This window comes from Patiria miniata, unplaced genomic scaffold, assembly GCF_015706575.1.
Source record: "Patiria miniata isolate m_02_andy unplaced genomic scaffold, ASM1570657v1 HiC_scaffold_19, whole genome shotgun sequence".
Classification (NCBI taxonomy): domain Eukaryota; kingdom Metazoa; phylum Echinodermata; class Asteroidea; order Valvatida; family Asterinidae; genus Patiria; species Patiria miniata.
Window position 1 is genome coordinate 16,714,830 of NW_024037057.1, and position 101,500 is coordinate 16,816,329.

Below are 101,500 nucleotides of genomic sequence, written 5' to 3' on the forward strand. Positions count from 1 at the left end.
AAGAAGGTTGCTATAGCGCCCTCTTGTGCTCAGGTTATGCACCATAGAACGGAGAGCCGATGTACGCCCACTGTAAATTCGAGTACCATTTGGTGACACGGTGCAGCTCAGGTTTATGGTGGATCTCAAGCTGAAGTCAAACAGTGCTATGTTGACTTGCCATACAATCTTTATATTTAGACGACACACACACACACTCACCCATAATGGTCCAAGGAACATCAATTCAAAGGTGTCGTAAAACCAACTTTTGGGATCTGCCCCTTGCTCTGTTGCAGTGCTAACGAAGATCACAGTTCTGTGTGAGCGGTTTGAATATTGAAGTTTATATTGAAGCTTTCGAAATTGTTTTTGGGCTGGCTAGGCACTAGGTAAGGGATATTTTCATTTTTCCCCGGGAACTTTTCAAACTGATTTGGACAATGAAGGTAAACTTCCTTTAAAATAGTCATTTGTACATATCATTTGTCATTCTATTAACAGAAGCTAACTTTAGTTGTAAGCACGGAGGTGCAGCACCACTGTGCTTAAACTAAAGATAGCTTTAGCGGTGGGTGGAGGGGGGGGGGGGAGTGACTAGTACGCAAAGGGTTTAAAGTGATGCTAGTCGTTCTTATGTATCAAAAAGTTTACCTGCGACGTTCTAAGGGGAATTATGTTCCCGCTGACTGGAACAACGATGTAACCTTCCTCATAAGTAGATTCAAGTGCTCGTCAGAGAAAAACAACGCTATTATTGCAACTAAATGGGCATTTTGTATTTCTCACAGTCGTGAAACTTCCACGCAGACGATCAGTACTATTGAAAATTTATGATTTTAATTGATTTAATTTAAGTACTTCAAAGGATCAGGAGCATAGACGTTGTGGTACACGAAAGTTAAACATTTCCCAAAGGAAGCCGTCACTGCAATACGACATTGACGTCGCCATGATCAACACTGCACTCAAATTTGTCGGCTAGTTGAAATTAAAAAGGTCATTTTTCAATGATGTTTTTTCCACGCTAACCTGTTTTCATGGGTGTAACTACTTAGGAATATTTTCTTATCTAGTTTGCTTAACTCGTCGCGTTACCTTCTTGCATCTCTTTCATCTCCCCAGTTCAGTTTCTGGTGAAGATGAAGATTGCGACGGTTTCCTTTTTCTTGATTCTGGCTCTCATTGGTGAGTGAAAAGTTAATTATGACACGAAATCATTACTAGAAAGTCCTATCTTATAAAAAAAACACACAATTACAAAAGCCCAAGAACGGTTTTGTTTATGCGGCACATCCTGCCTTTTTTCGTTTAATCATAACGTTTTTGTATTTTGCCCCCGGACAAACCATTCGTTACTTTAGGTAGGGAGACCCAACAAATGGAAAAACTGCTCGATGATCGGGCAATCTAATTGATATTCATCTGCTCACGACAAAGACCAACGTGAATATTCTGATATTAATATTATTATTATTATTATCCTTAAATTTTTATTATTTCAATATTTCTGGTAATAACCAAGGGTTTCTTAAAAGCCCCGTAAATCGCAATCCTAAAGGAATCAGCGAACATTATGCTTCATGTTATAGGTAGGTAGAAACCCACATCACTATTCTAAGGAAACCCACGGAATCAGACAGAGGCTAAAACTCATTCACACATGGGGACTGGGTACGATTAGAAAGGTGGATCTGCACCTGAATGTTGCCTGTGCATTTCAGCCGATCTTATCTGTGTGTTGCTGAAGCCCATTTACCAGTTAAAACTGCATCACAACACTGACTTGTTCTGTTGGGGTGATGATACAGTAGTGAGCAAATGCCTGATGATCATTTTTTTCAAAACATTTCATGACAACCGAAGTCAGGGCAACAGGCCAGTAATCGTTGAACTGTTTCGGTTGCGGCTTCTTAGGACTGGAACAATGATGGCAGATTTCCAGCAAGCCGGTACTGTTTGGGTGTCCACAGCTTGTTGAAAGAGGGTGGAGAACAGCAGAGTTAGTTCCCGCGCACACACTTTCATTTATATTGTCGGATCCAGTTGCCTTGCGAGTGTTCAATCTTTTCAGCTGCTTCTCGACCTCCCTGGTGATGATGGTAACAGGCTGATCCTGTGCAGGATAATAGGGCAAAGAGTAGCTCCTCCACTTGATCCCTGCGGTCGTGGGTATCGAATCTGCAGGGGAAAAAAAATTGTTCAGTTCATTCGCAAGCACCCGGTGGTTGTCTGTACCCAGGAATGAATCAGCTTTCTTTCTGCTAGAGAAACCTGTTATATTTTGAAGACACCGCCAAGAATCTCTGATATTTTTGTTGCCACGGAAACAGTTGTGTAGTTTGTCTCTATATATTTTCTTTGAGCTTTTTATTTCTGTTGAAAGCTTGGATCGGACACACAATCAAAGAATCATTGGAAAGAGGACTCATTGCTATGTCACATGATCTTTAACTTATTTGAAAATATGTATTAGATATTTTATAATTGATATTTACATTTGGGTTTCCTTTTTTATACACCCTGTCAAGAGCTTGAAATACAACAGACTCGTGGCTGCAGAATAGCGCCCTCTAACAGGGGATATCTTTTATTTATCATCGTATTTCTTCATGAACTAACCCTTGGTTTAATAGAAGAAAGTTAAAGTCCTTTGCTATTCTTATTTTTTTTTCATTAGGAAAAACGGCATCTCTGAAATGCTATCGGTGCTCCTGGCAAACGTATGAAGGGAAGGAGTATGGACCTGTTGCTTGTAAGAGTCCCTTCAGTGCAAACAGCACACGAGTTACTGAAGAGATTTGTAGACAAAATTACCAGTGCCGTGTAAGTAAAGACCTTGGAAAGAAGCCTCAGTTTTATCCATTTTAACAGTTCCTGCCTATATAAGAATGGTCAATAGTTTTTTTAGTCGCGTAACATGGAGGGGAGGGGTGCGACGGGCTAAAAATTGGAAAAGAGACGAAGAATGTTTGTAGTGTTTGAATTGTGAAATCAGAGACTAAAGGGCGCTGTAACTGTGGGGAAAGATAATCCATTTTGTGCCTCTTTCCTCAATGTTTTTCCAACTGTAATGGAGAACTGCAAGAACTGCCAAACAAATTGCAGAATCGCTTAAATGTATCGACGCGTGCTGCCAAAGTGTTGATGACAGCCATATTGCCTACAAAAGCGCTCATACCTGTCAACAATGTTAATAATATTTTGCTATGTATGGTTAAATCCGCCGTACTTCTTACTGTGATTGGTTTTGTCAATTTAAGGTGAAAATAACGGTTATAAAATCGCCAGAAAACCAAAGTCCGTTATTGTTCTCGTGCCCCTGGAAAATAAAAAGAACATAAAAATTAAGTTTCCGATATATTTACTTTGGTAGGTCTAATTTACCACACAACATGTTATTTTCACAGCCCTTGAGTTAAGATTTACGTTTATAAACAAATGAACTAATGCCACTTGTGGATATTGCCTACTGCAGGTGTTACAAGTTTACATGTTGTCATTTCAGAAAGAAACTTCAGCTGTGTCTGGGAGTGACGTCATCACACGGGTCAGCCGAGGCTGCACGCCGACATGTGAGGAGAAATGTATGGATGGCACCTTCCTTGGATCCGCAGTGAAGATCTGCTCATCCTGCTGCTCTTCTGACCTGTGCAACCACGCAGGTCCAGTGACCCTTGACCTCGTCGCCATGACAGTTTTGGTGATCGCAACCATCGTAACAGTTTTCTAGTATCCAACCTGTTCACAATCACACAAAAACTCAAGATAAAAATATCATTTCTGATCAAGTTCAAAACCTTAATGTGGAGTTTTTTTTTCAAACGTTTGCCATTTGTGTTGTAGAAATTGCAGTTTTTCACGTCAGATTAAAGAAATTCAAAAGTTGAGTTGACTTAAAATGCATTAAATGCTTTTAAAACTATTGTTTAAAAAAATAATTCCAAAACTTGCTTAAACGTTTTGAAAATAGAGGAAACACACAAATTTAGAAAGGTTTCGTCTTCGCTATTTCTTTATTGTTTACTGGTCATATTTTAAAGGTACTGGCCACAATTTGTGTAGACAATGTACATAAATATTGTCCTTTGACGATCTTCCCAACCATTGTCATTCCATTGTAAACGCGTTATCGAGCCAAAATGGCGCATTTGTTCAAAAGCGTTCCTTTAACCGGAAAACAGTTCTCCCCCCAAAAAAAAGAAGAAGAAGAAAGAGAATGTAATGTAAAAAGACGAACTCAGGCAGAAAGAACATGAAAAGCTGAACACTGAACATTTACAATACAGTTTTGGCTGACTCAATCGCAAAGACTTTGGAGTCTAGTCAGTGCGTTTACTCATGTAGTAACTTCCTCGCCAAATAATTGTTTATTACTACACATTTGTTTGTCCGATTTAACAATATAATGTTGAATAAATACATAAACCCTTTCTGTAAATTATAAAGTAAGATTTTCTTTCCTAAGTTGGACCCCATTTGACATTAAGTGGCGATGTTCATCATAATAACAATCTTGTACGAATATTAGTTTATTGTATTATTCAAATTTCATGCCGCATTTCACCACCGGAAAGAAAATTTGCTGATCGGGTTATTCAAAATGGAATTTAAAAAAGGAGAAATTTCCTCGGCGAATTCATCGACTGTAATAAGCAAACGCATATGCGCGCGCGGTACATTGCTTGCGTTTTTTTTTTTTTTTAGTTTGAATTTCGTCTTCAGTTGCGGACATGTTCTCTTGTATTGACTCACGATATGTTTTTTTTTCACAACATCCAGTCTTTGTTTAGTACAAACATATGTGAGGATGCTCCAATGTCCCACCCGGTCAAAACAGGGGGTGTATATCCCCCTATTTCCCCCGGATTTACGTCCTTGTCCACGCTTATGCCGCTATAGGATTCAGACTGAATTCAAATGTCCACCTACTTCTCAATGTGTATGCTGGACTGAAAGGTATTGTGGAGTTGTACGTCAATTGACGAGCATGTGTCCACAGGGAAGTCGATTTAGAGGGGTTGGGTTGTTCATCTTCTGTTCTTTCTTGTTTCTGTCTGCAAAATATACATTTACCTCTCGACAAAAAGGTGTGTGTGACTTGTTTTTCTAATTGCAAAACAGCACTGATGCCCTCGAATCACCACAACTCCAAAAAGGCGGCAAGTAATTACTCATGATAAAAGAATTACATAGAAAACAGCACCATAAAAGAGATTTAAAATTGATTTAAAGTAAAAACATGTTCTTATAATATTTTCGTGTAAACACGTAAACGTGTCCAGACGGAAAATGTTAGAATAGAACATCAACATAATCATCGTCATTTCTCATTCAGTAGAGAGGGGGCGCGGGGGTGGGGTGGGGGTGGGGGTGGGGGCACACGGGAAAGGCAAAGACCATCAGGGGCGGGGGGGGGGGAGCGGGGGATTTCTACCTTTAGTTTTCATTTCAGGCAACATGTTTTATCTTTTGAACTGTCTCTGCGCAGACAACAAAGGTTGCCAACACATTATTCGAAATATTTTAACTCAATTCATTCAATATAAAATCGGAATCGTCTTTTGGAAAGTACTATCGCTGGTTTGAAACAGAATATGGGGTTATCTTATCACTCTTCATGGAAAATTACACCCCTCTCTTTTCAGTACCCAGCTGACAGCAACGATGTAATTTGGACAGCATTTTGTTTAGGCGAATGAGGGCGCTATAACGAATTGTACATTTGGCTGCAAAAACAAACGAAATTACCGTGTTATTGACGTACGTTTGCATGTTTCTAGAAATAAAAAAATACATGTATTATAAGACTATTTTAGATTTTCGACTTGAGTCGAGCTCTATGTGTTGCTTCGACGAACGTATCAACTTTGCATTTTTTTTGTACCCAGAAAGTGGTGTCTTTACAGTGCCCGTTCACTAACTAGACTGGTTCGATGTCCTTCCGTTATATGCACCCCGTATAAAAATTCTCAAAGGTTAAGACACCAGTGATAAATCCCCATACTCTCACGCAAATTCTTTTACAAATACTCAGAACCCTCACAGGTGTTCAGGCTCCACAGAAAAATGATGATCAACATGTCGTCTTTCCTTTTCTTTTCAATTTTTAGTGGGTTGACCATTGACTTTTTTATATATGTTTCCACCCCTAAAATGAATGATGCTTCCCAAACTGCAAAAGTAGCCAATTTGAAAAAGGATCCCTCCACAACATAGCCAAAAAGCGCCACTTTTTCACTCCATCTCATAGCTGCCATGAAAGACCCATCGATTTTGAAAGAGCCCAATTCCACATTACATTGACTTATTAAATTCTTGAGTTTCATGATACATTTCTGTCTGGGTCTGCTGTGCGCTTCATGCAATATCTTGCTATGTCTGGGTCTATTGTGAGCTTCATGCAATATCTTGCAATGTCTGGGTCTACTGTGTGCTATATGCAATATCTTGCTATGTCTGGGTCTACTGTGCGCTTCATGCAATATCTTGCTATGTCTGGGTCTACTGTGATCTATATGCAATATCTTGCTATGTCTGGGTCTACTGTGTGCTTATGCAATATCTTGCTATGTTTGGGTCTATTGTGAGCTTCATGCAATATCTTGCAATGTCTGGGTCTACTGTGAGCTATATGCAATATCTTGCTATGTCTGGGTCTACTGTGAGCTATATGCAATATCTTGCTATGTCTGGGTCTACTGTGTGCTTATGCAATATCTTGCTATGTCTGGGTCTACTGTGCGCTTCATGCAACGTCTTGCTATGTCTGTGTGCTTATGCAATATCTTGCTATGTCTGGGTCTACTGTGCACTTCATGCAATATCTTGCAATGTCTGGGTCTACTGTGTGCTTTATGCAATATCTTGCTATGTCTGGGTCTACTGTGTGCTATATGCAATATCTTGTTATGTCTGGGTCTACTGTGAGCTATATGCAATATCTTGCTATGTCTGGGTCTACTGTGTGCTTTATGCAATATCTTGCTTTGTCATACCTCTGTCTTTATACTGTATTTTCATTGGCCCAGGACGATCACCTGACCGGGCGATAAATATGCATGTCACACTCCCGTTGTATATCACATTGTGATATCACATGCACGTAGACTAGTCCCCGCCCCACAGTCCAAACCATTATGCGCGGACCGCGTTTAAACCAGACTATACTTGTACTCACTGGTACCCCGCAGTACTTTCACGTTCCACAATATAATGTATATCAGTGAGGGAGCAGTGCATTTGCAGACGATATTTACTTTAAATTGGCGGCCAGCGACGAGCGGCATTAAGATTATGTTTACGTTTTGACTGACTCTAGTAACGGTGCCTAGGCCTTCAGAACTTCGGAAATGCAGAGCTGACACAGTTAGTTTTTTCGTATACGATCCTTATCAGTGCTATATGCAATATCTTGCTATGTCTGGGTCTACTGTGCGCTTCATGCAATATCTTGCTATGTCTGGGTCTACTGTGATCTATATGCAATATCTTGCTATGTCTGGGTCTACTGTGTGCTTATGCAATATCTTGCTATGTTTGGGTCTATTGTGAGCTTCATGCAATATCTTGCAATGTCTGGGTCTACTGTGTGCTATATGCAATATCTTGCTATGTCTGGGTCTACTGTGAGCTATATGCAATATCTTGCTATGTCTGGGTCTACTGTGTGCTTATGCAATATCTTGCTATGTCTGGGTCTACTGTGCGCTTCATGCAACGTCTTGCTATGTCTGTGTGCTTATGCAATATCTTGCTATGTCTGGGTCTATTGTGAGCTTCATTCAATATCTTGCTATGTCTGGGTCTACTGTGAGCTATATGCAATATCTTGCTATGTCTGAATTTACCGTGTGCTTTATGCAATATCTTGCTATGTCTGGGTCTACTGTGTGCTATATGCAATATCTTGCAATGTCTGGGTCTACTGTGAGCTATATGCAATATCTTGCTATGTCTGAATCTACTGTGTGCTATATGCAATATATTGCTATGTCTGGGTCTGCTGTGCGCTTCATGCAATATCTTGCTATGTCTGGGTCTATTGTGAGCTTCATTCAATATCTTGCTATGTCTGGGTCTACTGTGAGCTATATGCAATATCTTGCTATGTCTGAATTTACCGTGTGCTTTATGCAATATCTTGCTATGTCTGGGTCTACTGTGTGCTATATGCAATATCTTGCTATGTCTGGGTCTACTGTGAGCTATATGCAATATCTTGCTATGTCTGGGTCTACTGTGCGCTTCATGCAATATCTTGCTGTGTCTGGGTCTATTGTGTACTTCGTGCAATAACTTATTCCTGGTGTGTGTGTGTCATCTTTTAATACACGATCTCTTGCCACAAGAGGGCGTTATCAAAATAAATCACTATCTCCCGCGGAACGCTATCACAACAATGTCTTGGGAATCTTGTAAAGATTTTCCCTGAAAACAAAATAATGGGGGTAACTAGGGCCAATAAAAAAAGTCTCCGGTTTCTGGTATGGAGCTTGTCCGAAAAGTGGTGCGGCGACGCGGCTTTTTTTTTTTTACCTGACGTTTTTGCTTCAAATGTCGACTGATGACTGCAAATGGTGCCCGACTAAACTTAGTGCAAATATATGGGAGACCAGATAGGCCACATAAAGCTTATTCTCGATCACAACCCCATCTAAAACACGTTAAAATTGTGCAGCGGCAGGATTCCAGTCAAACCAGTGAGTTTGGCGGTTTTGAGACATCATCTTTCATTGAAAAAAAAAACTTTTTCATTTTGCCGACGCGCCGTAGGCGACGCGCGCGCATACCAGAAACCGGAGACTTTTTTTTTGGCCTAGTGCGCCTGCGCTTTTGTGCAGGGAAATACGGTCAATTGTCGGTTGCATGCGTAGGTCTATACTTCACACAGTCATAAAGTTGCACAAAACCCCGGTAACATCTTCAATGCCACTTCCTGAAATTTTGGACTTTTAGTTTCGGAGCTGTCATTACAGAGAGAACAAGTGCACTCGCATGACATGACTGCTACAAGATTTCCAAGACATTGTTATGATAGCGCTTTGTGGGTTATACAGCGGTTTGTTTTGATAACGCCCTCTTTCGGTGGGTGATCGCGTATCCTTTAATAATTATGCAACGACGTCTTGACCCAACACTAAGGTGTCTGCAGTTCTTTTTATAAAGAAAGTGCCTTTGAGTATGAATTGCAAACAGTAAAAATATAAACAAACAAAATCGTCGTGCCTTCGTGGAAGGATGTACAGTTAGGATGGACAGTCAGTTTTCTTGCTTAACCAACTGACTTTAACATCAAAGTACGACGATAATGTACTGATGGCGGCAAGGGTCGAGTATGTTCTTCTTTTTCCATGGCGAAGACACCTTCTTTTAATGCTTGGAATTGTTTTTCTTTTGGCTACAAACTTTGTAATGAGAATAATGCCAATCATCACTCGCCTGTGGGCGGGAGGGCCGGTTGGTTTAAACCAAAATTAATGGTCTCTTTTAGGACCACTAAAGATCTACATGAGATTCATTGGCCGGAAAAGATCATTTCCAAGAAAACGTTAACACTAAAATGGCAAGGGAGTCCACTCATGACCTCTCCCCACACAATTGTAAATAGCTGGTGGAATGTCATGGGAGATTCCAAGAGCTCCTCCCCAAGGAAAATTGGAGCAAGAACCAGTGAAATTCCACAACAAACTAAAACTTGAAGGATGCATTCATAGGCATGTGTGCTCTAAACCCCGACTTCTCCAATCATTTTTCCACCCGAGCATTTTGAAAATTGTATACAAACATTAATTTCTCGAAAAATCTGCCTTTTTTGTCCGAGCTTGTGAATTTGAAATGCATAATTTTTTTTGTTCATTAATAATTACAAACATCACAATTCCAATCAACGTGTTGCAAGAGTTTAGGCCGAACACTAACAAAATTGAAAAAGTTATTTGGCAACCCAGAAACTTAACTTCGCTGAAAGAAAAATTATCTGTTTCTGTGTTCGGGAAAAACGCTTCGTTTCTGCAAGCTTCCTCACCCTTCTCTTTTCTAAATAGGCGATACCAGTACCTATAAATGAAACAAGCTTACATTCTTCGTTTATATATCATAAATTTTATTTAAATTTGAAGGTTATTGGTGTCAGATTGTTTGTATGTGGCTTGGATAGGAATTAGCTGTTGCTTGAGGTATTGTGATTCACATCATAATTCTGCATGTTCAACCATACATCTCATGTGAATGTTCCAAACACCGAATAAAACAATGTAGTTTTATGTTGGAAAGTGGTTCGCTACAAAATACCGACACATTATCAGTAAATACAGCATTTTCTGTGTTTATAACCGTTCTCGCTGATATTTAAGGTAGTCTTCACAAATATAAATTATACCGGTAACTTGTTTACAAAAACGTGAAACTAAGCATCTCTCTCATTGCAAAAATTTGAGAAGTAAAGTTTTAAAGAATGTTTGCTTCAGTCTATTGCTATGAGACAAAAATGAATAGCACAAGACGCGTACAGTCTTATTTTTTTATCGCTAGTTTGATTTTAACAATGACATTTCAAATTGGGTAAATCTGCATCAGGAAATCCCTTCTAGCTTGCCGTTTAAGCTATCAAGCCTCAAGTGTGCATATCATACCACGCTGATTGGAGTCATTCCTAGTGATTGCATTTGAATTAACATTAACCCTTGGCATTTTACCTTTTTAACTGGAGCAACACAGTTATAAATTAGTGACGAGTTTTAATCTGTGAAAATAATTACATGCACAGTGTCATAGGCTCTCATTGCAGGGAAACCAAAGCTGTGTTGATCTATCACTCTGCGAGTCTGTTCAGTTCTTATTAGTACGAACCAGCAAAGTATACGACAAAAATAAAGCCGAATCCTGATCAAATTTTCGTTTTTGCTGATTCACAAAAAAGCACATCAAACATGCGGTGAGTTTAATCGACTATTAGAAAACATCCACCAAAATACACAAACCAACGGACAAACTAACTAACCAACTAAAACCCCAAAGCAAATACAAAACAACAAAATAATTCCGAGTTGAAAACTTTTCGTAAAACCTGAAAACGAATATTTAACAACCAAGAACTATGTTTTTCCGCTGATTTATCGTGGTTGATTTATACTGATCACTTTTTTAACTTTTATAAATCATCATCTAAAACAGAGGAAAATCTAGTACAATTGCAATTAGACTTAAACCTGTCAGTACTTCCTAACGTAACTCGCGCATAGTTGCGCGTTTGATTTGGATATACACTCGGTTTGATTCGGACAGGTATTTGCAAATCAGGGCAAATCTGTATTCTTGAAATTGTAACTCTGCTCCTCATTTTAATCACTACAAGTGCTGAGTAAGTATAGTGCTTATGATGAAATAGCGTTATAAGCAGACGCTGGACGGGACAAAAGTTCTTGGTTGCATCTTTAATTCGAATTCCTTTATTAACCCTCGGCCCTCTAGAGCCAAAGTGCCGCGGCCAGTGCAGCAGCCAAAGCCAGCACACTCAACTTGATGAAACTCGCGCTATTGCAGTCGTCTTTGTCATCGCAGAAGCAGGTTCTGATATCGTTGCTGGTGTCACATTCCCCGTTCTTATCACCTGCAGCTTTCTTCATGGCAGCGTTGGCACATCCTGCTTTGAGTAGGATGTCATTCCTGAGTTGACGCTGAAAGTCAAAGAAACCGCAAGATACGGGAAGGAGGGAGAGGGAGGGGGAAGATAAAGGAGAAAATAACCTTTTGATTTCTACTTGGACCAATAAACACTATCAATCACAAAAACCGACTCAGCATGTTTGCTCAAGTTTTGGGAGAAGTTTGCGTAAGATGCGTCATATTTCATACTTTTATTTAATTTGGTGCTGAGATCCAAAATACATTTTTTTCTCTGACCTCGTACAACGCGTGTAGTATACTTAAGTGTTGAATTGGTTAAACCTCATGGGTACTATTTGCCGTGGGTAGGGGAATGAATGGAATTGTTTGGGTTTCTTTTGATTTAAATGTGTGGAAAGCATTAACAAATAAAAAATGTTCACGACGTCAATCACGTTCTCATATGGGAATCCAATACCGCATCGTTGAGGCATAATATTTTTTTCTTATTTCGGGGTACTTTCTGTCATTTTTAAATTGTTTATAGTTTTCATTGCAGCCCGGTCTTTATACGATTAGAGAGCCAGTTCATAAACAAAATGCGGGCTATAAACTGTTTTGTAGATAATATATTTTTGCTAGTCCCAGAGGTCCATCCTGGTGTCATCTTTGTACTAGTATTATAATCTTAATGACTGACAGACTGACTTTGGCCAAAAAAAAAAAAAATGGTGTGTTTACGGTAACGGCCTTAAAAAATCCAGGTAGGTAGGTAGGGAAATAATTTTATTTTGTAATTTTTTTTTCATTTCAGTTCTGCATGCCCATGCGTGTTCTTTCGCAAAAAATTGTATAAAACCACTATTCAAGCATTGAAGATATTCAATCGATACATTTCAGTCCAAATTAATTTGTATCGTCGGCCAGGGATTTTTTCAAACATGTGGGGGAAGATTTGCTGCCTGTGAGTCAACAACCGGAAAATGTTTGAACTTTAGAAGCCCTCTGGTGCATTTTAGAGCAAATCTGGGGGTCTTTATCTTAAGATTTGTCCTTGAAATTCAGAGGAGATCTTGTCTAATATTTTTGTAATTAAAGAAAAAAAATCAAAATTGTTAACTTAAAAAAAATTAACATTTCCTAACCTGTGTTTCATTGCTTCTTAACTAGAAAAGTATGAATTACATTTTACATGTAAGTTTCAAATTAAGAAATTAAGGTGGAGAAAAAAACAACTTTTGCTTCCGATTACATGCCTTTCAAAATAGCGTCAGTAGGTCGGAAAAATATTTCGCCAATTTTTTTGGGGTGCTGATTAATGGAGCATCATTCGTACTAATCATAGAGCAAGGAATCATGTTTATTTTGTGCCTGGATTATTTTCATTTGCGCCACGAAAATTATCAAGACTGGCTATCAAAAGTGATTAAAACTTGCCTCACCTAATTAAAAATATATTTGAGGTCGGTGATTCCACTTATAATATACATCACGGCCGCTGGCACCGCCAACATTCCGTCTGGCTGGCCGAACATTGCACCGTGCTCACAGCCCACGTGGCCGAAAATCTTGCACTACTGCAGAAACACGCTACGATGTTTCGCCACAAGTTCGAGCTTTGCAATCTCGTCATTTTAATGGAAAACACATACACAGAAAGTAAAGATCACGTTCTGTGAATTAATTCGCAGAAATTCTCTTTCTCCAGCGATGTTTGTTTGGTAATATTTTTACGATCCAACTTCGGCCCACTACATCATCGGAGAGAGGCAGTAGTCACTGGTTCCGGTCCTTCATCATATCATTGATTCCGTTAGCTGGCGAAGGGAACCAGTGTACCATGCTGTATGTTAGCTGGGTGCTGCTGGTGGTCGACGGAACACGTCACCGTGTGCATTTTGATCACACATGCATCGGAAAAACAGGATTTTGGTCAAGATTTTGCATGTCAAGATGAAATAATGGCGTATGTAACGATCAAATTGTGCATTTTAATGGCGTGTATAATAATTATATTGTGCGTATCAGGGGCTAAAAAATGTGATCGGCATTTTTTTGTCGGCGTATCGGGGCCGGCCGCAATTCCAGCATATCGGGCCGATACGCACGTTTGTACGTGGGAAAAACCATGCCGTCCGTCGGCCAGCCAGGCGTACCCCGATGCGTTTGTGCAAAAATAATCGTACTTCGTAGTTTGAGAATTCAAGTTTTGAGATCGTCGCGATTTTCGCACGTTTAACACAGGTATGTTTGTGTCAAATCATGGTCAGATTCAAGTGTGGAAAATGGTTTTTGTTCGTGGCAAATAATTAAAAGTACTTGAAATGTTTAAATTTGTCAATTATCAACCTTCAAAATGGCAATAAAAAGTTTGAGGTCGGCAATTTTGCCGAAAAAATTCCAGGTCGGTCGGGTTACCGTAAACACACAATTTTTTTTTTGTTAGGCCTTTTTATTTAATATTATTTTTTTTGCTATTTAAAAATACTATAAAACAACAACAGAAAATACAGTAGAAACACTGCTTGCTTGGAAGGGACATAGATGAATCAGAAAAGACAAAATAACAGGACAAACCTAAGCCCGCATGGGCAAGAGATGGCAAAAGCGAAACCACCAAAAATCACTATAGTCCTTAGACTTGCCAGCTCTCTCGTAGGACTGACCGACTGACTGACTCACCGACTGAGTGGTGCTTAGACTGGACCAAATGATTTGCGAATGGTTAAATCAGACCCATTGTGAAGACCATTATCTAGCCATTCGAAATTAATTAAATACAATTGTGTGCACTCTGGGACCATTTTTACTATAGGCTTGCCTAGTGTCGTAAGTTGTACTTACATAACATCCCACATTGTTCGGGGTAGCACAGTTCTCCTTAGTCGCCCAATCCAACTTCGAACAAGCAACTCCATCGACACACGTCTGACATGTCGAAGGGACTGCTGCACTGTATTCTGCACATTAAAGTACAATTAAATAAAAAAGAAAGTGTTTGGGAGACAAGGTTAAAAAAATACAATTGATGGAAGGCGTATTGCAAACGCAATGTTTAGGTTTTAAACACGTTTAAAACATTCTTACAGTTAAATCATTTAGGAAGGTGTTTAAATGCTGAACGCTTATCCCTTTTAACGGCATGAAACTGAACGTGCTTAACTTTTCGAAACATTGTTTATATATCAGCGGTAAACGCATTTAGGAATGTTTTAATGCTAAACGCGTACAACTCTCAAAAAGATATGTAAACAATAATTAGGTAAAAATTGTTATGTAAAATAATGCACAATTTCGGTAAAATTCGCCGGAAAAAAGTACCTCGAAAACATGTTAATTGTAAAATACATATTGAATAAGTAAAGCAGTCAGTTTACCTTAATCATGTAAAAACGTACTGCAATTAGGTGAAACGTACTAAAACAAGGTAAAAACGTACACGCGGTGACGCGATGCAGCTAGCATAGCACAGCATATCAGTGAAGATGGAGTTCACCGTGAAGTCTGTAAACGTGTAGTCTGAATATAAAGCTAAACCACGACAAGTTCATAGTAGGTTAGGCCTATCGTTGCATTTGTAAATTTCATATAAAGTAGGCCTATTTTAAATAAGTTAAATCTCATGAAAGTCGGGTTCCCAATTCTGTAAATGATTCTGTAAATATGCAGTTACTTTCTGGAAACCTATAATTGCTGAAGTCAACATTTAAACATCTCAATCCAAAATCTTAACATGTCATGGGATAAACATGTGAACAAGTGGGTACAAGTATACTTGAAAGAAATAAAATTCTGGAAGGTCGGCATACGTTGAAAAGACGGTTGTCTCCAATTTTCTGTCCCGAAATGCTATTGAATGGGCTGACCGGCTTGAACTTCCCATACATGCAGTGCAAATATCGGAAAATAATACAATAAATATCGTAGTATATGGAATATACCAGCTTTTAGTAACAACTCCTCAATTCAAATACACCAAACCAACCGATCAATCGACGGAACGATAAACCGATCGAATAACAAAATGAAAGGCCAACCGACATACAGAATACCAACGAACCGACATACGGACAAACAATCCAAAATATCAAAGTAATCCAATAACACCAACTAACCAACTCATTGATACACTTGGCATCTGACCATCAGATCGACTGACGACCAATTGACCGCCAGACCAACCAACAATCCATTCAAATCCTCTTTTCGTTAAAAATAGCATTCATAAATACCTAAGACATTTTACCCATTCCTATTGGTCGAGAGCTCGTCACCGGATATGGCGTTTTTAAACCACCATTAAAACACCGGTCAGCGTTGAACCATTAAACACCTGTCCTTGATTGTACCTTATTCTGTTTACTCACTGAAGAATCAATAAAGACATAGAGTTTCGGGCGCTACATGCACCTAGATGTTATTTTTTTCAATGGACTTGTGCACCACTTAGTTCAGAGAACGCGCATGCGCACTGGGCGATTCCATGTTTCAAAACCCATTACGTATTGCACCATTCGGTACCGGATGATCAGCAGAAAAAGACTTATTTTAGGAATCGATTTTAGACTTCCATTTATTATTTCGGGCTCATTTTTCTAGTATCATAATGTTAGTCAGCGGCTGAACTGGGGGGGGGGGGGGGGGGGGTGTAGCAACCTCAAACCCCGCTCCAAGATATAGATCCACTATTGTTACTTGGGCAAGGAACTTACGGAGAAGGGCGACAACCAAAACAAGGCACAGGATCTTCATGGTGGATGTTGTTGCAGAGGTTGGGTCGCACGGCAATTACAGAGACAGAGAGCGAAATAGAATTGCCTGTAAGGAAACAAACAAGATCACATTCGGTTTCGACCATTTCTCCGTAAAGGATACACGGGCTCGACTTGGAGATCAAAATGAACTCCAATAAGAGCCGGTCTGAAAGCTAATTTATTTTTTAAAAATGTCATTGTGATTTTTTTAATAAGTAATGCAGTCGTGTACTGTTCGCCAGGTGACATAGCTCGCCTACAGTGACGCTTTGCCACGTGACCTGGTAACTTATTGCCATGATTAATAGATATGTGTCCAACCAAGCTGAGATTGGTTGGACACATATCGACCCATCCTACCAATATATTGGATATTTCAACTAATTTGTTTTTAGGGTGTGTATGTAATGACAGGTGACAGGGTGCTTTTAAACGTGGGTGTTTACGTAATCACAATTGAGAAAAATCCTTTCAAATTGTCTGAAGCAATAATACTTCAAGATTGTCCGGCATAAACCATATTGAACGCAAGAGCAGTACACCGTAGCTTCTGTTCACTGGAAGTTTTAAAGCATATAACAGCTTAGGTACAGAAAGGGTTGTTAACAAAGCGTATAATCCTCATTTAAAAAGGGAAATAAATAATTTCTTTTTAAATGCGAGTGGCAGTGAGCATATTTATACCAAACAGGTTACACAAAAAAAGGACAAAACGGATTAGAACTCAAGAATAATCGCATCTTACCTTAGAAAATGGAAATAAATATGTGAACACAAATGGCGCTTTTTTTTCTCAGTGCGGAGATTAAACACTGACGGTTTTCTCTCTGATGACATCAAAAACAACATTTTATAGAAGAATAAACATCCAAAGGAATCAATTTGTGTTTCAATCGTAAAATTCTAGTGTCATTTCTTTTCCGATCGACAGTCTAGAAACAATAATATCAGGCCCTAACCATTGCATCTTACCTGATTTGTTTCTTGCAAGGCGGCTACACACACTGCTACAGGATTACCGAGACAACAGTTTATATACCTGCTGACGTGGTGGCTACACCCAATACCTGATTGGTCGAGAATATTCTGCATCGAGTCATGTGACTGACGTCATGGAAAGCGCGGCGTTATAATTTATGAGTCATTTATTCGAGCGTTATTCTTTGTTTCTCCTAACTCTTTGTATCTCTGTAAATGTTTAACTATTCTGTACGATCAGCAACTCGACCAGACCAGCAATTTTAGTGCGAATTTCATATCTGTTTCGAGTCCTGGGTCGCCTGTCCGTGTCCACGAGCGACGTGACCACGTGAACTTTTCAACTGCATAGGTTTAATTTTAACCACTGTATTAATTAACTAGTAGTTAGAGTTTGATAAAATTAGTTAGAGTTTTCTGGGGCAGGGTTACGCCACTCATTGTTGAACTTTCCACCTTGAACATCTGTGGGGGGTATATCGTGATCATTGTCACTGTACTTTTCTTTCCACCGCGTTGATACAAAAAAATCGACAACGACGAGACACCGAACGGGAAAAAACCCAGCTTAGTTACTGACTGAGTAATTATTTCACGAATTCCGATTTATTTACAGCCCGACCATAATTCAGTTGTCGCAGAATGGATAATGCAGAGACTGGGTTGGGAATCAGTCTACTCGTAGGGCAGATATGTTTGTGCATAAAAACAAACTATGACTATGCAGACCACTGAACCCTTTGGTGTAATGGTGGGTGGTGGTGATGCAAATAAAAGAACATAGCGTCTTGCCCAAAAACAAAGGCCAAACTAAACTAGGCTTCCACCTTCAGCCATACATGTACAGGAACTCAGAAAATAAGGAACTAAAATGCACACTACCATCCACCACCATGCCCCAGTCGCAAGTCCACGCCCTACTGGGCTTTCAAAGGGGTTTTATAGTGCTGGGTAAAAATATGCATAAGAATTTCAAGATTAGGCATACTATAAGGCCCCCCAAAAAAGTCTCCGGTTTCTGATATGCGCGCGCGTCGCCGTAGCCATGCGCGTCGGCAAAATGAAAAAGTTTTTTTTTCAATAAAAGATGACGTCTCAAAACCGCCAAACTCACTGGTTTGACTGGAATCCTGCTGCTGCACAATTTTAACGTGTTTTTTGATGGGGTTATGATCGAGAATAAGCTTTATGTGGCCTTTCTGGACTCCCATATATTTACACTAAGTTTAGACGGGCACCATTTGCAGTCATCAGCCGACGTTTGAAGCAAAAAAAAACAGGTAAAAAAGAAAAGAAAAGCCGCGTCGCCGCACCAGTTACTGACTGAGTAATTATTTCACGAATTCCGATTTATTTACAGCCCGACCATTATTCTGTTGTCGCAGAATGGATAATGCAGAGACTGGGTCGGGAATCAGTCTACTCGTAGGGCAGATATGTTTGTGCATAAAAACAAACCCTAACAATAGTATCCCTTTTTTCTGAAAAAAAAAGAAACAAAAAATCGTTAAGATGAAACATATAAATCGAAAGTTCGCTAAAAGGGTTTTGCAGCGCGATGTGTCGTCGTTAGAACACCATATCAGAAAAAAAGTACATTGGTCGGGCAGTAGGAGTGTGCTGCAGCTGGTGACACGGGAATAATTCACCGCTCCTATACCACGAGAAGGATGCAGTTTGTTATGAAGCCCGGGAAGGGACAGCGTGGAATTTTTTTTTGGAGTTTGCTAATTCGTTCGCACGAATTACTAATTCGTTCGCACGAATTACTAATTCGTGGGAACGAATTACTTATTCGTGGGAACGAATTAGTATTTCGTGGGAACGAATTACTAATTCGTGCGAACGAATTACTAATTCGTTCCCACGAATTACTAATTCGTGGGAGCGAATTAGCAAACTCCAGTAATTCTTTAGCACGAATTACCAATTCGTTCGCACGAATAACTCCAGTAATTCGTTCGCACGAATTACTAATTCGTTCCCACGAATTAGTAATTCGTGCGAACGAATTAGGAATTCGTGCGAACGAAATAGGAATTCGTGCGAACGAAATAGCAATTCGTGCGAACGAATTACTAATTCGTGCGAACGAATTAGGAATTCGTGCGAACGAATTAGCAATTCGTGCGAACGAATTAGCAATTCGTGCGAACGAATTAGTAATTCGTGCGAACGAATTAGTAATTCGTGCGAACGAATTAGGAAATTCCAAAAAAAAAAAATCCACCCTGTCCCTTCCCGGGCTTCATAGTTTGTCAATGTGTGACAGAGCAGTTTTCGACTTTGGCCGCACCAGAACACAGGCCTATATCAATGGAGAAACAGTTGGTATCACCACGGAGATATGAACGGAATGAGTCAGAACTCTCGGGCGATTTACATTACGACCATCAACATCCCCATCCCTCGCAAATGTCCATAGCTAGCTACAGCACACCGTGACCGCAAGCCTCGACCATTCAAAGCGTGAATGCAAGCGGCCTCTAACACGATAATCATATCGCCGCCTTTTATTGGTAACCAACAATCTCCGTATATGCTTCATGATAAGTCATGTCACGTTGCTGATTTTTCAAAAATATATTTTACGGCAAGACAGATTTTAATAAAAGCACAGTTGTTAGATGTGAGTTATGAATTCAAGTTACATGCAGTTGTTGGTCCTTGTTGGATTTTTTTCCGATAGGTTATCATTTCTTTTCGGAAGTGTTAATTGGCAATACATTTATGAAATGTGATATTTTGGGAAATTTCATAATTTTTCAAACTGAAGGTATAGAGCATTTTGTTCGTCATGAAATGATTGTTTCAGTGATGTTGACCACATTGTAAGCCAGTATACCGAGTTGAATGGCCCCAAGATTACCCCATGTCATAGCTCACCCCTTGTGACTTTTTCTTGTGGGGTCACTTGAAAGACAAGGTTTTCACCACGCCCCAGCTAACATTCAGGAATTAAGAACCATAAGTGGATGAGGTGAATCAGGGTCAAGACCAAGGAATGGTAAGACGTGATGTCAGGGACATGAGAATCGATAGTATGAGATGTGCATTTATTTGCTGATCATGTTGCTGGCACAGGACTAAACATTTATCCTGTAACTACCACAAAAAGGAATTAAAAGATTGAGTGATCAGAAAGATTGTCTCATTGCATTCCTGATCCTTCGAAGTAGCACCTCTCATTTGTCCATGTCACCACTTTTCTAGTGTGTACTAACTTGTCAAAGTGCTTATTTTGACCTCTTTCGTACAGGCCATGTTGAGCAGTGATCCATGACGATGACGTAATGAAATTGATACCATGGGATAGAGGACATCCTGGATTTTATCCTTGTTGTTGCAACTTTCTTAAATATTCAGAACATTTCTCAGAAATTGTAATTTTTTAGAGACCCTGTACATTTATCACCCCGACGCAAAATGTCACCCAATCTACGTATGACCCACGACCCAATTTTGTAGTTAGGCTTCGTGCATATGGCAATACCAATACTAAAGACAATTCCTAGGCATTATTATGTAACAAATAAAATACTCCATTGCCATACGAATATAGCATGATGATTAAAATCAAGAAAATGTGTTCTTAAAATGCTCTCCATGTTCTTCAATACATTTGTTAATTTTTATATTAAATTAATTTTCACTGGTCGTTAAGGATACATAAATCAAGGATCTTTTTAAGATCATATATTTACAAATTAAAGGCCTTTAGGAAATACCTTTTTATTTTTACAATGGACATTTGTACCAAAGAATAAGTGAATGCAGTTCGTATGGGTCATAAGCGTGTATACGTGTACGCGCATAATATTCATCCGCTCTTTGCGCAGTAACAGATGCGACGCTGTTTATCCAAAAAAGGGCTTCTGTAGAAGAAAGCTCTCTATGAACTTGTTTGCCTGCTCAGGCAATCGTGTCACTGTACTTTACTTCGATGTTTTAGCACGGCAGAAGTTATGAAGTTCTCTACAAACACTCGTTCAATAATATCTTAACTATGCGTGACATATTACTATAGGTTATCAGTCTGTATTATTGTAACGGCGACCCAAAGAGGCCAACCGTCAGTTGGGGGGGGGGGGGGATTAAGTAAGTAATCAAAAATACATGGATGTTGATCACAAAATAACCGACAACGGGACAAGTATATGCAATATCAGTAAATAGAAATAATGAAAATTTAATTAGCGCTTCTTTGCTTACAAAACAATTAACCAGAGCATGTAAATATGAATGAATTTAAATGACTAGTTACTGACAGAGCAGAGTTCAGATTGGCACCACTACGATGCAACACCGTAGTCTACAACTAGGCCATGTAAAAACTACTGGGTGCAAGGGGGGTAATATTGGAACATACTCACAAGACTATTCGGACCACTGAACCCTTTGGTGTAATAATGGTGGTGGTGATGCAAATTAAAGAACACAGCGTCTTGCACAAAAACAAAGGCCAAACTAAACTAGGCTTCCACCTTCAGCCATACATGTACAGGAACTCAGAAAATAAGGAACTAAAATGCACACTACCATCCACCACCATGCCCCAGTCGCAAGTCCACGCCCTACTGGGCTTTCAAAGGGGTTTTATAGTGCTGGGTAAAAATATGCATAAGAATTTCAAGATTAGGCATACTAAGGCCAAAAGTCTCCGGTTTCTGGTATGCGCGCGCGTCGCCGTAGCCATGCGCGTCGGCAAAATGAAAAAGTTTTTTTTTCAATAAAAGATGACGTCTCAAAACCGCCAAACTCACTGGTTTGACTGGAATCCTGCTGCTGCACAATTTTAACGTGTTTTTTTTTTAGATGGGGTTATGATCGGGAATAAGCTTTATGTGGCCTCTCTGGAATCCCATATATTTACACTAAGTTTAGTCGGGCACCATTTGCAGTCATCAGCCGACGTTTGAAGCAAAAACAGATAAAAAAAAAAAAAGCCGCGTCGCCGCACCACTTTTTGGGCAAGCTCCATACCAGAAACCGGAGACTTTTTTTGGCCTTATGCAGTGTGTCTTTCGTACTGGGAGATATTTGCATAAACACTAAGTACAGACGTATGGGGGCAAGGAACTTATATTCCAGTATTGTGAGAGTAAACAATAAAGACTACCACGAGAGCTCCATCTGTGGTTTGACTGCAACCCAAATACTATTCTATTGTGTTTAAAGTAGGTTAAGACTTAAGTTGAACAAAGTAAGCTCTGAAATAGTTTTGTGGCATTAATCTGACCTGAGAACAGATGTAATACATGACTGCTATGGATTACTGTGGCCAAAGCGCTCTCTATATAGTTTAAAGGTGCAATTGGGACCATAATAAAAGCAAAGTTTGTTACATTATCACCAGTTTGCGTAAATTGTAAGTTTATAACAGATTGTAAACAACGTCATCACTAATTACCGTATGTGCCTTATATATGTTCTCTGCGGATAGGCCTATACAAAATGTACGTGTACGCCACTGACCATCCCGGCAGGAATAAGATGCACACGATTGGCGTCCGTAATTGAATAGCTAGGCCTATAGTCATAAGATGAAGTTGCATCGAGGTGATGTTAATTCAATATTGGGTTTTGCCCCCACCGACATACTTTCATAAAAAACTGTATTCTTAGTGTTGTCTTAGAATTCTTAGTATTCTTGGAAAAAAATCACAAATTATCTGTTTTGCAAGTTTCCACAAAATCCCTCTCGAAGGATCGAAACCTCGGGATTTGACGACCGCTTTTACAATCTTTATGTTTTAGGTCATTCCAGTCGGTATGGGGTAGGGGAGTGCAGGAAGGGGTTTGCCAAGCGGTAAGGGCTTGTAACTCATTATCACAGGGCCGCCGAGTCTAGCCATTATAAAAGAGACAATTTTAAGATAAACTGTTTCTAATTCCATAAGTAACTGGCAACACGACGAGACTTGGTCATTCCAAAAATCGTTGGCAAAATTTCAAATGACTCATATTTCGTAATAGATCCAACCTCAACTTTAATTTTAACACTAAAGACCTGTTATTAATTTCAGTTCCCACACTACATGCAAATACATACAACGCCATTTTTTTTGTTACCGTTGTTAATATTAACTTCTTTTGACTCCCTAGTGTTAGGGTTGTCAAAGCAATTTAAAGTTTACAATCATTATCATCTATAAATATACATTCGGTTGCCAACATGCATGGCATTTTAACATGAATGTAAATGTGTAGTTATACATGTATATCTTCCTTGATGCGATGTTGCCAATGTGCAGAAGTTCGTTCCGATAATTAGAAAATGCCACTTCGATTATGTGTTGTAAACGTGGGTCTCGAAGTAGGCTCGAAGGAGACTTTTCCTTTACGAGATTCAAAATTATGTTTGCCCATGATATTTATTCACGACAATTAGGGCCTACTCCACTATGATTTAAAACAAAATTGCAAAACAAAAACATCTCGAGTTTACTGAAAAAAGGGAAATTGCAAAGTGATTTGAATTTGTTAAAGAAACAATTAAAGTATGATAGAATAGATCGACTCGTGGTGGCCTGTGGTCTGGAATTTCGTATAATCAATGGGAAACACAACTTGAACAAAGTGAATCAATATTGATGCCATTTCTGTACGTTAAGAGTGACATACAGGAATATACCATTCCCTCTAACAGGACAATCGTTCTATTTTGAGTATTTTTCCCCACACGGTTTGTGTCACTATGGGTATTAATGTTGACGACAGGATTTAAAGATAATATAAAAGTAATTCAGGTATCATGAAGCCGATTGAAAAATGCGAATCTGAGCCAGAAGAAAATAATCAAAATAATTAAGAGAACAGATTCTTAGTTTTTTCCTAAATTGAAATGGAAACTCATTCTTTTTTTAAAACCATAAATCATATGACTAAGAATACTGGTTACAATCACGAATTCCTATTTTTCATTTAATTCTTTAAAAGTACGTGTGCTTCTAATTTGTTTTAAACATAAATGGTTGTATTTTATTCGGGTACCAATTTTTCATAGTTGTGTATACCTATGCAGGCTTATTTGGCTTTCAGTTTATTGTCATGTTTTCGTTCTTAATACTTATCATGTTGGTTTAATTGTTTTACACGTTGGTAGATCCTGCAGAGTCTAGTTGTTTACAGCTTTGAAAACCTAAATCAATAATTTTAACGAGTGGAACAGGGAAAAAATAGTAATTAAATATTTCCAGAATGTACACAAGCCAAAGGGTCGACGAGTTGGGACCAAAGTTCAACTTACGGTTGGCTAGTTGCCATGACAACCAGAAGAGGCGCTCTACTGCCATCTATCATCAGCTTCGCAGGGGATCCAACAAGGGGAATGCTCGTCGCCAGGCAACGCCGTTAGAACTATAGCTCTTTATTAATATCTAATGGTTTATAAGTAATTTAAAAATAAATGATTGACTATTAATTGAATAGGAAACCGAAATGTGTGTGGACGCATTCTTTGCCCTGTCTTACCCACGTGTGCCTCCGACTGTCAAGTAGTCATCGTGCTTTTATGATGTCATGACGTTATCCCTCTTTAATAAGAGGAACTTATAGTTAAGATAAGGCCAAAAAAAAAATATTCGGTCTCTGGTCAGACCAAAGTTCCGGAATTGACGCGGCCACGCGGCTTTTTTTTTGCTTTTTTTTTTTTTTCAAGCTTGGATTGTACAGACAAGGTGGGGTACTATTTTACTTTTTTGGTGTCCTCATGTACATTAGTGTCCTCCATAATTTGCCTTGGTGCTTTCGATCATTTGCCTTGGTGCAATTTCCCATTCCTTGGTGCTCTTTGGTAAAAGAAATTGAGGAGGTGCAAAAATAGAGGGCGCTGTTGGAGCTACCGCGGAACAGAAGTGAAATGTATTTGTATTTATTTGTCCACGAACCTTCTTTTTTTACCTTTATTTGTGGCTAATGGAAAAAAATACCGGTCTTTTATTTTGTTCACGACGACTGATGTTTGAATGCCAAAGTAAGAATAAGCGCCGAAACTTGCATCCGTGAAAGAGACAACCAGCGAAGAGCAGTACAAAAAAACATCAAAGAAGTTAAATAAAACACTCATTTTCAAGACTACAGTTTCTTCCAAAACGATATGACCATTGCTGCAAAAAGATTATAAAAAAAACCCCACCACAATAAAAAAAAACACCCATTGCCGAGAAAGAAAGACTGTCAAAAAGCAAAACTATAACCTTACCCTTGGCCCTAATCCATATCAATCATAATAAAATTCAATCAAGACTTTTTTTTTTCCTTTTCGGAAAGATGTGTTCTTATAGTTTTAAAATTAGTGTAACATGTGTTTTGAGGGGTTCTTTTTTTGTCGAGTCAGGGTACACCCCTGTCAATGGACAAAAACTCCGTCCGCTGAGCTCAAGAGTAAAAGTTATATACACTCTAATTATTCTCTATATTTGAGAGTTCTGAGAGCCATGCAATGGGGGAATAGAAGACATTCGGAACTTCACCTTTGGCCTGGACTTGGGGCTTCCATTTCTGAACATTTTGGATGCAATTGGGTCCGAAGGTGGCGCTATTTGCCATGTTGTGGAGGGATCCTTTTCAAAACGGCTACTCTTCCAGTTAAGCAAAAATCAGTCGTTTTAGGGGTGATCTTATTTGGGTGAGAATTTCTCAAAAAGTCAATGGTCAACCCACCAAAAATTAAAAAGTTAATGAAGATGACATGTTGATCATCATTTTTCTGTGCAGCCTGAACACCTGTGAGAGTGTCTTGAGTTTCTTACAAAAATGTTCGCCACGCCACGCATACCCTATGCCGCGACAGTAGTTTTTCAGTGGGCGGAACCTAGGGGGAGGGAGGCAAGAGTATTTCACGTAGGTCACCAAGGGCGGATCTGCGACAAAATGCCCACAAATATGAAAAGGTCAGATAGGCCATCGGCCGATTAAAGCAATTTCGAGAAAAAAAAAGTGGGGGGGGGGGGGGGGGGGGGAGAGGAGAGGGGTTTTGGGGAGTTGGGAAGAGCCGGAACTAAATTAACGCTATGAGGGCGCTATGTAGCCGGGGAATAGGCATAAACGCTTCCTTTGTTCAGGCCTGATATCAACCTCAGATATTTTTATCTGAAATATGAGTTATAGATCCTTCCTCTTTGCCGTAAAGTGGTTTGGGGAAAAATAGCAAACTTTCGGATTTATTAAAGGAAACACCCTAGTAAATAGGCCAAAAATCCTTTCGCCGAGCCCATGAATAAAAGTTATACACTCAAATTATTCTAAGTTCTGAAAACTAGGGAATTGGGGAATTGAAGACATAGGGCACTGCATCACCTCTGGCCTGGACTTCTGAGTATTTTGGATGCAATTGGGTTCCAAAGTGGCGCCAACTAGCCGTGTTGTGGAGGGATCCTTTTTCAAAATGGCTACTTTTTTCAGTTTGGGAAACATCATTCGTTTAAGGGGTGGTCTTCTTTTGCCAATTGGGTGAGACTTTCTCGAAAAGTCAATTGTCAACCCATGCCCACCAAAAATTGCAAAGAAAATTAAAGACGACATGTTGATTATCATTTTTGCTGTGCAGCCTGTACGCATGTGAGAGTTTTAGGTATTTAAAAAAAAAAGGATTTTGTAGTATGGGGATTTATCACTACTGTCTGTAGGAATTGCTATACTCGGGTGGCGTAATTTTTATTCCTAGGAGGGTTAGGGGCAATGTCATGAATAATTCATGTTTATCCATGAGAACGGACAATGACATCAACAGCATTGTTGTTAGTTTCTCAACTAGTTACAATACATTAAAGCATTTTAAAGAACGGTTGTCGTCGAGCTACCACACAGTAGCCTAGTGGATAGCGAGATGAGCTATGGATACAAAGATCCCTGGTTCGAATCCACGTCGTCGCTGCCCATTTTCATCAGCTATTTTTCTTCTCCAAATTTATCACTGAGATAATTTTAAATTAAGGGGAAAATAGAACGAGAACCTAAGTCTTGCAATGATTCAAAGGAAAAACTGAATTATTCATGACATTGCCCCTAACCCTCCTAGGAAAACAAATTACGCACTCGGGTGCACCCGTCAGGTTCGCGGATGGGAACAGAACGCCCTCTATCGGTAGTCGGGACAATTGCAACATGCATGCTGCCAGGCTGCGCGGAACAAAGGCTGTATCGTTTTTCGTGAATGACCCTGCTAAGAATGTCCTGCACAGGGGCGGATCTAAAGGAGGGGGTGGGGGGCGTTCAGCCGCTGACTAATGTTTTATATACTAGTAAAATAGGGCCAAAAATAATATCTGGAATGCTAAGGTTTCTAAAATTTATTCTCAAATTGCCTTAGAAATGAGGGGGGGGGGGGGGGGGGTGCCCCGATCCCCCTACAAGAACGTTCATCGGCACGCCTTCAGTCACACCCCTTCATGTTAAACTACCCCATTTCCTGAAAGAAAGATCCGCCCCTGTTGCACCAAGACTTTAAAATACTACGCATGAAACATGGTTTTAGTTAACAGTGACCAAACAAATAATGATCTATTCACATGTATATGACGGAACGTATCTACGGCCTGAACGAAAATAATTATCCACTATTAAAGGCGAGAGAGGGGAGGGGTAAATAGGGGGAGGGGGAGGGAGCCAAATTTGCCGACATCAGACCTAGGCGTTGTAAAAGGTGGTCAGAATATTTGTGTCTGTCACTTCGAAGTCGCAAAATCAACAAAGTAGTAGAGGGGGTGGTGGTTGGATACCATCTTTCTAAAGGGGGAGATCGGAGGGTGAGACTGCTTGTAGCGGTAGTGACTAATGCTTTCATTTACCCACGGGCCCCCATAAATCATTGTACATACGTAATGTATGGTCAGGCAACCAGTCTATCAGGACATTTCGCATGTAATAAATTCGAAGAGCATTCTTACCCTTCAGTAATCACTTTCAATCACAGTTATTATTTTATAATTAATTGAAGGATTATGCCAAAGGCTGTGCACAAAGTGCATACAGTAAGGGCTAAAGACTTAAAGAAACTGATATAACGAAGGAGGGCGGTACACGATGTGCAGGGTTTAGTGGGTCAATATATTGCGCACGGACGACGGATACAACAGCCCTGATTACAGACTTTTTTTCAAGTCTACCATATAGTCTACCATATAGTCTGCCAAGTCACCTTATAATGCATCCGTTCACAGAGGGCACTTTGCAACTCGTTCGTTCCCAACGAGGGAGAGAAGGCTCTGTAAAACATATGCAAATATACGGGACACCTGACCTCATACCACAGGTATGAGGTCAGGCTGTGGTATGAGGTCAGGCGCCCCCACGTGATTCCTAAGTCCTATTGGTCACTAAGTCCTGTCGGTCAAGATGCCGTCTTACCAGAGGGAGATTTGTCTACTTCCGCATCCCACTCTCGTCAGTGGCCTATTTGTACGCGCACACGTGTTGATATTTAAATTAAGCTGACCCCTACGTCATAGGTGGTTAGTACACAGAAGTATGCCTACTGGTAGATCTCACTGACTGTAAAATACTCCGCCACCACTAAAGGTTCTGAGACTTTACTCAGAAAACCTATCACAGTAGCTATGACAAATGCACTGGTACTAGAAGCTGACTTCTTGTTGAGGATATTACATGTACGATTATACAAAATATTTAGTGATAGACGATCAATCTGATCGTATATTTAGTGAAAGTACTCGAGGGGTTGATCATAACGCTAACATTCGGAAATTTGAAAGCAAGGTATGAGATGGCATTGCATAGCTCTGACTCAACTTACTGCGACTCAACTTTATACCAGTGAACAAACTTCAAATGTCAGTAGATCTTACAAAATGCAACCTTTTAATCTCAGATCTCAAATCATTTTACACATTTGGCCTAGTGTAGTTACAATAAACACTGACTACACAATGAGGGCACGAAATCAAAGAATACGAGGATGTTTCGGTTGTATTTAATTTTAGGGGAGATTTTGTTATACCCGAAGTAACCAACTTGCCCTTTTTGTTTGTTTGGTTACTCTTTATAATGATTCAACCGGTCTATCTTCTTACAATTAATTTTGGCCTCTACATTACCGCAGTAGTTTTTACCGTGACATAACAACCAAACGTCCATTAAATGTTTAGAGTTGATCATTGCTTAGGATGAATAACGCAAAGAACATGAAATAGATGCACCCATAGTCTGCATCGTTAGCATATTCAACCCTAACTGATTTATATAATTTCCCAGATAAATAAAAGGAAATCAAAACTGTAGTTTTGTCAACTCATTACGGGTTTCTCTAAGTTATTGTCTACCGTTTGTCAGAAATTCTTTTTAAAGATGTAAATCATTGCACTCGGGTATGTCCTATTTTATTTCAACTAGGCTAATTATTTGACATTTGAACACAATCTGTTTTAAATGGGACAACTGTATATTGCTACATCAGCTAGGATAATGGTTTAAAATTACCTGTGGTCTCACAATCTGAAAGAAAGTACCACTTGTTTAGAGGATTTCTGGGCGTGTAAGCTAAATGTGCAAGGACCAATCCGCTGCAGACATAAATCAGAGCATTTCATGGAAGAAAAAAAGTATACATAAATAATTATATACCATATATCCCAACAAATAATAAATACAGCAGTGTTTGATAATTACTTCAGAACATAGTCCTAAATAACACATTGCATTTGAACGTAGATTTTACAACCAGTATCAGTTGAAAATAACTCGGTCACAGTGGTCACAATATATTGCAATTCTCTTGAAAGTGGTAGAAAGGAGTAAAATAATGGAATCAGGTTTTGATATTGAATAATAGCAAAAACAGTGGAAAATAAAATAGGCGAGACGTCAAAATGTTACTTGATAAAATCAACAAACTGCATAACACATATCAACAGGACGTTCGCCTAAATCAGGTTTTTGCGTAAAACGATCGGCGGCTTCTCCAAGTTAAACCAATCAGTTTTCACCACCTTACGCCTTTTCCACCTCTATAAAGATACGAGGAAGACGCCCAAGGAATGTAACAAAGGAAGGGGAGCATTCTTCTGATATATTTTGTTTGGTTGAATTGGTTTTTTTTTTTCAACGGTCTTTGCGAAGTACGGATGTTTGTCGCAAAACTCGGAAGGGAAAAGATTAACAGTTTAAATTACTTTCTGGATGAAAAACATAATACGATACTCCGCACATACAAAATGTATTGAAAATGTATCAATGAAATAAAATACATTATTTTAAAGTGATCAAATTTTTACCCGATATGAGACTGAACAAAGAGCGGGATTGAATTTGTGACCTTACTTGTCAAGATGTTTTCCGAGACCCTTTGCAACACCTTTGAAGCCGATTTTTTGAGGCAAACAGAGCTCCTCATTTAGCAATATTACAATAAAAGAATAAATGTGTTGAGCCTGTTTAAAACAAGTACGGTTAAACTCGCTAGGGGCCTGGTGGCGGATAATGGCCAGAGCCGAAACCCGGCCAAGCACATAATTTATTCATAATCATAAATAACTTTCGGTCAAAAAGTCAAAATAAGTCAAAAACTGACAAAATCCGAACGATTTTACTTAGTGTTGTGTGAAATACCCCTCTGCCCATATGTTATGGTATAAGCCTCGCGCAAGTATTGCGAAAAGTCTCCTTATATGGAGATTGGCGCTCGCGCGGCGCGTAGTACTGTGCGATGTGGCGCAGAAAGCAGCAGTGTTTTATTGGCGGTTTAACACCACACACATAGCGGCCTCTCGACCAATAGGAATGGGTAAACTGTCTCAGGTATTTATTAAAGTACATTTAATATGGAGGTGTACAATCAATTAATAAAAATTGTAACAGTGAACCCTCAAATCATTTAAAATGATATGTACACACTGTATTTTCTATAGGATCTTCCTATGTTTTTAATGTACACTTTCGTTGAAGTTTATCAGTCTAAAAGACTTCTCGTCAATGAAACGAAGGACGTCTCCTCGTTTGGAGCGATTTTGTAAGAGCAGTTGTTCCCGAGCTCGCTTGGCGAATTGTTATTCGATTGGTCCTCACTGTTCTCAACCGCAGTGACGTCATCGATTGAGTCACTGAAAGGTCGGTGCACCTGCGCAATGCGTTCCAGGCTGGCGTTGTTGCTCTTGGAGATGGGCTCCGGGGTCACAGCATGGCTGTTAACCACAGAGATGGGGGCGCTGTTGGAAGCAGGGATCGCTGGTTTTGTGGTCGTGTTGCTGGAAGGCGTAATGATAGGTGTGACCGGGGGACCGATGTAAACTCCACCGAAGGCGACTGGGCACAGGCGGGACTTATCCCCCGCATCGTTGTCAAATTCCTGGGGTGTGTCCCAGCGGCTTTTACTCGGAGTGCTGTTTCTGTATCAGTTAATAACATGACATATTGAATGACCCAAAACGGGACGTATTGAATGATCCGTTCAATCAGCTTCGCTTTTTTAAAGACAGACTAAGTGCTGAAGGTCTTAATTTTATCAAGGCGTCGGAGGTAATGAAACAGACTTAAACTTAACTTTCCTTCACCGTAACGTACTACCCGGATAAACCGATCCCGAATATGGGCTCCGTGCGCCAACAAAAGAGGGCGCTTCTTACTAACTTTGAGAGCCCCGTGGACAGGCCACATCGTGGGTGCGTATCGGTTCGCGCGCGAGGTACGCACAACTTATTGATCCAGAATGTACCCAAAGCTAAGCCATTGCTTTTTATGAAAGAACTTTATCTTTGTTACACAGAAAACTTTTCTGAATGCGTAAGGATAACGATATCATGTTTATGTCCCATTTTTCTTGGCTGACACGCATTGCTTAATGGGACATTATACTCACTTTTGTGACTGATCACTCGATGTTGGCTCGGTCACGCAGAACCTGACACTCCCCGGCGAGGCACACACTTTCGAGGTCTCCGTTCCTGAAAACCACAGAATAATATCCAATTTGCATAATCTCCGAAACAAAGGCGCTTACGAATGGATTTGCCTGTATGGGACCGACTGTGATTTTGAGACACGAACTTATGTATGGACAAACTCCTGGTCTCTCTTCAAATTTTGTCGTGATACTTTTATCACTGCATATAAGAACGACCTAAGTAATATCAAATTTTGGCTCAAAGACTTCGATGTGACTTTGGAAGTCTGTTATTTAATTCACATCATCTTATTAGTTAATATTCTATATTGACCGAACTCAGTGTGGCGCTTGATGTCTAAGCACGTTTTTGTCAATTCTCTCCAAGCCTGCATTATAATTTCAATGTGATTTGAAAAGGTACCTTTTGACCAAATTGATGTGCACAAAGTAATTGATAAGCCAAAGACCTGGATGATGACAGGTAGAAACACACGAAGGACTCAAGGCTCTCTTTCACTTATCATGCCGTTCTTTGAAATATGTTCTTATTCAGCAACAACGTCCTTAGGTTTGAGTTGTAGTCGAGGTACTTGTTGTGTAATACAAATCATCACAAGCCAAGCACAAATTATCCAGTCCCATGTCAACTGACAAACCTATCAAACGAATTGTGCAAAGGGCATTCCTTGTTATGTTCATCACCTGTTACTTGTGACTGGACATGTAAAATGTGATTTATTTGTGATTGGACTTATTATATGTACCTGTGATAAATCACGACTACCTCGACTACAATACTTCAATTTAAGGTTCATTGGCACAATTGGGTATGTCCAATACCTCTGGATTTGTTAGAGTGACAGGTGGAGTTTGGAGTGTCGATGCCAGATGATCGGCCTTCCCCATCCTGTAGCAGTAAAGGGACCTCGTCTGGCGCGATTGCAAACAGCTGCTTCTCTAGTTCCTTGATCTTCTCGTTTTGCTGGGAAGGAAAATCGATTTCACAGAAAAGTATAATTTTGTATCCAGTATGTTATATTTTTGAATTAGAAGTATCAAATGCACCGTCTAAGAAAATTCGAGAGAAACGAACAAAAAAAACCCAGACTCGATCTTGTATTGAAATAGAGAGTAATATGGCATCTTGTGCAATAAATAATAGCAGTCACGAGTTCAACTTGCTCCATTTGCTTAAACAGACAACGATAATTTGTCACGCTGACCACATGATTTTATGCTCATCCCGATAAGATGTTGTTCATGATGTACGTTTGCCATCCGGCCAGAAAATAGAGGACAAGCTGTGAGTTCCACATAGGCCATAGGGAATGCTAAAAAAGCGCTGTTTCTACAGTCGAGTCGGAGCGGAGGAGGTGGTTCTGTGGGAGTCGAAATATGGCAGGAAGAGGCGGGGTAGGCAAGCTATGTCCTATGCTCCATGTCCGACGATTGCTGGTTGACCTCAGACCCGACCTGACAGAGCAGGGCTGCAGTTTGTTCTTAAGATCAAGTGGGACAGAGCAATGAATTATCTAGAACGTGCGAGAAGGATCTTCAACTGAACTAGATCCTGCTCATGCGTGGACAGCGAGACTTACCTCGTCTAACTTGGATTTCAATTCCCGCTTCTCCGAGCACAGAGACTTGAATTTCTGGTCCGTGTCGAAGGTGTGAATGGAGGTTGATGCCGTGCGTGTCTTGTCCATGGTTCCCACCACTCTTACTCTATCGTTCACGTTGGGATTACCTCTCATCTCTATGACCTGAGCATTACACAATTTCATTTATTACACTAATCTAGGTAACACACTGAGTATACAGTGTTTATACGTCGGTGAAGGGCCAAACCTAATTTGATTTACATCACCCCGACGCAAAATTCCATCTTACGAATAGTTATTGCGGTACCCGCTGCTATGTACATCAGATTCGAACCAGCCAATCGATCCCGTTAGCTCGTTAGTCGAGTGGTAAGACATCTGCACTAGAAAGCAGAAGGTCGTGGGTTCGAGTCCCACCCAAGTGATTTTTTCCAACTTTCACTCGGAGGGTAACACACTGAGTATACAGTGTTTATACGTCCGTGAAGGGCAAAACCTAATTTCATTTACATCACCCCGACGCAAAATTCCATTTTACGAATAGTTAATGCGGTACCCGCTGCTATGTATATCAGATTCCAACCAGCCCACCGATCCCATTAGCTCGGTGGTCGAGTGGTAAGACATCTGCACTAGAAAGCAGGAGGTCGTGGGTTCGAGTCCCACCCTAGTAATTTTTCACTAATCTAGTTAATAAAATACAAGACCGATTCTCGTACAGTGCCCAAACACCGAGTTTTAAAAATGCTCCTTTTCAATCTTTCAACAGGTTTTTTTTTCGAGTGGAAATGCAACATTCCATCAATCCATTGATTGATGGAGTGGAATGTTGCATTTCCCCTCAGGAAAAAAAAACCTGTTGAACGGATCAAAGGATGTGAGTCAACTGAAGACAACTTGTGATGACGGATCGATCTGTTGATCGATCTGGTGGGTTGGGACTCGAGCAGCTGTTGACTTAGAACAATGCTATGAGCGAAATCGGCATCAGCTAGTGTAGCTGAACTCAGGCGATTACGGTGGGTTGTGTCTTTTAAGACCTCCTTGAAAATAATTTCTCAGCGATCTTCACATTATGACTTATTCAGCGATGTGAAATGTCGACACAGAATGACTTATTTCCTTTACATGTAACAATTTTAATCGTTTCCTCTCTTTTATTTTTGAGTATTTTAATTTAAACCTGTCGTGAAGGGTTTACGTCAAATTAATTGGACATTGGTTGAATAAGACTAAGCCAATTGATTTCATTGGACTTTCATACAATATAGATGTAGTTTAAGTCGTGTGATCAAACTAATCACATTAAAGAAACGTCCAGCGCGAAAAGAGCCCTCAGTCTTGCACATTCTAGAAATGCCTGAAATAATAGTGTTCATGTATTGCCGCGGATTTAAAAACAAAATAAGATAAAACTAAACTGGTTAAACGCACCTTTGGTACGAAGACCAGACAAAGAGTCACCGTAGAACAGAATAGTATGAAGACGGACACCAGGCCGTAAGAGGCGTTAGGATTATCTGTTATGACAGAGGATAGAGCCACGCCCAGCACGCACATGATGACGACATTATACACGCTGCTACCGATGTATTTGCTGTCATTCAGGGCAGGGATACTAACGTGACGAGTCTCCCAAGCCAAGAAAAGACCAAATATCTGGACAGAAATGGAAATAAAATCACGTTACTTGGAAGAGCAAAACAAATGATGATAATGACAACACTGAAATAGCAAACGGCACAACGTTATTGTTCGTAGTTCATAGTTCATGCGAGGTTCGCCACTCAGGGCCGGGGTACGGACCTAACGGCGTCTCCCTAATGTCTAGTGCCTTTTAAATAGGTAACTGAAATCTCTGTTTCCCACCTCATTTTTAAATCTCGTGATCGAACAGATTACAGTTTCATGTTGTGATTGATAAACCTTATGAACCAATAATAACGACAAGGTATTCATCAATCCTTCGAATGATAACAATGGCCACAAAAGACTGGTTTACTTAAGAAGGCATGCGACCGTGTTCAGCAAAGCGATACTGTTAATTTGAATGTTAATTTTGTATTAAATATCTCCCCTGTTTTTCTGATTCAATTTTGTCCTCACCCTATCCAACTATCTGAAAACCAATCGTCTCTTTTGGTGTATTGATACGACCAAGGTCTCTCTTGAAACACTCACCATCAAGACTCCTTTGTAGATGTAAATCGCCGCCAGCCAAATCGTCATATTGACACTGACACAGGTTTCCATGACAGGAATAATCATGACGTCACGACCAGATGTATCCATCTGAAAAACAGAGGTAAATTAGAATGAAGTTAATCACACATTCATTTCACTTTATATGAAAGGTTATTAACAGCAAGGCCCAACAAGGAAAGAAATAATAATTACAAAACGCTCTCATATATTCGATTTCAATGCCTCATTAATAAGCACCTATGAAGCAGCATGCGTTTCAAACTTTCGCTTGTAGTTATGCTGTCGGTCGTAACTGTCTGAGAGCGTTCCGGCGTTGCAAGGAACCAAATTACAAAATTACATGTACCAACGTACATGGACACTTCGACGTTTGAAACAAATTGGAGCAACCTCATCGAAAAATCAACTGTTGCATTCGTTTATAACAACTCCGAAGAGTTGAGGTTTTATACGCCGTTTAGGTCAATGCAATATGAATGCATAAAGTTTGCCCGTCTGAATCCAAAGTGTATATTGAGTCGATTTAAGTCGCTCCTGGTGTTTTTTTGTCTCGTGATTCCGGAACGCCAGTCTGAAACTGGTGTCATTCTTCAACAAAGGCAGATTTATTCTAGCTATAACTTACTTTAATTTGTATTTCTTTACATATGCATCATAACATGTATTGTAATTCATTTAAACATATAGGGCCTATGTACTTTACACATCGATTAATTAATTTGTTAAATTCTTTTATGGAAAACTCTTTGAAAACCGCTTAAATTGAGTTAAGTTTTCCGTACCCTTGAGCTGAGTTCTAGTTTTTTAGGCTTCATTGGATCCACGACCTGCCAGACGACCAATACGATGAGATCAATGACCGCCATGAAGCCTACTATGGCAATCAGCTGCCCGTCTTTGATAACCTGTGGTTCCATAACGATGGGAAAAAAGAGCATGTTGAACTGTGTCACTGCTTCAGTCAGTCTCTTTTTAATACTACTCCAAAGACAAAAAAAAGGATCAACCTCATAAAATCTCATATCATAGAAAATTAATAGTTAATGAAGAACAGTGCTCACCGGATTAGCTGTTGTACCCGAGCTTTCGGACCTCCGTCCTTCTTCATGGGGTGTTGGTCTTGCATGTTGGGTACAACAGCTAATCCGGTGAGCACTGTTCTACATTAACTATTAATTGTTTACGCTCTACGCAGTGCTACGCAGCATCCCTACATGTTGAATCTCATATCATGTTACTTTGGTTTTCCATGGAAATATGTGAGATTGTGATGTTCATGTTTTGGTTGCCTTACTTAAAAGTTCTTTATCGAATTTCGGTAATCCATGCAATGTAATAATGTCATACTTCAGGGCTATTAGTGTCGTTTCAAGTTAACTCAAAAACGTGGTTTAATATTGATGACAACGAAATGTACGGCAAGTAATATACAGGCGACAACCATGCACAAAAAAGACGAAGTAAAACTTGTCCCACAGTTGATAACACAAGAATTGTTTCATCGTACCTTCTTTTTCATCTTGATGTTAGTGAAGATCCGGTGGACTCTCCATGTCTTACTGAACATGGCACCGAACGCTAACGTGAAACCAAGACATAGGAACCAGGCACGAGACTGCACAGGGCCAAAACAAAAAAGAAAAGAAAAGCGCAATGAATGCGTTGAAAATAACGAAAATAACTTATACCCATTTCATGCTCACACCGAGCAAAATGATTCCCTTTGATTTGGAGTTGGATTTAGACCTGTGTTCCGACACCCTATCTTTTCCGACTGCTCAACCTATGTTCCGACACCTCTACGTTCCGACACCCCTACAAACGTAAACATAGGCTGGTCTCTGGCCCCAACGCACCATTCGAAACAGGCTAACACATTATGTGCGGGTTGTCGGAATATAGGGGTGTCGGAACATAGGGTGTCGGAAGATAGGTTGAGCAGTCGGAACATAGGGATGTCAGACCATAGAGCAGTCAACTTTAGGGTTGACCTTTTATACACGCGCAAGTCGTTGAAACTTTCGACTGGTTTGGAAAAACTACACGGAGTTTAGTTCCTTGATAATTGATGAATTACGCCTGTGTGAAATCACAACGAACTCGAGTGGCGTCCAATGCTGTTTTGGTTCGGTGCTACTCGAGCTGTTAAACGATCTCTAATGACAGAGACAATGTGCGGAATATGTAAACTCGTCTACTGAATGCGATCATTTTGTTTGCTTGATATAAGATGTTCTTCAAACTGTAAATTCACTGTAAATATAAGTTGATTTCTCTGTAAAAGTTGGATTTCTCTGTCTTATACTTTGTTCCCACGAATTAAGGTTAAAGCTCAAGTTCATATGCGACAATACCTACCGTGCAGATAGCCTTGTATGTATCAGCATGCAGCCGAATATTATGATCTATGCCAAGCAGAACCACGCTGACATAGGTCAATATGCCGCCCATGATGATCAGGTTATTCAGAAAGGGACTGGACATTTTGATGTACCTGTAGACATGATAACAGTGTTCGAGATGTATAACAAAAGCTCCATCGGGCGATCATCATTACCAAAAGCTCATTTCACAAAAGAAACTTTTTTTCTTCAAAAACTGAGACGTGCCTGCGTGTCTGAATCATTCTGTTCAAAGATTGGAACAGAATTACAAACAAAGACTGTTATTTTCAGACAGTAATTTTGTGTTATATAGCGAATGCTTTCGAGGAGTTGTGGATTTGTATTCATTCACGAAATGCATAATTCAACATTATCATCTTTCTGTTTTCATCATTGTGATCTAACGACCATTCCAACTTGCATAATGTTGCAAAGGGAATTCCGTCACAAAGTTATATTCCAACACGTTTTGAAACTTTATTCGATCATCAGCTAACAGGAACTTGGTTTTGACAGAACACATTATAAATTAGTTTAAAAGTTGTTTTTATTTTTTTTTATTCAAACTGCATCTTTTCTCTGCGTCGTGATTCCCGTTAATTGGACTTCCAGTGCGTTGTCAAGCAGTTGAGGAAAAAACCCGGCAAGTATAATGAAGATCTTGTTTTAAGAGTATACCTCATCTGAAGACTTAAACTTGTTATGCTGACGAGATTCACAGTCTATCTTAAATGACAACATTTCAGTTGTAATCCTGTGAGGATAATATAAGTTTTATAGGACTGAATAAGTCAACCTGACACGATAAAACACAGTGTCTTGTCATTCTGTTATCTTGCCAGGCGATGCGAAAAATCCTGTCAAGTTCATCCCCCGTATAATGTCATCAGCATTTCAATTTTTGCGTCTCAGTGTTGTCCATACCTACCTCTGGTTTCTGTATCGCATGTTGAAGAACAGAAAACCGAAGGCCATGATGATACCGGCGATAGCGACTGCTGACATGCCTCCGAAGAGAGCAAGGGAGACATTGAGCTGTTCATACTCAGTCACCTGCGTGTCTTGAGGGGGCTTATCACCACCACCTGTAGAGAGTAAAGCATGCACATACTACATCATTATCTCATACTCGGCGCGGAAGTGAACGCGAACGCCACTTCGTTGAGTCACGGCTGCATATTCACAAAAGTTGGTCCCATTTTCAACGCGAAAGTTTCGTGACGTCAAATTCGCTTGGGTTGACGGCGTCTAAACGTAGCACAATGCTCAACTGCTTGCGTATTCATATCATGCTTTCTCTAAACTTATCATGCTTTCTCTAAACTAAAGTTACAACAGCTCACTCTATAGTCACACTATGGAGCGCGAAAAGTGATTCTGAAGTTTAGAAACTCAAGTCATATACATGTAATGACTCTGGACTTTCAAGTGTAAGTCTTGTTGCCTTGGCCTGTTCTCCCGACTATCAGTACCATAATGAATAGCAACTAAATTAATGCTTATAGTGTAAAAACAATGTACTTCCAATTTCGATATGGTACTGACAAGTCAAACACGACTATGATATATCCAGTCATAGTCGTATGGCTCTCTTACAGGTGTAAATATACAGTCTGGAATTAACACAGTGACACTGAGTGCTACGTATATATTGAATTCAATAAAATCAGACTAACAATATGCCAATAGCCAGAATTACAAGCAACAATCAAAGCCGGAATCGACCCCCTTTGATGAGTAAGGTTGTACCTGAACTTGGAAACAAAGACTGAATGCGAAGAGCAGTAAAGCAAGAAGTAAGCTGCAAGCGCTGTTTTCCGTCTGCGTTAATTTTCAAACTTCCAACAGCAATAGACCAATCCATTAAGGCATCGAGATGTTTTGACCAATTGCAGACGTGTTTGCAACCAAACATCTGACAGGATCTCTCAAGCGTGTACTTGTGGAAGATTCCGAGTGGCATTTGAATAATTCAGTATAGCGTTAAGTTAACAGCCAGTCAGGTATCTTGCTATATGTGTGGAAATGAATGTTGAAGTCAGTCGTTGTTAAAGTGCTACAGTTATGCTGCATAAAAGGTTGATGGAATGTGAAATTCTTGCCAAATTCTTTCCTTGTGAGTGGCCCAACTGGAGCCTGTAGTACATTGTATTTGTACAGCCACCCAAACCTGAAGCCTTTTAGCTGACGAAAGATCTGATTTTTGGCTGTTTCAAGCTCAAGAAATTCGGTTTCAAGAAGTTCAAGGGAGGAATTAGTTGGATATTATTGTCGTTAAATTGTAAAAAGAATAATCCACATTCTTCCTGCCTTATCTGACATATAGACTCTGACATGCGTAAACTTGAGATTGTACTGTTTCGGGTAGCCATTATAGGATGCGTGTTGTTGCCCCCGTTCGTTGTAGGCTTAAAAGGGGATATTACGTCCTGAAATCCTCGACAATTTTAAGTTTTGGATTGGTTAATTATCCTATTTCAAAGGTCTGGTTGAAAGGAATCTAGCCTAATGTCTTACCATTCCTGAGAAAAGAAAAAAAGTTGGTTGTTTACATCGAACGCGGCAGACATTTTGTGGCATACGCGTACGTATTTCCAGCCGTGTCCATTCAATGTACGCTACACGTTATGCATGTGTGTCAATTTATATACCCACAGCACCGATACACAAATAGTGTGTCACGCACGTCTGCAGAAGGAGAAACACTGTGCGGCAGGAATCACAACTAGCACTCAACAGCTCGATGTTTGAGAGTAAAATGTTGACCACCGAAATTCGTTCTCGCATGGTTCTGGCAAGAATAACACGCCGCTCAGTTATTAAAGGATGGTTGTGTGGACAATTATGTCCTACTTTTAGATAATCTGTGCAATTAATATCATTTCGTTTAAAACGCGTTTTGTGGCCCAATTGGGCGCATTCCAAGACGTAATATCCCTTTAATGCATCGGCCTACTGCATCATAAAAACCTGCCACAACCGGTTACTTACCAGGCCACTCGAAGCCAGCGCCTGATGACAGGTTGAGGGAGTCAGTGATGGCGTAATACTCGGCCACTTTCACCAACTCATCATTCTGAAGCTGCTTATGAACGGTAGATCCCAGTCGTTCACCCTCACGGAACTGAACGATACCCTGATGGTTAGAGGGGAACAAAATCACCCCTGAATTGAATCATCAGTAAGTTCAAAGACCATGAAAATGAATTCCATAAACCAAACCGTTTCGGATTTCATTTATTCTGATTTGTAGAGTTGATGTAACACTATATGTTGACTGTAACACTATATGTTGACTGAGATTAGGTTTTTTATAATAACATTATTCATTTATTTACAGAGGGGATCTACAAGTGTGACATGGATATCGGCACAAGAAGTTTTTCAAAAAAGAATTTCATTTAATAACACATTTCGTTTCTGTCTGTATCACTAATTTTTTTTTTCAAATCACCTGTAGGCCTTAATATGGGCTCCATGCAAATGTACCCCCTCATCGGTAAAAAAAAAGGAGAGTTTGGGAGACCAATGGGAGGGACATTCGAACGCACTGCTGACGACGTCTGATGCTCATGCGAAGAAACTGTTGCTTTGTGCACATTTAGAACAAAGACAGTACGCACACGCGTTGTGTCCCGTCCACGTGATTAAGCGGTAGAGAAAGCCCTCTCTTGTTCACGCCTGGAGCCCATAGACTACATTAAATTCATCATCACGGAGCTTGATAGGTGTTTGAGAATAAAATAAAATATGATGGATTGAAATTGTTTTCACCAATGATCCAAAAATTTATCACTTTCAGTTTTATTTGGAAAAAAATGAAGCTTGGATTATTTCAATTTACGGAACTTTTAAGTTTGAGTTTGTGTAAACACGGTTACCCGACTGAATGAATAATTAAATGAATCATAAATCCATACACAACAACATGTTGTGCGAATTTCATGATAATCATCATTTTTGTAAACGAAGAGTTTAATATGATTTTTCGAAACGCTGATTTCGGCTACTTGAATTTATTTTGAATTGGTATTCATACAAGCTTCACTTTCGACTCAAAAGTTTTGAAGGGAAATGTAAATATAAAATGCGATTGTTTTCTCCTCACGAATATTAATGTATACGTTTTATTTTAACGGTGAAAACTACCTTTTTAAACATTCTTTTGGGCGTCTGCAACCCTCTGAAAAGGGGATTTTAATTTGGGTTGCTTTAAGCATCTTACGCCTGAATTATTGTCGGGCCGCTAATAATTAAACATTTTAGTTCGACGTCAAAAGTGAATAACTTTATCATTGTAATGGAAACAATTTTTATACAAAATATTAATAAATACCTTGGAAAATTGATGGTTTCTGATTGGTCGAGACTCGATTACGTGGCCGGGCATTAACGGTGATAATGGACCGGCTTCAAAGATCAAGCGAATAAATGGCCCCTGAACCAGCATTGATCCAGCCCCGTTCAGCCCCATGCAAGCCAATGATTGGTCAAAATATAGTAACAGTCCTGCGGAAGCTTTTAACAATTGAGCACTGCACATGCGCTCAACCCCCATCGCGTGAGACCGACGCGCGCGTACGCAACACAGTTGCTAGGGATGCGTGCGTGCGCGCGCGTAAGGAAGTTTTGAAACGACATCGTACAGCAGCGGAGTGCAGTATATACTGAGGATGTTTACGACGAAAGCGTAGATCTACGATTTATTTTCTTTAAACATTTCACCCACCGACATATTTACCTTTCCTAAACCAAGCATCTTTGTAATTCCGGACACAAGGAATGTGTAAACGAGATTTCAGCTTCCTCCATCAGGTAAAGATATGAAAACATTGTTGTAATTTGTTTCGCTACGGCAGCAGTTTCTGTTGAGTTTACGTCGTTATAGCTGTTAAGCTAAAATATGGCCCATGAACATGAACACACAAAAGTCTGGAAATATCGCCGAAAGAAAGTCACAAACTTGGAGCATTTTAACTGTTTATTTCGTTATAAAGGTATTTATTAATGGGAATAACAGTGTGAGGATCCGGTCTTCACTGCGTGATAATGACCGGGTGTGGGGGTGACCGCTGTTAATGGACCTCGACTTCGTCTCGGTCCATTAACAGCGGTCACCCCCACACCCGGTCATTATCACGCAGTGAAGACCGGCTCCTCACACTGTTATTCCCTTATTAATAAACAACCCTATTTTTTTCGGGGAAGCTCGAAAATAACACTAGAGGAACTAATAAACCTAGCCTAACACCTACCGTAACCCCACGGAAGTTGGTCTCATTCATGGCTTTACTGAACATCTCCAGTAGTCCGTCATCAGAGTAATTAAACTGCTGGAATCTCGCGAGTTCTCCCCGGTCACGTAGAGTCCGCAGCACGCTGTCCAGCGCACGCGCCATGACCCACACACCATCATACGCGTAGCCATGGAAAGCGGAGTACTCATCACCCCGTAGCTCATTGTATAAGGTGTCGTACTCTTGCGGTGTCTAAAAGAAAGAATATTCAAACATACACCAGTAAGACTCACTTGATAAGCAGTAAGCACTGGAGATTAAGAATCGAAAACAAAATAAAAAGACATTTTTTAAAAGTTTTAATTCTGATATTAAGATGCCCTCAATACTCATTTGCTAAGAATCATCATTTAATTTGGTGAATTCATGGCAAAATGAATAATTCTTTTCGGCAAATTTATCATTCCAATCTTTAGGGTTAGTATTCCTGTGGGCAACTTCGTCACTCCATCTGGCGACGTCTGTTCAATAAAGTGGTCAATTTTAAATTATATTACCGAATGTGATGATGGATTTCCCGAACGGCAATGATTAATTTGCCGAAAGGATGATTAGCCTGAACAAGCGAGTGATGCAACTGTTGAAAGCATTTTTTGTGCGTACCATACTAGCGTACTAGGCTAGATATTTTAGTCTAATACTGCTTGTTGATAAAAATCAAGGATGTGTTATACTTGTTCTGTGATTGGTTGATATTTACTGTAAATTCCAAACAATCGCTTCCTGTAATTTTGTCGTGTAAGTCAATTGTTCCCAACAAAATTACATTTAGCATTCGAACACACCATCGAACACCATGAAATAAGGGATATAGGGTTGAACACGGTTAATGGGAATTAACCCGTAACTCTTGCACAGCAACAAATACGGGTAAGATAAGATGTCTTTGTTTTATTAAGTGTATAATTTTGTGTATTTCGAACACTAAAGCGCCACAAAGACAACTGATCTCGTCCGTGTCATGTCCGTGATGTAGGCTATATGTATTTGTCAATTCAACCATAGAATTACCGTGATACAAAACCCAAGTCACAAATACCCATATAGAAGCAACTAGATCCTAGCTAGGTCTTCTTGACTGTTTTGCCTAGGTAAAGAAACCTGTAAGATTACTACCGTTGTGCATGGGACATCTCAATTTTGGCTGTCAACATGTGGCGGCTGTTTTTAACAATGCACAATGATGCATTTATCGTTGAGCGATCACCCAGTGTGATGCTCAAAGTAGTATCCTTCTCAAAACAAAGACCTTTCCTTACATATCCAGACACGGTAGGCTCATCCGATCCACTGAGTGGTAGTAAATCGGTGGAGATGTACCCCTGTAGGGCCAACTGCAACTCACTCTCAGTGCATCCATCTGAATCATCGACAGAGCGCCACCAATCGGCATGGAACCATCCAGGCAAAATCCACACGTGCGTCTTCCCGTACATACCCTCGTTGTACGCCTATGAAAGACAAAAGAGCAGACAAATAGTCATTATGTAGAATCAGTTCACTTTGTGGAATAAAGGACGTATCATACCTAATACATACGTGATTGGAAGGGCTTTTAGATTTTAACATAAAACAATAGGAGCGATGTTACGTTTGAGAAGACATTGTAGTTTTTGAGCATAATACTAGCACAATTATCAGAATTTGTATTACATGTGATGAATTTAGAAATTACAGTGTCTGTAGAAAGATAAACACAAATTTCAAGTGATTTTCCTTACGTCTGATTGAAATTGGACATATATCAAGTATTAAGTCAAATTTACGATTTGATGCATGACAGCAATGTGACTGAACATGTTTCTGTTTCCTCGGAATATTTGCCTTATCAAAGTGGCAGAGATTTTTTTTAGAACGCTTTGATTGGACGATTTTTTTCAATAATTCCAAAACAGGACCTGAATACATTGTACGTCATATGCGTCATATAGTATCACACGCGGTACAGTTAACTCCGATCGGTAGACATCCTCTTCACGGTGTTCAGTATCTACAGCAAACTAGCAGCAAAGTGCATAGCTATCAAATGCACGCTTCAAGTTCCTTTCACGGAGTTCATTTCCATATAAACCGACAGCATTCCCGGACCTGTTTGCTTATCGAGTCCCAACCGTCCTCGGAGTTAGGGTCTTCCCTCACCAGCGAACTGGGCCGTTAAAAGGCAGCTAAACACCGGTAGCTGGGCAACCTGCAGACCGGCCTGGAAATTAACTTCCCGTTAATCAAATATACGGGATGGACGGTAAATAAAATATCGAATGAGACAGAAAAAAATCCAAGGAACAGTCACCAGTGAGCGCTTGGTATGAGGTCTGCTCGCAATTACTTTCTCTGACTTGATTCGATTCTGGATTGGAATTAGTCCGCTCAGACGACCATCGAGGGAAATTAGACATCGACGTGCTCTAGACACGAAAATTGCAAATTGAAAAGCCGGAGCGAAGGAGGGTCGTATGTCTTGTATAGCCTACGCATAACCCACTATGGCAATAATTGACCGGGTTTGGAAGGACAAAACCGGAACAAAGATATTTTCTTCCTTACCATTTTACATGCGTCTCAAATATCATGCATGACAGCAAATAAACCCAAACCCTCCCCACACCTCCAAAGCTTTGAAGATATTAAATTCTGCTCCGAGACGATGGTAGGCCATAAAATGATTGACTCTAGCAGATTAGAAGAACCGACATATCACAATGTCTTTTTTGCCTGCAAATTACATGTTTCATTCTTTGTTGGTTTTAATACTGGGTCATAAGGGAAACAAACCACACAATCAAACATTGTGCATCTCACATTGTTTGGAACTTGACGAGTTTAATACACGCTGAAACAATCCTCCTTCCATTAATTTGCGTCAAAGCACATATAGCTCACATTAGATCTCTCATAAATCGCACTTCGTGGCCGTTAGCCTTCATTATGAGCAACAGTGCAGACGATTCCTTTTTATTCCAATTTTCCCCATCGATTTACACGGTAATTGAGTCGAGCCGTTCCTGGTAATCGAGTTGCAGATGGAAATATAAAATCTGTCATTAAAACTGCATTAGGCCCCCGTCGCGACATTTTTATTAGATGTGCATTCTGATAGGCAATCGGATTATTTCAAATGTCCTCGGTCGTTTAGATCCAGCTGTTTTCTTCCAGGAATTGACATACCCGGCTCCATCCTTTGTATTATCCACTCCCATCCACTCCAGACATTAAGGATCAGAATGCAATCATTCCTTTCAATGATATGTCCGCGAGGACTTGAATAAAACACATTTTTGTATTCAAAAGATGGAATCTGTGTCGGGGTAATTAAATTCAATATTTGGGTTTGCCCTTCACTGACGTCTTTTATAAACACTGTATACTCAGTGTTGTCCCCAGTGATTGTGAGAAAAAAGTCAGTCGGTGGGACTCGAACCCACGACATCCTGCTTACTGTACTAGTGGAGACGTCTTGCCTCTCGACCACCGAGTTCGCTGGGGTCGGCTAGCTGGTTCGAAATTGATGTAGCAGCAAGTACCACAACCACACTACAGGGTGAGTAAAAAAAACCCGAAACCCAAATGTCAGGACCATTGTTTTAGTGAAGTTCTGCATGTAGCACTTTCAAAATCTAGGATATGAAAGCCCCATTTATAAGCTTTCTTTTAGTACAAAAGTCATTCAAATCACTCACGTAATTTTTCAAGTTACATAATTCTAAACACAACCACCGTTTTAAAGTTCTTTCGACGGATCACAAAAAGGTAAGTGTTCTTTCAGCATAACGAAAACAAATCACAGGGATGTGTGTGAATTGTTTTCGTTTTGCTGAAAGAACTCACATTTTTTTGTGATCCGTGGACAGAACTTTAAAACGGTGGTAAACCGTTGCGTTTAAAATTCTGTAACTTGAAAAGTACATAAGTGATTTGAAGGATCTTTGTACTAAAAGAAAGCTTATTATTGGGCTTTCATATCCTACATTTTGAAAGTGCTACATGCAGAAATTCACTAAAACAATAGTCCCGACATTTGGGTTTCGTTTTTTTTTTACTCACGCTGTATTCATCAGATGGAATTTGCGTCGGGGTACCGTATTTGTAATGTATTGTAATTTCAATACCATACTACTTTATTATATACTAACAATAAATCATAGGCCACTTGGTAAATTAAAAACTGATTTACGATAGTCAACCACAAAATGGACTCACCTTGCAGATGACTTTGCGCGCAGTGTGTTCATCAAAGAAACCAACGATAATTCTTGCTTTATCTTCCTGCAGGAAAAATAGTGACAAAGATCGAGAAGTTGGATTTCATACATTAAACGCTTGTTGTTTTTGTCCTTTTGGGGCTATTTATTATCAATGATTTTATTATTCTTTTTTTACTGAAAATGAAACCAAGAGTTTCTTATACCAAGAGTTTCTTATATTTTCAGTTTATGAGAGAGGAAAACCCCATCAGGCAAATATTTTTAGGAAAGCTCAAGGATCAGGAAGGGATCCAATCCACATATTGGTCTCGGCGGGACTCGAACTCGGGCCACAAAGGTAGAGAGCTAAGAAAGAACCATTGCATCAACCCAACATCCCAAATTTGACTACAATGTACAACTTGTGACTTTTCAAGCAACTATGTTGATGCCCTTTACTCTCTTTGCATGCAGCTTAAACGACCTGTGGACGGAAATGCCAAGATTGAAAACTATATGGCTTATAATCAAACACTTTCGATCTCAGGCTGTGCTCCGTGGTCATAATGTGGGTCGATGTGGCCGGCAGCCATAGGCGCCATACGTGCCAGCGGCCCGACCACGTTGTAGCCGCGTCCTTCGCAATTCAGCAAACCAGCTGCGAGTAAGGATGATTAGCCTCCTAAATTATTATTATTATTAATCACCATCTATAGGTTCGCCTAGGGTAGCGCTTTTAGCTTTTTAGACAACTGTGTAGCTACAATCAGCGGAAGACTAGGCCATCACTAGTTGGTCTGCATGCAAAACGCAGGGTATCACGTCGCCTTCAATATCAGCAGTTGTTCCACCAAACCCAAGTGTAGTACGTTCATGAGGACGAGGGAAGCGATCCTGTGCTTGCTTTGAGGTACAAGGTAATATCGATCAAACGTAGCAAGACAGTCAGACTTCATTACAGCAAATGGATGGGCATTCAATTCAATTAGCTGGCCAATTCTTAACGTTGATGGGTGGAATTGCTTATAAAACGCATTATATCCTCGCGCAGTGTGATTGATTGAGCTTAGATTTACGTGATGGTTGCTAGGGGTCTCTACTCCTACAGCGGAAATTACGAAAAGAACTTCGTTTTAATCAAGAAAGACTTTGATGGATTTCTTCCCAAAGAAAACTTTCTATAAGGTACCAAAAATATACAGAAATATCAGTAATTGATGAAAATTGGAAAGTCAAAGCAGATACTTCTGATTATCTGTCTTCAATTTATTTAATGGGGTATCAAAAGAACGTAGTCAACTAGAACGCACTGCAATTTGTGTTCACCTTTGAACGTGTACAGTTGGGTTTAGTCACAAGAAAAACTGTGCCGGCAAGCCTCTGATATAGGATTTCTATTATAGAGTAATACGTCAGTAACCTATAAGGACGTGAAAGATGCTTATTTTATTGTGCTTCAAATACAGCCTTTTTTTCAATGACATCTCAAGTTGCTCAAAACCTACAATATGCTGAGAAGATCTCTGGGGTTGTTCAAGCTTGTGGCTCACTTAGGTGTTTGACTTGGATACATGGTTGTCTATATACTGCCACCAAGCGGTTGAAATGTCTCACACTCAAAGTTTTGCCAAGTGACATTTTGATTACAACCGTAAATTGTGTGACTTGAAAACGATGACAATTATAAATCCTAGTTTTTGGTATATCTAGTCTTCTTGCCAGTGGTTTCGTTCTTCTCAATCGCTGTATCCAAGGGCTATGGTGACCGCTAATCCCTTTCACAAAATACTTGTGAAGGAAACGTAAGGATCGCAAAGTATTACGAGCATATCGTTCGTAAGGGTCGTTTGCACACGGAAGAATTGAACCCAGGTCACGTGCTAAGAAACAACAGGTCACCAAAGCCCTTGGATAGCGACCCCAGGATGATGTGAGCGTCATGTCCACATGACGGCATGCTCACCAACTACACGTCCAAATGAATGTCTGCTGCCTTCTACCTGTTTATTTCGATCGAGCGCGTTTGGCACCTTATCGTGTTTGGTGGTTCCTCTCCCCACGGCATTCTAACACCGAGGCAGCGCACTCGAGTCCCTGTGGCCGAGTTGGGTTTCTCTCAGCCTAACCTCGTTTTTTCCTCTTTCCGCGGCACCCCGTTACGAGGACATTTCCGCCGTCTCAAGTGGAGAGAGCAGTGCCCGTGCATACGTGAGCGCGGGCTTTTAGCGATATCCGAAGCGACCCTGCTTGTACACTTAGCATCGGATTCGGATTAGCAATGCCCAATAAGGAATCCTATAAGGGTTCTCTTGTGTTACACTAGACGTGTCTGCATCTAATGTACATGTGATTACGGTAGTAACGTGAATGTAGGACAGGTCAACCCTACCCGCTAAGAACATGTCTCGAGGCTTGTAGCATACATGAGCTGAGCTAATTAAAGCAAGTACATTGCCTTGAAAGTTTTGTTACTTGTTTCATTATTTTCTTTAATGTCGTAGCTATCAATATTAAAGTGAAATATTACAAACCATTCTCCTTTTGTTTACAGGTAAACATCTAATGCGATAATGACACGGATCAACTTTATTATGACATGCCCATTGAGAGCATGGTTTATTTTCAGATGTACATTTGCTGATAATTATAAAGCTGTGCTGAGCTGGATACCCCATTGCCCTTGTCATTACCGTGTGAATTGCGTGTATCGCAGTCTTTGTATATCTACTATCAATGCCAATTTATGATTTGTAACCATCCGGTGTACGTAACCAATGGTAAGCTCTTACATTCAGCTACACTTTCAAGAACTTCATGAGAAAGTCCCTTGTATAGGGATATGATTTCTGCTTGCCGACCACCCTCCCCCCGCAAATCTCCCTGGTGAATGATTCAGTGTATGTATCCAATCGGAAAATCAAATTTATGGATGTGAGTGGTGGTAAATAATTGAATTATGACCGACGTAAATGGCCGGGGCTGTTGATTAAATGTCCAATTACCAGTCCCAGTCCTGTCCTGCCGATCGCTCGATGGGGAAAAAATCGAGCCTTCCTCGCGCCCTGGCACGCGATGCAGAACTACTGCGATGGTACTCAAAAAATTTGATGACAGATTTATAATTTCCAAGATTTCATATTCCAAGTACAACTACAGACATATGAAAAATAGCAGGAATTTAGTCTCAACATCCAAGTGTCTGCAGACAGCTCGTTGACCTATAATTCTAATGTTTGCAATGTTTGCAATGAGAGCTGATATGCGAATCCTAAAACGCAGTGCTGACAGGTGTCTGTGTGGGACAACAGATTACTCGATGAGGCGAGAATAAACTGAGATATTATTATGAACCACAAGAAGATTTCTCTTTTCTACGAGCAATAAGAATCTAGTGTGATATGTATTACAACACCACGAAGGCTCGTAATTCTCTTTACCTGCCCTTGAAATGAACCTCATTTCCCTTTTTCCAAAGAGCGAAATTTTCCTGAATATTTCAAAAGCATTTGCACAAAATTCTGATCACTGAGTCCTCACAAGTCACAACTTGGTTAGATCTAATAAGATACCCTCCCTTTTCCACGGCAGAGGTAACAAAATCGGCTGTTAAACAACAAAATGTATTCACAAAGCAGAAGCATGCAATCAAATCTAGGAGTGCGATCTTAAAATGTTTTAATATTATGTATCTCGAAGGAGATATATAAATATTTTTAGAATATACTTAATAACGGTACCCAACTTCAACAAAATACGAATGGGAACGAATGTTTTGCTAGATATGTCAATGTTTTCTTCGATTTGGACGTGTCCTGAATGAAGCACATGCCTGTCACAGACCTGGGATAATGTTCAGGTGAGTACTTTTTTTATGACGCTCTAGAGATTTCCAATTTTCCCCAACAGTGGTGAATTCGATAAGCATTCCAAACAGAACAAACTGGAAAGAAAACACGCCTGGCCCTATACGAAATGTTTGGCACGGGACATCCACTTACTAGTATGAAAACACGCCAGACCCTACGACTGTTTGGCACGGGACATCCACTAGTATGAAAACACGCCAGGCCCTACCACTGCTTGACACGGGACATCAACTAGTATGAAAACACGCCAGGCCCTACGTCTGTTAGGCACGGGACATCCACTAGTATGAAAACATGCCAGGCCCTACGGCTGTTTGGCACGGGACATCCACTAGTATGAAAACACGTCAGGCCCTACGGCTGTTTGGCACAGGACATCCACTAGTATGAAAACACGCCAGGCCCTACCACTGCTTGACACGGGACATCAACTAGTATGAAAACACGTCAGGCCCTACGTCTGTTAGGCACGGGACATCCACTAGTATGAAAACATGCCAGGCCCTACGGCTGTTTGGCACGGGACATCCACTAGTATGAAAACACGTCAGGCCCTACGGCTGTTTGGCACAGGGCATCCACTAGTATGAAAACACGTCAGGCCCTACGGCTGTTTGGCACGGGACATCCACTAGTATGAAAACACGTCAGGCCCTACGAATGTTTAGCACGGGACATCCACTAGTTTGAAAACACGCCAGGCCCTCCGACTGTTTGGCACTGGCCATCCGTTTGTATTTATCGCAGCCATGTTGTTTTTTTGGTTTTGTTAAAGAAATTATGTATGTGAATAAATGAATAAATGTTGTATTGCTAAAAAAATCAGGCGCGTAGCGGGGGTGGTGGGGGGGGGGGGGGGGGGGGTTCGCGGGGTCCAAATGCTCCTCGGGATTGTGTATAACCATCCGTAATCAACTGTTAATTACACATTAATTAAAAGGTCCACTTTATGGTGACAAAGTCCACTTCATGGTCAAAACGACCCTCCCCTTTCCACCAGGCTGGCTATGGCCATGAAATGTAGATAAAAGAAGCATTTTTTTTCTAGATAGATTAAACAAAAAGAACAACCAAGCAAACAAACAACGAACAAAAATTCAAGGAAGGACGGCACATCTTTAAGCACATGTCAGCTGAAAGTTTCAGTTGGGACCAGTTATTATGCTTCCCAGTCTCGTAATGTTTCTCCTGCCTTCGGGGGTCGACGCCAAAGTTTGGATACTATATATATGTTTCCGAGTCACACGTGAACCAGGGGCAGTCGTGAGCTCATTTGACCTCAGGTTGGATTTTATGTCTTCTGTTCATGCATAAAACCACCTCGTGACGGACTCCGGAGGCTAGATATCTCCCTTATCGACTCATCAATGCCGAACAGGTTGGCAAAGAAATCGTGATCCGATCATTTCCTTCAGACGGATTTAAGGGCAACTCTGGGTTGACCATGGTTCCTGAAGGAAAAGCATGGAGAGCTTGTGAGTCTTGCTGAAATTTCATTCATCTTTGGGACATAACACGCATCGAATCTCATAATCATATGCGGTAAATATCTTCGTCAATCCAACTCAAATTTAATGTCATATATTTTCAATGTATTCGGTTGCAATAGCACTGTATGTCAAAACCGCCAGCTATTAGCATGGAATCATTGTTTGACCCAGATGAAAACCATAAAGCAATGACAATAGCGAAATTAACTCCGGTCCCTGTGCACGCAGGTTTTGAAATTCGGACGTTTGTACTAGGCTACAAAGTTAGATTTGGGAAAACAACTGGAAAAAATTGGATTTCCAACAATTCAAGAATTAAAAACGCACAGAAAGGCAACCATGACCGGTAATTCAGTGTCAGTATGACAAAAATAAATAACTTCCGCATAGCTATGGCAACATCATTTCCACGACAGATGACCAAAATCATATTATTTCTTTCTTTTTTTCTGGGTTTGTATCTTTTTTATTTTGTATTTTAATTTAATTTTTTGGGGTAGTTTGTTCGTGTTTTTGCTTTTTTTTTTTAAATTGTAAATTATGTTTGTAACTCCACACATGAATGTACTTATGTAGTACAAGTTCAACATTTGTGTGCACACTGGATTGGGCATTACACTGACCAGAGGACATTTAACTGAGATCCCCGAAAATAACTGGTTGGAATGAATGCAAGGGTCCTAACCCTGATCCGGTCAATAGCTCAACCTAAATATCATACAAGTAAACGTGATCACTACTGTCTACGTTGCTTCCAACTCTGCTCTTCCATCTGTATCGACAAAAGAAGCACGGTGCCAATAAACAAATTGAAATCAAGACAGTATTGCTTCGGTGCTACATAAGATGCCGATATAGCCTGCAGCCCCAGGCTCACTAGACTAAGCAATGTCCCGCGTTCCACAAAATGAGACAGCATATCGAGTAGAGCATCAAACCAAAGCTTTCTAGACGGATTTAACAAGGACGGCCAAAATCCGGCTCTCTATTTTCCTAAGATTAAAGTTACAGCGAAACTAGATTTCGACATGGCCTCTTTTCTTTATAGAATCCGTGCCGCTGGGTGGAAATTGTCCGTCGTCTTGCCGACTGATCCCCAGTCGTGACTACCGAACCTTTTTGGCTAGTCCCTCTGCGTTTAATTACTTGCCGGTCACTGATAAATAATTCCCTCCGTACTAGCTGCGCAGGATATGTTCCCGGATCTGTACCGCAACAACAGAGACAAGATCACGAAATCTTCTCGCTCTTCATGTTTTTCTTCATCCTCGAGAAGATTGCATGTTGATTCCCGCGAAAATGTCAAATGACCAAGTCTTAGGGAGAAGTCTGAGTAGATCAGATGTTTCGATTACTGTAACATCAACTTGCTTGCCGAGTTATGAGAATCTCAAGCTCAACTCTTCTGAAGGAAAACCTGTCATTCTGCAGGTTTGTCAGAAGTGTATCGATATCTTACCTTGAGTTTGGTTATCGCAGGGGACGGGTCATCGGCGAAAATGGCCTCCGACAAAATATTAATTCCGTTGTCTTCCATCATTTTCACTTGCTGGCTTTGTGCCTGTGCATAGATACGAGAGGACAAATCGGTTAAATAACGGATGTGGCAATGATACATATGTAAGTGTCATATATAATTGGGTTATGTTTGCAAATGACATGCATGTGAAACGCTTACTCTATGTCTGAAGTTGTTTGAGCCACATTAATGTAATGCCCCTATTAATATTACAAAGTGTTTATAAAGATGCCATTTGGCTCTTACATATCAGTACATGTTCCTAATGTGTATAAATGCGTTATCATATACTGACTTTTTCAAAACATATTTAGCCTAATGTCATCTTAATCTTCCAAGACATTAAATTGAAGACATATTTTTTTTAAATGCTGGAAAGTAATATGTACTATTTTTTTTTAAATTTTGCAATCAACATTATGATCATTGTTTTTTTCAACCACATGTTTACCAGTTGTACCCCTACATGTCTTCAACATACAAGAACCTTATACATCTGCTTTTTCTCCCAAGGTTGAACACTTTAAGATTTAAATGTGTCTCATCTGTATTAGGTATAAAAGACGTGTTTCTTTAATTTCATTGGTGACGCCACCCCAGTTTCTTTTTTCATATTAAATCCGTATCGCCTCATACTCGAGGTGACATTACAGAATTCGTACGGATAATTGCAATGGTTACAAAGGCTTACCGTATCGAGCTAGTATTAACAATTTATTTCTTGTCATTATTTAACGCTGAACCGAAGAGTAGCTTGGCGTCATTAAAGGCTCCATGACATGAATTTTTTTTAGGAACATATTTTGTGCAACTTTGTACTTCTCTTAAATGTATGAAAACTATTTTTAACATCCCTCTTTGGTTAATTTTATTCAAAAGTGCACTTCTTTAAACATTTATAATGTTCCATTTTTTCCCAGACAACTGAGGGTGCTTTTGCTGTGATGTCATTTCAGGAAGACACTGTTCAGTTTAGGGGTTTTCTGTTCAAATTGTGAACCCAAAATTTTGCTCATTGAAAACATTTGTGAGAAAACTTTGCTCATTGGCTTACTGCCATGTACTGACACAACAACGAGTCACCAAAGAAAAAAAACATTTACAACAGCAAATTATCAAAATTCTGGCAGCTTTTGGTACTGAAATAGCTGTAACATTGAGGCTTCTGCTTGAAATGACATCACATTTTTGCTCATAAATGTTTAAATTCGCATCAGCATAAAAACTCAAAATGCACCAAAAACCCTTGAAAAAGGCAAAACGAAAATTGAAAATAAGTATTAAAAGGACACAAAGGTGCATTCTCAAGGATTGCATTAAAAGATTACATTGCATGGGCCCTTTACAATACTGTCGAGATTGCATTGCACAATCATAATGTGCATGTCTAATTGTACACTGTATATGATTTTTGCATTTAGTGCATAGTGCATTTTCAAAGGAATAACATCTTTACAATTTGTGTAATATAAGATGAATGCAATCATGAGCTTGTTTATAATGATGTACCGAATCACGGAATGTGCAAAATAATTGCATCCCGGAATTCTTACTACCTTCGGGCGGTATGTGAATAGAGATTGATCACTCTCAGCAACTACTCCAGATTACGTTACATTCTGAGCAAGCCGTGCTGCACTGCCCGAGGATGTTTAATGTCAAAACAATCAGATTGGGTGACATTATTACATGTCTTCTTTCAACAAGGCTTTGATTGTATTCTTCTTTACATCCTGCAGTTTATGATCAGGATGGAACGTCGTTCACCCGGTGTCAGTACTTCCAAAAAACATCTAAAACTCCAGAGTGAAATAAAAAAAAATTGCGGCAGGTAAATTAATCCCCAAGGTGAAAAAAACCATTCAATTATTGCAGTCTGAATGTTATGTTTAGGCTTGCAGAACTTTGTGGGTTAAAAAAAATTTAACTGCGAAAGCACATTGAAGAGGCACGAGGAGAAGGATCGACGAAAAAAGTTATACGCGTTTAAGACAAACCATCATCTTAGGCCATCCTTACACTGACCATGTAGGCAATCTCCAATAATTCATTTAGCCGAGGCAACGTTCAAGAAGGAATCGGTGGATGTCTTTACAATTGCTTATCTTCCTCGGATGAAAACAGTCTGAATGGATAACCTAAACGAATGTTTTATGCCATTTAATCCACATGTGAATTAAAGTTTGTGCTGTTATTATGTTTAGTTTATAATCGAATAATTGAAGATGTTATTGGCCTGAAAGCTTGTGTGAGTATACATCATGCTGTCAATTCCATGTAAACAGGTTGAGTGTCCGCCCATGAACCATACTTTTTCCAAGTTTTACTATTTCCCCAACGGTTCGTTGCTCTAATGGACGCAACTTATTAGATTTCTACGTCCATCGCTACAGCGGTATAAGATCACATTCACGAACGGAGAGCATCCATCAAGCTAATTACCGTTTGAAGTATGACACGTAGAAACTCTGTAAAAAGCACCGCGGACCAGCATCAATGTTCACCAAAGAAGAGCTACTGTCCCCCTAAGGGGAAGGCGTTGAGTGTGGCCGGCCGTTTAATATCGGAACCGACACGGTGTGAACCATTCCTCAGACCAATATTATTACCGTGGTCTTTTGCAAGGAACCGACACCGCTCAATAACGAAAGAGGGACAGGGACTCAGGCGAGAGAAGACGGGTAGATGGAGTGTCTCAGTGAGAAAGGAGCCGACACCGACCACATGACGAGTTAATGCTGTACTTTAATATCGCTGGCCCGGCGGATGGTACTTTGCAGTTTATTAAAAGACGATCGGCTGCACTTTCATGTTTTGCTTTTAGGGAGGTGGAGGACCTGAGTCCCGTCTTGCCTTCAGAATTTTCATTACAACGTGTAGATCACTCCGGATCTGTTAGCATACGGATAGATTGAGTACGTTGGAATAGGAAAGGGACACTAAGCATTCTGTGGCAAATGGAGATTACTTTCGAGAGCATACATTAGACTCATTAGGACGGGCTTTCGGCAGCTGTAGAGCATGCAGTTTGTGTCCCGAGTGCAGTTTGCGTCCCAAGTTATTATTTTTTTTTATACGCACGGTGAAGCTTCCTTACAACGTTTACTGTTTAAACTGTTCATCGCTTTGGTTCTTCACACTCAACAAACCAACCATTCAACCATTTTGTTAACCATCTCTGATGCCATAGTATGAGTTTATCGTGGAATCTTGACCACTTGTTTCCATGAGCAGTGTGAATGCAATAGAGCGCCCTACATGTCTCTGTTTCCTCTGTAGGTAGACACTTTGTATATTCATTGTCACTGAATTTAAAGTCACGTATATGATCATTTGAAATAACCAAGAAAAGTACATATCGATAAAATGACAGAAACCTTGCTTAAAATTAAAGATAGGATTGGTATTAAAAACCCTTTGAAACAATTCCGCCTGAAATTGTATCATTCAGATGAAAATATTAATTGGAGGTGATTTCAAAAAGTTTACTCGTGCACATGTTTTACCATGTGTGTTAAAATTGTATAGTAGCAATGTACTTCAGATGTTGATTTTTTTTATGCTTCAAATGAAATAAAAATATGCACCAAGAACACTGATCCTACACGTGCATGTTTTCCTTCCTCCGTGGATAGATAGATCGATCTCATGGTCCGCTCGTCCTATAGGGCGCTAATAACGGATAATCCCTGTCACAAACCTGTTTTTCGAATTAATAATTTCCCCCCCTTTTTGGACTTCTTCAACCCTGTGAAATAAAGGTTGTTTCGGGCACAAACAGATCCGCTCTGCGAGCACACTGGCTCCCGCTCCGAACAATATTGTCTAACAGCCAATATTCCGAAATTGTAAAGTAATGACTTAATAACAAAACACGGGCCGATTTATTTTTCCCGGTCGATTTTTCATTTAAAAAGTATTACCTTTTGTGTTTTGTATAGAAAACTGGCAACTTCGAAAAGATATCTATTTTTGGGATGAAACTCGAAAATTGCACGGGGAACACAACTTTAAGAAAAAGCGTCGCAAAGCATTGTGGGTAGGTATCCAATGACAGCTCAAAGCAAATAAAGGCCATCCTTGGATGTGTGTACCTGTGACATTCTGATACTTACGTAAAAGAACCTCGGTACGTCCTGATGAATGGTGGATATGGTGGTCCAGTTGAAGTACATGAATAGTCTCAATCTTGCCGCCCCGATGTCCATCTCCGACGGCACTGTGCGGAAGAAATACGGGTACTTCTGTCGCTTGGACAGGGCCGGAGTGGTAGCACCATAGGAAAGCTGGGTATACAAAGAAAGCAATGGAATAAGTGCTGGGGCATATTTGATCACAAGGCAATAGGCCTCAGATAAAGTTGCCTGTATTACCCAATGCAGAAAAGTTCTGTCTAAGTCTTGTGAGATGGTTGCTCATCTCGGTAAGATGGGGATGACACAATTTTGTCTACTTGCTTTCCCCTTTTTTCTTTCCTTCAAACTTCGAGTCCAAATTGTGTGGCTTCAAACCTTATAGGAGCAACCTCCACGAAAAGTGCCACATTTACACACATGTTAACATGTCCACTAAGTCATTCAATTAGCTGCAAACCATTTGTGTCCAAGAAATATATACACTAACAAGTGGCAAGTTAGAAACTGAACACATAACGTGTCTGCGAACGCCACAAGCAGTTCTATATTCACAAAGATATCTTTTGAAGAAGTTTTCACGTGTATACTTTTAAAATAATCATCCATGCATGTACTTTTTTGAACATGATTATTATTTGTAAACATATGGTTCAACAAACGTATTTATTTGAAATGAAACACATCGCTTCGTTAAATTGCTGCAAGTCGCCGATGATGTCAAATACTAATTAGTGCTTAATCAATACTTCTGGCTGCACATTTCTTTTTCAAACATATCTCGCGAATTCCAGATAAGGTAGTAGTATTATTGCACCATGATCTGACATGTATCGCGTATTAACCAAACAGGATACATGACTTCTTCTGGCAGCGGGTTGGAGCATAAAGGAATCGTGTATTAATCTGTGATTGTCAACACTCAACATGCCTTGGAATAAGCCTTTTGAATTGCTAGTCGTAACTATTTATCTCAAAAGACACAGCCCCAACTTGCGGGTAATCTGGTCCAAAGTTACACAGCCAGATCTGTCTAGGCGCCAGTCTGGGACAGTCTTCAAGTGAGATATACAGCAGCGTGGACGTGTATTAGGGAACAGGACGAACACAGCCATGGGCCATTAGTCACCGCCAACATTATAACGCCAGATGAAAAGCCTGAAATGCGCAGTTGATTGAGTGAAACCCGAGCACTTTTCTTCATCCTGTGAGGAATATTCGGTCTTGATTGGCGATCATCATAAAATGCATCGTCTACAATTTCATGTGGATATTAGATTCCTCTCTGGTCCGGAGAGGAAAGCACGCGGGCTGTTTTTCCTATTGTAATTGCGACCTTAATGCTGCTCCTCTCAATGCACTGGCGTCAACCCGGTGACCAGAGATTTCAAAATTGAGATATCTAAAAAAGGGGAAGAACCGCATTTTCGTCCTGGATGTGAAGTTGATGCATGGTACGGAATGTTACTACTGGTGCTTGGATTTGTCTGTTTGAAATGCTGGAAACGTACAGTATACCTTCAGATATCGCTCAGCATTACATTGTTCAATCGATTTGAAAATGGAAAGGGTATAGCAGTTTTTATCTGAGGAAATCCTCAGATAATTATCTCATCGACTTCAAGTTTACTTTTAGTGATTTTATTATGATTGGAAACTGTGGTTGTTGAAGGAGGATGTTTCAATAATAAAAAATACCCAAATGATCTCGTTAAGGAGTTTCAATGTAAGAAATTGCAGACACGAATGAAAAAAGAAATTATACCGTTTCAGGGAGAAGTTCAGCGAACTTTAACACCCCTTTTAAAGTTCGAAGCAAAAGCCACATGTTGTGTGTAAACGTTAAAATTTCAGTATTAGATCATCTCGATAATATGAAACGAAAAAAAAATAGATAAAATATTTAGATGTTTCCTCATCAAGAGGCGAGAGAAATTCCCTCGCCAAAAAGACCAACGCATGGCTGTTTGAATACGAAGGACAGTCGACTTGATCAAAATTCTAATATTCCAGAATGTTCACTGACTTTAAGGTCCGCAATCCCTAGCGACGCGATTTACGATTTCAATCGATAGTATATGATTTCTCCGCTTATATTTATAAAAAAAACTTTGGTTGTAATTCGCTTACAGGCGCAAAAGCTTGAGTCGCTCAATGCTGCGCTGCTCCTGTCCGTCTTCCCGGATTATGTACCTCCAAGAGCAAGAGATTGCATCTCTACCTCAAAGCAAGAGGCAAACTAACCACAAACACCGCAAGATGGTGAGACAAAATGATTATACCTCTGCGTTCAAAGATTCACTTTCCGATACTACGGGTGCTTAATCCCCACACCCGACCCAAGTCGTTCTCGCTGGAGAACACAACTGAGATTTGTGTCCCTTTTAATCTTTCTAAGAAATGTTAAAGCTGCTCTCCTGAATTTGAACAATGACTTCATATTCTGAACATACTGCGTGCAGCCGTAGCACAGGAGAGAGTTTTCTTGTCCAAGTGCCTTATGTCATTTATTCTTAAAAGCCTTGCAGGCAAATACGATTCACTTATCCACGAAGCCTTGGGGCTATAAGTAAATTGCTCAACTCTAAAATATGGGTCTTCCGGCAAAAATCATGGAGAAGTATATCGCTACTCAATTTTTCCGAGAAAATGATCCCTCAAATATTAACAACCACAATTCATACAGGCGTGCGTTCATAATTTTTGGCACCAGACAGACTTTAATATTCTTTGCCTGCTTTATGTTGGGGATAATTATCGCTTAAGCATATATCACAAAAATAATGTTTGCCCAATCTTTTGCGCGACCAGTTCGTCATGTCTCTCCACACCAAGTAAGGTACATTAGGTTGCGTATAAATACATATGACAATCAAAATTACCTTTCCTTGTTATGTTTGGCACACACGTGGTATGTCTGGATAAGATTGCACACGTCTTCATTAATTCAAGTATCACAGCAAAAAGGTGCAGGGAGCCTACTGGCAAAGACATTAATATTTCGATGGTTATCATCTGTTTTTTTCCTTGAATTGGACATGACTCTGTCCCTTTGTACTTTGTATTTGGAAAGAATCATCATTTCTTACCTGGACAATTTTCCAGAAATGTACCGCCTCAGCAATGGGTTCCGTGACCACTTGACATGCACCACCGAAGACCATGTACTTAGGCGGGCCTGAGGCCAATGACTCGAAGAAAGCCTTCATTCCAGTCGCCATATCGCACTAAAGAAACGAAAACAAAACATTCAAAAAATCATCTGATGAAAGTGAATGTTGGTCTAAACATTGTCGTTACAGTGCAACGTATCAATAGGATCATTCTACACATTGTATTTGTGAAACACTGAGACCTTTGGTATAAAGCGCTGTTATTATGATCTTCAACTATCTGACTTCATACGTCAACACATAGGTATTTAATGTACAAAGTTGTACCACTATACACAAATGAAAGGGGAAAATACTTGGGTGACAATTAAACCCCATTAAGGTATAATTAAGATTGCTTTGTAAATAATTTGCTACATTTAAGAGCCGTTTGGATAATTTCGGTTAAAAGTAACGGTCACTGCCGGTGGGGGAGAACTGAACTGTTCTCATATAACTTTAGGTTGAGAACAGGTCCGCGTTGCTCACACAGCAATGAAGCTTTTCTGACATGTATCTGTGTACTTTAGTATGGCGTGCATTCTTGACATTTAATCCAAATAAGAGGTATCTCTATTAGGAATAGAGATATCTCTATTAGGAATAGAGATATCACTGTTTCGGACGCACAAAGTTAACATTTAATCCCTGTAAGAGAGATATCTCTGTTATTAATAGAGATATCTCTATTAGTAATAGAGATATCTTTATTATTAATAGACATATCTCTATTTCCTTGATTAATAGAGATATTTCTATTGCTAATAGAGATATCTCTATAAGCAACAGAGATATCTCTATTGCCAATAGCGATATCTCTCTTAGCAATAGAGATATCTCTATTAATAATAGAGATATCTTTATTAATAGAGGTAATACAGATATCTCTATTATTAATAGAGATATCTCTATTGCTAAGAGAGATATCTCTATTTTGGATTAAATGTCAAGAATGCACGCCATACTTTAGGCTGTATGTTTCGCGTAATGGAACACATTTGCTGTGAACACATTGTCATGTGGAACACTGTGGCGTTTTGCAGTGTCTCCGGTACAACCTGTAACGAAGTTTCTACGTGTTTCTGTTTTACGCTGTGGTTCACCCATGCACCCAAGACAGTTTTCTATCAAATATTTGCATAGGTTTTTCTAAAATAAGACTTACATAATGTCCAACATTCAGACACTCTTAAAAATGAAATATGGCACTTTCTGGTAAGTATTCTCATTTTTATCGAAAATAAAGTTCTGATAAAGTTGCCGTTTTGGCTTAAAAAAAAAAATCCTCCGGAGGTTTGGTCTCACAAACCCACGTCATGAATTTGGACTGTTTCCCATCAATTCATTCCATCTGATCATCTTGGAAATCTATGTCCTTATAGGTCCCCGAAGTGACGTCCCTGTACCTGTGCATGGTAACCCATGGTCTCTTTGCGCCAACGCATAAAAGAGAGATGGAGAGAAATGAGGAAAGAAAAGGTGTTCTCTCCTCGGGGCAATGCACTGGGTCTTCTAGTCGGCCGCACTTATATTGGACAAACACGGCGTTGAAATGATTACAGATGACGTGAATTGCTAGATACAATGCGTTCTGACACGTGGCTCTATTGAACGGACTGACAGCTCAGTAATGTAATTTCTCTAATGGAAGTTGCCGCCGGCTTTCGCGCATGCTACGGATTCGGCTTGCGATTTTGTTTTCACGAGTTGGATTTGCTTTCTTCGATCTGATGTTCTTGCCAGCTTTCATTACGTTGTTCACTCAGTGAAGCAGTACCGGTGCAAGCTTTCTCACGCTTTTTTCTCACGCACACTTTTCCAGATCGCAACATGACGAAGCTTTTTGCGAATGCACGGTGTTTTCTGCTGATCTGAAGTGACAACCGATTTTTATTCTGTAAAGGAGTTTGCCGGCCAAGTTTCATGTTTCCCCCCAAATCATGATATCCACGATGTAACAGAAACAACCAGTTCACAAGCATCGGATAATGAAGTTAATGACCACATTCCATACTCTCTAAATTCCAAAGAGTGAAATTAGGGACTAGACGTTTTAGAGTGAAAATCACTCTCATTTTAGATTGAAAAAATCTCAAAAAGAACCACTTCAGTCGAAGCTCGAGTGAAAACTCGATCTTTACGATTGAAGGAATTTCACTCTAAAACGTTTAGTCCCTAGTTTCCCGACTGTGGGAGTGAATCTTCACTCGAATGGAGTGAATGTTCACTCTTTGGAATTTAGAGAGTAAAATATATCTTCTCACAATTTTTCCCACTTTGTCGTGAAAGGAATTACAGCTGATTTTCGATATAACACATTTTGACATCTAATAATATGAACCATTATGTGGGTGAAACTGTTGACTTTTCCTAAGAATTTGTATTGTGTAAGAATTGTAGAGCACATTACTGAAAAGTAACTCTAGCGACTTAAGACTCATTTTGTTGGCTGGTCGCATTTGTTACTTATTGTCGTCAAATAAGACACCTAGAACCGGAAAAAAGATCTATCTAGGCCAAATGAGGTAACATTTGAAACCGTATGATAAGATCAACTAATTGCAATATGTACATTTACCATAACAAATCATTGGCTTGACAATACCATTGGCTTGACAATTAATAAAAAAAAAAAACACGAGTATCTCGACACGAACATATTCAAGAACTAAAACAAAATAATGTCCATTTTAACGACCGTGCCACCGAAGATGACGACCGCTTAAACACGCAAACAACAATAACAAACTGATGATGTCAATGACAAGGAATTAACGGCATCTGATATACCAATAACACCAGCAAGGGAAACATTGTGAAGTGTTTTGCGGTTCTCGATGTTAAATCAAACACTTGCAGCTTGAGTTCAGAACAGGAATCAACAAACAGACGGCTGTTTGTACTGAGTCGTGTGCTAGCTCCTGGTGTCAGGAATATATTTGTTATGTACAGCGAGCGCAGCTTCAAACCAAAATGTCTCAGCGATGTTTACACGTGCCATGTCATTTCCGCGCAATAAGCTAAGGTGATGGATGCCAGATATACATAATTGAATTTAAAAGCAATTTCTCACGAAAATTGCCCGTATTGTGACGAGATGAATCGGTATGAGTGGTTGGAATTATACCGTGAATATGCTCAGGCTGGGCCATAACGCTTTTGTTGCACACAATGAATCCATCTTGGATGACAACTCTTCAATAATAGATAATACATATTAAAGACCTGAGAAGTAATTACAATCAAAAGATAATATTTAATGGCTAAGATACGATAATTATTCAGCTACCAACATTGTCGTACCCAGGGGGTGAGCATTAGGAAAAGGGTGATGTACTATACAACGTTATCATGGCATTAGAGAGTTCACGGATTGCAATTTGAATTTACTTCACTCTCTCTAAATTTAGAAAGAATCCTGTGCCCCAGTGTCTCCCTGTCAATTCTGCCGGTTGAGGGTTTTTCGCTTGTATTCAATGCAGTTATCATGGCCGAGTGCGATGAGGAACCGATATGAACGCTTCATCGAACCCCGCGGAGAAGATTTCCAGCTGCCGGCAGCTCCTTCGTGTGAGAAGAAGAAAAAGTCATTCAGGCAGAAGTATCAGACGTCAAAATCACAGACTGAAACCCCTGCACGATTTGGTGTCTTGAATGGCAGTTTGGGTGAGTGCCAGCCTCCCAAACATTACCTACAGTACACGCACCGTAAAGGCTATAGAAGAACCAACCATCAGGTAAAACCCACCCCACTACTCCATGTCCAACAGCTATTTACCGGACTAGAAAACGCGGACAGCTGAACCACTTATTTGGGCTAATTCTAGCGTCTGTGCTGAGATTATTTCTGTCGACCCGGGGAAAAACATTTGTGGGTGACATCCAATAACTTTTTTTCTTTGCTTGCTGCGCCGCAGGGACGTGCGAACTCACAAACAGAAGACGCCTAGCAGTTGACGAGGACAGGTGAAATAACCAATCGCTTCAAACTGCCTGGAAATGGCTTTGCGCAATGGCGTGGCAGCGATTTTGGAAGCTGATTGGACATGAATAATTAAGAAATATGAGACCCTATGAGATCGCCCATGGCTGGAGTTTTTTAATTGCACTTCATCCAAATTGCTCATTTGGCTTGTCCCTCCCTCCCTGAGCCCTGTCCCTGAATGTCAGTTAGAGCCAAAAGAAGTCATTACCTCGGGAGGAGTAAATGTCATGCTTTTTAGATCTTTATTATACCCGGTTTGAACAAGTTAACTCCAAATGCGGATATTTCATTAGATAGTTAAAAATAGATCCAGCTAAAAGTCAGTGAGTGGTTTCCTACCTGATGCCACAATACAATGAATGATTGACTATGATATTTAAGCTCTCTTGTTTTGAAGACGTCAGCCGCTATTGTTCTCTATAATGACTCATGTTGATGATTCTAATATCAGTTAAATCCTCGCATTGATCTTTGATAATTCCACAGTGCGTTGGCTTGAAGTTAAGAAAAACTTGCCGTTATAATGCTTTCGCTTGCACATTATTAGTGTACCCGATAACAGCATCGAAAAATAGCCGGGACTTATCTTTGTTCAAAGAAACAGTCGAAGTATTTTCCTTCGTGCCTGCTGACTTGGCCGCGAGATGCTTGATACGTGAGACTTGACTGTCAGCAATCTTACCTCGCTATAAACGCGCGGTCGCAGGGTCTGAAAGGTTAGAAAAACATCGACGCAGGTTTTTAGCTGATGACGATGTCGATTTTTTTCTTACTATTTCGACGAGAACCATTCCCAAGGGTGCTTCTACTTGTTTGAAAAGGGAGAACACAATAAATGCGGAATGCTTTTAGAAGCAGATTCATGAAAAGCAGATGGCATGATCTCTGTGTAAGTATTGATGGGACTAACTGCTCACAAGGGAAATTGTGAAGACGAATCTAGAATGTAATCACGTGGGCCTTCCTTTATAACATGAAGAATAGACGAAAAAAGACTGTAGTATTGCAACATCGTGGTAGAAAAGCTGGCATCCATTAAAAAAAAAAAAGAAATATAAGAATAGAAATTGAAGACCGGATGCCTTTAGAAATCGTCAGATTAAAAGCTAGCAACTATATATGTAAAGGTAATGTAGTATGTAACCATATTACATTGTCTGAAGAGTTTCACATAACAAAAACAAAGCGTTCCATGTTGTTTTGTTTATTTGCTGTAAAATCGACTGACATCATCTTGAATGTTACAAATACTGGCATTTATTGAACCCAAAGTGACTAGTGTGTAGATGTTATTGGCAAACTTTGTATAAATTACTATAGTGATATTCCAGACACCCAATTGAGTACGAATCACAAGTCAGTCCGCACTGCATTGATCAAACACAAGCACACAGTGATGGCAGACGAAAACGTACATACTGTAAAACAGCCTTATGACCTCCACATTTATGCAGCAAAGCTGACAATTGCAGCCGGCTTACCGACTCGAACAGTAAATGCTGCCACCGATCCCACACAAGCCATGGTGTTCTGCACCCAAAGCACCATCCATCATGCTGTCAGCGGTGTTCACTCAGTGCCTGGCCGAGCCAATGCAGATAGTCTCCTTGACCGGACGTGACTCGCACTGATATAGTCCCCTCCGAAACGAAGCCACATACCCTTGATTGTGTTGATTCAGGAAAAGCCACTCCATCTTTATTCAATCTGGAGCTTTTCCATCTCCACACCATACCTTGGACCTTCTTGATAGATACAAACCCTGATCTTAATCCGCATGGATTTATGTCAGGTTGTCTTTGAGCGCGTGATGTTGATCAGTTTTCTTGATAAGGCGTAGAGGTCTTCGCACTAGAAAAGTAAACTATTCGAAAGAAGAGTGTAGAGGGGTAGCCGTCAGCAAAAGTTTAGTTTAAGCTAACGTAGGCATTTTCAGAACAGAACTGCCAGCTTGTATTTCTGTGAAATTTGGATGAAATTGGGCCCGAAAATTGCTCTATTTTTGCATTGGAGTGTAGCCATCATTTTCAAAATGGTAATGGGCTTCAGGAAAACCTCTCAGGAAAATTCTCTCCAAAGTCATGGAATTACCTAGTCTATGTAACAGACCGTGGCGAAAGCCACGGTCGATAATTTTTGGACAGATTCGCTGATTAATTATGCAAGACAACCGCATTTTGACCTCTAGATTTTGACAAATAAGCGGGCGCTTTCTATATCGGGTCTTCGGTCATTCACCCGTTGTGCGTCATAGACAGGGATAAAAAAAACCTGTGTCACGCGCTCTGTATCATGTTACACGATATGCGCCCGGTTCTTGTTGTATTACAAAACACTGCATTCGAATTGACCAATCAATTCACACATAGTCATCCAATCTCAAATCAGTATAATACGAAACGAATATGACGTCATGATATTTTCGCAGCGAAAATCGTTGCTCAACTTTGGCGTCGCAGCAAAAATTAAGCCTGCTGTAACGTCACAAATTCACCTTAAGGTTCGTATTTGTGCGGATCAGGTACAATCTGGTCTTACGATTCCTCCATAGAACCCACTTTACACGTATCATATCCCGTGTCGCCAGCTGATCACTCAACAACACGCTGGACTCTCCAGGATTTATTTACCAAAAGCATTACAAATCAATCTATTTGCTGATTTAATATACCCGTAACTTGTCTAACAATCGTCGATGATTCATTCATGACCATAATGGTTGTGTCGAACAGACAGTGATGAGAATTTCTCGACTTTAGAAACTCGACTAGAAACAGAACACATTCAAGGGCATTTTTATTTTATGCAGATTTATGACACCACAAAACGTGACTTGAAATGAAAAAAAATATATAAAAAAACCGGCATTAACTCATTTTCATCAATTTGACCCTGCGGAGTAATAAGCAAAACCAAAAGATTCACCGTGTGGTATATTTATTAAACAATGGGGTCAATATAGATTGAATATGACGATACTTTAACAAAAACATTGTTTTTGTCGTGTACAAGTCAATTAGATCAAACTAATTGTCAATTGATAACGAGTTAAGGTTCAAGAAAAAAAATCTTATATATGTATTAAAATATCTGAATTTTTTTTTCTGAGGATATAAAGCCAATACGTATGATTTCACGAAGACCATATCAATGACACAAGTCCGCGATATGTTCATGGTGTCTGCAACATGTACTTGCCGTTATATACGTCACGCTTATTCTAAAAATGGATACTCAGCATACTTGATAGCCAAGAGCTACGAGTTCGTCTTCATATACTCTCTAGTGAACTCCGGTTACTTCACAGTGAAATTCGATCGCCTAAATGGTCTGGGGGCCAGAATCAAAGAAAGTAATTGCATCTAGGCAGATAAATTGTAGCTTACAGCACGTTGCCGAATTGGGCAGGCAACACAGAGACGCGCGGAGAGAAAATCTATTCCTTCACGTTACTAACAAGCTGGACGCGCGGAGACAGTTCACCTCAAGCCCAGGGCGAGACTCTCCACGAACTGTCGCAGTATTGACCCCAGGAGCACGAGGTTGAAGCTAATTTTCATTAATTTAAGAGTGTTGTATGATATTAAAATTTGCCTTCAGAGGGAGAACGAATATTGGAATATCGAGCGCACTGAAAACAATAACACCATGGGGCGATATTGCCCTCCGGGGCTTCCTCTCATTTATCTAAAAGTGTGGCCGGGAGCTCACACCTCATTATTATGTTACTAACGATTACCCCGCCATTCGCAGCGAAGTTCACTTGTGCATGCCTGTTATTCACTAGCTACATGTAAAATAGTGTGGACAAAAACATACATGGCAAGCTGGCAGAATATAAAAACCAGTCGCACCCATGACACACAGTTGATGATAAAATGAACATCAGATTAGCGTCAATGGCTTGATTAGACTTTAATGGGATTATCCTATTGGTATTATTTCTGTCATAACACAGTTATTTCAGTGCATTAAGAGAGAAGTGCGTGTAGAGATGCAAGAGTATCTCAAAATATCCCATATTTATTAGCCTCTTAACATCAGATTAATATGAAAGATAAAACGTTTGCGATTTAATGTGTTGTCGTAAAGATAAATGTGGCATGGACAGACTACGTTTTCAGACTTATTTGGATTTTGAGAGTCTGGAGACAGAACCGCCTCCCTGTTCGATCTCTGTGAAATTTGTCAACTGTGTAATTACTATTCACCGTCAGAAAGATCTGTAGCGCCTATAGCGCAACGAAACTTTCATCACGAATTTTTTTTTTTTTTTTTAGCAGAGGCTACTAATTAAAAGATCACAATGGACTTGTGTAGGTGATAGATACTCCCTCATGTGGGCATATATCTCATGAATATTAGAATACCAAAACATAATGAAAACGTGCATCCGTTCCTGCTGTCCTTTTCTTGTTTTGATTTCTCAGCCGTCCAGGCAGCCAAGCATTGGCTGATATGATAGCGAAGAGACTGCCGAGCTCACCCTTCTAATAAATTGAGTTCGTGCTTGAGAACAATCCTCCCAGATCCCTCTAGGTTTCCGAGTGGACTTCCCCTAGTAAATTGGAAAGTGCGTTCAGCCGGAGTCATGATCGCACTTTACACGCTAGGTTCATTTGGCGACAAAGACTTTCATTAGAAGACAATACGCTATCGTGAATTGAGACGAAAATCCACGACTAAGGAACGGGCAAAGCACAGCAATCTCATCTATACCCAACTCTTCAGAGGGATATCGCATTCAAATCGCTGCAAAGTCTCACAAGCTCATTGGTTTTATGCAGACCATCTCCGCGGTGATTCCAATCATTACAAATTCGCCTCCGCCGCTGGATCATTCAAGAATATTCGATAAAGCATTGCCGCCGTTTTGTCCACGTTTCTTATCTGAAACGTAGAAATGTCTCAACAATTAAAGCTTTATTTACTCAGTCGTGATCCATAGAACTTTTCTATACTACAACATTAATAATATTTGGTTGCGATGAAATACCCGCGATGCAAATACGACAATAATGCAACCCTCGAAAGTAATTTCCTCACTATTGTGCCGAGGATGACGCTTTCGAAAGCATTATGCATCGTTCTGCCGATTCTGAGATCGATGCTCGTTGTGCATTAATGCACAGGTAAATAGCCTGTAATGCTCTAATTAAATTTACAGTTTGCAATATGTGTTATAAACGAATCGCCATTATCTAGCAACAGACGCGTGGAGGTATGCCACCATTGTCAATTTCAATGATGGGGTCATAATGTGGCCTCTAGTTATAATCAAATCGAGTAAAAGACACTGCTTGTTTAATTGAGAAATGCCTGCGAGTTTCAGCACTAAATATTGGAATAAATATATATACGCATACTTGAATCCAACTACTAACCTTGTCCTTTTAGAAAATCCAAACCGCCGAAAAATAAAACCAAATACTTGAATACATTCTTTTAGAGAATGGTCCATCGTGTTTTCCATTATGTCGGAATTTTATAAAGGCTCCTAAAAACAGGTAACCTTGGGAGGTTGGTCTTGGTCAAGTGTAATTCAGACACGCCGTTGTGAATCTCTGAGACTGATTTTTTTTTTATCATATTGACGTTGGACTTTCAGGAAACCTGAAAAGGCAGGTGAGTTTCTTCATGAGTGATCCTTTTCATTTTCACAACCGCCGCGAGAAAGGACAAGAGGCAAAAATGTGAGTTATTAACCAGCCAACCTGTCTGTTGTTCCTTAAAGAGCTATAGCTGCATGTACAGTCGATATGGCGCGCATGGTTCACACCGCACCGAAGCAAAGGGAACTGACCTCAAGCCATCGATTTGCGGCACCAAGCCGCCGCACACAACTACAGCCAGTAACTTGCCCAAGACTTTACAGACAAACAAAAAGGTGGAATTGGCGTCACAGCTTACAATATGATTGTATTGATTTGTATAGTGGATGCATTGCATCAAAATAATAGACTTTACTTCATATTTGGGTATTCGAACGAATTGTTTTGCTGAAAACCGACAAACATCAAAGTCTTGCCGAAAATTACTATATCTTTAGCAAGTAAATAAAATACTTAAAACCGGGCATTTGGATCTTTTCAAATTCAATAACGGATACATTGCCTGAATTGGTGAGCTATGGACGGGCTTTCCCAGTTAACGTAATCTTACAACTTATCTGAGGATTTTGACATCTTGAAGACATGATGTCGACATTTTGACATAAGTATATCAACATCTTGGTGGCAATATGCCAACACCTTGTCGATGTCTTGATATTAGAATGTCGACATCTTGATATTGGTTTGTCATCTTTATGATGTCGTCATTTTGATTGAATGACGTCGACATCTTTTGACGGTACAGTGTCATCATTAATATTCGTCACCTTGGCTGTGCGATGTCAACATCTATAGAGAAGCTTCTGGACATCATGATCGTAAGATGTTGACATTCCTAGACACTGAATGACAATCATGTATTGTATGTACTAGATAGAGGTTTGAGGACAAGTAAAATGGAAACAGCCGAGTTCCCTGTTCACTGCAAATTAACGATGTTAATTAACGATGTTAATTGGATGTCGACACCCCATACAAACAGGCTGTCGACAAATTATGATAAATTCTGTCGATTTGCAAGCCAGGATCGGAATCACCCATTGCAACTCTCGCGCAATCATACACGGTAATACATTCAAAAATATAGTTTAACATACTGAACCATGTGTTGGCTTAAGATATGTAGAGTGATAAAAATACACTATATAACAGTACATTGAGCATTACAGACAAGCTAAACAAATGCCTGTTAACATAAGACAAGTCCACTGTTATACCATCAGTAAAAATTCGTTCAATGTTCCAGTTAACAGTTTAAAGCACATAATTTCGGATATTTCAACTTCTAGCATTGTAATGCATTTAAAACAGCATGCGATGTCTTCTCATCAGATTAGAACAATCCACTTGATTTTCATCACGACCAGTGAGCCATCGGTCGCCTCGGAATTATTTATAGATTTTAATTTTGTTTAACCAAAGCTCCGCTACTGATGGAGGTCGTCATAATTAAACTTTAATATGTCGTTCACAGCTGTTTATCTGAAGTAAAGAATGGTATGTTTTTGCTGCATTTGTGACAACACGCATTACGTGGACCATCTGTATTGGACACGTGCTGTTATGGCCTGCTGCTTCAATTAAGAGACAAGTGACATGTTTCGGTGGAATAAAATGACATTTCAATTGAGACATTGTTGTGATAAGGAATAAAGGGCTGAGCTGTCGTTTGCTTTTACATGTATATATATATTTCTCAAATGAGGCTTGAGCTTGCTACTGATTACATACCCACACGTGAGCAAGAAATGTAAACATGATCATAATAAAGCACAATACCGCATGCATCATAAAAAAAAACAATTATTGTAATGCTTGTACAGGCTTTCAATCGTATCACCAATCCCATAGCGCTTTACAATAATAATTCCCCCGTTCATCAGGCCACGAGACCACGCGGCAACCGGTATCAGCGCATATTCGCACACTACCCCACAGGTATCGTACTCCTTGGTAGAGAGGCAGCCGTTATTAGGTTTCTCAGGGTTCGAACCCACGCACGATCGCACATGAGTCAAACACCGTAACCACCGGACTAGGTCATTCTAACGGCGGAATTCGAAACGAACCAGTGAATTCTCAGCCGCAAGTAAATCATTCTGTAAGCGAGAGATAAACCGTTGGTTTTACAATCGTATTAACCCTATATGAACAGGGTGTGTGGGCCGTTTTCGCCAACTAAACCTCTGTTGGGGTTGATACTCCCAAAGTAAATGTAGCCCGCCCGACCGTCCGTGACTTCCGATACTATGCCAATATAGTAGCTTACATTGGTTTCGCATTAACCGAAATTCACTTGGCCCATGGTTTGTGTACATTCCTATGGGAACACATTTCTAATGTAAACATATTCCCCAAGTGCTGAAAAATCAATCTATCATAATAATAATCATACAAAGTGAAGAATTTGTACAAAATATCACATACCTGCAATAATGAATCTAATTTCAGTGGCTCAGAGTCTGAGTGGCTCACACAGCTGCAATTCAGAATGCTCCCATAGCGCAGGGTTAAACATTGAATGTGCATGGATGCATTTTAGCGGTAGTCTATTCGTACAACAGTTTCCGAACAAAGATTCTTAATTCCGGTGGTGATTTCTGCATGCTCAAACCATTACGTTATGGTTTCCCGTTCCAATTTCTACAATTTCATTATTTCAAAGTCGGGATCACATTGTACAGACAAATTATCATTATAGTGTTTCGTTTTTGAAAGGATTTAAGGGTGCTAGAAAGCGAGGCAGAGTAAAGATTTCCATTTAGAAAGAGGAAATCGATTCTTTAAGTAGGGACACATTAAATATCGCGTCCTCCGTGAGCGCTACCTCTCGGTTTTCAAAATAAAAAGAAGCTTCGTGCAAATTGGACAAATACCAAAGTGCAGACATGCACGCGACGACCTTTGTGACTGACTATACATGACGAGGCAACCTGCAACTCAGCCCAAAGCTACACAAGTCCTATTTTCAGTCAGCATGCCAGTTTTTAATGTAGCTACTCCGGGCGTCACTGCCTTCTGAAAGCCCCACAACATGTTATGCAGATGTAACCTACATGCTGACCGGCTCTCAACCGTGCATGGCAGTGTGGGCACAGAGGAAAAAATGAGAGGGGCTGTGTTTGTCTATCGATAGGGGGTCTTCAGTCCCCCGGTAGGGGACGATTTCCATAGAAACCGCACTTGGCAACGTTTGGGAAAAAAATGATGGCAGGAGTGATGACGAATGCTGGATGACGAATGCTGGATGTGAGCGTTCTCACAGCTGAATTATACATGCCTCTGGACATGATAGTTGCCTGACAGTTCCCGACATTTCGCATATATAACGCAACAGTGTGTATCTCAAACCATTGTGTAGATACGCGTTAAGCTTTTTACAGAAATCAATCATTCTTTGAGCCTCGAAAGGCAGGTGATTTTCGATGGGAAATGGGAATTTCGAATGAGAAAAACCTAACGTTGATTTGACAAAGGGAGGTCGAACAAACGGAAGAAGATACCAAGATGCTTAAATAATGTCTATATTCAAAATAAAGATGTCTATATTTAGAATAAAAACATGTTTTTTTTCTTCAAACAGGCGTTCCATCATCACACACCTAACGTTCATTATCTCAATAAGGATTAAGTGATCTAAGAATGCACAACCCTTACCTATCTTTTATGACGACGGATGCTAAGCTATACGACGCTCTTCGAAAGCAGATAGACATACCTTTGGACTCAAATGCCCACAATACTCATGGCTATCTTTTTTAAATATAAATTCACACATTCTAAATCATCTCAGTAGACTCTGTGGGATTCTGAACTGCAACCGCTGCGCCATCCCTTGCTATCGCTACATAGTTTGACAGGAGCACATGTATTATGCAAGGCAATTCCCAAGGAAGATGAAAACCTTTCTTCTTCGGAAGGCAGTGGATTTCGGATGTACTTCTCATCATAATCTAATCAAGTCTAAAAGCTTAGGATTGTCTGACACTATGATTAATATCGAGTAGCCAGGCAATCAGTAGGTATACGCAGTGGAATTGAGGTAATGCGACAACGACGGCCTGCCTAATTGGCTCAACTTTTTGTTGCCTGCAGAACAGGTATTGAGAAACCCTGCTGGAACCTCACATACATGCCATGCATCAGTTATACCATTGGATTAACCTTACGATGTGTTCAACAGTAAGGGTTGTCCTTCAAATGGGTCGTGGTGACATGTCTTTTCGGAGAAAATAGCATTTCATTTGAAGAATCACGACTAGTATAACAACATAATCTTTAATAAGAATTCATTAACCTAACTGGGAAAGATTCAGCAACCATTCCCTGCAAAACAAACCTGTGTATTGTTTGCCGTAGTTAGGTTGCGTTTTGTGAAATGGTTCGCAAGACTGTCGCAGCCGAGAAGATTGTCTCTTTTCACACTTCCGCCATGGGCATGCAGAGCCTCGATCTGGCAACTTTACACAATAAATATAGCCAGTTCAGTGATTCCCGTATCGGGGTTCAGATCACTGAACCGATTATCTTTATTGTGTAAAGCTGCCAGATCGAGGCTCTGCATACCCAATGGCGGAGTGCGAAAAGAGCGAATTGGCATGACCAAGGTAAAACACGTCGGAAACCATACGATGCGTCTGAAGGTAAGATGCATTGTGTGAAAAGGGAAGGCAGAGCCACTGTGACGGCTATCACACCCATCCTCATCAAGACACCGTGCTTAAAGCAAGCAAAGAACGCTGTGGGTGCGACTCTTTGTTATATTTGGCGGGAAAAGGGAAAATAACCACTTTATTGCTATTCGCTCCGTTCACAAGTACCCCCTCACCGGCAAAGAAAGTACCGGTTGGGGGTGACCGAACAACGCCATCTTGCTTGACTGCAATACGTTGAGGCGAAGCGCGGCCACTGCGTGTGCATAGTACAAGTCCCCTGGTGTACGTGCGTAAAAGGGTCTGACTGAAATTCGAAACCTGCATCTTCGGCACTAAAAGTGCTTCGGTCGCAATAGCAAATCAAAATGTCATATAGATTCTCAATGTTAAGTTGCAATTCCCCAAATATAGCCGTTGAGAAACGTGTTACGGCTTCCATAAAAAAGCAACTTCGTATAAAAAGGTAAGACATATTACAGAGGTTTGCAAAGTTTACATTAATATACTGAAAGTATGAACAGTACCTGCTGTTTAAATCCCTTTAATAACTCCAAAGAAGAAACTTGAACATTTTGTTGGCATTAAGGCATGTACATCATTTTTTTCACAAGCTTATAGCCTATGGACCTTGAAGATATACAACTTTAAGTGAAGGATTACACAGAAGCTTATTGGGGCCCAGCATTTACGGGTTACACACACAACCATCATCTGACATGACACTACAGAAACACAGCACAATCCCGAAGCTTAGAAAAACATAGTGTCACCGAGTAGTTATTGTTCTAATAAGTACTCGGATTCAGATGAAAGCGACTCGTGCAAGAATCGATAATCCTTGCAGCGAGGAAATTCAAGGTCTTGGCTTTTTCATCGAACAAAACAAATATGACACAACTTGAGCGCTGTTCAACTCGACAATGTTGCAATCCTGTCTGGACAACAGCCAGGGAGGAAGGGGAAGACTACATTTTACATCTCGCTGAGTACAAATATGTATTTTCCCAGCTCTCCTTTTATTAGCCCTTGCTTCTGGCGGCAGCCAGGCGAGCATTTACCTGGCAAAGTAAAAGAGTCCGCAGGGCGGAACTGTCAGAGAATTTCATCGGCCGTCTTGCCCTGTAAAAACAATTTGCCTCAATTGAACAAGTAATCGTCGGCCAGGACCGCCGCTTAATTTCAGCCTTGCGCTCTTGCCGCGCGAGCGAGTGAGAAAATGGATGCTGATGGGCCGTAATTTTGTCTGGAATAGATGTATGTAGTTCACGTGTGGCTAGGCGGCATGAAAGGATAGGGGAAACGGCGAGAAGAAAAGAAGCCTCGCGCCCGCGCGAGCTTAATTCAAAATTAATAGCGATGACGACGGCTGTTTGGTATTTTCAGTTACAAGCTCTCATCATGAAAAAGGTGGCGCTTATCGTTTTGTTAAAATGGTAAACTCAGCTGCGTGGTGATATGAAATGCAGTGTTTATATGCACTGAGACTGACTTGCACCCAGACGCCATGTGCATAATGGGCTACAGTAGAGCAAGTAGAGGAAGTAAAAGGGTCTGAAAGGGTCAATATTAAAATAAACAAAAAGAATAAATAAATTTCACTGTTTTAACAAAATCTTGTTGACCGTTATCCGTCATTTAATGTTACTTTTAATTAGATGTTTTTATAATATCAGGACATTTAGATGTAATTTGACAACCATTTTTATTGATATTCCGATATTAATTTGATCTCACACGGGGTTCTTGTCCACTTTTTCGAATTCTTGATCAGCGACGAATGATTTGATCCGCTGTTTGTCTGTTTAAAGAGAGCATTCGTATGATAGTAATCATGGAATGTTTACAGTCGCCGAATCTAGGTTAACATATTAGTTGTGTTATCGTGCAATGCCCTACAGTTATGCGCATTTTGTCTTCAACTCATACATTCTTCTTTGTGTACCGGGTAATCTGGAATGACTCGTCTCCTGTAAACATGATTTATGCCCTGGTCACGATGAGATCCAATGCAACATGGAACAGGCGATTGATCTATGAGTCCTGCCGTGCCGGTACCCGCCGCAAAGCGTGAAAACTGGCACGGGGACTATCCCTCCTGGGAAACATGAAGGCAGGTCGGGAGTAGAAGCTGCCCCGGCCAGTGTTTCTTCACAGCCCTAGTCACCTCCTCTTGTTTTCCTTTAATTTCAACGCTTCAACCAAGCAGAAGATTATTGTTTTTTATTGGTCGCCCCAGGCAAGGGGCAAAATGGAGAGAGAAATGAAGAGAAGGCGCGGATGTGTTCTTCTCACCCTAGATCATCTAAACAAGTGTTGCTCCATTTATGATTGGGGGTGTTCGTTAAACCAGTCAGGCAGGAAGAAGTGAGTACTGGAGCGAGAGGCCGTACTAATATTGGGGATTATGGCGATTGGGGATGGGGGCGGAGGGGAGGGATCCACCGGACGGAATTAATGAGTAAGTGGGACTTGCAGCAGCCGCTAGGACGCCTCAGATAAAACAAAAACAAACACAGGCGACCACTTTTTGTTCTTCTCGCACTTGTATTTACTTGGCTCTGGAGGACTGCTGGGATAAGAAACGTTTTCAACTTATAGACCAATCGCCGTTTGAAGTTGGAAACCTAACAATGCGACAGACAGAACTTTGTCCAAACACCAAAACAAACATTAAGATTAGTTTTTACAAGCACATTTTACCAAAACCCCCCAGCATAATGAGTGCTGTGCCGGAAGTCCATATACTTTCCAAACGAGCAATACATTGAGTTCTCGAATAACAAAGTCTGAACTTCATACGTTTTTTCAAACGTTGTGTAGGCCTAGTTCGTGCTGATATTTAATGTTCGTTGTGTTCAATTATCCGTTTCCAATTTAACATGGCTTTTGTTGTGCCTTCGATAGCATGGTCTGGCAATCAGATGACTTTTCTCTGCCTTGCCCTTTGTTATATGCATTTGCCACTGGCTCTCATTTTAAAGCTCATCTTCGAAATAGGCCAATTTCACTTGCGACCGTGTCTTTTTTTTACTGGCTTATCAGGTAAGATCGTTCTATTTTAAGAAAGGCCCCGTCCTATAATTGCGTAGATGACCGACGAGATTTCAGAGTTAAGTTTGCAATGTGAGGCGGGAACCGGAAGTGGACTGGGTCATGTCGGGGGTCACGCCGACGGCGCTCGAATTATGGCAACCGGAACACGTACTTCCGGTTTCTAGAGATTCTTTATCACTGGCTGAAAACGCGTGGAAACAAGGGACAAGGACGCGCACATAGGTCAGCTTGCAGTGGTCAACTCATGTAGCCTCGTTAGCGGACAAAATAGATTATAATTTGAAGTAAATCTGAAGTGATTTCAGACTGTGTAGGGGGTCAAAATATGAACTCGAGTAAGTAATGAATATCGGACATGGACTGTTAATATGTTCCCAACAATAACACGGCAGTGGGGAGTTGCGGGATTAAAAATTGTCGACGTAACAGTAACTTTGTTGAAAATCAATTTGACAATACGTGAAACAAAAGAGAAATACACTGACAATCAAAACCTGTGAAGGCCCCCCCAACCCCCCCCCCCCAAAAAAAACCACCCAAATAGTAACGCTGAAAATCAGACACAAAAAATCTCTTCGCCAGAATAAAGACAAACTGAAATGTGTAGTTGAAATCGATTACTGACTGATTTTTGGGAGGATTTGACGGTTGAGTCTGACTAGAAATCTTCATCACATAGCGATTGATGCTGTATGCACTTTGTCAGCTCCGTTGCGGTCGTTATCTTATAGGCTTTGCTATCCAATAACGTATAGCCTCCGCATTTTCCGCTCAGTGCCGCGTGCCTGTCATGGTCTGTGTAGTCTAAAAATAAAATCCGCGCAGTGCGGGAAACACAAACTTGCAAATCAGTTTTCCCCTCCAATGCCACCCTCATGTAAGGGGAGACTTCGTTCCCTCCAAATTGTATTTCACGCTGTAATTTTAAACTGGCAAATTCGTTGTAATTTAACACGCGGCGCTGTTGTTTAAAACTGGCTTACAATATAATACGCAAGCGCGTACCTGCGTGAGAGATACTCCAGATCACAAAAGCGTCGACTGTGGGTAATCCACCGGTTGTCGTTTTAACCAGCACCGTGCAATCGATAAGCGAGACTTGTACCTCTCCAGTTTCGAGTTTCTTTAAGCAAGGTAAATATACTTGGGCGAAATCACCAGTTATCATGTAGTCGTGTGCGGATAGAATCAGGATTATACTGAACGACTGTTTGGTGCACTTTAATCTTTTAATAAAGGTAAATCAGATTACGGTAAATTTCCCTCAAGGCCTATTAGCAGGGCCTTGTGTGCTGTCCTTAATATGCTGCAATATAAGTAGGGAAAGAAGAGCAATTTCACACTATTTCACACTATTTCACCTTTCCTTCCTGTAAAGTTTATTATTCTAAATTGCAAAACATGGAATGTTCGCTGAGTGTCGACTGTCTTCAGCCACTACTGGGTTTTCTATTTCACTATTGACCTCAAACAAGGCTAGTAATTAGTGCAAACACAATGTTCCGGATCTAAATTGTAGTATCTATTGCAGCGCAAATGGCCTTTTCTGGAGCAGCATATAATAGACGTCATCCACTTCGCTTAATTTGAGCCCTGAAAACGAGGGGTACGTCTTGCTGCGCACGATGTAAGGTGGACTGTCATTATAATAATATAGAACGATTAAACATTTCCAAAACCTCGCTAAAAGTGCAAAAAAGGTACATACCTTTTTTGCACTTTTGGCGAGTTTCTTTCTTCTTCTTAGAAATCCAATAACGATTTTCAAGAATCACAGGCTGGGTTTAAAACAACAAACAATTAGCTTAGATGAGTACGATATTTGCTGCGTTAAGCCTATACATCAACAGACATATCCACAGACACTGCAGACGATTTCTTTTCCGCTGAAACAAAAATAGCAGTGTCACTGAACCTTTGTGACACGTTAACTGCCACATTCCAACTTACGTTTATGTTGGAATCTTAATTATTCCTATCCGAACAACACAGACGCCCAAGGTTCCTCAGAATAGCATTGGTTCCTTTTCGATAGTTCTTTCCTAGGTGTTTTTTTTAACCATCTTGTTCCGTGCAATCCGTGCTTATACGTAAACTAAACTAAGTCAAATACCCATCAGTTGGCATATCTAGGCCTATTAAGTCTACACACTAGAACAGACAGGATGCTGCAACATGTATTTGTTTTGTTTTGTTTTCGCAGTTGAGAGAGTAGAATGCATTGTTTTCCATTTTCCCCACGACAAGCTACTTAATTAAACTCGGCAAACACCCCATTCGTAACAGTTGATTTTGTTCTCCGCGGGTGGTACATTAAATACGCGTTGGTCCTTTTTTTCTTTGCAAGGACGAAACCCTAATGAGGCATTCAACAGAGACGAATTTGACTAAGGGCGGGAGTGTACAGTTACACACTTAATACCAGTTCGTCTCGTCATCATCTAATTTTTGAAATGCAAACCCCGGCGTGCACGTTCCATGGCCAATTAGTTGTAAAAAAGAAAAGAGAAGAGAACACGTCGGACCCATCTAACAGTCTACCCTTTGTGGTCCGCGGATCTGTATCAAGTGGGCCGTGCGTAATAGCAAATCTAACTACACAGTATTCCGTGCGAGCGTGGCCCTTGAAATGTGCTATCAAGCGGCGACACACTAATCACTCCTAGCGAGGAGAGGGAAACGCAGTCCTACTATAGTCCCCAAGGTTTTGATGATGATCGTTAGCAGCTTGAACATTTCTTATCATTAACAAGTGCATTTTGCTCCTAAATTATAGGTTCTCCTGAAATGAAGCCATGCGACCGTCCGTGAAATCATGAGGACACTTTTCACTTAGTAGTTTTTCATTTTACATGTGGTAGAAAAATACATTCCTAGCTATTCGGCATTACATCATTAAAAGATGTGGATGAAATTTGGACAGACGTTATATAGGGCCTACTGTGCAAGATTTGTAAAAAGGCTTGAACTCAATTAAGCCAAGGTGACAAATGTTTTGATTATAAATAAGGATTAAAAGCAAGACCATGCCTTTGTATTCATGAGCCCGATGCGTGATTTGTATAGATCACTCAGCAATTTCGACTATCATTCTCGATATGTATCATATTATTGTTACTTGAAATGACACATTTTTCTGTACAACAAAACACACAAAGTAAAACGTTCTATCAGCCAACTCGATTGCTTACATACCACTGAAATGAAACCAAAGCACTCAACAAGTACCAAAGTACACGCTTTCAATCTAAATTAATTATTTTTGTAAATCAATTTTCGTAAAGAAGAGAGAGAAACAAAAATGAATTCGGTCGTTACGAATTCTGAATACCTGATCAAGGTATGAAGATCTTGTTCGTCACAGATCGGTATAAATTTTAGACATGTTTAGCCAAGTTGAAAAAAAGATGAAGAAAAACCCTACCAAACGCCGCTGTACAATTTTTTTAATGAATATTAATATTTGTTTTTTAATATTAAGAGATACCTCAGGACGATTAAAGAAGACGCCCATGCGTTGCCTTACAATCTGAAAACGATTCTGGAAACTTACGATTGAATGTATTTGAAGATAAAGTGAAGAATAACATTGGTGTTCCTTCTGGGGCACCGTAGCAGATCGTGTTCCCAACAGTTAGATATTGAAGTAATCATTTCACTTAAAAAAAAATCCCGGGAGCCATGATGACACGCACGACTACCAACCGCCGTGCTCTAATGTCATCACAGGGTGGTGTCAATGCGACTTCATGTTCTGATTTCCTCGTCATTTTCAAACACCTCTATTGCCACGCCTGATTATTAGGAACATCCCCGTGACCGCGTTGCTATCACCCGCCTGCTCGATACCAGGCAGATGCGCCAGGTGCCTGTCGTGAATCGGATGGAATCACGATCGATCATGGTTCCCCCATATCATCAAATGAACACATTTTGTTGTTGGCGTGTCGACCATCACGGCGACAGCTTGGCAAAGTAATTACAGTGCCCGTATTGCACTATTAATGGGCTCGGACGTGATTGCAGCAAGTGACCCAGAAATTGTTCAAATATGGTCAATATCTTCTGTGCACTTTAACAGCAAAGAATACCATGTAAACCAGAGTGGTGCCATCCTCCATGTCAAATCAATTTACAGGATCTATAACATATACCTTAGCACTGTGTTCCTCACTCGCTCCTGTTAATCACTTACAATCCCATCATTCTAATTGTTCGGTACATGATTTACTACCACCACGTCCAAAATGACTTTCTTTTATGGATATCTTATATATGGATTTTATATATGGATATGGATTTTTTTCAAGTTCTGACTATATAGTTACTACCGATCAGACATCATTCGTTGGAAATGCGCTCTATTGTAGCTATACATTTTTAATAAACTCCTTAAGGAAAAAGACTGGTATAAGATTTGAGGCTTTGCAGGGTGGAGTATCGGTATCGTTTCGGTTTGCGGTAACACCATGTGGTAATAACTACTGCTTAGAAGATATTTAGTTCTGAAAAGAACTTGTCCTGCTTATTATCAACTTTCGCTAAGTAATTTTTGTTCTGATAAGAACAGTCCTGCTTTAAGTTCTAAGACAAGTTCTTTTAGAAGTTAAAGCAGGACTGTTCTTATCAGAACAAAAACTACTTAGGGAAAAAGACTGTTTGAAAACTAAAAAACCAAGATACCCATTACAGCATATCCAATCACAGTAGACAAAGGTATACAACAATTATAATAGAACACTGTGCCGTTTCATTATTTCTTGGATTGGAGAATGATGGCATTCCATACAGTAGAGAGATGACTGATGAAATACAGCAACGAATAACGAGACAAGTTCAAGGAACTTCGGCTAGTTGCTGGAGGCGTTTCGATTCAGGGGAAAAAGCCTACCAGAAAATCAAAGCCAACTGCCACTCACGTATTTAAATTCACATTTTACGCGCTGTAACATAATTGTGGCAATGTTGCAATTACATTTGACTCGATGAAACCTGGTATTCTTATAATCCAGCCGAGACACATCCCACCGCACACAGACACTAAATCCATTACCTTGACGTATTAGTGTTTACTTGTTAGGGACATGCCCATACGATTTATTTTCCCGCCCAAAAGTGCAAGTTCACGCTCGCCATCTGTGATGAACAGAAATAATAACTGTTCAGTCTCACATCTTCCTGTGTCATTCACTGCTGCAAAACTCTGTGCTGTGGTACATTCAGTGTCGAAACAAATGGATCAGTTTGCGATCCAGTCTTTTGACCATTTCAATATCAGGGACAAGACTTCACACACATCTAACGTAGGATATACTACATATTTTTCTCCTTGTAACAAATTGGAAATTAAGCATAAGTCATTTGAAGTCCAGTGCCACACGGTACTAATCTTGCGCACTGATGGGCATCAGACCCGGTCAGTTAAAAGACTTCAATGGTTAAAATGCACTTTGTAAAAGTATTTCCTTCATTTCAAAATGACTATTTCCCTATATTCAATTCGCATGGAGAAATCCTTTCAATGGTTAATTTAGAGAGGGCCTTGATATTGGGCCTGTTGTGTTTTAAGCGTGACACTGAAGCTTTTGAACAATTACGCACAGGCCACCGTTAGGCATTCCACAATGTTTTAAATTGATCCGAAATACAGTCCAAGTTCTTTTATTATCTGCGATTATCATGCAGGAAATAAAGCAAAACTCTTTAATATGATCTAAGATAATATATACTACCACAGAACCCCGGGTAAAGCAGCTGTCATCAGAATGGCATTACGCAAGCCATTAGCATTAAAGTCGACAGAAACGGCTCAATAGCAATGACCACATTACACATGGTGATCCTCCCCCAGTGTGATGACAGAGCCAATGTTATGGCTATCCCGGTGAAAGTACTCTCTGGGTCTCACAGGGACGTGGGTATTAGGCATTGTGACATTGAGCACTACCTCTCCCATTAACAATCTATAGCCAGTCCCCCACACAAAAACAACATGATGGCATGAAGCTTGAAATAATGTCAGTCTACACCGCAACACTGTTATTCAGCGCGCACTTTGACAGACGACATGTATCTTTATATTCACGTAAATTTAGTGAAAATAGCTGGCGGGTACGCCATGGGAAAATATCTCTTTCGTGAGAAAGGGATGGATATGAAAAGAGAATCCCGAAAGAGATATTTTTCCAAGGTTTAACCCAAGCCAATTTTACTAGATTAAAACTCTGCTATGCAAAACTTTAAACAGACAGTATTGCATGGTTTACGGACAAATGCGCATCACATGTACAGGTACTTATAATACTTTTTTTTTCCGGTGTCGTCTTTGCTGATGTCGTCTTTGCGAGTCCTCCTCTGGAATTAAATTACAATGAACATCAGATATCATCGGCTGATTATGATTTCTAACCTTGGTTGATTACAGACCCTTTCTACAAGGCTGGATTAGAAGATGTTCGATAATGAATGTAAGATTTACTTGACTGAAATTTCAGATATTAAAGATGTTTAAAGTAGCTTGGCCAAAAAGGGCAATATCAAGTTGCAATGCAATGAGTACAAACGTTACAAGACACGCGTGTTAAAAAAATAAACATGTCAGCATTAACCCAGACAATATTTAAAGACTCATAAGAATCGTTTGCTCATTAAAAAAAATGTAATTTTAACTTTACGTTTTATGTAACTAAAAATCACTGCATTTGTGCATTCTTTTTCACTCAAAGAAACCGCATTGATTTCACATGTTTAAACGATCTCAAGTAACATTTACCATTACTTCTGCTTTATCCATGGAAATGTAATCTTAGAGGGACACATAAGACACATGCGGGAGTGTATGCAGAGGGTTTGGAGCTAGCATTAAGAAAGTATTCCATTCCGTCCACGTGCATTAATAGCCGGTGTAGTATGACTAATATCCCGCGACGTCAAATCTAGCCGTCATTAGAAGCAAGACAAATTTGATACCTCTTCCCGCTCACTGGACCCATAGTACTCATTTACAACGTGGACTTAGACACGGCTTATACAAGGCTTTTGCTATCCCCCTCTCAAATCATGTTTCTGTCTATCTCTCTCCCTGTGCTCCACACGAATCCCTCCATAAGACTTCAAATCACCATTCGAGATCTGTAAGCACTCCACGGAGTTGTTTTTCATTATGTGAAACCGACTGTTTTCTCTTCTGAACGTCCGCGCGAGATACAGTCATGTGGTTTCGGCACGCACGGAATACGCGTTTGTATTGTCATTATGAAATGTTGTCGTACACAGATTTTTGTCTTTGAAAAAAATACTGACGTAGTGTATATTAGAAAATAAATAAAAAATAGCTGAAACATTTGTCAGGGCGTGCTCCCCAAAACAAAGGACAGTAAGAACTGTAGTTTCAATAATCATGTATCTACAAAATAATTTTGCTTCAGCTGGAACTCTCATTTCAGCCCATCTTGTAATAGTTTCAAAACTTATCATTCGTGTGCAAATGGAAGAACTTTTAAAAGAAACATTTTTGTTATGTCTTAAATGAATAAACGTGTATCTAGTTTATGATGTCCATTTTATTCATGACCTTTTCAACACAAAAGACTGCAGCGAAATCCCGGCAATCTAGTTTACAGCATTTCAGGCAGGATCGGAATATTTGGAACGTGGACTAATGAGGCACTAGGGCTCTTTCTGACGCATATCAGATCATTAGGCCTACCCACGCGCCCTGAAAAATGTAGCAAATAACATGTTCCTCATTAGTAAGAGGTATTGATAGACAAACTGCATTGTCATCAAGACAACTAGACAGAAGAGACAGCCCGACACCAAGACAAAAAGACGGATAGCCCGCCCGACAGCCCGACAGCCCGACAGACAGACAGACAGCATCGGTGCGGCGCATTTTACACGTCGAGTTTCCACGATGATGTTATCCAGTCGATGGTATTCTTTTGAAAATAACATAAGTAGATCTCATGTACCACTATAGAGTCTGACTCTTAAAGGTCATCCAGCCCGCCTTTATAATTCAAGGTACATTACTTTTTTTATAACCTGAGCGACATCCACATGCATTTATTCTCTACAAGTTCAACTACAGTCTAGTTTTGTGTTCAGTTTATAACGTTAACTAGGTCGTGTAGCTTCCCCTGATGAACCAGTTCTATTTTAATCAAGATTTCCGTTCAGCCCTGATGGGTATACTTTTGCCAGGCTCGGTTGGTTAAGACAGAAGTCACGCCGAGTAATCGGCTTAAGTAAAGAGGCCCAAGGATAATGATGCGCTCTTTCTGGATCAAACTGTATGTAGGCGATAGTATCTACCTCGACCAGGCAATCGAAGCAATGCACACATCCGCGTCGCTAAGGCGAGTTGAGACGGCTCTTCCGTTAGAGGAAAAAAAATCTGACGGACTTAGTTCTCACAAACATGCCCCGCATCTTAATAAAATGTCGTCAACATTCTTCACGGCTTTGTTAGGGATCGGAATAAGGTCAAGACGGTATAGCTGGATTTGTGCTACCATATTAATCCAACTGACGAAGGCGTACCAAAAACATGTCCCATTTTCCCTGGGTGATTTCATGGAGATGTTTAACACAGTTTACCGGTGTATATTTCATTAATGGTCATTATGGCTGGCGCCTTTTTCTTTGGCTAGCTTCTTTATTGGTGGAGGTGTATTTCGTTTTGTATTGTTGGGCACATTAATTCCATGTGTGTAGCGTTTGCTGCCGAGCAGTTAATTGAAACTGGGCTCAAAACAAATGAGTAATTCTTTCCTGTGGAACCAACTTAAACCCCAAAGGGACTGTCATATTTTTCTCATGGACATAGCTGAACCACTGTTTCACAAACTTTGTTACAAGAGGTTCTCTGGACCCTACCAATGGTTGGGTTGAGCAAGTGCGGTGAAATGCCGAGATGCTGGTCTGAGAGCGCGCATTTTAAGAAAATGCATAGAAAATGATTTTGTCTCTTCAGGTAAAGATATTCTCCTTAAAAGGTTTACCGAATACTTATTTTGCTCGAGTTTCGTGTATTTGCAGTCATGAATAGAATATCTCGTTTTAGAGGATCATCCTACCAGTTTTCGTCGATATTACAACACAATTTGTCATTTCTTCTCCACTCCAAAAATTGCATTTAAGCCAAAGGTATAATGTCTCTCAAGAATCACGTTCCCTGTTCCACTTTAATAAATCACAAACGTCCATTGAATGATGTTATCAACGTGGCTCTTGATTTGATTTTGGTTTCTTAGGTCACTTTTAGATCAGGGGTCTGTATTTTCTGTTGTAGGCTCTTGCATTGCTGTTAAAATTAGGTCAGACTAGATGACAAGGTTTACGAGGTTTACGAATCTTCGATAACGACATTTAGTGAAATCGAAAACAACAATTTTCCGCATGAAATCCTTGTTCCAAATTTCACAGTTCCCAATCATTATTCTAACAGATTACGGCGCCGACACTGACAATGCGCTTAGCCGGCAGCATACAGCTCAGCTTTTATACCGATGAGTAAAAAGCTGTTAACGAAATGCAGTATTAGCGACGAACCAGTGAAACAGTTCCGTACGGCCTTGGCCGTCCCGCATCCCGGTCTTGGCTGGCAAGGCAGTGTAGCGGCTTAGGTTAATAGTCCAAAGAGGGTTTGTCTCTCTGTTTTGTTGGCTTATCTAATTTGCTGATTGAGGACAACTTTGCCTCTGTTGTTAATGCCTCTTATGCAGCCCTGTTATGAAAGCTTGGAGGCATTGCTGAGCTATTCGACCTCAACCGCGTGAGAAGTAGGGCATCGCATACGGCCTTGCGACCAATAAAGTGTGATGTGACAACATCCTGGAAACTGGATGGACTTAAAATATGTATCGCGAACACTGCAGAAAGAATACTCGCAGAGGTCGTTTATTTCATCACTCATTAAAACAAAGTGAGTGTTAATCAGCCCCTTTTTAGGCTGCTTAGATGAGGTTAAGACATGGTTCAGAGGGGACACTTTGGCTCCGTGAACAAGTACCCCCTCAACAGTTCGAAAGTGAGGGATGGGGAGACTACTTGGAGTGATTCGAGCATTGCTAGCTGACGATTCCTGACGCTCACGTCACGCGAAGATGCTATGGCTTTTATGCACATGCAGAATAAAATAAGTCTTGCGTACTTCGCGCTATACGCACGGAGAACCATACGCTCACGAGGTGTGTCCACGGAGCTCTCAAAAGTAGTGAAAAAGCGCCCTCTCTGTTCGCGCACAGAGTCCATAGCAAAAGGCGTCGATCCTTGGGCTAAAACGAACACTGGGAATTCTCCTCTATGATCCAAGCAATCAAATAATTCGCTGTTTTCCTTCAGTCAGTATTAGGACGACTGTTATGCATTTTAAGAGTTTGATGCACCACAATCGAGTAGTTCCCTTCCTGATTGGCTTGCGGTATACCGCGTGCATTTGAAAATCACTCTGTTCTGTTGTGTCTTCTCGCTTTTACCAAGTGTTGTAGTCGAGTACTTTTTTTCCGAGTACCGAGCACTGGCGAGTACTTAGGTTGCCGAGTACGAGTACAAGTACTTGTACCTCTGAGTTCAAGTACAGGTCTCCGAGTACGAGTACTTGTACGAGTACGAGTACGAATACGAGTACGAGTACTCGTACTTCCGAGTACGATTACGAGTACGAGTACTTGTACTTCCGAGAACGATTACGAGTACAAGTACTTGTACTTCCGAGTGCCATTACGATACAAGTACGAGTACTTCCAAGTACGAGTACGAGTACTTGTATTTCCGAATACGGCCAAACGGCAAGTGGTTCATTGTGCATAATTGGCCAAGGCCCAGTCAGACCGATATACAGACCCACTCACGGCTAGCCGTTGTGTTTAAGTACGAGTACTTTGATGATCGAGTACAATTTCGACATGTCGAATACCAGTACTTTGCTGCCGGAGTACGAGTACCGTCATTTTGAGTACGAATACTTTGACATTCGAGTACGAGTTCGAGTACGAGTACTAAAAAAAGGACTCGAGTAGTTGAGTACGAGTGCCGAGTACGAGTACTACAACATTGCTTTCACCCTTTAATGATTGCGTTATATTCCAGCCTATAGGCATCGTGTGAATTAGAGTTTTCAGTCGTTATTTCATTTGGTGGGTTTCCCCTACCATTGATCACAATGCAATGGCGCCACGAATCAATTTCAAAAAACTGAAATTTCTGTCCTCTCATTTCACTCTTACCAAAGCTGTGATCTGTGTAACAGCTGAACGAGGCAATGCTGGTTTATTCAGGATACATTGGCAACCTTCAATACAGAAGCCGAAGCTGTTCATATTTTTGGGTTAAAAACAAGGGTTCCGCAGTTCAAATGACCTAAAATTATTGAGCCAAACCCCAATGCAAATACGGTCGAGTTACACGTTTTCATTAAACGGGGTTAATTTTGTGCATCATTCACTTAGCACTGACGGGCATCATAATGAAAACATTGTCACAATCAGAACAATCAAACTGACAGTATCAAACTCGAAATGGTGACCCAGGATATACTAACAATAGTTTGCCCAACCATCGCAAGAAACAAAATTGCTACGGTGCTGGTATGCGACAAACACACACCAAACGTCCAGTTACATATATCGACCCAACCATCTTCACGATCAAGCGAACTCCCGTAATGAACGAGTTGCTCTTTTAATTAGAATCCTGGGAAAGCATACAATGACCTCGTCTACGGTGCTCCAATAACCATTATGTATTAAAGAGACAGCGCCACTCATTAATATCTACAATGGGAGTCTGAGGGCTCCAGGGAGGACGAGGGCTGTGTCATTTTTGTAATACCTCCATGAGGGTTGGCCGCCAGAGACCGAGGGGTTTATTTCTATAAGAGCTGTCCAAACATTAGTCGCCAGCAATTTTATATCGATCAAGAAAATCATGGCCTTCATAATAAATACAGCCGCAAATTCGCGACGGAGAGAGACGCAGACAGACAATCATGTCAAATATTTACCCCGAAAAAAAAGCTTCTCTGATTACGCTAACGTGTCTAGAGTAAGAAAACACGACGTAGTTTATTTGACCAGTTTGGTCATTTATTGAACTCGGCGAGCAAGCGTGAAGCGCTACTGCAGGTTTGTTCTGTTGATTTCTTTTCTACAAATATTATCCATTGCATCCCCCCCCCCAACGTAACAGGATGAATTTAAGGAATGGAAGAGACAAAACAAACCAATCGACACGTACCTTTAACAGGGCTTAATAAAGTCCAAATTAGTCTCCATTTGAAGTAAAAAAGAGCTACATATAGCACCAACTGTTAATATTATCAATGTCTACACAACGGACCCAACAAATTTTGTAACACTTTGTCTGGATATTTAAGTGTAAAGTCATTTTGTCTTTTAATTAAAACAAAATAATAATATCTATAAATGAACCAACTTACGATATTTCAGATGGTAAAGATGAGGAGTCATACATCAGTTTTGACATGGGACACGGCAATTCTTTCAAGAGCTTATGGTAAAAGTTTCTGGATGTTTTGTTTTTGTGTATTTTATCGATTTACCTCCATTCCTTTTACTCACGCAATCTATTTTGGAAACGGAATGCCGTCTATACATGTTCTACATTCACCTGATTTCATATTTTGATGTTTTTATCATTGGAATGCTGCGCAGGTGAATGTTTTATGATCCCAATTTGCCTGTGGTATGTCGTTATGATGCAAGGCATGCCAGACAGTTTACGTCAATCAAAATGTCAATAAAAGCAGCCGCCAAACGTCAATTAAATGGAATAGCTGATTTTATTTGGGGCGGGGGGGGGGGGGGGGGGGGTAGGCAAGACGTTCAAAACTCACACCATGTCAGGCAGAATACCGGACGGAACAATGCATGACACTAATAAATGAGCCAAATTTCGTCCCAAACGATACGATTTCTTACATTGTGGGATCTGTAGTGGAACAAAATTTCCGTCAATATTTTAATAAACAGGAAAATTGAAAACTGAATAAAATTGCTACAAATACTGACTGACTAGATTGACCTGGAATATTTGAAAGTAACACGTTTAATGGGGGTTGGTCGTCCAGAAGGATTGAGGAGTCAGAAGCTCTTTTTCAAAACATTTATTAAGTTTAAAACCTGAAAAGTTGTCTTATTTGTATATGTCGAATAAAAGTGACAAATTACTCATGAAAAGAACTAATTTTATTGATTGTCTAAAAGTATGTCATGTTTAATGATGCATGGTGTTTGCAAGCTAAGAAAAAGGTCGTAGTTCTGCTAACACGTTGGTGGAGCTATGTATTTATCTGTATGTTATTCTACAAATGCACACAAGCTTAACCATTTCCACTGCAAAACCAAAACACGAAACAAACGCCATGAAAATTATGTTGTTTCATAAATTTAAAATTAATGGTGTATATAAAAACTTTCAATGTGTATTAATTAAAATTTCAACAGGTTCATTAGGTAAAGTTTTTACTGAAGGAGATACTTTCATTGCTTTGCTTTTTAATACCATTCTATTCACAATAAAGAAGAAACCCATTCAACATAATCCATTCTAGAACACAGATTGGTGGCCATTTATAAACAAACTTGTCAGATGATCGTATCACTTACCAGAGAAAAATAGAAGGGGAAACGCGTTTATTTTCTTTTTAGATCTCACATCTTATTCGTTTATGCTTTAAAACCCAGCGAGTATCGCGAATAAAAAACCTAAACTCTTAAGGGTAAGTCTTCAATGTCCTCAACAATTAATTCATTCATATTTTATTTTATTCCTGTAATATTTTAAGTTCCACGTACAAGGTGATGCTCTTTCAGTCCACGAACATGCTAGCATATTTTGTAATAGATTATCATCCTGACAATTGCTACTGAGGTTTAAAAGCAATTCACTCAGGTATTTTCCAAGTATTTTTTACGGACCACATTGGAAATAACTGCTAATCATTTTCAACATGCAGGTTCGAGTTTTCTTACAGAGTTTTCTTGCTGACTTTGCGAAATAACGACTACAAAACGGATATCATTCTGGAGATTCGTTATTTTGTTGCTCAATGAGGTCATTTCAGAAACAAGCAACTATAGATCCCTTGGAATCATCAAGAGCCACTCAGCATAGCGCTAATGAGAGCGGGGGACGCAAACCAGGGAATGCGGCTTGAGATGTCCGAATCAGGTTAAGTATGTTGTGGATATAGGTTTTAGTACAGCAGGTAAAGCTGGTGAACGGCATGATAGTGCTCCATTGACGGCTGTTCCATGTTTACAGATTAGTCATATTTGACGAACTCATTAAAATAAGATGTGAAATTTAATGAATTGCGAGTTATTATAAGTCCCTTTCCCCCTGGCCAATACGATATATCAGAGTGTGTATCATCTAGTGTTGATCAACAATAGGTGTGGAGACGACTATCGGCCTAGAATTGTCTAGAAATGAAACATCACTGGTTTAGCAACAAGCAATAACTCAACAGCACAGACTGGTCAATGCAGGTGTACGTTTTCTAATTTGTGTCGAGTATTTTATATTCATTCTTAATGTCTGAGGTTTGGCCTGCCCGTGTTTCGCTTGTCATCAGCTTGTGTGATCAGTGTTTAGTGTTCTGTGACGGGATTTGATTGTCATGTTACACTTCAAAGGGGGCAACACGGTACAATGAATGCCGTCTTTCTTCACGGGATGATTACAGCAATTGGGACTTTCATGTGCTGTCCACAATAAATCATCATAATTATGAGACATCGTGAACTTGATATTGCTTTAGAAATGCAGTCAGGATGAAACGGCCGTTCACTGTCTGTAAGAAACAAAACGGCCGGTTGGGAAGGGAACGCAGATATCTGCAAGTGGGTCGTGAGGAGAAGACATGAGTGGTTCTTTTGGAGTCGGTCGTTGTAAAACCTTACTCGGGAGGGTACTTGAGCGGTCGGCGCTGGGTGGGTTCGTTTCAACGTTCCCCACGCACGATGGAGCCCGAGACCCGCTGGTCGTGTAAGGGGAGATGCAAGACAAGCATTGCCCAGCGATGGGTAATTTGGGAAGGCCGTGTATTCCCGTGTAATGATCCGCAAACGAGGACCCTTGAACCATATCACCGGGCCGTATCGCGGCCAAATGCGAAGATTGACAGACGGGTAAACACAGGTACACTGCATAAAGTCTCATTTGCTTCTCGTATGTGCTACATTTTGGGGTCTCTACTGCTTACCTTGGAATTCCGACTCAGGTCAACACGATCGACGAAGCCAAACTGATATAGAGCAGAACAACATTTCTGTTTCGTTCTTCAATTTGTTCAAAGTTGTGACGGTAAAACGCAGCGAATTTGCGAATTATGTAAAAAAAGCGTATACAGTCTGGTCTCCATATCGAATAACCTTACGCATACGCAGACAGTACGCGGAACCATCGGCAAAATTGAACCGGGTTCACCATTGCCGATCGTCTGAGAGGTAGTTTGCGTCTGTCTGACACTTCTGGACGAAAATGTTTCCATTTGTTGCGTTGCAGTTGGGGTCATGTTTGCGTTTCTCTTTGCGTTTCTTACGTCGATATGGAAACTATAGCTTTACGGTTTCTTTACGCCCAACTTCAGTGCAAATATATACATTGGCAGCACAATGTGTTTATTTTGAAATGTTACGGGTTACTTGTTGATTGATAACGCAGTGATAGGCATTGCTCGTCTCCGCACCTTTACTAATTTACTCATTGAACAACGAAAAACACAATATCGGAACTACAGCTACTGGTTGTGTCTTTGATTTGAATTGACAAGGAAAAGTATAAAATGAAATCATTTATTGTTTTCATCACATGTATAGTCAATGATGGAGCGGATGAGATAGGCGCGCAGGTGAACCAAGGTGGCGGACACTTGACGCAAATCTTTGGTCAAAGGCTCATTCGTGACGGAAACGATTCCCACGACCTTTTATGCCTTTTTTTGGACTCGGACTTATGAAGGGGGATCAGGTTTGTACTTTGAATACGTAAGTTGCAACCGAATGGAATGCATGGAGTTAGTTGAGTAGTCCAGCAGATTCCAATAGCTTTAAGTCCTTGAAATAATCATCCCTCAGTCCTCATTAGTTGAAAAGAGCAAAGCCCTTTTTCATTCTTGTAAGTTGCAAACTCGATTGTAGCTAACATTTTTCTTACCCTAGCTAGTTGCTGTCATACTTTGTAACTCCCTTCCCGTTCCGATCGCTGGACACTTCAACACATGCTACAGTTATTAATCTCACCCATCAGCGGACTTCAAACTATCCTCGCAGTGAGCATCGACTGTACATCTGCACTGAATAAATATCACATTAGCGGCACCGGCGTTTGAATCGCGTCGATTCAATCAGAGAATACAACAAATGTGCTCGCCAGTGCTGTCCAAGCATCGTCTACAAACTACCATCAAAGACTCCAAGACACTAAGTACAAGCGATTAGTGTCAGACAAGGGATATTAATTGCAAAACAACAGCCTTCTTTTCTCATTTTGTTTCATAATTGCGGCAGACTACAACTAAATCTATAACTAACCCATCCAATAAACAAACTTATCTCGTGCCCTCCTAGATCCTGTGTACCACAAGAGTATTGTATTATTAGACTCGTTTAAAAGCTCTCTTCACAGCAATAACGTTACTAACTAAATGTATATACTATGTCACATTTGCTTACAACATTGGATGTTGTGGTCACGTGATGCCACCTTTCAGTAAACGATTCTCATCTGCACTGCATGTATAGCTTGAAATACGGCTAAAAAGTGTTGACATGACTTGATTAGTTTAATGTGGGCCAAAAAAACATGCAAAAAAAATGCCAAAGATGCTTAAAGGTTTGGGTTGCCCGGTGGTTACCTGTCGTCATGACGTCACCTGTGACATGGTCTGTAAATTTACATAGGTTTTCGAAGCAAACACTACTTCATGAAATGATGACAGACTTCACACAACGAATGTCTTCCGTAAGCCTTTCGCTTATGCTCTGCATAATCGAGGCATTTGCCCGACTAACGACGCTTCCCAGAACTACAGTAATCCATTAATTATAGTAAATTTATGGCAGTCACAAAACACATCATGTGACTATTTCAACGTTGTGTAATGACGTGTAATTATATAACCAAATCAATTCACTGCTGACGGACTGTGACTGATGGCTCATTCGGGTTAGATTTCGATTGTGTTTGGGGGGAAAATAAACCCGTCGGTAAAAAAAAATCACATTGATCACGAGGGCTAATCAATTTCAGTTTCGCGAAACGGGATTTCCACATCGTCGCTGCTTGCCTCGGACGCCGATTGCAAGGTCAGCCTTCGCCGACTGCTCTTGTGGGCGGCCTGGGCAAAAAAGATACAGGTGTATGTGCGATAACGACCCGTCCCCCTACGCAAGGATGCAAAAATATACATCATTTCGTGCGCTACACCAAATGAAATATGACACAGTGCCCCAGGTGACAATCGATATGTGATTATTTATTTTGTTTCACCGGCGCCGCCCAGATGCCCTGAACAGTCAACTTCACAGTATCGAATGTTCCTCATGTTGATGTGCGTAGTTTCACATGTAGACCTTTACTTTTGTTGCAGCTGTGGTGCAAACTGATCCGTACAATGTTTCGCTCCTTGGGGCATACTGGGGCATAATCCGGATATGGGCAAACGTGGCTTTTGCATAACTTGTATCAGGTACTTGCATGGCAAATAAATATGCTGTATTCCATCACATTATATTAAAGTCCCGACAGCATTCTGAGCGTGGACTGTGCGGACAGAGTATACTGTCCGAAACGTAACGAACATTTCTCGCCGCGACCTATCAGGTTTTTCAGAGTAACGCTTCTGTACAAAAAGATTAATTCACATGTCGCATCAGCAAACAGCCTTATTTTCATTATACCAAACCACCATGCAGCATTTCAAATGTCATATAACTTTTGTTCAAACGCTGATGCCACTAGAAGACCGATCCGATCTATTGTACACGATATTTCAAATAAGCGTCAAAGCCAATTCTTAGAAAATTGATAAACTCATCACGAAAGGGAAAACTGAAGTTTTCAGCGTCGTTGGTATTTAAGTTAACGTCTATGGTCTTGGCGAATGAGAATGCTATGGTACAAGTAGTAGAAATAGCACGTTTATTGGGAAAATATCAACTTTACTTCAATCTCGATAATAGAAATGAGTGCAAAAACATAATGAGTTCGAAACACGATTTCGTCGGTAGGATTCCACCCCAGTCATTTGACTGATCGTTGGAAATCACCTACACTTTTTGATTTCTGCTAAATGACAGAAATCCAGACGGAATTATAATTTCACGGGGTGTTAAGTACCAATATACGATCTTTAATCCAACTAAGCTTTTTGATAATAATTCGCCAGGCTACTTTTGAGCAAAACGGTGATCCTACATGCCTTTAAATATTATTATAACAAGAAACGTTTATAACAAGAAACTGTTGTAAATAACCCGAGATCCACGTCGATCAGTACCCCCCACAACCACATCGTTAAAGCGCCCTCATTCGATTTGAAATACATTCTTTGCCTTGTAGCCATCTTTTAGATGGGGCCGTATCATAAGTCCGACGCCTAAAAGGTCCGACGCCTAATAAGTTCGAAATTTCGGACTTATGAGGCGTCGGAGTTATGAGGCATACAATTTATTTATTCCGCCTCATAGGTCCGACGCCTCAGAAGTTCGACGCCTCATAAGTTTAATTTGTCGGACCTACGAGGCATCGGAGCTATGAGGCGTCGGATCTATGAGGCGTCGGACTTATGAGGCGTCGGACTCATGGGCCTTTATTTCGTTAGGGGATGCGATTTTGTGAGACTTATAAGGCATCGGACCTATGAAGCGTCGGACTTATGAGCGGACCCCTTTTAGATATGTGCTATTGTTTCCGATGACATAATGTGAATCGTCTTTTGTTCATTTATTCATTGATATTCACAGAAGGTTGTTCAATATAAATTGTCTATAGTAATCTAAGGTCTTTCAGGCTTTTAACTTTGAACTCCACTTTTTTTCTCTGCGTATTTATTCCTATGAGAATTTCAATATTTTGTGTAGTCTTTCTCATCAGTGCGTTATCAGAGCGAGAAATTGCATTGCCAAATACGTCCGGGTCAAGCATCGCTGAACGAGTGATAAAACCTGTGCACCGATAGCACCAGAAAATAGAAACGTATATCAAAAGTGTGTCATGAGATGTCTGTATTTTCGTCAGTGCTTTAAAAAAATACCGACACACTCTGTACTCATGTGCATAATTCTCTTGCCATATTTTCAATTTCGCAATTCCATGTACGATGTCAGCTTGATTTCTTCAAGGCAGCGCTGTGAATTATGTGGGTCACTTTGGATCACATTTCGGCCGCCTTAAAGTTCAAAAGCGGACCCCCGTGTGGTTTTCACGCAAAGCTGCCGAAGTTTACAAGACAAACACCGTGATACTCAGTCATGGTCTTTCATTATACCCTGGTAACTATACATAGATCTCACCACGACCAAATCCCCGCAGCGCCAGTCTACATGTATCCATTTGTTCCGCACGGAGACCTCCCTCGATCCACGCTTATTCACTCAATTTGGCGGGAATTTGAAGAAGCCGTTGAGGTGTCGGCGGCTATGCCAGAACGCATTGCTACCGCATTCCAATGTAATGGATCCCGTATGCAAGTACGACCTCATTTTTGCCCCACAGGCGTTATGGTCGACACAGTTTAGCGTGTAGGACATAGTAGTATATAGTGTTGTCTTTTCAAAAGGACGTGTACAATAATATTTCGCATACAAAATGATAAAAAAAATTAAATCCCCACTCATCTGTCTCTATTTATATTATCACGTGGTACGACCTGATCCACTTCTGGACTACGAAAACGCACAACGCATAAATGACAACATCTCATTTAAGCCTTACATACCTATCAACCAATGGTTCAAGCCTATTATAAATTGTGCATGGATATTTTGGAACTGTCATAGGAGTTTTTTTTTTAAAAGGCAGTCCCATTATTGCTCAATTCATTGAAGCTTTCAAACAGAACTGTTGGAATCTGCTCATGTAGCATGACATTCATATAAACCATGCAACCTAAAAAAATGCTTCCTTATGCCAAATGACCTTTACCGGCGCCCCTTGAGACACATCATCAGTACGATCGGAACTATTTTTTTCCTGTCAAATAACAAAAGCCTAGACCTAAGACCTAGACATAATAATAAAAAATGAATGTCTTAAAGACATTTCTCCAAGCGGAATTGTGTATCATACAGCTTTTATTATCAAGTATTCCTCAACACGCCGACGGAATCCCATGACATAAACGCCACGGAAAACACGCCTTATGCGCCCACAGAATCGTGCCGAGGGAGCCATAATTTGATCCCAAATGAAACTGGCACACGGCACGACCAGTAAAGACAACGGCACGATTCCGGTCTTAAGTATTGCGGCATAGTGTTTTTCTGGGCTGATGCATTGAGTCTTCTGAATTAGCAGTCACGTACGAATCCTGTTGAGATGCTGAAACACACACTAATGACGAGGTTTCTCGAATTATATGCCCTGCTGTTAGAACCTCGATTTATTTATTGCGGTCATATCAACGGTAATATCCAAACTGCACACTTCTATAAATGCCGAGCAAATGCTAAGAATACCGGATCTGAGAATACAAACATACAAAAACAGCAGAACTAAATTCATGCATACGCGAACGTAATTGTAGCGTACCGACAAATCCGACATACGAATCCGAAGACTGGCCATCTCCTTACCAAATGGTGTTCAACTTGAAACAAAATGGATCCGATACAATGATTAATTAACTTTTCAGAGGTGAAGGTGTAGAACCCGAGGAATATATACACACCTTTTATTTTAGACTAGCTCCTACTTTGTCCCTGCAAGTGTTTCTCGTCAGTTTACAAAATTAAACATTTCCTCAGGAAAATATGTGGATCACGTCTTTGGTTTTACTGTTACAGGCGCAATGACAGCTGTCTATTTCTTGTGTGTGTTATCGTTTCAAGAAGGAAATTACTACCCAAGGCTTAATCCATTGTAACCACTAAACCACTGAATCTATAATTTTGGTGGAAGGCAGTTCGCTTGACCATTCCAAAAGGAGCCTTGATCCAGTACTTGTCGTCAAGTACGGCTCCAAGCTATGAAGAGGTGCAAGTGAATTTTGGAGAGTACAAAACTCTTATTGACGATGGGCGTGGAAAAGGTCGCAAAGGCCTATTATATACCTTGTTAGATTGATCGACCTACAGCCAGCCATACGTGACCTCCTGGTGAAGTAATAAGAGAGCATCTCTGGGAAAATATCCTAACCGCCTTCACGACTGGCGAGAACTCGATAGACCGGCCTCGAGATTGCACTCAAGGGAGGGTGTGAGAAGGATGAAAAAAAATGGTCTATGAAATTACCCAGAGTGCGAAGAACACCAATTAGAGTAATTGTCACGTCTCAGAAATCAATTGCAGCGGCCGAGCGGAGCGGAGTGGGAGACCCGTTCGCAAATGAATTTCCCGACGAGACGGGGGAATCGACCCAGGTGATTTGCCGTCGAAAAAGGGACTGGCTCCCAATTTGACACCAGAATTCCTGGCAAGGCCATTTCTCATTTTTTTTTAATACTGACCCAAGTGTCGAGTTACCACAGTTATCGAAATCTTGAGATCTGATGTCGATTTGACTACTGCTTCACTGCAACAAGGCAACCTTTTCCCTGTTTTTTTTTATTCAAGATGAGAAAGTAAACAGAGAGAGCGAAGTCACATTTTCCTAAAGGGGTCTACTTGTCCAATAATATTAGTAGCAATAACCTGGTTTTATAGGGCACCTTCAGAGGTATCAACGCGCTCTACCAAGTGAAACAAAACCGATATACGACATAGAATGAAAAAAACACCCAGGTTTTGATAGTTTATGGTGAAATGGTTTTAAGGCCAAATAATCAAGAATCATAATTGACAACATAGTCATGGATATCACGTGGAATTCTCTTCAACGACAATGCTGAGCTTCACTTAACTTCTACACTAGGTTATTTTAAATGTAATTACTGGGTATCTAAACGACTTCGGAGGTCTGTCTTCAGACTAGACCAGCCTCTGGGTTGAAGAAAAATACCTCAATCCTGTCAAAACCTT

At 40.3% G+C, this 101,500-nt stretch overlaps 3 protein-coding genes across 4 annotated transcripts; 1 reads left to right on the forward strand and 2 right to left on the reverse strand.

Moving 5' to 3' along the window:
* Nucleotides 1-221: 221 nt before the first annotated feature.
* LOC119726098 (lymphocyte antigen 6B-like) lies at nt 222-4,469 on the forward strand. The gene is made up of 4 exons (XM_038197711.1): nt 222-371; nt 1,105-1,167; nt 2,660-2,805; nt 3,488-4,469. Exons 2-4 carry the CDS (start codon nt 1,122-1,124, stop codon nt 3,710-3,712), a joined length of 417 nt encoding a protein of 138 aa, XP_038053639.1. The 5' UTR covers nt 222-371; nt 1,105-1,121; the 3' UTR covers nt 3,713-4,469.
* Nucleotides 4,470-10,067: 5,598 nt separating this feature from the next.
* LOC119725929 lies at nt 10,068-21,959 on the reverse strand. Of its 2 annotated transcripts, none has more exons than XM_038197543.1 (4): nt 21,692-21,959; nt 16,299-16,404; nt 14,431-14,546; nt 10,068-11,657 (listed from the first exon to the last, which is right to left on the reverse strand). In XM_038197543.1, exons 2-4 carry the CDS (start codon nt 16,336-16,338, stop codon nt 11,448-11,450), a joined length of 366 nt encoding a protein of 121 aa, XP_038053471.1. In that variant the 5' UTR covers nt 16,339-16,404; nt 21,692-21,959; the 3' UTR covers nt 10,068-11,447. The 2 variants fall into 2 exon arrangements, with proteins under 2 accessions (XP_038053471.1, XP_038053470.1); XM_038197542.1 differs by lacking the exon at nt 21,692-21,959 and adding an exon at nt 17,313-17,396.
* A 7,155-nt stretch (nt 21,960-29,114) lies between these two features.
* Nucleotides 29,115-62,056, reverse strand: LOC119725930 (gamma-aminobutyric acid type B receptor subunit 2-like). The gene is made up of 17 exons (XM_038197544.1): nt 61,923-62,056; nt 58,816-58,986; nt 54,641-54,742; nt 47,842-47,907; nt 44,904-45,095; nt 43,603-43,836; nt 41,339-41,483; nt 39,276-39,432; nt 38,322-38,457; nt 37,471-37,578; nt 36,746-36,868; nt 35,940-36,050; nt 35,193-35,417; nt 33,756-33,920; nt 32,998-33,139; nt 32,131-32,215; nt 29,115-31,660 (listed from the first exon to the last, which is right to left on the reverse strand). Exons 1-17 carry the CDS (start codon nt 62,052-62,054, stop codon nt 31,225-31,227), a joined length of 2,730 nt encoding a protein of 909 aa, XP_038053472.1. The 5' UTR covers nt 62,055-62,056; the 3' UTR covers nt 29,115-31,224.
* Nucleotides 62,057-101,500: the final 39,444 nt, after the last annotated feature.

What these genes read in the sequence shown, in the direction of transcription:
- LOC119725929 (XM_038197543.1), bottom strand. Translation starts at nt 16,338, where the DNA reads ATGAAGATCCTGTGCCTTGTTTTGGTTGTCGCCCTTCTCC. An exon ending in TTTGGTTGTCGCCCTTCTCC is followed by an intron (nt 14,547 to 16,298) that starts GTAAGTTCCTTG and finishes TTTAATGTGCAG; the next exon opens with AATACAGTGCAGCAGTCCCT. An exon ending in CGAACAATGTGGGATGTTAT is followed by an intron (nt 11,658 to 14,430) that starts GTAAGTACAACT and finishes TTTGACTTTCAG; the next exon opens with CGTCAACTCAGGAATGACAT.
- LOC119725930 (XM_038197544.1), bottom strand. Translation starts at nt 62,054, where the DNA reads ATGGCGACTGGAATGAAGGCTTTCTTCGAGTCATTGGCCTCAGGCCCG. An exon ending in ATTTCTGGAAAATTGTCCAG is followed by an intron (nt 58,987 to 61,922) that starts GTAAGAAATGAT and finishes TTGTATACCCAG; the next exon opens with CTTTCCTATGGTGCTACCAC. An exon ending in CATACAAGGCTATCTGCACG is followed by an intron (nt 37,579 to 38,321) that starts GTAGGTATTGTC and finishes GGCCCTGTGCAG; the next exon opens with TCTCGTGCCTGGTTCCTATG.
- LOC119726098 (XM_038197711.1), top strand. Translation starts at nt 1,122, where the DNA reads ATGAAGATTGCGACGGTTTCCTTTTTCTTGATTCTGGCTCTCATTG. An exon ending in CTTGATTCTGGCTCTCATTG is followed by an intron (nt 1,168 to 2,659) that starts GTGAGTGAAAAG and finishes TTTTTTCATTAG; the next exon opens with GAAAAACGGCATCTCTGAAA. An exon ending in GACAAAATTACCAGTGCCGT is followed by an intron (nt 2,806 to 3,487) that starts GTAAGTAAAGAC and finishes TTGTCATTTCAG; the next exon opens with AAAGAAACTTCAGCTGTGTC.